The sequence below is a fragment of the Oncorhynchus tshawytscha genome, linkage group LG22 (assembly GCF_018296145.1).
Source record: "Oncorhynchus tshawytscha isolate Ot180627B linkage group LG22, Otsh_v2.0, whole genome shotgun sequence".
NCBI lineage: Eukaryota > Metazoa > Chordata > Actinopteri > Salmoniformes > Salmonidae > Oncorhynchus > Oncorhynchus tshawytscha.
Window position 1 is genome coordinate 14,146,200 of NC_056450.1, and position 144,179 is coordinate 14,290,378.

Consider the following 144,179-nt stretch of genomic DNA (forward strand, 5'->3'; position numbering starts at 1 on the left):
GGAACTGTGAACAGACCTCTGGTGGTATGTCTTGTGGGGTATGCAAGGGTGTCTAAGCTGTGTGCTTGTCTTAGACAGCTTGGTGCTTTATACATGTCAATACCTCTCACAAAAACAAGCAGTGATGCTCCTCTACTTTGAGCCAGGAGAGATATGCATGTTATTGATGTTAGCTCTCCATGTACATTTAATGGAAAGCTGTGCTGCTCTGTTCTGGGCCAACTGTAATTTGCCTATGTCCCTCTTTGTGGCACTTGACCATTTGACTGGGCAGTAATCCAAGGAGGCAGTTGTGACAAAACTAGGGGCTGTAGGACTTGTTTTAATTGATAATGATGTCAAGAAAGAAGAGCAGTGCTTTATTATGGACAGACCTCTCCCCTTCTTAGCTACTGTTGCATCAGTATGTTTGGACCATGTCAATTTTACAATCCAGGATTACACTAAGCAGTTTAGTCTCCTCAACTTGCCTAATATCCACATTATTCATTACAATATTTTGCTTAGGTTTAGGGTTTAGTGAATGATTTGTCCCACATACAATGCTTTTATAGTTTTTAAATATTTAAGACTAGCTTATTTCTTGCCACCCATTCTTAAACTGACTGCAGCTCTTTGGGTAGTGTTGCAGTGATTTCACTTGCTGTGGTAGCTGACGTGTATAGTGTTGAGTCATTAGCATACATAGACTGTAGACACACAGGCTTTATTCAGTGCTAGTGGCAGGTCATTAGTAAAGATTTAAAAAAGTAAGGGGCCTAGACAGCTACCCGGGGGAATGCCTGACTCTTCCTGGATAATGTTGGAGGCATCCATTAAAGAACACTGTGTTCTTTTAGACAGTTAACTCTCAATCCACAATATAGCAGGGGATGTAAAGCCATAACACATGTTTTTCCAGCAGCAAATTATGAGCAGTAGTGTCAAAATCTGCACTGAAGTCTAACAAAACAGCTCCCACAATCTTATCAATTTCTTTCAGCCAATCATAAGTCTGTGTCATAACTGTTGAGTTCCCTTCCTTATAAGCGTGCTAAAAGTCTATTGTTAATTTGTTAACTGTGAAATAGCATTATATCTGGTCAAATACCATTTTTCCAAAAGTTTATTAAGGATGGGTAACAGGCTGATTGGTCGGCTGTTTGAGCCAGTAAAGGGTGCTTTGCTACTCTTGAGTAGCGGAATGACTTTTGCTTCCCTCCAGGCCTGAGAGTGCACACTTTCTTGTAAACTTAAATTGAAGAGATGACAAATAGGAGTGGCTATCCTTCTCAGTAATTTTCAATCCAAGTTCAGACCCAGGTGGCTTGCCATTGTTGCTCAACAACAATTTGTTCACCTCTTCCACACTCCACAGAATTCAAAATTACAATCCTTGTCTTTCATAATTTGGTCAGTTATGCATGGATGTGTAGGTTCAGAATTTGTTGTTGGCATGTCATGCCTAAATGATCTAATCTTGCCAATCAAAAAATCTTGAAAGTAATTGGCAATATAAGTGGGTTCTGTGATGAATGAGCCTTGATTCAAGTGAAGGATTTTTCCCCAAATTTAAGGTGCTCCAAAGCTTTTTACTATATCACTTCTTTGTTTCATAGCAGTTTATTTTTGTTAAGGTTAGTTATATGGTCTCAATTTACAATATATCTCTGCCAATCAGCTGTGACTCAGACTTATTTGCCATTTCTTTTGACTCATCCCAACCATAACATTTTTCAATTCCTCATCAATCCACAGGGATATTTTTAGTAATTTTCTTAATGGGTGCATGTTTATTACATTTATACACTACAGTATATTAGGCCCAGCCTTAGTAACCATATCTAGGAAAACCAAAGTTCCAATATTATGATCACTACAGCCGATGGTTGTGGATACTGCTTTAGAGCAGATTTCTGCAACATTAATAAAAATGTAAATAACACATGTGGATGATTTCCTTCCTGATATGTTCCAAAATACCCTGCTAGGTTGACTGAACCAGGTTGCAGGCACTGGTTTGTTTAAGCTTTTTCTTGAGTAGACAGCTTGATGACATGTCTCAATACAAAGACAAAAATACAAAGACAAATTACATTGAAACAACGTTGATTCAACACATGTGCCCAGTGGGAATAGCAGAGCCATCTCGTAACACTAACACTCAGGGAAAGCAAACCAATGACAGGCGAGAGAAATCCTTCAATTTCCCAAACTTTTGTCTCCAGAAGAAAAAGCCAGTTACACTTCTACTTTGTCGGCCAAATTATTTCCTCTGTCTATGCAATACAGCAGAAATCCAATCAACAGCTAAAGGAACTCCATCTACATGCGTTTTTCCACAGTTCATGCATATATGACGAAATGGTGACTTGTTTTGCATCGTCTGACTGGTTAACAATAGGGGTGGGAACAATAGACGGGATTCTTCAATGAAGTGTTTGCTGTCATTCAACGAGAGCACAGCAGCTGCTAGGCCCTACTGTCTGCAGTGCACTATTAGTTTTCATGCAAATGTTTTCACTTGAGAAGTACTGCACCAAACAGCCTAGCTAGATGTACAATTGCACGGCTAAGACCAACAAGAACGTCAAATTAGATTAATTCGGACCATTGTGAGGAAGCGTTACGGCTATGTTGCTACGGTGGCTCAAGAGGGACAAACGGTAATACTGCCGCTTTTCTCTCATTTTTGAAGCGATGGTCTTTAGGAAGGATGTGAGCACAGACGTTCTCTTCACCTAGCAGAGTTCTGCTAGGAGCAAACCAAACCTGAAGATGCCCTAAGACACCTACAATGCTGAAGATGGTATACTAGTGCAGGGGTTCAGAAACTTTCCCCCAATCGGGCCCCCTTCCAGTATTGGAGAACATCGCAAACATCTTAAACAACCTTACTTCCTCCAGTATGGCAAATTAAATCACAATTCTTACAAACCAAATCCAAGATTCTGGAGTGTAGAGCCAAATGTACAACTTTAAGCTTCATTGTCCATATAAATTGTGGGGAGATCAGTTATTTATAAAATGAGGGGTGATAGGCGAGCTTATCACTATTTTTTGCTTACAGTTAACTTGACCTACGGATCTGTAAAATACAGTCACATTGAAATGGACTGTGCAGATTAAGACAAAGGACACTAATGTATTGCAAACAATCGTTTAATAGTAAAGGAAAAGTGTGCCTTTCTGTGTATTGGGGGGGTGGGGTGCTTCTATTGGAATGGATGGGGAGGGCCGTGTATACAAGAGGCGCTTGTATTGGAATGGATGTAGAGGGCAGATGTCTTTGGTCCATACTGGGTGGAAGTGGTAGGGAAGGGGGGGGTAGTGAATGAATTTGAGGGAGACAAGAGAAGGCACTTAAGTTTACAGTTGTCATAGGTAAACCATATGCTCAATATGTATATAACATACAAAATGCACCATGTGAGCACAACTAAATTATAGCTACATATATACAGTAAAGAAAAAATGTAAAAGAAACAATGTTGCTCAACCTAGAATAGATTATCCCATTGTAAAACAATCATTTTTTTTTATAAGCAGAGTAAGAAAAAAAGGCAGCAACTCGAACAAGACAACATGATCTCTTTGGCGATAACCTATCCAGATAGTTTGGAATGCTGTGAATGTGACTTTACATACATTTGGTAAAAGAGCGATTGAGACCGGCATCATTCATTCCCTATGCAGAATCAGTTCAGCTATTAAAATCAAACCTCAACATGCACAGCACCAAAAGGTAACAACTAGCAGTGTTGTGGAGATAGAATGCTTTGTACTGTAATGCATGCATCTCCACTACTGTGCATTATGATTACTGAGACTATATTTACAGTGCAGATCTGAGATGAGGAAAGATTTGCTGAAGACTGGAAGATCTTGGTGTTGGCTACCAAGCCTTACCTGCTCAAGCACAGTTGCTGATACATGCCAAGTGATCTGCCCTACTGTATACTCTGCACTTCCACAGAATACTTTGTAAACCACTGAACAAACCAGAACCACAATCTTTACATTGATGTGCAATATAACAAAACCCAAAATTAAGTTATTTTTCTCATGACCAAACTACACTCCTATTAGAAGACTTAAGTACCTGGGGGGGGCAGTTAGTCTAAGTTTCTCTCAATTATTCTACTCATCAATATGACCCTTTGGTACACAGAGGAAACAGCTAGTTTGTATGATCTTATACACATGCCTTGCAGCTTGACATGAGACGACTCTGCTTTCGCTAAATGGTAAGCCATACCAAGCCCCATTTCAAAAGAGCATTCAGACCTCTGTAAAGCAAAGTCCCAAAAGCAACATTATGCTACCAAGCAGTGTACAAGGGGCAACAATGAGGTATTTCTCCAAATTTTTGTTCAGTTATTGTAGACATTAAAAAGAATATTAAATCCTGGCATTACCATTTCAATTTGTCCCAACTCAGCAGCCATAAAACATGTTCAAAATAAGACCGAAACAGCATAGACAAATTTCATCCAATTTTTTTTCTTCTCTAGGATATAAGAGGAAAGTGAACGTATCAAAAAAGGACAACGTTCCTACAGCTCACTTTTCAGTAATGTAAAAGATCAGAAGAGTGTGCGCTTAACAGTGTTCGTGATGCGAGCATCTCTGCATTTCTAGAAAGGCAAAGGAAGTTGCAATGTGATACGAGCATGTCAAGTGAATGTGGTTTATGGTCCTGTGACACACACACTAAACATAAGGAAAGAATGAGAAGACCAAACAACAGCAGAATAGATGTACTAACAAAAGGAAGTCCTAATTCAGACCATATGTGAAGGGGAGTGTAGGTTCCTTTCTCATACCTGAGATTTGAGAAGTGGAGTCCCACATAATAAAGGATGTATGTTAAAAAAAAAGATTAAAAAAAAGAGCCCTCTCCTTGGATTATACAATAACAATAGGGAGGACAGAAAAACTATCCACTAAAAAAATTCTGAATTTACATGTGAGGGAGGGAATAAACTGCTATCAGGCAACACCCGACGTGATTACCGCTCTGGTTCACCTGCTAGTTCTGATTAACAACATATTCATCATACATTTCAATGAGTACATATTATTTACAGGAACAACCAGCATATATGGGAAGCTCTAAAATAATAAGATACAATTATGTAGTGTTGATTCTATGCCATTGATGACAATCTCCCATACATACTTGTGAAACCATTGTAAGGGTGTCATGTATCGTCTAAAATAAGGAACTGAAATGGTTTGATACACTGCAAAAAAACTTGCAACCTAAAGCAAAATAAAATTAATTTGATGCTCAAGAACAAAAACAGATCAAATAAAAATGCTACAAAATGCATATAAACACATCACCAGAACACTGGCCTCAAATAGCAAATATTAAATCACAGACTCACATAAGGGGACCTGGGTAGCTGCTATATCAACAGGCATGAGAAAATAGGTCTTAATAGCTAATTCTAAAGTATGGAGAAAGTGGCAGAACATGGGTAGCTAATTTTCAAGTTAGGAGGATGAATGGTTGCCTATGGGTGGCACTACAGCTCAATTGACAAAAATATGTAAACTTGTATTCTATTCTTCATTGAGAGGAGTTAGTGGGGTGGAGGGGGCAGGGTATTGAGGGTGGAATGCCAGGGTTAGTAGGGGGTTTGACAAATGGGCCAGGTAATTCCGGTGTCAGGGGCAGTGTGTCCGCGGAGGCCTTTGGGGCAGACCGTTATGAGAAGGGTGGTCTTGACGGTAAGAAGAGGATGGAGCGGAGTTGGAAGGGGCTCTTGTGGAGTTGGAGGATTGTGTGGCAGTAGGATGGCTGGGGCCATCGCCTTGGCCCTGGTAGCCCTGGGAACGGTAGCCGCCACGATTGGGGTTCCTGTCACGATAGGAGCCGCCATTATACCGCTGCCCACCAGAGTGGTACCCTGGACCCGCTGTGTAACGCCTGTTGCCTAGGAAAGTCTGAAAGTTCAAGTTTAAAATCAAAGTTAAATCAAATAAAACAATCATGTGTTGATAATTATTACTCCTAAGGAGACAACATTAATGAGAACTTAGTTGCATGTTTATGGTTGCTTTGTGAGCTAACCGTTTTGTTTGGCTGGGTAGGGCGTCCTTCGTAGCTGGAGGGAGGTGGGGTTTCTACGGACCCTGGGCCTGTGATGGAGGAGGTGGTGGAGCTACAGCGGGAGCGGCTGGAGTAACCCGTCTGAGGGTGGTACACTGAAAGGGGGGGGTGACACAAGGGCAGGCGTTACCTTAGAGATACAAACTCAGAAAAAGAAACATCCCTTTTTCAGGACCCTATCTTTCAAAGATGAGGCGGCAGGGTTGCCTAGTGGTTAGAGCGTTGGACTAGTAACAGGAAGGTTGCAAGTTCAAACCCCCGAGCTGATACGGTACAAATCTGTTGTTCTGCCCCTGAACAGGCTGCCCCTTCATTGAAAATAAGAATTTGTTCTTAACAGACTTGCCTAGTTAAATAAAAAGGTAAAACAGAATAAGATAATTTGTAAAAATCTAAATAACTTCACATATCTTCATTGTAAAGGGTTTAAACACTGTTTCCCATGCTTGTTCAATGAACCATAAACAATTAATGAACATGCACCTGTGGAACGGTCGTTAAGACACTAACAGCTTACAGACGGTAGGCAATAAAGGTCACAGTTATGAAAACATAGGACACTATAAAGGGGCCTTTCTACAGACTCTGAAAAACACCAAAAGAAAGATGCCCATGGTCCCTGCTCATCTGTGTGAACGTGCCTTAGGCATGCTGCAAGAAGGCATGAGGACTGCAGATGTGGTCAGGGCAATACATTACAATGTCCATACTGTGAGACACCTAAGACAGCGCTACAGGGAGACAGGACAAACAGCTGATCGTCCTCGCAGGGGCAGACAACGTGTAACACCTACACAGGATTGGTACATCCGAGCGTCACACCTGCGGTACAGGTACAGGATGGCAAGAACAACTGCCCGAGATACACCAGGAACGCACAATCCCTTCATCAGTGTTCCGAGTGTCCGCAATAGGCTGAGAGAGGCTGGAATGAGTGCCTGTTGTAAGGCAGGTCCTCACCAGCAATGTCACCTACGGGCACAAACCCACCATTGCTGGACCAGACAGGACTGGCAAAAAGTGCTCTTCACTGACGAGTCGCAGATTTGTCTCAGAGGTGATGGTCGGATTCACATTTATCGTCGAATGTGCATGGACCAAGGCCTGTACTCTGAAGCGGGATCGATTTGGTGGAGGGTCTGTCATGGTCTAGGGCGGTGTGTCACAGCATCATCGGACTGAGCTTGTTGTCATTGCAGGCAATCTCAAGGCTATGCGTTACAGGGAAGACATCCTCCTCCCTCATATGGTACCCTTCCTGCAGGCTCATCCCGACATGACAACGCCACCAGCCATATTGCTTATTCTGTACGTGATTTCCTGCAAGACAGGAATGTCGGTGTTCTGCCATGGCCAGAGAAGAGCCCGGATTGCAATCCCATTGAGCATGTCTGGGACCTGTTGGATCGGAGGGTGAGGGCTAGGGCCATTCCCCGCAGAAATGTCCGGGAACTTGCAGGTGCCTTGGTGGAAGAGTGGTGTAACATCTCACAACAAGATCTGGCAAATCTGGTGCAGTCCATGAGGAGATGCAATGCAGTACTTAATGCAGCTGGTGGCCACACCAGAAACTGTTACTTTTGATTTTGACCCCCCTTTGTTCAGGGACACATTATTCCATTTCTGTTAGTCACACGTCTGTGGAACTTGTTCGGTTTATGTCTCAGTTGTTGAATCTTGTTTTGTTCATACAAATTTTTACACATGTTAAGTTTGCAGAAAATAAATGCAGTGGACTGTGAGGACGTTTCTTTTTTTGCTGAGTTTATTATACAAATACTGTACATGTTCTATTTAATTCTGTGGGTGTTACTATCAAGGATATGGATATACTGCCCTCCAAATAGCAATGCAATACTGTACTACCACAATGAGTTTCTGTGAGAGAAAAAACATCAACTAGAGAAGAACAAAGGACTGTACCTGATCCAAATCCTGTGATGCTTGTCTTCAGTGGTTCTAGCTCGAAAGTGAACTTCACAGCTTTTCCCAGGTCTTCATCAAATTTACGCTCACTCACAAAGTGCTGCAAAAAAATTAGAAAACATATCATCGCTGACCAGGGGTTACGGACTTGTCTTAGGTCAGATCATGGCTCAATTCCCATACAACACAGTTCCTAAGCCGGTTGCACAATTGTCTTGACTATATAGTGTGTGTTATTATGGTAGTCAACTTACCTTTATGTCAGCACGAAGCTCACTCAGCTGGTCCTCAGACATGGATGCCGATTGGTCAGTCAGCCTGCGGAGCTCCTCTGCTCTCTTTTGACGGCCATCCAAAATGGCCACTGAAACAGATACATTATTAGTTGACCACGTCACCCCATATTCAGAGGCCTTCAGTTGTACAGAGAGAAATCCACACGCAGGCAATACCATACTGAAACTTGGGACTAGGCATGTCCTCAATATTATAAGGTAAAGGGTAGGCCTATTAGTTGACTAGTTTCTACAAAATAGATCAGATACAACCCTGCATCCATAAATAACTCCACAGGCTTTTCCTGGTGCTGACCATTATCAGGACAGAGGGGGAGGGGGGAGAATAAACACATGCAAAACATGAGAGGAAGAGCACTTTGTCATTTGAATCTCCTTGGCAACTGATACACAGAAAATACTTTTTTCATGAGGAGGGAGGGAAGAAAGCAAGTCTCATCCATTAACAGTAACACATCTAAACAAGCGGAGATTAGGGCTGAAACGGGTACATTTCAAGGAATGTTGGGTTTTTGTAATGTCAAAGAACTGCTCTAGTGTTCCCTCTTCTTCCCTCAATTCCCCACACACCTCGACACAAAGACAGCATTTAGTCTGCCATGACACCTGACACTATTCACTTTTTCCAGACTCAGAACACACAACACTGTGCATTGGGAAGAAGGAAAGAATGAGGGCAGAATGGCCCACTTGTGGAAATATGCAGTCTTGCTCCGTCATGTTTCACTACATAGAAGATTCTGGTATGTCTAGCATCTAAAATAACCCTGAGGAAATGCATTTAAGACAGTGTATTTGGAATACCTTAACTGTAGAGCTGATCCCATTTAGTATTTTGTTTGGTTGATAGGTTGCTGGTGGACAGATTTCTTTAGTCAAGCAGTCACAACTTAGTTTATGGTTCACAAGACACCTGTCTGATTAGAGCATATTTCAGTGGACTAATCCATTGCGGAGGCCACAGGGATGGCACAGTCCATCACCAAGACGTGTTACTGAAATTGTATATGTTTAAAGTACTTTCTTTTTTTTCTTTTTTTAAGTGCAACATTAACAAATAAAATTTTAGAACAAACGTGCTTTCTCCCGCTTTGGATACGGTCGCTGACCGCGGTTCTGAAACAATCTTCAGTGCGCCGTAGAATTGGTGCATTTCCCTATGTTGATATGTGCATAATAGCAAAGTTAACCAACATATTGGGATTGAGAACAATGTGCAGAGGCAGCAGCAGAGATGAGTAAACAGCCAATGCTTTAGACCTAATTGTCTAAGAAAATTGAGGAGAAACCTCAATTTAATTAGGTCTATAATCAATAGCCTAACTGTTAAAATGTACCTGGCTTTATAAATGATCCATATACATCTACAGAAATAAGACAGATCCTGCTTCTGTTGCCTGTTTGAGTGTTTAATAGCCTACTGATTCCGTGAGCGCCATGCCTCCTGTAACAGCTAAACATCAGATAAAGAAATTTCACAGATTTGACTGTAATAAAGGTTTTACACAAATGTTAGTTTTAAGTAATACCAGTCTTTTCGCATTTAATTTGTGTCGTTTACACCTTTCCAAACAGGCAGAAAAATTATATTGTAATCTAACAGCATCTGTTTGTCAGATATGCACACTCCTAAATCCTCTTAATCTCTTTGTTTTTACAATTATTATGATCATCATAATAAGTAATGTCGTTATCATTAGTAAGCTTAGTATAGTATCCTTGTATAACCACCATCGAGTTGTAGGCCCAAGAGCGCATCCTGTTAAGTCTTAATACCTTAACTTACTTAGGCCTACATTTCAATTTATAGGCTACTGTATCAATCAATCCTTCATTCGTTCATGCCATGAAAAAGCACAAGACATTTATGCTTTGAAACGCAATCAAGCATTTTAGTTTTAAAATGAAATAACACAAGGGAGCTTTTAATAATTAGCCTAAACCGCAATTCAAGGCATGCAACCGTTTAGTCTACTGTAATAAAGGCTTTACATACATCTTATGTTGTTTGTTAGCACACACTGTTACACTTATTTAGTGTTGTTTACACTGTTCCAAAGGGTCAGGAAAAATGTTTAATATTGTCATTTAAAAGCAACCGTTTGGCACACAATGCTCACCAACGCTTGGTCCTACACCCCCCTTTTTCTTTATCTCCCTCTTGATCCTCAGAAGTTTCCACAATTAAGCCAAATGTCTTCCATAGATCTGACGTCCCCTTTCCCTCCTTAGCAACCAGTAAACATTCTCCCTTTTCGAGTTTCATTTTCACTTTCTCCACTTTTATTTTGCTGTCGACATTGTCGAAGTTTGTTATAACCAATTTAGCGATGTGATTATGATAGGCTATAGGTCAGGCCCCATTGGTCATACACATGCGATGCTTACATGATGCACATAAAGAGAGCTATGGGAGAATAGGGAATGTTTTTCATAAACAACTTATGAATTTCGGTAACAGAACTTTCCAGTCAGAAAAAAATAAACTAAATGGCTGTAATGATGTGGCAGCTTCAGCACGAACAGCACAATAAACACTTGCTGTGGTGCCTTTTCGCTGCAGTAGGGAGGAGAGCGAGACCATGCCCACCACTCACACAGGCACTCGCTGCCATTACATTTTTAACAGTGACGGAGTCATTTGTGGGTCTTAATTATTTAATCTAACAGTGTGCTTAAAGCATCAGACAAGCTCAGTGCATATGTATTCAAACACATAGGGTGTGTGTGTCTATATATGGAAAAATAAGTTTAAACATTTCGACCAATTGAGAGCAGGACGACTCTGGGACAAAGGCTTTCAGGGAAAAAATGTAAACATAGTAAGAATAGAAGTAAAGTATAATATACATTGAAGTCCAAATGCTAATTAAAAAGGTGTTGTACTCACTGGCTTCTGCTTTGACTTTGTCCATCTCTGTCAACAGAGTAACCTCTCTGTCCATCAGGCTGAGAGAGCGGGGGAGGGGAAAGATATGAAATGACATTCTTTACTAAGATAAAGGGATCGTGATTCCTTAGATTTCTAAGATAGTCTCTGTACTTTGATTTTGGCTACACTCACCATTTCTATACTACAATAACACTGGTTAGACTACAGCAATAGACTACATGCGACACTGAAATAGATATTGGTGGTGGTTGTTGTAGAGCAGAGTTGAGAGCAATGCACTTGGAGCTTCAGCCTGCCTGGTGACATCAGGTGATAAATTAGTGGATAGGCCAATAAAAATAATTTCTTAATTAACAATAATCAATAATCTCTTCCATTAACAGCTAGTTTAAAGAACTCCCCTCCCTCCCAGACAGTCCTAGCAAAATTATTGCTTATGAAATTGCTCTTGGCTAAGAAGCTATTTGTTTCTCTTTTACCATTTTAATTGAAAACAAATCACAGTAAAGTACTTAGTTGTCACCCAAAAATGATTTGCTATTAGGTTAAGGCTGCATTGGACCTTAAAATCAAGGCTCCTAAATTGCTTAACATAAGGGAATTTGTGCTGTTATATCCCACCATAAGTTAATATTCCAAATATAAACTACAACTTTACAAACTAATGTAGTGGAGGAAATGTTAGATGTACCTACCAGCTCTGGAGCTCAGCAAATGTTTGCTTCATGGTCTTGATAGAGGAGTCCATCTCATCCTTGACCACCACTCTGTAGCGAGTGAGCGACACTGTGCATCTCTGCAGGTCCTTCACAGAGCGGTCAATGTTGGGCGCTGAGAGTCAAAGAACAGGGTTAGACTAGACATCACCTATTGTCTTAGAAAAACAAAATCATTACCATTTTTGTTTTAAAGAAATTTGTCACTAACCAATCTTCTTGGCTCCAGAGGATCCCTGTTGGTTCTCGTCAGTGGTGAGCGCAGGGGAAGTGGATGGCTGGGAGTTAGTTCTGGAACGGAACTTGTTGCCACGGGGAGGCTGGTGATTCCTTCCTCCTTGAGCATGGTGAGGGGTGGGGCTTGGGCCACTACAAAGAGAGTCTGCTTCCGCACCTGTTAAGAGAAAGATGTTTTCTGATCTGTAGGGGTTGGTTTCAACTACATGGAGGATTATCAAAAGTCTTATATTGTCGCAACAATTCAAAGGCCGTCTGATGGATAAAATAAAGCGACTGAAAACACTCCATTACAATACCTGTAATGTCCGACGTGGCAGGTTCAGAATCCAACTCGGCTGCGTCCAAGGAAGCAGAATCCAACTGCTCACTCAGAGAGTCTAGTGAGTCTCCGTCCAACACGGAGCCATTGGCATGGAACCCATTCACAGCTTCCTTACTCTCAGTCTCAGAGGGCTGCATGGTCTCGGCTAGAGCAGGCTCCTCTGCCAGAGGCTCTGGCTCTGGCTGGGGCTTGGGCTTCTTTTTCTTCTTGGGCTGGATGTTGAATAATCAAAGTTGGATTTTAACTACTAGAATATAAACTTAAAACAGCTTTTGAAGTTCATCCATAATTCATATATAGCAATGGTTGAGCAGGTTGTAGGTCCTCATGACAGATGCCATATTTTCAGCTAGAGCTTCTGACATCAAATAAAAATAGGTGAAAAAAATAATAAAACAAACATGTAGAGTTTAAAGTTAATTGCTTTTAAAGTTAGCATTTTTCCATCAACATCTGGATGAGCTGTCACTGGAAGAATATCTTTGGAACTTGTTTTAAAAAGTGCCGTCTCAATCACGTGAGGGATAGGCCGTACTTAAAAACGTCATGACACTAAATTTCATTCATACTCATGTTGCCCTTGCATATAGAATGCAATACCCTGCAGTATAGGACAACAAACAAGTTTACCTTCTTTTTACCAGTTACATTCCACTCCTTCAAGATTTCCACAGCACTACCTGAGAGGAAAACATCAGGTAATAAGAGGGTGACAAAGTTGTACTTAATGTACGCAGTTTGAACCAGTTTATTCTTAAATTTGAAATCAAAAAGGTATTTTCCATTCATTAGTGTGTGTTCTATATCACAACAAGAATTATCACTATGGCATTTCCATACCTTCTAGGAAAGCCTGGACGGCCTTATCGACGCAGTTCTCAAAGTGCTGCAAGACCAGAACTATCTCATTGTTGCTTTTGTTGGGAACAACGGCCCTGACAGCACTGATCTGTGAAGAGAACAAATAAGAGAACGATCTGACAAATTAAGGTTTAGCATAGTGATACATATCCTAAGGCCATGGGCATTCTCACCCAATAAAACCTACTAGCTAAAGAGGAATAGCACTTAATGTATTCAAATCAATGCAATTGGAATGTTATGCCTAGAGAGAAATAATTAGCAGTTTTTACCTTCTCCTTCATTCTCTCAAAAGTCCCTCCCTGGGACATAACCATTTTCAAGTTTGTGTCAAACACCATACCAGAGGTATCTGTGCGAAAAAGGGAGAAAGGGTTGATTTGAAATTTCTCATTGTTTTCTGCTGGACCCATGTCTATTTGCAAAACAATTGTAAGTACATAGGCACATCATTTGCTAAACAAAACTCTCCCCATACCTAGTCATTCCTGGACATTCAAAGTTAGGCCTATTTGTGTTGAAAGTAAACCATGGCAGAGAACACAGGGATTATCATAAATCATGTGGAACAGACAGAAGAGGTGATTTACATGAAAAACCTATTAGGACCCAGATATTTCCTTTATGGGCAAATGTGACAAGATGCTTGATGACCTCTCAAGTAAAATATGTACACATTTAACAACTGTTTCAAGTTGCTTGAGGCCTAAAGATTTTACAACACTTTTATTGGATTTATATATGCTAGGACCAAAAAGAACTGGCCCTGGAGCCATAAGATTAAACTCAAGAAATATTGGCATCTGGACTGGCCGTAAAGGACCCGAGATCTGCATTGAATTTGAACCGGTTATAACTGATGTAGAGTTGTAGAAACAGAATGAGTCAGCAAAGCAGGGGGTTTATGCATCAGATGGATAAGAATTACAGCCCCAAACAAAGTAAGCTCAATGAGATGAGAAACAGCTGGGTTGCTGTGACCCAAATACATGTGGCATGACCAAAGAATGCCAGAGGACAGTTTAACAATGGCAAACTCAACAGAAAATGTTGTGCTCTGCAAGTCAAAGACAGTCCTAATGGTGAGCTTCATTTCAGAAATAGCTTAATTTTATTCCGGAGAAAAGCTGGGACCCTTCTAAAGGTATCCCATCCAAAGTGGACTGCACGGACATGAGTTCATATTGCTGTCAATCTCTCTCAGCTATCCCCAGCTATTGTGTTTGAAAGGATCCATTCTAACTCAATAAGAGGTCTGGTAGACACTTGATGAAGTTGCAATGTCAAGTGCTGCTCATTCCACCAGCTATGTTTTGAGAATCAACTCTACACATTTAAAAGCATGCACACACTAGCTATTGCATTATCAATACTAGTTCATCTGCTTTTAAAAGACGAATGGTAGCACACATACCCTTCTGGCTGTTTTTCTTCGCCATGTTGAAACACCACTAGTCTAAAAGGTACAGTAAGTAAGTCCCAACTGATCCCAGTGTATAGTGTCCAAGTTTTTAGCTCAAGTCAAAAACAAATCAATAAAATAATGCACTTTTCCAGATATTCAGTTTGAACTTGTTTCCTATGTGAAGACTTCAGCTCTTCATTTGTAGAAATGTTCCTCCTTGATTTTTCCCTCTCAGACAGGAAGCCAACAAAGGCTCACAAATCTGGCAGTAGGAGGGGTTGGAGTAGGCAGGGTCAGATCAGGCCTCCACCACTTAGGCTTGGATTCAACTTTTCTTCTCCGTTCTCCACAAAGTTGATCCAACTCTGAAAAAAGGAGACAGGGAAATAAGGTTACTGTCTAGGGTGGATGTAATAAGCACACAGGATTAAAAACGGAGTTTCATGAGACGATCAAATGGAACAAACTAGTAGTTCGTAATGAATGTTGACCCATCAAATGCACAAAAAGGAAAGTCATAACATTTAGCATATTCAGGCAGAAGAACTATAACATTGGTGCCGGAATTACACTGAGTCAGAATTTATACTTAAAAATGCCCGCCCCCCAAAAAAAGTATGCCAGAAAATTAATGACACAACTCTATGCACAAGGACTACTATGTTTAATTGAAGAAGTGTGCAGATGCTAAATTTGGTTACAGAATTATGGTCAAATCTCCCTCATTTATGCAACCAAAAACATACATGACAGGACCCCTTGAGTTTAAAAAAAATATATATATATATATTACTTGTTGAACTACAGTAGGTGAGGTGAATTTACATCATGGGTTCCTGAACTGCACTATACAGAAATGTATAGGCTTATTATGGAACTGAATGTCACTCTTCAAGGTGAAGCATCCTGAACAGGTACAAAGGCAGAAATATGCAGTAGCTCTCTTTAGTATATTTGGGTATTCTACACACGGGCTATTATTGTAATGAGCTCCGCCCCCAAACAAGACCAAGAACAGAACAAATATGTACCAATCATAGATGTCTATGCTTCACAAGTTTGGACATCACAGAGTACTGTACAGTAGAGTTCAGTAGATATGTTCAGTATAGTACAATACTGGGGCTGGGAATTGCCATTGACTTCACAATACTTTGGTGCCGATACAATATGTATTGAGATTCGAGATGTATTGAGAGGGACAACAGAAGCCATGAGAAAAGTTTTGATCAGTCATGGAAATAAGTGATAAAAACAATATTGGGCTCCAACTCAAATAAGGAAAAATACTGGAGTTTTTGTGGAGCACCTGCAGGTATTGAAAATTAGTGCAAAAATAAAAGCCATATTGTCAAAATTATATATCAAAAAGAATATCCCGATATGTAACTGTATTGACCACCCCCAATCACTACATTATACTGTACTATAGTGTGCCCTACTGTACAGGATTTTCCAAAGTTGTGAAATGTCTGATTGGTTTAGATTTGGTCTGGCCAGGGCAGACTGACCAAATGTAAACTACTTTTCAACATTCATGGACATCTGGTGTTGGTCGGTGCTCAGTGGATGAGGATGCTCGTTTCAGTAAATGGAAAGAGGGTATGCGGTATGTGACAGTAGGTGTAAGTAAGAGCCGGCAGAGGTGGCATTAACTGGAGCCCGAGCGGCAGAGCGAGAGGTTCTCCAAACTGTTCACAGTATTACTTTGACCAAAAATACATACATGAACAGTATACCAGTGGAAAGGAGGGCAGAAGCAGGTGACCCAACTGTTGTTTGTGACTACTATGATTTCCCATTGAGTTTTAATTGCTTAATAATTCATAAACAAAATGTATCAGTAAAACCACTAACTAATTGGTAGGTCTACCTCCCTCACAAGGGAAGTTTAAAAATATTTTAAAGATGTGGGTTTTTGGTAACATAATTACAGACCAGGCCATCTTTGCACACTCTTGGCATTCTCTCAACCAGCTTCACCTGGAATGCTTTTCCAGCAGTGTGGAAGGAGTTCCCACATATGTTGAGCACATTTTGTCTGCTTTTTCTTCACTCCGCAGTCTGACTCATCTCAAACCATCTCAATTTGGTTGAGATAGGAGATTGTGGAGGCCAGATCATCTGATGCAGCACTCCACTTTCTTTCTTGGTCAAATTGCCCTTACACAGCCTGGAGGTGTGTTGGGTAATGGTCCAAATGATATTCCCACTAAGCCCAAACCATATGGGATGGCGTATCGCTGCAGAATGCTGTGGTAGCCATGCTGGTTAAGTGGGCCTTGAAATCTAAATAAAATCACTGACCGTGTCACCAGCGAAGCACCCCCACACCATAACACCTCCATGCTTTACGGTGGGAAATACACGGAGGTTCTTCCGTTCACCCACACGGCAGTTGGAACCAAAAATCTTACATTTGGACTTCAGACAAAAAGGACACATTTTCACTGGTCTAATGTCCATTGCTTGTGTTTCTTGGCTCAAACAAGTCTCTTATTGGTGTCCTTTAGTACTGGTTTCTTTGCAGCAATTTGACGATGAAGGCCTGATTCACGCAGTCTCCTCTGAACAATTGATGTTGAGCTGTATCTGTTACTTGAACTCTGAAGCATTTATTTGGGCTGCAATTTCTGAGGCTGGTAACTAATGAACTCATCTTCTGCAGCAGAGGTAACTCTGGGTCTTCAGCCCTGTGGCTGTCCTCGTGAGAGCCAGTTTCATCATATCGCTGGATGGTTTGAGACTTTTTTGGTTATTACATGACTCCATGTGTTATTTCATAGTTTTGATGTCATCACTATTATTCTACAATGTAGAAAACAGTACAAATAAAGAAAAACCGTGGAATGAGTAGGTGTTCTAAAACTCTTGACTGGTAGGTGCATAAGTCATTAAACATTAAAAGAAATCAATAAATTACTGTCTGGCACAACATCCTATACAATCTGCATTCAATATTGTAATTGGCAGCAGCATATTTTCGGTTTGGTTCAAATGCATGGAGAAGAAACCATTGAATCATGATTTAGTTGAGACCTAATTCTTTGGGTGAATTAAACCTGACAGACAGACATGACAAACCAGGAGTGGCTTCGGGACAAGCCTCCGAGTGTCCTTGAGCGGCCCTGCCAGAGCCCGGACTTGAACCCGATCTAACATCTCTGAAGAAACCTGAAAATAGCTGTGCAGCGACACTCCCCATCCAACCTGACAGAGCTTGAGAGGATCTGCAGAGAGGAATGGCAGAAACTCCCCAAATACAGGTGTGCCAAGCTTGTAGCGTCATATCCAAGAAGGCTTGAGGCTGTAATCACTGCCAAGGGTGCTTCAAAGTACTGAGTAAAGATCTGAATACTTACGTAAATGTGATAGCCAATTTTTTTCTAAAAAACGTTTTTTTGCTTTGTCATTATGGGGTAGTGTGTGTAGATGAAATTTAAAAAACAATTTAATCATTTTAGAATACGGCTATAACGTAACAAAATGTGGAGAAAGTGAAGGGGTTTGAATACTGATGCCAGCGTGTGCACAACAATGTTTCATGTCAGTCAAGACATTGATGCATTGTGTTTATCAAGAGGAATGGTGCTTGAATACGTTCTGCCCCTGAACAAGGCAGTGTTCCTTTAATCTACACACAGGGAGCCTAGTGGTTAGAGTGTTGGACTAGCAACCGGAAGGTTGCAAGTAGAGGTCGACTGATTATGATTTTTCAACGCCGATACCGATTATTGGAGGACCAAAAAAGCAGATACTGATTAAATTGGACGATTTTTAAAAATTGATGTAATAATGCCAATTACAATACTGAATGAACACTTATTTTAACTTAATATAATACATCAATAAAATCAATTTAGCCTCAAATAAATAATGAAACATGTTCAATTTGGTTTAAATAATGCAAAAACAAAGTGTTGGAGAAGAAAGTAAAAGTGCAATATGTGCCATGTAAAAAAAGCTAACGTTTGAGTTCCTTGCTCAGAACATATGAAAGCTGGTGGTTCCTTTTAACATGAGTCTTCAATATTCCCAGGTAAGAAGTTTTAGGTTGTAGTCATTATAGGAATTATAGGACTATTTCCCTCTATACCATTTGTATTTCATTAACCTTTGACTATTGGATGTTCTTATAGGCACTTTAGTATTGCCAGTGTAACAGTATAGCTTCCGTCCCTCTCCTCGCTCCTCCCTGGGCTCGAACCAGGAACACAACAGCCACCCTCGAAGCGGCGTTACCCATGCAGAGCAAGGGAAACAACCACTCCAAGGCTCAGAGCAAGTGAAGTTTGAAACGCTATTAGCGCACGCTAACTAGCTAGCCATTACACTTCGGTTACACCAGCCTCATCTCGGGAGTTGATAGGCTTGAATTCATAAACAGCGCAATGCTTGACGCACAATGAAGTGCTGCTGGCAAAACACACTAAAGTGCTGTTTGAATGAATGTTTACGCTCCTGCCTACCACCGCTCAGTCAGATAGATACTTTTATGCTCAGTCAGATATGCAACGCAGGACACGCTAGATAATATCATCAACCATGTGTAGTTAACTAGTGATTATGATTAATGTATTGTTTTTTATAAGATAAGTTTAATGCAAGCTAACAACTTACCTTGGCTTACTGCATTCGCGTAACAGGCAGTCTCTATGTGGAGTGCACAAGGACTAGTAAACTGTAAGGTTGCAAGATTGGGTCCCCCGAGCTGACAAGGTGAAAATCTATCGTTCTGCCTCTGAAAAAGGCAGTTAACCCACCATTCCTAGGGCACCATTGAAAATAAGAATGTGTTCTTAACTGACTAGCCTAGTTAAATAAAGAGCGCACTGCTGTTACACCTTTAAATAAAGGTGTAAAAAATAAATACAAATAAATCGGCACAATCTGTGTCCAAAAATACAGATTTCCAACTGTTATTAAAACCTGAAATCGGCCCTAATTAATCAGCCATTCCGATTAATCAGTCGACCTTTAGTTGCAAGCTCGAATCCCCGAGCTGACAAGGCAAAAATCTGTTTTTCTGCCCCTGAACAAGGCAGTGTTCCTAGGCCATCATTGAAAATAAGAATTTGTTCTTAACTGACTTGCCTAGTTAAATAATGGTTAAAAAAAAATATTTTTAAAAAATTGAACTGTTTCTCTTTTCTTCTTTTGCATTGTTGGGAAGGGCCTGTAAGTAAGTATTTCACTGTTAGTCTATACCTGTATACGAAGCATGAGACATAAAATTGTATTTGATCCTTGAGAACCTTGAACACCACCCTCAGTAAACTCATTTATAGGCCAGCTGTTTCCCACTTAGGTTTCTCTTTCTGACCCAGCAATCATGGAAAGGGAAACTTACTGTGCAAACCCACACCCTTTTCATTATCCCTTTACGTCACACTTACTGCATGGCATGCCACCACACCTTTGAACACATCAAACATATGCACTGTCAACAAGTGACGCCAGCATGTGCACAACAATGTTTCAAGTCAGTCAAGACATTAATGCATTGTGTTTATCAAGAGGGATGGTGCTTGATTCCCCAAGTAGGTTACACATAATGTGTTGACTTAGGCAAAACACTGAAGAGGATCATGCAATATAAAATATATAAATTGACCTACATTCTAAAAACTGAGGTCCGTTTGAAGCGTGAAGCGAATTGACACGGGTCATCATAACTCAAGATGTTGGTAACCCACTGTCTTGTGAGGTGAACAGCACTGATAGTTCAATCAGTCATTATCTTACAGACAATGCATCCTGCAGGGCCTAGATTCAGAAAACTCACAGATAACCTCAGATAAAAAGTGTAGCTGTGTTGATCAAAGTTGTTAGGACTTCAGAGACAGATTACACCACCTGAAAGACTCACCAGGCTGTGTGTTCCATAATGGATAAATACATTGGAAAATGATTTTGCTTAGAATCTGGACCACTTTGTAGTTTGTGTAATCAAAGGACATGACACACTGATCCAACCAAACTACTTTGCAGTGCTGCCAACTCACGCATTAGGCATGAGACACATGCATTTAACCCTCTTCACACAAGCCACACCTTTCATTTGTCACGCACTGAAAAAATTACAGCTTTTATTTTCTAATTAATCCTGTGTGTGTGTGTGTGTGTGTGTGTGTGTGTGTGTGTGTGTGTGTGTGTGTGTATATATACACATATATATATATGCAATTCTACATCACGAGCATTGCAACTGCAACATTATCAGTTTCCCACTTGTAATTCCAATATGGAGGCTCGTATGTGGAGGAACTTTCGATAACTCTTATTGCATGTGAACGCGGCATATTGACCCGTAGCACTCAAGTCTGCAGCCATGAAATGCCTCGAAAGGCTGGTCATGGCTCACATCCACACCATTATCCCAGAAACCCTAGACCCACTCCAATTTGCATACCACCCCAACAGATCCACAGATGACGCAATCTATATTGCACTCCACACTGCCCTTTCACACCTGGACAAAAGGAACACCTATGTGAGAATGCTATTCATTGATTACAGCTCAGCGTTCAACCCCATAGTGCCCTCAAAGCTCATCACTAAGCTAAGGACTCTGGGACTAAACACCTCCCTCTGCAACTGGATCCTGGACTTCCTGACAGGCGCCAACAGGTGGTAAGGGTAGGTAACAACACATCCGCCATACTGCTCCTCAACACGGGCTCCCCTCAGGGGTGCGTGCTTAGTCCCCTCCTGTACTCCCTGCACACTCATGACTGTACGGTTAGGCACAACTCAAACACCATCATTAAGTTTGCTGATGACACAATAGCCTGATCACCGACAACAATGAGACAGCCTATAGGGAGGAGGTCAGAAACCTGACCGTGTGGTCCAAGGACAACAAACTCTCCCTCAACGTGATCAAGACAAAGGAGGTGATTGTGGACTACAGGAAAAGGAGGACCTAGCACGCCCCCCATTCTCATCGACGGGGCTATAGTGGAGCAGGTTGAGAGCTTCAAGTTCCTTGGCGTCCACATCACCAACAAACTAACATGGTCCAAGCACACCAAGACAGTCGTGAAGAGGGAAAAACAAAGCTTATTCCGCCTCAGGAGACTGAAAAGATTTGTCATAGGTCCTCAGATTCTCAAAAGGTTTTACAGCTGCACCAACGAGAGCATCCTGACGTGTTGCATCACTGCCTGGTATGGCAAATGCTTGGCCTCCGACCACAAGGCACTACAGAAGGTAGTGCGTACGGCCCAGTACATCACCGGGGCCAATCTTCCTGCCATCCAGGACCTCTATACCAGGCAGTGTCAGAGGAAGGCCCTAAAAAATGTCAAAGACTCCAGCCACCCTAGTCATAGACGGGTCTCTCTGCTACCGCACAGCAAGCAGTACCGGAGAGCCAAACCTAGGTCTAAGAGGCTTCTAAACAGCTTCTACCGCAAGCTGTTATTTATTGTTGCTCTAACTATTTGTTCGTCTTATCTCTTACATTTTTTTATGTATTTTCTTAAAACTGCATTGTTGGTTAAGGGCTTGTAAGTAAGCATTTCACTGTAAAGTCTACACCTGTTGTATTCGGCGCATGTGACAATTTCATTTGATCATATATCATATTTCGTCACATGCGCCGAATACAACAATTGAATTTGCCCAGATCCATAGGCTACATTAAATTGACTCATTTGGTCATTGGCAATGTAGTTCTAGGTTCATTAGGCTTTAACAACAAAAAGGCAGCATCCAGAGTGAATTTAGGTAGAGGGACCTGATTTGTCCATTTGGCATTTCTTTACTTTGGCATTTCTTTACTTTGGCAGTTACCTGTACCTCTAAGCTGGCTTTTCTACAGTCCTATTTTAAAAAGTGATAGTTCACCTAAATGAATTACATATTGGTTTCTTATGGACAAGGAGAGACTGCAATGCATCCTATGGTTAGCCACCAACCATTAATATTATATGTTAAAGACACCTATATGGGGGACTTTGAGCGGTTCTGGACAGGTTCCGACTGACATCTGTCTGCTCTCCCCTTTCACTCTCTTATCGGAGCAGACTTTAAATGTCTAGTTTCACACCCCACAATTCATGAAAAAATTTCATAAAATGAAACAATACCTCCTTTTTCTTGGTCACAGAAGGAAAAAAATCCCCGTGCTTAAAGCTGAAGTTCTAACAAGTCTGCATATATTTGAATGGCATGGGTGCTCCGCTCATTGGACATTGAGGAGAAAATTCTCTGTCAGCAATTATATGAAACGGTGACAATACAATATTGGCACTAGTATGATCATATTTATTTCACAGTTAGAAGAAATGTTAAATTCTATACTAAGTAGTTCATCATTTGACTGACGAGCTTGGAATTTCAGGTGTTGGTGATTGGCATGCCATATGTACGAGTCATTGGGTAGGGCCGATGGGGGGTGCATTCCATGCGTCATCACATACGCAGAGTTATGTAAGATATCTGACTATTCCTAATGTGATTGGTACATTGGATAGTCATAATTTAAGCTAATAATATAACTCAATCACTGTTTGCAAAAAAAAATTAAATGCAGCATGTGGTGTGGTAGGCCTAGGCTAGATCAGATCTTCCTTTTTCTTTCCTTGCACAGGAAAAATTAGGCCTTTTTTTATTATGCAATTCTTTTACACTTGACTGGAGAGATGAACAGAATCTTATATTTTTTTTCAAGGTGGCACTGACCCCATGCTTAAAAACGGAATACGCACGCTCACCGGGGATATGGCCAATACTCCACTAGTGCTAACAATAATGTAAGCACAATTAGGTTGAGAAATATGATATGTCTTTTAGTTTAGTCTTTTCGTTGTCTTCTTTGAAGCAATAGCAATTCCCACGATTGTATTTTGAAATATTGCTATATGCCTGGCTGGGCCTCTCTTTCACTGATATTCGCAACTTAATCATCTATTTGGTAGCCTATTTGCTGCACCTGTTGCCTTCCAACAGGCTATGCGATTGGCATGGCCGATTAATTAGGACCGATTTCAAGTTTTCATAACAATCGGTAATCTGCATTTTTGGACGCCGATTACATTGCACTCCACGAGGAGACTGCGTGGCAGGCTGACCCACCTGTTACGCAAGTGCAGCAAGGAGCCAAGTTAAGTTGCTAGCTAGCATTAAACTTATCTTATTAAAAAAAACAATCAATCTTGGCATAATCACTAGTTAACTACACATGGATGATGATATTACTAGTGTAACTAGCTTGTCCTGCGTTGCAAATAATCAATGTGGTGCCTGTTAATTTATCATCGAATGACAGCCTACTTCGCCAAACAGGTGCAGATTTAACAAGCGCATTCGTGAACCATAAACATCAATGTCTTTGTTAAAATCAATACACCGGTATATTTTTTTAAACCTGCATATTTAGTTAAAAGAAATGCATGTTAGCAGGAAATATTAACTAGGGAAATTGTGTAACTTCTCTTGCGTTCTGTGCAAGCAGAGACAGGGTATATGCAGCAGTTCGGGCCACCTGGCTCGTTGCGAACTGTGTGAAGACCATTTCTTCCTAACGAAGACAGTAATTAATTTGACAGAATTTTACATAATTATAACATGGAAGGTTGTGCAATGTAACAGCAATATTTAGACATATGGATGCCTCCCATTCGATAAAATTCGGAACGGTTCCGTATTTCACTGAAAGAGTAACCTTTTTGATTTCGAAATGATAGTTTCCATATTAATGACCCAAAGCTCGTATTTCTGTGTTTATTATATTATAATTAAGTCTATCATTTGATAGAGCAGTCAGAGGTGGTAGGCAGCAGCAGGCTCGTAAGCATTCATTCAAACAGCACTTTACTGCGTTTGCGAGCAGCTCTTAGCAATGCTTGAAGCACAGCGCTGTTTATGACTTCAAGCCTATCAACTCCCAAGATTAGGCTGGCAATACTTTAGTGCCTATAAGAACATCCAATAGTCAAAGGTTAATGAAATACAAATGGTAGAGAGAGAAATAGTCCTATAATAACTACAACCTAAAACTTCTTAACTGGGAATACTGAAGACTCATGTTACAAGGAACCACCAGCTTTCATATGTTCTCATGTTCTGAGGAAGGAACTTAAACGTTAGCTTTTTTTACATGGCACATATTTCACTTTTACTTTCTTCTCCTTGTTTTTTCATTATTTAAACCAAATTGAACATGTTTCATTATTTTTTGAGACTAAATTGATTTATTTATGTATTATATTAAGTTAAAATAAGTGTTCATTCAGTATTGTTGTAATTGTCATTACACATATATATACACATATATATACACACACACCACACACACACACACACACACACATACATATATAAAAAAAAATTAAGCGGCTGATTAATTGGTATCGGCTTTTTTGGCCCTCCAATAGTCAGTATCAGTGTTGAAAAATCATCATCAGTCGACCTCTAGTTGAGACTGGTGTTTTGAGGGTACTACTTAATGAAGCTGCCAGTTGGGGATTAGTGAGGCCTCTGTTTCTCAAACTAGACACTAATGTACTTGTCCTCTTGCTCTGTTGTGCACCGGGGCCTCCCACTCCCCTTTCTATTCTGGTTAGAGAAAGTTTGCGCTGTTCGACACAGCGTTGTACGAGATCTTCAGTTTCTTGGCAATTTCTCACATGGAATAGCCTTCATTTGTCAGAAAACGAATAGACTGGCAAGTTTCAGAAGAAATGCATTTGTTTCTGGCCATTTTGAACCTGTAATCAAACCCACTAATGCTGATGCTCCAGATACTCAACTAGTCTAAAGGCCAGTTTTATTGCTTCTTTAATCAGAACAGTTTTCAGCTGTGCTAACATAATGGAAAAAGGGTTTTCTAATGATCAATTAGCATTTTAAAATGATAAACTTGGATTAGGCAACACAACATGACATTGGAACACAGGCGTGATGGTTGCTGATAATGGGCCTCTGTAAATCTATGTAGATATTCCAAAAACAAATCTGCAGTTTCCAGCTACAATAGTCATTTACAACATTAACAATGTCTAGACTGTATTTCTGATCAATTATATGTTATTTTAATAGACAGAAAATGTGCTTTTATTTCAAAAACAAGGAAACGTCTAAGTGACTAACTTTTGAACCTCGTGCACACACACGTTCGCTGTTGATTTGAATTTAACTTTTGGGATTATGTGTGTATTGTTTTGTATTGCTAGGTATTTTGTATAACTGCATTGTTGGAGCTAGAAACAAGAATTTCGCTGTACCTGCGATAACAATTGCACATTTGTGTACGAGACCAATTAATTTAGGGTGTGTTCATAAACTTAATCTGGAGTGCCGAGTGTGGTCATAGTGCGCTCTGGGCGTTCGTAAATTCAGAGCAGTGCCATGTCAGATTGTCTCAAGCGTTTCAGCCGTTGGAGCGTTCAGAGCGCACACTGCTAGCTACGTCCAGACACAAATGAGAGAACACCTCACTCAGACCATTTTACTCACCCCAGAACAGGCAGTTTTCATGTTATCCATATAGTTGGTGACTAATTGTGCTGCTGGCAACAATTTAATTACACTTTTTTTGCCGACGTTTACTGACATATAGCCAGAGCGATTTTGTGTGTAATGACAATAAGCCATTGGATTTTATTTTTAATCCATTCTCAAACAATTGCTACATTCACCTGTGTGCTCCCACAGCATGGCAACTAACTTCGCTAGTGAACAAATCTGATATATTAGTAGTCTGTCTCTTGTGGGCAATATAACGTTACCACTCAGTAAAGATAAGGCAACATTATTTGGGTAAACTAGCCCTTTAAAATACTTCGCAACCTAATACGTTCGTCTGTGCGAGCTTCTGAAAAATACCACCAGTAGCTAACGTTAGCTCGCTACCTGCTTCTAGTTATTAATTAAAAAACACATTTCTGGCCAATTAGCTAGGTAGCGAAGTCCCAAACTAGAAATTTTGTGCAATGTGTTGGTGACTGTATCTTAGCAACGCCAGTCCTGGCTAGCCAAACTTGCCCCATTTTATACTTAGCTTGTTGCTAGCTATATACATTGGCCTAAGTGTATTTATTTAACTAACTAACGTTAACTGGCCGGGTACCATCATAATAATCTATGGAATGTAGAAAACTAGTGCTAGAGACCACCCAACGCGTTAGCAAGCTAACCTAGCTAGTTAACGTTAACTCTTCTCGCTTTGTTAAAATAACGTGCCAAATCCATAATGAACTGTTCGCAAGGAAGGTAACTAGCAAGCTATTGGTGTTATTAACGTTACCTAACTAACGTTAATATTTTCACAGCCCCCTGAGACTGCAGTGTAGTTTATCACTGTATTAACCGTCAACTACGCTAGTTAAATTAATAACCTTAGCTAATTAGCCGCTAGTTCAATTGACAATGCTAGCTAACGTTAGCTAGCTAACGCTCTTGTCTCTCCAGTTTGTGGCACACAGCAAACTAGCTAACTGGGTCTGTTTACTAACTTACTAAGATTGCTAGCCATGTAGTTAGCTAGCTATATAAAACTTGTATTTTTGAGTGATTCAGCACTTACCTGGGTGTCTTTCTCCGCAACGTTACCAGTCGTCTATGGTCTCCAATATTTTTGCCCTCAGGCTTAGTCACAAATCTATCCACGTCGTCACTTCCGAACAGACTGAAATCGGTCATGCACGCCACGCATGCCAAAATAACCTTTGGACAACGCGAATGAGTTCATAGAGGCGTGAATTTATGTAAATTGGAATTATTAACACATACTCTTGATCATTTCAAGGGGTAGTCTTGACTGTATTATAACTTTTATGAGCCATTGATATTCTGAACAGGGATCATGGAGCGCTGTGCAAATTATAGGATTGTAAAAAAGATGACGGCAGAGGGAGAGCTAGTTATGTGGGCTCAATCCTGGCTGCAGTGGCATGTCATGTCTATTTGCACGGTGGGTTCCTAATTACCTTTGACCTGGACCACAAAAGTATAACACTAAAATGATACACAGTGTTACAGGATCTTGACATTGATGTGGTGCCTGATATTCTCCAGGCATTGTAAAGATCTGATAATCTGCACAGAGTCTATCTGGAACATACCCAAATACTGGGCACAGTACCATTCAAAAGTTTGGACACACCTACTCTTTAAAGGATTCTTATTTATTTTTTACTATTTTCTACATTGTAGAATAATAGTGACAACATCAAAAATATGAAATAACACATGGAATCATGTAGTAACCAAAAAAATGTTAAACGAATCAAAATATATTTTCTATTGTAGATTCTTCAAAGAAGCGACCCTTTGCCTTGACAGCTTTGCACAATCTTGGCATTCTCTCAACCAGCTTCATGAGGTAGTCACCTGGAATGCATTTCAATTAAAATGTGTGCCTTGTTAAAAGTTAATTTGTGGAATTTCTTTCCTTCCTAATGTATTTTTAAATTTGATTTAAATTTAACTAGGCAAGTCAGTTAAGAACAAATTATTATTTATAATGACGGCCTACACCGACAAACCCGGACAATGCTGGGCCAATTATGTGCCACCCTATGGTACTTCCAATCACGTCCGGTTGTGATACAGCCTGGATTCAAACCAGGGTGTCTGTAGTGACACCTCAAACACTGAGATGCGGTGCCTTAGACCGCTGCGCCACTAAGGAGCCCTTAGGTAGGGGTGGTATACAGAAGATTGCCCTATTTGGTAAAAACAAAAATCCATTTTATGGCAAGAATAGCTCAAATAAGCAAAGAGAAACAACAGTCCATCATTGCTTTAGGACATGAAGGTCAGTCAATCCACAAAATTTAAATCACAAAAACCATCAAGCGCTATGATGAAACTGGCTGTCATGAGGACCACCACAGGAAAGGAAGACTCAGAGTTACCTCTGCTGCAGAGGATAAGTTCATTAGAGATACCAGCCTCAGAAATTGTAGCCCAAATAAATGCTTCACAGAGTTCATGTTACAGACACATCTCAACATCAACTGTTCAGAGGAGACTGCTTCAATCAGGCCTTCATGGTCGAAATGCTGCAAAGAAACCACTACTAAAGGATACCAACAAGAAGAAGAGACTTGCTTGGGCCAAGAAACACAAGCAATGGACATTAGACCGGTGGAAATCTGTCCTTTGGTCTGATGAGTCCAAATTTGAGATTTTTGGTTCCAACCGCTGTCTTTATGAGAGTAGGTGAACGGATGATCCCTGCATGTGTAGTTCCCACTGTGAAGCATGGAGGAGGAGGTGTGATGGTGTGGTGGTGCTTTGCTGGTGACACTGTCAGTGATTTATTTAGAATTCAAGGCACACTTAACCAGCATGGCTACCACAGAATTCTGCAGCGACACGCTATCCCATCTGGCTTGCACTTAGTGGGACTATCATTTGTTTTTAAACAGAACAATGACCCAACACACCACCAGGCTGTGTAAAGGCAATTTGACCAAGAAGGAGAGTGATGGAGTGCTGCATCAGATGACCTGGCCTCCACAATCACCCAAACTAAACACAGATGGCGCCGAAGAACATGGCCAACGTTTTACAGTTGAAGTCGGAAGTTTACATACACTTAGGTTGGAGTCATTAAAACTAGTTTTTCAACCACTCCACACATTTCTTGTTACGAACTATAGTTTTGGCAAGTCAGTTAGGACATCTACTTTGTGCATGACACAAGTAATTTTTCCAACAATTGTTTACAGACAGATTATTTCACTTATAATTCACTTTATCAAAATTCCAGTGGGTCAGAAATTTACATACACTAAGTTGACTGTGCCTTTAAACAGCTTAGAAAATTCCAGAAAATTATGTCAGGCTTTAGAAGCTTCTGATAGGCTAATTGACATCAATTGAGTCAATTGGAGGTGTACCTGTGGATGTATTTGAAGGCCTACCTTCAAACTCTGTGCCTCTTTGCTAGACATCATGCGAAAATCTAAAATCAGCCAACTAAAAAAAAAAAAAATTATAGACCTCCACAAGTCTGGTTCATTCTTGGGAGCAATTTCCAAATGCCTGGAGGTACCACGTTCATCTGTACAAACAATAGTACGCAAGTATAAACACCATGGGACCATGCAGCCGTCATACCGCTCAGGAAGGAGATGTGCTCTGTCTCCTAGAGAGGAACATACTTTGGTGCGAAAAGTGCAAATCAATCCCAGAACAACAGCAAAGGACCTTGTGAAGATACTGGAGGAAACAGGTACAAAAGTATCTATATGCACAGTAAAACAAGTTCTATATTTACATAACCTGAAAGGCTGCTCAGCAAGGAAGAAGCCACTGCTCCAAAACCGCCATAAAAAAGCCAGACTACGGTTTGCAACTGCACATGGGGACAAAGATTGTACTTTTTGGAGAAATGTCCTCTGGTCTGATGAAACAAAAATATGACCTTTTGGCCATAATGACCTTCGTTATGTTTGGAGGAAAAAGGGGTGAGGCTTGCAAGCTGAAAAACACCATCCCAACCGCGAAGCACAGGGGTGGGAGCATCATATTGTGGGGTGGTTTGCTACAGGAGGGACTGGTGCACTTCACAAAATAGATGAAATCATGACGAAGGAAAATTATGTGGATATATACAAGCAACGTCTCAAAACATCAGTCAGGAAGTTAAAGCTTTGTCGCAAATGGACAATGACCCCAAGCATACTTCCAAAGTTGTGGCAAAATGGCTTAAGTACAACAAAGTCAAGGTATTGCAGTGGCCATCACAAAGCCCTGACCTCATCCTATAAAGAATTTGTAGGCAAAGGAGACCTACAAACCTGACTCAGTTACACCAGCTCTGTCAGGAGGAATGGGCCAAAATTCACCCAACTTATTGTGGGGAGCTTGTGGAAGATTATCCAAACAGTTTGACCCAAGTTAAACAATTTAAAGGCAATGCTACCAAATACTAATTGAGTGTATATAAACTTCTGACCCACTGGGAATGTGATGAAAGAAATAAAAGCTGAAATAAATCATTCTCTCTACTATTATTCTGACATTTCACATTTTTGAAATAAAGTGGTGATCCGAACTGACCTAAAGACGGGAATTTTTACTAGGAATTTTTACTAGGATTAAATGTCAGGAAATGTGAAAAACTGAGTTTAAATGTATTTGGCTAAGGTGTATGTAAACTGTACATTCTCCCAACCAATTATGCTATTTTGTTAGTTTTTTAGCGTTTTGTGTAACTTATTTTTTTACTTTATTTTCGCCTTTCTAATCGACCTGGCCCGGGTATCCTGGAAGGGCATTGACCTCATCCGTCAGTTGAGGATGCCTGGTCATTCTTTAAAAGTAACTTCCTCACCATTTTAGATAAGCATGCTCCGTTCAAAAAATGCAGAACTAAGAACAGATACAGTCCTTGGTTCACCCCAGACCTGACTGCCCTCGACCAGCACAAAAACATCCTGTGGCGGACTGCAATAGCATCGAATAGTCCCCGGGATATGCAACTGTTCAGAGAAGTCTGGAACCAATACACGCAGTCAGTCAGGAAAGCTAAGGCCAGCTTCTTCAGGCAGAAGTTTGCATCCTGTAGCTCCAACTCCAAAAAGTTCTGGGACACTGTGAAGTCCATGGAGAACAAGAGCACCTCCTCCCAGCTGCCCACTGCACTGAGGCTAGGTAACACGGTCACCACCGATAAATCCATGATTATCGAAAACTTCAATAAGCATTTCTCAACGGCTGGCCATGCCTTCCGCCTGGCTACTCCAACCTCGGCCAACAGCTCTGCCCCCCGGCAGCTCCTCGCCCAAGCCTCTCCAGGTTCTCCTTTACCCAAATCCAGATAGCAGATGTTCTGAAAGAGCTGCAAAACCTGGACCCGTACAAATCAGCTGGGCTTGACAATCTGGACCCCTATTTCTGAAACTTTCCGCCGCCATTGTCGCAACCCCTATTACCAGCCTGTTCAACCTGTCTTTCATATCGTCTGAGATCCCCAAGGATTGGAAAGCTGCCGCAGTCATCCCCCTCTTCAAAGGGGGAGACACCCTGGACCCAAACTGTTACAGACCTATATCCATCCTGCCCTGCCTATCTAAGGTCTTCGAAAGCCAAGTCAACAAACAGGTCACTGACCATCTCGAATCCCACCGTACCTTCTCCGCTGTGCAATCTGGTTTCCGAGCCGGTCACGGGTGCACCTCAGCAACACTCAAGGTACTAAACGATATCATAACCGCCATTGATAAAAGACAGTACTGTGCAGCCGTCTTCATTGACCTTGCCAAGGCTTTCGACTCTGTCAATCACCATATTCTTATCGGCAGACTCAGTAGCCTCGGTTTTCGGATGACTGCCTTGCCTGGTTCACCAATTACTTTGCAGACAGAGTTCAGTGTGTCAAATCGGAGGGCATGCTGTCCGGTCCTCTGGCAGTCTCTATGGGGGTGCCACAGGGTTCAATTCTCGGGCCGACTCTTTTCTCTGTATATATCAATGATGTTGCTCTTGCTGCGGGCGATTCCCTGATCCACCTCTACGCAGACGACACCATTCTATATACTTTCGGCCCGTCATTGGACACTGTGCTATCTAACCTCCAAACAAGCTTCAATGCCATACAACACTCCTTCCGTGGCCTCCAACTGCTCTTAAACGCTAGTAAAACCAAATGCATGCTTTTCAACCGATCGCTGCCTGCACCCGCATGCCCGACTAGCATCACCACCCTGGATGGTTCCGACCTTGAATATGTGGACATCTATAAGTACCTAGGTGTCTGGCTAGACTGCAAACTCTCCTTCCAGACTCATATCAAACATCTCCAATCGAAAATCAAATCAAGAGTTTGCTTTCTATTCCGCAACAAAGCCTCCTTCACTCACGCCGCCAAGCTTACCCTAGTAAAACTGACTATCCTTCCGATCCTCGACTTCGGCGATGTCATCTACAAAATGGCTTCCAACACTCTACTCAGCAAACTGGATGCAGTCTATCACAGTGCCATCCGTTTTGTCACTAAAGCACCTTATACCACCCACCACTGCGACCTGTATGCTCTAGTCGGCTGGCCCTCATTACATATTCGTCGCCAGACCCACTGGCTCCAGGTCATCTACAAGTCCATGCTAGGTAAAGCTCCGCCTTATCTCAGTTCACTGGTCACGATGGCAACACCCATCCGTAGCACGCGCTCCAGCAGGTGTATCTCACTGATCATCCCTAAAGCCAACACCTCATTTGGCCGCCTTTCGTTCCAGTACTCTGCTGCCTGTGACTGGAACGAATTGCAAAAATCGCTGAAGTTGGAGACTTTTATCTCCCTCACCAACTTCAAACATCAGCTATCTGAGCAGCTAACCGATCGCTGCTGCTGTACATAGTCTATTGGTAAATAGCCCACCCATTTTCACCTACCTCATCCCCATACTGTTTTTATTTATTTACTTGCTCTTTTGCACACCAATATCTCTACCTGTACATGACCATCTGATCATTTATCACTCCAGTGTTAATCTGCAAAATTGTAATTATTCGCCTACCTCCTCATGCCTTTTGCACACATTGTATATAGACTCCCCCCTTTGTTTTCTACTGTGTTATTGACTTGTTAATTGTTTATTCCATGTGTAACTCTGTGTTGTCTGCTCACACTGCTATGCTTTATCTTGGCCAGGTCGCAGTTGCAAATGAGAACTTGTTCTCAACTGGCCTACCTGGTTAAATAAAGGTGAAATTTAAAAAATTTAAAAAAATTTAAAAAACTTATTGTGTACATAATGTTGCTGCTACCATCTCTTATGACCAAAAATAACTTCTGGACCTCAGAAAGATTACTCACGGCGGACTGGAAGAAACTTTTTCCTTTAATGAGTCCAACTAGAAGGATATCCTGCTTTCACTGGAAAAGGCCCAGACCCCCACCTTTTGGTGTTGAAAAGACACATGAAAAGGGGCCGTAGATCGGGCAGCCTTCTGAAAATCCGTTGGGGAGCGAGTAACCTCCCACTGCCATCCGTTCTTCTTGATAACATGTAATCATTGGAAAATAAAAATTAATGACCTACAATTAAGATTATCCTACCAACGGGACATTAAAAACGGTACTATCTTATGTTTCACCGAGACGTGGCTGAATGACGATATGGACAATATAGAGCTAGCGGTATTTTCCATGCATGGGCAGAACAGAGATGCTACCTCTGGTAAGACCAGGGGAGGGGGTGTGTGTCTATTTGTCAGTAACAGCTGGTGCGCAATGTCTAATATTAAAGAAGTCTCGAGGTGTTGCTCGCCTGAGGTAGAGTACCTTATGATAAGCTGTAGACCACACTATCTACCAAGAGAGTTCTCATCTATATTATTTGTAGCCATCTATTTACCACCACAGAATGAAGCTGGCACTAAGACTGATCTCAACCAACTCTATAAGGCCATAAACAAAGAAGAAAATGCTCACCCAGAAGCGGTGCTCCTAGTGGCGGGGACTTTAATGCAGGCAAACTTAAATCAGTTTTACTACATTTTTACCAGCATGTCACACGTGCAACCAGAGAAATAAATCCTAGACCACCTTTACTCCACACACAGAGATGCATACAAAGTTCTACCCCCACCCTCCATTTGGCAAATCTGACCATAATTATGTCCTCCTGATTCCTGCTTACAAGCAAAAACTAAAGCATGAAGTACCAGTGACTAGCTCAATACGGAAGTGGTCAGATGACATGGATGCTACACTACAGGACAGTTTTGCTAGCACAGACTGGAATATGTTCAGGGATTCATCCAATGGCATTGAGGAGTACACCGCCTCAGTCATTGGCTTCATCAATAAGTGCACTGACAACGTCGTCCCCACAGTGACTCTACGTACATATCCCAACCAGAAGCCCTGGATTACAGGCAACATCGGCATTGCGCTAAAGGCTAGAGCTGCCACTTTCAAGGAGCGGGAGACTAATCCGAAAGCATATCATATCAAATCAAATCAAATTTATATATATTTATATATACAGTGCCTTGCGAAAGTATTCGGCCCCCTTGAACTTTGCGACCTTGTGCCACATTTCAGGCTTCAAACATAAAGATATAAAACTGTATTTTTTTGTGAAGAATCAACAACAAGTGGGACACAATCATGAAGTGGAACGACATTTATTGGATATTTCAAACTTTTTTAACAAATCAAAAACTGAAAAATTGCGCGTGCAAAATTATTCAGCCCCCTTAAGTTAATACTTTGTAGCGCCACCTTTTGCTGCGATTACAGCTGTAAGTCGCTTGGGGTATGTCTCTATCAGCAAAACAGCTCGAGCTCAGTGAGGTTGGATGGAGAGCATTTGTGAACAGCAGTTTTCAGTTTTTTCCACAGATTCTCGATTGGATTCAGGTCTGGACTTTGACTTGGCCATTCTAACACCTGGATATGTTTCTTTTTTAACCATTCCATTGTAGATTTTGCTTTATGTTTTGGATCATTGTCTTGTTGGAAGACAAATCTCCATCCCAGTCTCAGGTCTTTTGCAGACTCCATCAGGTTTTCTTCCAGAATGGTCCTGTATTTGGCTCCATCCATCTTCCCATCAATTTTAACCATCTTCCCTGTCCCTGCTGAAGAAAAGCAGCCCCAAACCACGATGCTGCCACCACCATGTTTGACAGTGGGGATGGTGTGTTCAGGGTGATGAGCTGTGTTGCTTTTACGCCAAACATAACGTTTTGCATTGTTGCCAAAAAGTTCAATTTTGGTTTCATCTGACCAGAGCACCTTCTTCCACATGTTTGGTGTGTCTCCCAAGTGGCTTGTGGAAAACTTTAAACGACACTTTTTATGGATATCTTTAAGAAATGGCTTTCTTCTTGCCACTCTTCCATAAAGGCCAGATTTGTGCAATATATGACTGATTGTTGTCCTATGGACAGAGTCTCCCACCTCAGCTGTAGATCTCTGCAGTTCATCCAGAGTGATCATGGGCCTCTTGGCTGCATCTCTGATCAGTCTTCTCCTTGTATGAGCTGAAAGTTTAGAGGGACGGCCAGGTCTTGGTAGATTTGCAGTGGTCTGATACTCCTTCCATTTCAATATTATCGCTTGCACAGTGCTCCTTGGGATGTTTAAAGCTTGGGAAATCTTTTTGTATCCAAATCCGGCTTTAAACTTCTTCACAACAGTATCTCGGACCTCCCTGGTGTGTTCCTTGTTCTTCATGATGCTCTCTGCGCTTTTAACTCTGAGACTATCACAGTGCAGGTGCATTTATACAGAGACTTGATTACACACAGGTGGATTGTATTTATCATCATTAGTCATTTAGGTCAACATTGGATCATTCAGAGATCCTCACTGAACTTCTGGAGAGAGTTTGCTGCACTGAAAGTAAAGGGGCTGAATAATTTTGCACGCGCAATTTTTCAGTTTTTGATTTGTTAAAAAAGTTTGAAATATCCAATAAATGTCGTTCCACTTCATGATTGTGTCCCACTTGTTGTTGATTCTTCACAAAAAAAATACAGTTTTATATCTTTATGTTTGAAGCCTGAAATGTGGCAAAAGGTCGCAAAGTTCAAGGGGGCCGAATACTTTCGCAAGGCACTGTATATAGCCCTTTGTACATCAGCTGATATCTCAAAGTGCTGTACAGAAACCCAGCCTAAAACCCCAAACAGCAAGCAATGCAGGTGTAGAAGCACGGTGGCTAGGAAAAACTCCATAGAAAGGCCAAAACCTAGGAAGAAACCTAGAGAGGAACCAGGCTACAAGGGGTGGCCAGTCCTCTTCTGGCTGTGCCGGGTGGAGATTATAACAGAACATGGCCAAGATGTTCAAATGTTCATAAATGGTCATGGTCAAATAATAATAATCACAGGCAGAACAGTTGAAACTGGAGCAGCAGCACGGCCAGGTGGACTGGGGACAGCAAGGGGTCATCATGCCAAGTAGTCCTGAGGCATGGTCCTAGGGCTCAGGTCCTCCGAGAGAGAGAAAGAAAGAGAGAAAGAGAGAATTAGAGAGAGCATACTTAAATTTACACAGGACACCGGATAAGACAGGAGAAGTACTCCAGATATAACAAACTGACCCTAGCCCCCCGACACATAAACTACTGCAGCATAAATACTGAAGGCTGAGACAGGAGGGGTCAGGAGAGACTGTGGCCCCATCCGATGATACCCCCGGACAGGGCTAAACAGGAAGGACATAACCCCACCCACTTTGCCAAAGCGCAGCCCCCACACCACTAGAGGGATATCTTCAACCACCAACTTACCATCCTGAGACAAGGCTTACCATTCTGAGACAAGGCTGAGTATAGCCCACAAAGATCTCCGCCACGGCACAACCCAAGGGGGGGCGCCAACCCAGACAGGAAGATCACAACAGTGACTCAACCCACTCAAGTGACGCCCCTCTCATAGGGACAGCATGAAAGAGCACCAGTAAGACAGTGACTCAGCCCCTGTAATAGGGTTAGAGGCAGAGAATCCCAGTGGAAAGAGGGGAACCAGCCAGGCAGAGACAGCAAGGGCGGTTCGTTGCTCCAGAGCCTTTCCGTTCACCTTCACACTCCTGGGCCAGACTACACTCAATCATATGACCCACTAAAGAGATGAGTCTTCAGTAAAGATTTAAAGGTTGAGACCGAGTTTGCGTCTCTCACATGGGTAGGCAGACCATTCCATAAAAATGGAGCTCTATATGAGAAAGCCCTGCCTCCAGCTGTTTGAAATTCTAGGGACAATTAGGAGGCCTGCGTCTTGTGACTGTAGCGTACGTGTAGGTATGTACGGTAGGACCAAATCAGAGAGATAGGTAGGAGCAAGCCCATGTAATGCTTTGTAGGTTAGCAGTAAAACCTTGAAATCAGCCCTTGCCTTGACAGGAAGCCAGTGTGGGAGGCTAGCGCTGGAGAAATATGATCACATTTTTTGGTTCTAGTCAGGATTCTAGCAGCCGTATTTAGCACTAACTGAAGTATATTTAGTGCTTTATCCGGGTAGCTGGAAAGTAGAGCATTGCAGTAGTCTAACCTAGAAGTAACAAAAGCATGGATTAATTTTCTGCATCATTTTTGGACAGAAAGTTTCTGATTTTTGCAATGCTACGTAGATGGAAAAAGCTGTCCTTGAAACAGTCTTGATATGTTCGTCAAAAGAGAGATCAGGGTCCAGAGTAACGCCGAGGTCCTTCACAGTTTTATTTGAGACGACTGTACAACCATTAAGATTAATTGTCAGATTCAACAGAAGATCTCTTTGTTTCTTGGGACCTAGAACAAGCATCTCTGTTTTGTCCGAGTTTAAAAGTAGAAAGTTTGCAGCCATCCTTATGTCTGAAACACCGTCTTCTAGCAAGGGCAATTTTGGGACTTCACCATGTTTCATTGAAATGTACAGCTGTGTGTCATCCGCATAGCAGAGAAAGTTTACATTATGTTTTCGAATGACATCTCCAAGAGGTAAAATATATAGTGAAAACAATAATGGTCCTACAACGGAACCTTGAGGAACACCGAAATTTACAGTTGATTTGTCAGAGGACAAAGCATTCACAGAGACAAACTGATATCTTTCCGACAGACAAGATCTAAACCAGGCCAGAACTTGTCCGTGTAGACCAATTTGGGTTTCCAATCTCTCCAAAAGAATGTGGTGATCGATGGTATCAAAAGCAGCACTAAGGTCTAGGAGCACGAGGACAGATGCAAAGCCTCGTCTGATGCCATTAAAAGGTCATTTACCACCTTCACAAGTGCAGTGTCAGTGCTATGATGGGGTCTAAAACCAGACTGAAGCATTTCGTATACATTGTTTGTCTTTTATGGTCATTTATGAACATTTGAACATCTTGGCCATGTTCTGTTATAATCTCCACCCGGCACAGCCAGAAGAGGACTGGCCACCCCACATAGCCTGGTTCCTCTCTAGGTTTCTTCCTAGGTTTTGGCCTTTCTAGGGAGTTTTTCCTAGACACCGTGCTTCTACACCTGCATTGCTTGCTGTTTGGGGTTTTAGGCTGGGCTTCTGTACAGCACTTTGAGATATCAGATGATGTACGAAGGGCTATATAAATAAATTTGATTTGATTTGATTCAGGAAGGCAGTGAGTTGCTGCGCTGCAGCCTTCTCTAAAATTTTTGAGAGGAATGGAAGATTCGATATAGGCCGATAGTTTTTTATATTTTCTGGGTCAAGGTTTGGCTTTTTCAAGAGAGGCTTATTTACTGCCACTTTTAGTGAGTTTGGTACACATCCGGTGGATAGAGAGCCGTTTATTATGTTCAACATAGGAGGGCCAAGCACAGGAAGCAGCTCTTTCAATGGTTTAGTTGGAATAGGGTCCAGTATGCAGCTTGAAGTTTTAGAGGCCATGATTATTTTCATCATTGTGTCAAGAGATATAGTACTAAAACACTTGAGTGTCTCTCTTGATCCTAGGTCCTGGCAGAGTTGTGCAGTCTCAGGACAACTGAGCTTTGAAGGAATACACAGATTTAAAGAGGAGTCCGTAATTTGCTTTCTAATAATCATGATCTTTTCCTCAAAGAAATTCATGAATTTATTACTGCTGAAGTGAAAGCCATCCTCTCTTGGGGAATGCTGCTTTTTAGTTAGCTTCTGCGACAGTATCAAAAAGAAATATAAGAAATCCTGTTATGCCCTCAGACGAACCATCAAACAAGCAAAGCGTCAATACAGGATTAAGATTGAATCCTACTACACCGGCTCTGATGCTTGTCGGCTGTGTCATGCCCTGACTTTAGTTGTCTTTGTTTTCTTTATTATTTTGGTTAGGTCAGGGTGTTACGAGGGTGGTATGTTTGTTTTTGTCTTGTCTAGGGATTTTTGTATATCTATGGGGTTTTGGTTTGTCTAGGTAAATGTAGGTCTATGGTGGCCTGAATTGGTTCCCAATCAGAGGCAGCTGTTTATCGTTGTCTCTGATTGGGGATCCTATTTAGGTTGCCATTTTGGTTTTGTGGGTAATTGTCTATGTGTAGTCGCATGTCAGCACTCGTGTTTATAGCTTCATGTTCGTTTTGTTAGTTTGTTTAGTGTTCTTTGTTTTAAGAAAGAAGAATGTATTCATCTCACGCTGCAACTTGGTCTCATCGTTATGACGAACGTGACAGGATGTGGCAAGGCTTGAAAACTTTTACAGACTACAAAGGGAAACACAGACGCAAGCTGCCCAGTGACACGAGCCTACAACACGAGCTAAATGCCTTTTATGCACGCTTCGAGGCAAGCAACACTAAAGCATGCACGAGAACACCAGTTGCTCTGGATTTTTTATTTTATTTTATTTCATCTTTATTTAACCAGGTAGGCTAGTTGAGAACAAGTTCTCATTTGCAACTGCGACCTGGCCAAGATAAAGCATAGCAGTGTGAACAGACAACACAGAGTTACACATGGAGTAAACAATTAACAAGTCAATAACACAGTAGAAAAAAAAGGGGAGTCTATATACATTGTGTGCAAAAGGCATGAGGAGGTAGGCGAATAATTACAATTTTGCAGATTAATAACACTGGAGTGATAAATGATCAGATGGTCATGTACAGGTAGAGATATTGGTGTGCAAAAGAGCAGAAAAGTAAATAAATAAAAACAGTATGGGGATGAGGTAGGTAAAAATGGGTGGGCTATTTACCGATAGACTATGTATAGCTGCAGCGATCGGATAACTGCTCAGACAGCAGATGTTTGAAGTTGGTGAGGGAGATAAAAGTCTCCAACTTCAGCGATTTTTGCAATTCGTTCCAGTCACAGGCAGCAGAGAACTGGAACGAAAGGCGGCCAAATGAGGTGTTGGCTTTAGGGATGATCAGTGAGATACACCTGCTGGAGCGCGTGCTACGGATGGGTGTTGCCATCGTGACCAGTGAACTGAGATAAGGCGGAGCTTTACCTAGCATGGACTTGTAGATGACCTGGAGCCAGTGGGTCTGGCGACGAATATGTAGCGAGGGCCAGCCGACTAGAGCATACAAGTCGCAGTGGTGGGTGGTATAAGGTGCTTTAGTGACAAAACGGATGGCACTGTGATAAACTGCATCCAGTTTGCTGAGTAGAGTGTTGGAAGCAATTTTGTAGATGACATCGCCGAAGTCGAGGATCGGTAGGATAGTCAGTTTTACTAGGGTAAGTTTGGCGGCGTGAGTGAAGGAGGCTTTGTTGCGGAATAGAAAGCCGATTCTTGATTTGATTTTCGATTGGAGATGTTTGATATGAGTCTGGAAGGAGAGTTTACAGTCTAGCCAGACACCTAGATACTTATAGATGTCCACATATTCAAGGTCGGAACCATCCAGGGTGGTGATGCTGGTCAGGCGTGCGGATGCAGGCAGCGAACGGTTGAAAAGCATGCATTTGGTTTTACTAGCGTTTAAGAGCAGTTGGAGGCCACGGAAGGAGTGTTGTATGGCATTGAAGCTCGTTTGGAGGTTAGATAGCACAGTGTCCAAGGACGGGCCGGAAGTATATAGAATGGTGTCGTCTGCGTAGAGGTGGATCAGGGAATCGCCCGCAGCAAGAGCAACATCATTGATATATACAGAGAAAAGAGTCGGCCCGAGGATTGAACCCTGTGGCACCCCCATAGAGACTGCCAGAGGACCGGACAACATGCCCTCCGATTTGACACACTGAACTCTGTCTGCAAAGTAATTGGTGAACCAGGCAAGGCAGTCATCCGAAAAACCGAGGCTACTGAGTCTGCCGATAAGATATGGTGATTGGCAGAGTCGAACGCCTTGGCAAGGTCGATGAAGACGGCTGCACAGTACTGTCTTTTATCGATGGCGGTTATGATATCGTTTAGTACCTTGAGCGTGGCTGAGGTGCACCCACCCGTGACCGGCTCGGAAACCCGATTGCACAGCGGAGAAGGTACGGTGGGATTCGAGATGGTCAGTGACCTGTTTGTTGACTTGGCTTTCGAAGACCTTAGATAGGCAGGGCAGGATGGATATAGGTCTGTAACAGTTTGGGTCCAGGGTGTCTCCCCCTTTGAAGAGGGGGATGACTGCGGCAGCTTTCCAATCCTTGGGGATCTCAGACGATATGAAAGAGAGGTTGAACAGGCTGGTAATAGGGGTTGCGACAATGGCGGCGGATAGTTTCAGAAATAGAGGGTCCAGATTGTCAAGCCCAGCTGATTTGTACGGGTCCAGGTTTTGCAGCTCTTTCAGAACATCTGCTATCTGGATTTGGGTAAAGGAGAACCTGGAGAGGCTTGGGCGAGTAGCTGCGGGGGGGCGGAGCTGTTGGCTGAGGTTGGAGTAGCCAGGCGGAAGGCATGGCCAGCTGTTGAGAAATGCTTGTTGAAGTTTTCGATAATCATGGATTTATCGGTGGTGACCGTGTTACCTAGCCTCAGTGCAGTGGGCAGCTGGGAGGAGGTGCTCTTGTTCTCCATGGACTTCACAGTGTCCCAGAACTTTTTGGAGTTGGAGCTACAGGATGCAAACTTCTGCCTGAAGAAGCTGGCCTTAGCTTTCCTGACTGACTGCGTGTATTGGTTCCTGACTTCCCTGAACAGTTGCATATCGCGGGGACTATTCGATGCTATTGCAGTCCGCCACAGGATATTTTTGTGCTGGTCGAGGGCAGTCAGGTCTGGAGTGAACCAAGGGCTGTATCTGTTCTTAGTTCTGCATTTTTTGAACGGAGCATGCTTATCTAAAATGGTGAGGAAGTTACTTTTAAAGAATGACCAGGCATCCTCAACTGACGGGATGAGGTCAATGTCCTTCCAGGATACCCGGGCCAGGTCGATTAGAAAGGCCTGCTCACAGAAGTGTTTTTGGGAGCGTTTGACAGTGATGAGAGGTGGTCGTTTGACAGCGGCTCCGTAGCGGATACAGGCAATGAGGCAGTGATCGCTGAGATCCTGGTTGAAGACAGCAGAGGTGTATTTGGAGGGCCAGTTGGTCAGGATGACGTCTATGAGGGTGCCCTTGTTTATAGATTTAAGGTTGTACCTGGTGGGTTCCTTGATGATTTGTGTGAGATTGAGGGCATCTAGCTTAGATTGTAGGACTGCCGAGGTGTTAAGCATATCCCAGTTTAGGTCACCTAACAGAAGAAACTCTGAAGCTAGATGGGGGGCGATCAATTCACAAATGGTGTCCAGGTCACAGCTGGGAGCTGAGGGGGGTCGGTAGCAGGCGGCAACAGTGAGAGACTTATTTCTGGAGAGAGTAATTTTCAAAATTAGTAGTTCGAACTGTTTGGGTATGGACCTGGAAAGTATGACATTACTTTGCAGGCTCTCTCTGCAGTAAACTGCAACTCCTCCCCCTTTGGCAGTTCTATCTTGACGGAAAATGTAATAGTTGGGTATGGAAATCTCAGAATTTTTGGTGGCCTTCCTGAGCCAGGATTCAGACACGGCAAGGACATCAGGGTTAGCAGAGTGTGCTAAAGCAGTGAGTAAAACAAACTTAGGGAGGAGGCTTCTTATGTTGACATGCATGAAACCAAGGCTTTTTCGATCACAGAAGTCAACAAATGAGGGTGCCTGGGGACATGCAGGGCCTGGGTTTACCTCCACATCACCCGCGGAACAGAGGAGGAGTAGAATGAGGGTGCGGCTAAAGGCTATCAAAACTGGTCGCCTAGAGCGTTGGGGACAGAGAATAAAAGGAGCAGATTTCTGGGCATGGTAGAATATATTCAGGGCATAATGCGCAGACAGGGGTATGGTGGGGTGCGGGTACAGCGGAGGTAAGCCCAGGCACTGGGTGATGATGAGAGAGGTTGTATTTCTGGACATGCTGGTTGTAATGGGTGAGGTCACCGCATGTGTGGGAGGTGGGACAAAGGAGGTATCAGGGGTATGAAGAGTGGAACTAGGGGCTCCATTGTAAACTAAAACAATGATAACTAACCTGAACAACAGTATACAAGGCATATTGACATTTGAGAGAGACATACAGCGAGGCATACAGTAATCACAGGTGTTGAATTGGGAGAGCTAGCTAAAACAGTAGCTAAAACAGTAGGTGAGACAACAACAGCTAATCAGCTAGCACAACAACAGCAGGTAAAATGGCGATGACTAGGCAGGGAGGGGTCGGATTAACTACACACAGAACCTGAGTGCAGCTGGGGCCGACAGATAAAACATAAACAAGCAGAATGGAGTACCTTGATTAATGGACAGTCCAGCATGCATCAGCTATGTAGACAAGTGATCAGTGTCCAGGGGGCAGCGGTGGATGGGGCAGGGAAGCTGGACTGGCGAGTATTATCCAGGTAAGGTAAAAGCCGCTAGCAGTGGCTAACAATGACTAAATAGCTTGTAGCTAGTTAGCTGGTTAGCTTCTGGAGGTTCTTGAGTGTGTTCTAAAAATTAAAAATAATAGCGATTCCGTATCACATTGGGTGAGGCAGGTTACCGGAAGGTATAAACAAATTAAAAATCGAAAAGAGATTGAAAGTAAATATGGGTCCAGTGAGTGTATGGGACGCGGCGATTCAGACGGTTAGCAGGCCTGTGCTAACAAGCTAACAGTTAGTAGGCCGGGGCTAAACAAGGTAGCAGTTAGCGGACCGGGGCTAAACAAGCTAGCAGTTAGCAGGCCGAATTAGCAAGCAAGGAGATAGCAAGGGCTAGAAAGTTAGCCTTTGGGGGGCGTCGCGATGGGGTGAGTCTGTTTATGCCTCTTCATGCGGTGACATCGATAGACCGGTCGTGGGTCCGGATATTGTAGCCCAGGAGTATGCTTCGGTGGTAGCACAGGAGCTCTGGCCGGGCTAGCTTCAAGCTAAGTGGGTGGAAACGCTAGCCAGGAGTAATCATCCGGGGTTGCGGTTAGCCAGTTGTGAAGATCCAGCTGAAAATGTTCCGTTTACGGTGGGAATCCGGGGATTAAAAAAAAAATATATATATATATATATAGGTCCGTTATGCTCTGGTTAGAGTCGCGTTGTTCGAACTGGCGAGAGCTTTCCGAGCTAAAGGTTAGCTGATGACCGGTTAGCTGAAGACCGCTAGCAATGGTTTGTTGACTGATATCTGGTAGTTAGCTGGCTAGCTTCAGTTGAGGGGATCCGAAGTAAATATAAGTACTTTAGAGAAAAATAGCTACATTGGGTGAGGCGGGTTGCAGGAGAGTATTTAGAAGTTGAGGTTTAGCAAAATGTTTTAAAAGATATGCGAAGAAAAATATGTTTAAAAAAACGATATATACGATATATACAAGGGACACGACACGACAAGACGTCCGACTGCTACGCCATCTTGTGATCACGCTCTCGGTAGCCGATGTGAACAAAACCTTTAAACAGATCAACATTCACAAAGCCGCAGGGACAGACAGATTACCAGGACATGTACTCAAACCATTGGCGGACCAACTTTTCAACCTCTCCCTGACCGAGTCTGTGATACCTACATGTTTCAAGCAGACCACCATAGTCCCTGTGCCCAAGGAAGCAAAGGTAACCTGCCTAAATGATTACTGCCCCGTGGCACTCACGTCGGTAGCCATGAAGTGCTTTGAAAGGCTGGTCATGGCTCACATCAACAGCATCCTCCCGGACACCCTAGACCTACCAGAGCCACAGATGACGCAATTTCAATCGCACTCCACACTGCCCTTTCTTACCTGGACAAAAGGGACACCTTTTGTGAGAATGCTGTTCATAGACTACAGCTCAGCGTTCAACACCATAGTGCCCACAAAGCTCATTACTAAGCTAAGGACTCTGGGACTAAACACCTCCCCCTGCAACTGGATCCTGGACTTCCTGACGGGCCACCCCCAGGTGGTAAGAGTAGGCAACAACACGTCTGCCATGCTGATCCTTAACACTGTGGCCCCTCAGGGGTGTATACTTAGTCCCCTCCTATATTCCCTGTTCACCCACAACTGAGTGGCCAAACATGACTCCAACACCATCATTAAGTTTGCTGACGACACAACAGTGGTAGGCCTGATCACCGACAACGATGAGACGGCCTATAGGGAGAAGGTCAGAGAACTGGCAGTGTGGTGCCAGGACAACAACCTCTCCCTCAATGTGAGCAAGACAAAGGAGCTGATCGTGGACTGCAGAAAAAAGCGGGCCGAACAAGCCCCCATTAACATCGACGGGGCTGTAGTGGAGCAGGTCGAGAGTTTCAAGTTCCTTGGTGTCCACATCACCAACGTACTATCATGGTCCAAACATACCAAGACAGTCGTAAAGAGGGCATGACAAAACCTTCCCCCCCCCAGGAGACTGAAAAGATTTGGCATGGGACCCCAGATCCTCAAAAGGTTCTACAGCTGCACCATTGAGAGCATCCTGACCGGTTGCATCACCGCCTGGTATGGCAACTGCTCGGCATCTGACTGTAAGGCACTACAGAGGGTAGTGCAAACGGCCCAGTACATCACTGGGGCCAAGCTTCCTGCCATTCAGGACCTTTATAATAGGGGGTGTCATAGGAAAGCCCATAAAATTGTCAGAGACTCCAGTCACCCAAGTTATAGACTGTTTTCTCTGCTACCGCACGGCAAGCGGTACTGGAGCTCCAAATCTAGTACCAAAAGGCTCCTCAACAGCGTCTACCCCCAAGCCATAAGACTGCTGAACAATTAATAAAATTTCCACTGGACAATTTACATTGAACCCCCCCCCCCCTTTTGTACACTGCTGCTACTCACTGTTTATTATCTATGCATAGTCACTTCACCCCCACCTACATGTACAAATTACCTCAACTAACCCGGTGGGATTCACACACTAATCCCCAAAATTTTAAGAAAGGAATTAAGAAATATCAGAATGAGCAATGTCAGAGTTCAGAATATTAATATACGTATATGTATATGATGGTGTGTATAGACATTATGGACAGTATATGAATAGAAATGGTGTGTACAGCAGTAGTTAAACAGGATGAGCCTTTATTAGAATATAGTATATACATATGAAGAGGGTAAAACAATATGTAAACACTATTAAAGTGACCAGTGTTCAATGAATATGTACATAGGTCAGCAGTCTCTAAGGTGCAGGGTAGAGTACCGGGTGGTAGCCGGTTAGTAACAGTGACTAAGTTCATGACAGGGTACTGGGCAGAGGCGGGATAGTGGTGACTATTTAACAGTCTGATGGTCTGGAGATAGAAGCTGTTTTTCAGTCTCTCTGTCCCAGCTTTGGTGCGCCTTCTAGATGGTAGCAGGTTGAACAGACCATGACTCTGAGGTCCTTGATACTCTTCTTGGCCTTCCTGTGACACTGTGTGCTGTAGATTACCTGGAAGGCAGGCAGTATGCTCCTGGTAAAGCGTTGGGCTGACCGTACCACCCTCTGGAGAGCCCTGCAGTTGTGGATGGTGCAATTGCCATAGCATGCGGTGATACATCCAGACAGGATGCTCTCAATGGTGCATCTGTAGAAGTTTGTGAGGGTCTTAGGGGCCAAGACAAATTTCTTCAGCCTCCTGAGGTTGAAAAGTTACTGTTGCGCCTTCTTCACCACATTGTCTGTGTGGATGGACCATTTCAGATGGTCAGTGATGTGCATGCCAACGAGCTTGAAGCTTTTCATCCTTTCTGCTGCGGCCCTTTGATGTGGATTGGGATGTGTTCTCTCTGCTGCCTCCTGAAGTCCACGATCAGCTCTTTCGTTTTCTTGACGTTGAGGGAGAGGTTATTTACCTGGCACCACTCCGCCAGGGCCCTCACCTCCTCCCTGTAGGCTGTCTTGTCATTGTTGGTAATCAGGCACTGTTGTGTTGTCTGCAAACTTGATGATTGAGTTGGAGACGTGCATGGCCACGCAGTCATGGGTGAACAGGGAGTACAGGAGGGGGCTGAGCATGCACCATTGTGGGGCCCCGTGTTGAGTATCAGGTGTTGAGTGTTAGGTATCAGGGGTTGTTGCCCACTTTCACCACTTGGGCCCATCAGGAAGTCCAGGACCCAGTTGCACAGGGTGGGGTTCAGACCCAGGGCCCAGAGCTTAGTGATGAGCTTGGAGGGCACTATGGTGTTGAAGGCTGTGCTGTAGTTCATTAATTCTTACATATGTATTCCTCTTGTCCATATGGGATAGGGCAGTGTGCAATGCTCTGACAACACAGTTTGGGATGTCGTCTGGGCCGGCAGCCTTGTGAATTCTCCGTATTGCCATCAATATGTAGAAGACTTATGTTAACTAGCTGGCTGGCGTTGCCCATGACAGAAAGTTTGGCTAGACAGCAAGCATTTTGCCAGGTAGCATAGGACAACAACAAATAAAAGCGTGTATCGTATAACAGAGTGATAGACCGTTTCATCAACATAAAAGAGAGGAGGATGGCATTGGCGTAGGGTGAATTCACATGCTTTTTCTACTTGCGCGCGCACACACACACACACACACACACACGCCATGTTGACTTTACGTCGATTGGACAAAATTCGGGTATATTTTTTGGGGCAGCTAGGAAGACATCACTTCCTGTCATTTCTACCAGCCAACGGAAATAGATAATTGAGCAAAATGGCTCAAATGGCAACCCCCTATGTTGAAGATGAATCTGGTAAGGCTGATTTAAGTCAGAACTCTAATTAAATTATTGTTGGAGTGTGAGAATAAATACAGTTTAGAATTACTAACCCGTTTGTCTTTACGTCGCTTCCCCAGAACAGTAACCCTGCAACGCTCGCGTTATGGCGCGAACAAATTGTCCAAGCGTGCTGCTTCTGGCTAACCAGTTAGCGTAGATAGCTAGCTAACAAACACACTAGTTAACGTAGTTAGCTAGTTACCAGATAGCTAGCGTAGCCAACGTTACTACTAGATAATGTCTAGTTAATAGCTATCTTACGTCAGCTATATGGGACACTATATTCTGTTGGCTAGCCTAGCCAAACTAGGGCGCAAAAGTACCTAACTAGTAGTATTAGTAGTAGTAGCCCTAGTCTGATTAATCAGGCTTAAATACACAATTGGCATATACAGCCTGAAACATTTGTGCAAAATCGTGTAAATGTTCCTTACAAGTCAGAATGTTGAATACAATTCTGAATCGGGGAGGATAGCGAACAATCCACATATTTTGTGTGTGTAACGTTACATTTAATTTTTCGGATTTCAGTCTTTAAAAAAAATCGAACGAAGTGTGGATTGTTTTCCATCTTCCCCTTATTCAAAATATGCCATTTTCATTGTCATCATGGCATGCTCGGTGCAATAGCTATCAACGAAGACCCGAATGAATATTCAATATAAAACTAACTTTACCTTGGTGCCGAACCGAACCATATAACGTTACCCACTGGCTCTCTAAAAAGTCTGGTAAATAATACTTTCCTATGGATATTTTCTCAAATTCCGAGCAGCTGAAAGGCAAACCGCACAAACAACCAGTAGAGTAAGTTCAAATGTAATTTTCAACGTTCTCTTGTAAGTAACATTTACACGATTCTGCACGTTTCAGACGTTCCGCAACGTACCAAATTAATTGTGTACTACAGCCTGATTAATCAGCACAACAATTTACTGTTAAGGAGTGTAGTCCAGCGGTTTTCAAACTTCTCCTCGAGGACCTCTAGACGTTTCACAATTCATAGCCGAGGGATTTAAAAAATATATTAATTTTTTTGTATAAAAAAAAAATCTTTAATATTAAACATACAAATACTTGCAGTGAAGCCGCTCAACAACTACATCACATTAGTCATCTAATAGCCTCCCATCCAGAGCAACACACAGAAGCAACCAGGGTCAACACCCTGCTTAAGGGCACGTTGACAGATCTCCCACCAGCCATCCAAGACCCCCCCAGACAGTTCCCCAAGAGCCGCCCCCCCCCCATGCACCAACAACCAACAAAATGAACAAAAGGGAAAGACAAAAGAAAACAGAAAACAACAATGCAAAAAACAAAAGACATCAAGGACAACAAAAATCATAACAGCAAGGTCAACTGAATATGTTTGACTGCATGTATGGCACTATTTACATGTATGTGTGTGCATTTGAATAAGAGTGTGTGTATATTGCTTGTGTACAAACACCTGCACTGCATCAGCCTCAGACAAACCTTCATTAACTGTAAAAACACTGCCCCTCTGTCATTCAAACTTACTTTTTGTTATGTTTTGTTTTGACTTTATTTATTTTTACTTGTATCTTTTTTGTCAAGGGATTGATTATTAGTTGAGAAGTTTAATTAGGTATGCTAGCTGTGGAATAGTTCAAATACATGGAATGGCTAGGGTTCCTAGAGAAGAAGTTTGAAAACCCCTGGCCTAGTCAAACTGCATGCTGTGCATAACTTTGTGCGCTGACCAACGAGAAGTAGGACTATTCCTGATCTGGCACATCTGTGTGTCACGTTTTTTGATATGCAGGGTGAAGTTGATAATTTCGTAATGAAGACAGCGATCACTTTTACTACTAACACTGCATGGTTGAAGCAGGAGAAGAGTGTCAACTTCCAAATGGTCTAAACCACGTGTACTCAACTCTTACCCTACGAGGTCCGGAGCCTGCTGCTTTTCCGTTCGACCTGATAATTCTTCTTCGTTGATGAGGTTTAACGGCGGTTGGCATCCAATATGTTGCGTTATCGCAACCTACTAGACTGGAGTACAACTCCCTTAAACTTTGCTTGAAAAAATACATAAATAAGCATACCCTACCATCTATTACTACACTCACAACAAAATAAATACAAATAACACCACACTACTCCACTATTTCAATCCATTTACTCTTACCTCATGCCAACAACCTGAAAGGATGGGACATCACCACTTAACACACCCTGTAACTCTTCTGATGTCAAGTCTCACACACCCAAATACCTCTCTGCAGCTGCCACCACAACCTACATTTTCTGCGACTTACATTCCATCACTGCAGTACAGTTGATAACCATTGCTATAAATGCTAAAAATCCAATCTTACTGAAACAACATAGATCACTTGTTGGCCTATTCTTCTGTACTGGTACAGATCTGCTACTCACACCACTCCTCTCAGGATACCTCCCCCTTGACCCATCTTCCTCTACTTTCTTCAATGCCTCAGCATATGACAACTTCTGCGCTACTCTACCCCTGGAAACCTCAAACACATGGGACATTTCTGATCCCCAGCCCCATGAGCACCCCTACAATTAACACATACCTCTACTTTCCTCAATGGTACACATTCCTTTGTCTCATGCCCTTCTGCACACTTCTCACACTTAGGAACCTCCCTCTTACACATTGCTGCCACATGCCCATAAGCTTGACACCTGTAACAATGTAATGTATTTGGCAATAAAGCTCGTACAGGATGACTTACAGTATATATTTCCGCCATTTTTAACCGACTCAAGCTCACCGTCTTCGTCCCTCTCTCTCTTAGACCTCCTCTGCCTCTCTTTTCCCCCCCACTGCACTTCTCCTGACATGCATCTTGTTCTTGCTTTCTCAAGAGACGCCATTTAACCGGCTGTCACAATCTAAGGTACAATCAGCACAAACCCCTCGGGATGTAGCGCACATCCCACTTATAATGCAGCTGCTTTGTCTTGATGTTATTCTTTATCAAAAGCTACCGCTATGCTCTTCCAACCACCATCCCTGTGTTGATAGCTTACCTGATTATTACCTGATAATTAATTGTACACATCTGGTGTCCCAGGTCTAAATCAGTCCCTGATTAGAGGGGAACAATTACAAAGGCAGTGGAACTAGCTTTGAAGTCCAGAGTTGAGTTTAAGAGGTCTAAACCATTATATTATGAGACGGGTGAAATCCAAAGTTGTGCTATATATATTTTTTTACTTGTAAAATTGACACCATAGACATATACACACAGAGAGAGAGTCAGCTCAGACAGATCCAGCTCAGAGGCCCAGCTCATGAGCTCCATCGGCAGCAGATTTGAATTTGGAATGGAAAATAATTGTTTAAATCAAATCAAATTTTATTTGTCACAGGTGCCGAATACAACAGGTGTAGTAGACCTTACCGTGAAATGCTTTCCTACGAGCCTTTAACCAACAATGCAGTTCAAGAAATAGAGTTAAAGAAATATTTACTAAATAAAGTTTTAAGTTTTAAAAAATGTCCACAATAAAATTACATAACAATAAGAGGCTACATACAGGGGGGTACCGGTACTGAGTTAATGTGCAGGGATACAGGTTAGTCAAGGTAATTTGTAAAGTGACTATGCATGGATAATAAACAGCAGTGTAAAACCAAGGGAGGGGGGGGTCAGTCAGTCAGTCAATGTACTTAGTCCAGGTGGCCATTTCATACATTTTTCAGCAGTCTTATGGCTTGGGGGTAGAAGCTGTTAAGGTGCCTTTTGGACCTAGACTTGGTGCTCCGGTACCGCTTGCCGTGTGGTAGCAAAGACAACAGTATGAACAGTCTTTTTTGGGGCCTTCCTCTGACACTGCCTAGTAAACTCAGCAAAAAAAAGAAGTGTTCTCTCACTATCAACAACATAACAAGATTCAACAACTGAGACGTAAACTGAACAAGTTCCGCAGACTAACAGAAATGGAATAATGTGTCCCTGAACAAGGGGGGGGTGGGTCAAAATCAAAAGTAACAGTCAGTATCTGGCGTGGCCACCAGCTGCATTAAGTACTCCAGTGCATCTCCTCCTCATGGACTGCACCAGATTTGACAGTTCTTTCTGTGAGATGTTGCCCCACTCTTCCACCAAGGCACCTGCAAGTCCCCGGACACCAATCTGGGGGGAAGGGCCCTAGCCCTCACCCTCTGATCCAACAGGTCCCAGACGTGAGATCCGGGCTCTTCGCTGGCCATGGCAGAACACTGACATTCCTGTCTTGCAGGAAATCACGCACAGAACGAGCAGTATGGCTGGTGGCATTGTCATGCTGGAGGGACATGTCAGGATGAGCCTGCAGGAAGGGTACCACATGAGGGAGGAGGATGTCTTCCCTGTAACGTTGAGATTGCCTGCAATGACAACAAGCTCAGTCCGATGATGCCGTGTGACACCGCCCCAGACCATGATGGACCCTCCACCTCCAAATCGATCCCACTCCAGAGTACAGGCCTCGGTGTAATGCTCATTCCTTCGACGATAAATGCGAATCCAACAATCAACCCTGGTGAGACAAAACCGCGACTTGGTGTTTTGTTACACGTGGTCTGCCACTGCAAGGACGATCAGCTGTCCGTCCTGTCTCCCTGTAGCACTGTCTTAGGCGTCTCACAGTACGGACATTGCAATTTATTGCCCTGGCCACATCTGCAGTCCTCATGCCTCCTTGCAGCATGCCTAAGGCACATTCACGCAGATGAGCAGGCACCCTGGACATCTTTCTTTTGGTGTTTTTCAGAGTCCGTAGAAAGGCCTCTTTAGTGTCCTAAGTTTTCATAACTGTGACCTTAATTGCCTACCGTCTGTAAGCTGTTAGTGTCTTAACGACCGTTCATATATGTCCTGGATGGCAGGAAGTTTGTCCCCAGTGGTGTTCTGGGCTTATGCACTACCCTCTGTAGCGCCTTACGGTCAGATGCCTTAGCAGTTGCCATACTGGGTGGTAAATGCAAATGGTCAGGATGCTCTCTGGTGCAGCTGTAGAACCTTTTGAGGATCTGGGGACCCATTCCAGATCTTTTAAGTCTCCTGAGGCGGAAAAGGTTTTGTCATGCCCTCTTCACAACTTTCTTGGTGTGTTTGGACCATGACAGTTTGTTGTTGATGTGGACACCAAGGAACTTGAAACTCTCGACTTGGTCCACTAAAGCCCCGTCGATGTTAATGGGGGCCTGTTCGACGTTTCCTTTTCTTATAGTCCACGACCAGCTCCTTTGTCTTGCTCACGTTGAAGGAGAGGTTGTTGTCCTCGCACCACACTGCCAGGTCTCTGACCTTCTCCCTATAGGCTGTCTCGTCGGTGATCAATCCAACCACTGTTGTGTCGTCAGCAAACTTAGTGATGGGGTTGGAGTCATGCTTGGCCACGCAGTCGTGGGTGAACAAGGAGTACAGGAGGGGACTAAGCACGCACCCTGAGAGGCCCCAGTGTTGAGGATCAGCGTGGCAGATTTGTTGTTGCCTATCCTTACCACTTGGGGGCGGCCCATCAGGAAGTGCAGGATCCAGTTGTAGAGGGAGGTGTTTAGTCCCAGGGTCCTTAGCTTTGTGATGAGCTTTGTGGGCATTATGTTGTTGAACGCTTAGCTGTAGTCAATGAACAGCATTCTCACATAGGTGTCCCTCTTGTCCAGGTGGGAAAGGGCAGTGCGATTGAGATTGCGTCATCTGTGGATCTGTTGGGGCGGTATGCGAATTGGAGTGGGTATCGGGTTTCCGGAATGTTTGTGTTGTGAGCCATGACCAGACTTTCAAAGCACTTCATGGCTACTGACATGAGTGCTACGGGGCAGTAATCGTTTAGGCAAGTTACTTTCGTTTTCTTGGGCACAGGGACTATGGTGGTCTGTTTGAAACCATGTAGGTATTACAGACTCTCAGGGAGAGGTTGAAAATGTCAGTGAAGACACTTGCCAGTTGGTCTGCGCATGCTTTGAGTACACGTCCTGGTACTCCGTCTGGCCCTGCGGCTTTGTGAATGTTGACCTGTTTAAAGGTCTTGCTCACATTTGCTACAGAGAGCGTGATCACACAGTCGTCTGGAAGAGCTGGTGCGTGCTTGCTTCAGTGTTGCTTGCCTCGAAGCGAGCATAAAAGGCGTTTAGCTCGTCTGGTGTATTGATAATTGATGAAGCCAGTGACTGATGGGCTATTCTCCTCTATGCCATTGGATTAATCCCAGAACATATTCCAGTCTGTGCTAGCAAAACTGTCCTGTAGCGTAGCATCCGTGTCATCTGACCACTTCCGTATTGAGCGAGTCACTGGTACTTCCTGCGTTAGTTTTTGCTTGTAAGCAGGAATCAGGAGGATAGAATTATGGTCAGATTTGCCAAATGGAGGGCATAGGGGAGCTTTGTATGCATCTCTGTGTGTGGAGTAAAGGTGGTGTAGAGCTATAAAAAATATAAAAAATTTTTAAAGAAAGTGTTTTAATTATTTATCAAAAATTCACCTCTGGTTGCACATGTAAGATGCTGGTAGAAATTGGGTAAAATGGATTTGTATGTCAGCATTCAAGTCCCCGGCCACTAGGAGTGCCGCTTCTGGATGAGCATTTTCTTGTTTGCTTATGGCTTTATACAGCTCGTTGAGTACGGTCTTAGTGCCAGCATCAGTTTGTGGTGGTGAATAGACTGCTACGAATAATATAGATGAGAACTGTCATGGTAGATAGTGTGGTCTACAGCTTATCATGAGGTTTTCTACGTCAGGCGAGCAATACCTCGAGACTTCTTTAATATTAGACATCACGCTCCAGCAGTTATTGACAAATAGACACACACCCCCACGCCTCGTCTTTCCAGACGTAGATGCTCTGTCCTGCCAATGCGTGGGTAACCCACCCAGCCACTTCTCGGTGAAACATAAGATATTACAATTTTTAATGTCCAGTTGGTAGGATAGCCTTAATCGTAGATTGTCCAGTTTGGTTTCCAATTATTGCACTTTAGCCAATAATAAGGAGGGTAGTGGTGGTTTACCTACTTGCCAGCGAATTCTTACAAGGCACCCCGCCCTCCTCTCTTGTTTTTTATTCACGTGGATGACAGGGATTTGGGCTGGGTCTCGACTAAGCAGTATATCCTTTGCGTCAGACTCATTAAGCAACAACTTTATGCAACAACGCTTAGTGCATCATATCAATTCGTTCTTCTAATCAAACTGAAATGTATCGGAGAGCAGGTATCTTGGTCATGTATTGAATCGTCTTGAAAGGGAAACTTGTACATCCCTAGACAGTATATCTTTAGCATTACCGTCTATGAATGGGCTATAGTAGTAGCAGCAGCAAGTGGCACATTTGAAATGCATTAGCCAGCTAGCTAAATCTTTGTAAGTTACCTATAGTCTCTACCGTAATGTTAGCTAGCTAGCCAGTAATCCAGTGTCAATTTGGCTAGCTAGCGACTAGAAAACATTAAATTATGTTAGATTGTTCTCGGTCCTGTTCTTGCTAGTGCCGATGCAAATGTGGCTAGCTAATGCACTGTAGTTGAGTGGTGCTGGAGCACCAAGTCTTGGACCAAACGGCTTCTCAATAGCTTCTACCCCCAAGCCATTAGACTGCTGATCAATTCATAAAAATCGGCATTGGATAATTTACATTGATCCCCCCATCTTGTACACTGCTGCTACTCGCTGTTTATTTGTTATCTATGCATAGTTACTTCGCCCCCTCCTACATGTATAGATTACCTCAACTAGCCTGTACCCCTGCACACTGACTCGGTACTGGTGCACCCTGTATATAGCCTCATATTCTTATTGTGTTACTTTTTATTTTAGTCTACTTGGTAAATATTTTCTTCTTGAACTGCACTGTTGTTTAAGGGCTTATAAGTAAGCATTTCACGGTAAAGTTTACACTTGTTGTATTTGGCGCATGTGGCAAATAAAGTTAGAATTTATTTAATTTTTATTTGTATATTGTTGTAACACACACACACACATCCATGTTTTATCAAGCCTGAGTCGACCAGCTGAGCAAAACACATTCATTGGTTCAAATGTAAATGCTTGGTTTTCCGTGTATTTGTAATATTTGCTCATGTCTGCGCCTCCTGTTATAGGGAAATACATTGCTGCTACACAGCGACCTGATGGAACCTGGAGAAAGCCTCGGAAAGTGAAGGATGGTTATACCCCTCAGGAAGAAGTCCCTGTGTAAGTAATTCTATAGGACAGTGACCTCTGTCAAGTCAACCTTTATACTAATTTTGTATTTATTTTGATAGAAGCCTCTGCTGTAAAATGGTTGTTTCCTGTCTCCTATTTTCCTTTCTGCGAATCTGTCTTTGTTTTCAGCTACGAGAATAAATTTGTGAAGTTCTTCAAGGGCAAGCCCGACCTGCCACCAGGTATGAGCCCCGGAGATGAGGCCCAGGCAAGGCAGCAGCAGCAGGGGATTCCCGGCATTGCAGAGAGTGAGACAGCTGGGCTTTCCAAGACAGCCAAGCGAAACATGAAACGCAAGGAAAAGCGCAAGCTGCAAGGCCCGGATAGCAATGTGGAAGCACTTATCAATGCTGTTGAGAATGTGGCGATTGCAGAGGGCGGTGACAGTGAGATGCCTACATCTAACCCAGCTGAAGCTACTAATGACCATTCAGGAGCAGCAGCAGAAAAGGCCAAGAAGATCAAGAACCTGAAAAAGAAGTTGAGGCAGGTTGAGGAACTGCAGCAGAAACTGGACTCTGGGGAGATCAAGCAAGCTACAAAAGAGCAGCTGGATAAGCTTGGGAGGGCCAAGGCCATACAGGATGGGTTGCTGCAGCTTGAAGAGGATTCAGGAGATTAAAAAGGTTGTCAAAAGGGCAGCAGACGAGTTGTGTAAGTTAGACTGTTGGAAAATACAAACACCAAGTTCTACAAGAAATGGATATTTACAGCTGCATTGATGAGCTTCCCTTAAACATTTTTCTGAGATTTGGTGTTATCAGACAGTCAATCAACATTAACTTTGGCTTTGGAATACCAAGTGTACATAAACACCTCAAGTTATGTTGTTGACAAGAACTGATCATGCTTTTCCCACACTTTCTCCAAAACCAATGAACAAACGACAATGAGACAGCCATGTTTTTCCTCTTCATTTCAAATGTACTTTTAAAACAATTGAACTGATCCCGTATGCTTGTATTGGCTATTAACTTATTGTCCATTCATAGTTGTAATAGCATTTATTTTTGTGCTCAGTATTTTTACTGTGCATTTTTTTTTACCTTTATCTGTCAAGAGAATTGCATAGAATATTATTTATTGCATTAAAGATACAGAAAGCCCCTATTCAAGAGAATGCCATTTTGTTGACCCGTCTGTGCACTGAAATGATACACATTTTCCCAATGATTGGATGATTTGAAGTACAGTTTGAATTTGTGTACATAATGAAGCGATTCATGGTTTACAACATTAACATCACTCATATGAAAGGATATCTTTAAGTAGATAGCTCCCTCTACAGGTGAAATCAGGCAAAACCGGGTTCAGTGGAAACGACAAATGCTATCTCCCCCTGATTACAGGGCATAGGGAGGATTGTTGTGGTGACATGGAGAAGCCGAAATGTAACATTGATGTGTTAATGGTTCTTTATATATAAACATACTAATTAATGGTTGTCTCGGAATGGAAATGTGGTTAGTTGTTTTTCTCTCATAGGACAGTTAAAAAATAAAATAAAAATATCATGATTTACATTCCAGGAGGAAGAGGTTTTTGTCTCATAGACTACATGGTATTTATGGAGAGAAACATAGTCATTCAGAAACAAGAATCTTGATCGAGCAACTTAAGATACATTTTGTAACTCTATCACACATGGTCTTTCCCTGGTAGTGAATCACTACAATGTTACATTGTTTATTAACTTTGCAATATTAAATGTATTGAAGACACCATCTGTATTGTAACCTTGTCTCGGTTGTCCTTAAAATGGACCAAAAATACACCTTTAAAAGTTGTTGTTAGTTATATTGACTTAATGATTTTGTGTTGCTCTTTAGCAAGAGTGTGTATTTAGAGACAATTTAAACAGTTGAAAGTGGATCGTTTTTGGGATAGTTGGGAGTGTAAGTGGGCTGTGTACTTCAAGAGTTGCTGTCAGTGGAGTATTTATTCGCTATAAAGTAATCCCAGACTGCATTCCTCGAATCAAATGGTTTATTGTGTGGTTGGAAACGGGTCCCAGTGGGCAGACGATGGTATAAAAACAGTATATGAATCTATAAAGTACAGAGTTCCAGGGAACATTATAAAACTGGGACCAACAGAATGGAAATGATGGACTAGGTTTAGAATAATCATCTAAATGGATTAACTTTACCTCAAAGTTTCATTTTATTTTCTTGGATAGAGACCTGAAGTAGTAAAGAAGTTCTTTACCATTTTCATCCCACGAGCTTACTGAAGAAATAAGGGAAACCGAGATATAGTACTTGAAAACAATATCTTAGAACGGATTTTCAAATGGAGTACATGCTGTTTCTTGTCTTGCTGACAACTGTGTCCTCCATTGCCTTAAACAGGGAGGAAATCATGGAAGCCATGGTAAGAATATACTGTATAGTAAATGACCAATAAGAACTGCTGCAATTAGTTATTTACTAAACAGCCTGGTTTGTGCTTTCGCCAACTCCTTTCTGTATTTGTTTTCATACCAAACATGTACGTACTAATACTGTTAATGATTTGTCTGCCACATCTTAGGTCTATTTAAGGAACTATGGCTACCTACACATTCCACTGGACCGTAGTAAGAGCCAAATGTATCTGACTGAAGAAATCACAGAGGCACTGAGGTAACCACCAAACATCACACTTTTGTTTTCTGCTTTAGGCTGCCCCTCAGCTAGCTTCCTCCTACCCTATACTTATTGTATGACTACATATGTCTCATTAACATTTATCTTACCCATTATAACTTTAGAACCTTCCAGAAGGCAACTAACTTGGCCATCTCAGGAACGTTCAATGAGGCCACATTAGAAATGATGAAACGACCTCGGTGTGGTGTTGAGGACTCCTTCAATGACAAAACCCTCAAATATCGAGTCATGGGTGGGTAATTTTATTTATTCTCCGACTTCATTGTTATATTATCTTGACTTGATGAGGCAAACATGGCCACACAATCAACTACGAGTAAAAACAAAGCCTTAATTTAAATGTTAAGGCTATACAACTATTTTCAACTAGTATATTTTACAAATGACTATTTCCATAGGTTCTACTTGGCGAAAGAAAATTCTGACCTACCGCATCTATAACTACACCCCAGACTTGGGCCTGGCAAAAACACGTGCTGCCCTCAAGGCTGCGTTTAGGTACTGGAGAGAGGTGTCAACCCTGAGTTTCCAGGAGGTGCTGTTTCCAGGAAGAGCAGACATCAAGATCTCGTTTCATAAGAAGGATAGATCTTGTCCGGTGCCCTTCGATGGACCAGGTGAGAGTCAGAGTACAGCATAGTCACACTGCAGTTTGAATGTGTGAAAGAAGGCTTTTCAGATCTCAATCTGATGTCGATTATCTACAGTACTAGTCAAAGGTTTGGACACACCTACTCATTCAAGAGTTTTTCTTTATTTTTACTATTTTCTACATAGAATAATAGTGAAGACATCAAAACTATGAAATAACACATAGAATCATGTACTAACCAAATTGTAAAAAAAATATATATATATATTATATTTGAGATTCTTCAGATTAGCCACCCTTTTCCTTGATGACAGCTTTGCACGCTCTTGGCATTCTCTCAACCAGCTTCATGAGGTAGTCACCTGGAATGCATTTAAATTAACAGGTGTGCCTTGTTAAAAGTTCATTTGTGGAATTTCTTTCCTCAATGCGTGTGAGCCAATCAGTTGTGTTGTGACAAGGTAGGGGGGTATACAGAAGATGGCCATATTTGGGAAAATGCATTATTATGGAAAGAACAGCTCAAATAAGCAAAGGGAAACAACAGTCCATCATTACTTTAAGACATGAAGTTCAGTCAATCAGGAAAATGTCAAGAACTTTGAAAGTTTCTTCAAGTGCAGTTGCAAAAACCATTAAGCGCTATGATGAAACTGTCTCTCATGAGGACCGTCACAGGAAAGGAAGACCCAGAGTTACCTCTGCTGCAGAGGATAGGTTCATTAGAGTTACCAGCCTCAGAAATTGCAGCCCAAATAAATGCTTAACAGAGTTCAAGTAACAGACATCTCAACATCGACTGTTCAGAGGAGACTGCGTCAATCAGGCTTTCATGGTTGAATTGCTGCAAAGAAACCAGTACTAAAGGACACCAATAATAAGAAGAGACTTGCTTGGCCCAAGAAACACGAGCAATTGACAATAGACCAGTGGAAATCTGTCCTTTGGTCTGATGAGTCCAAATTTGAGATTTTTGGTTCCAACTGCTGTGTCTTTGTGAGACACAGAGTAGGTGAACGTATGATCTCCATATGCGTGGTTCTGACCGTGAAGCATGGAGGAAAAGGTGTGATGGTGTGGGGGTGCATTGCTGGTGAACACTGTCCGTGATTTATTTAGAATTCAAGGCACACTTAACCAGCATGGCTTCCACAGCATTCTGCAGCGATATGCCATCCCATATGGTTTGCGCCTAGTGGGAATATCATTTGTTTTTCAACAGGACAATGACCCAACACACCTCCAGGCTGTGTAAGGGCTATTTGACCAAGAAGGAGAGTTTAATTTTTTAAAATTTATTTCACCTTTATTTAACCAGGTAGGCTAGTTGAGAACAAGTTCTCATTTGCAACTGCGACCTGGCCAAGATAAAGCATAGCAGTGTGAGCAGACAACACAGTTACACATGGAATAAACAATTAACAAGTCAATAACACAGTAGAAAACAAAGGGGGGAGTCTATATACAATGTGTAAAAGGCATGAGGAGGTAGGCGAATAATTACAATTTTGCAGATTAACACTGGAGTGATAAATGATCAGATGGTCATGTACAGGTAGAGATATTGGTGTGCAAAAGAGCAGAAAAGTAAATAAATAAAAACAGTATGGGGATGAGGTAGGTGAAAATGGGTGGGCTATTTACCTATAGACTATGTACAGCAGCAGCGATCGGTTAGCTGCTCAGATAGCTGATGTTTGAAGTTGGTGAGGGAGATAAAAGTCTCCAACTTCAGCGATTTTGCAATTCGTTCCAGTCACAGGCAGCAGAGTACTGGAACGAAAGGCGGCCAAATGAGGTGTTGGCTTTAGGGATGATCAGTGAGATACACCTGCTGGAGCGCGTGCTACGGATGGGTGTTGCCATCGTGACCAGTGAACTGAGATAAGGCGGAGCTTTACCTAGCATGGACTTGTAGATGACCTGGAGCCAGTGGGTCTGGCGACGAATATGTAACGAGGGCCAGCCGACTAGAGCATACAAGTCGCAGTGGTGGGTGGTATAAGGTGCTTTAGTGACAAAACGGATGGCACTGTGATAGACTGCATCCAGTTTGCTGAGTAGAGTGTTGGAAGCCATTTTGTAGATGACATCGCCGAAGTCGAGGATCGGTAGGATAGTCAGTTTTACTAGGGTAAGCTTGGCGGCGTGAGTGAAGGAGGCTTTGTTGCGGAATAGAAAGCCGACTCTTGATTTGATTTTCGATTGGAGATGTTTGATATGAGTCTGGAAGGAGAGTTTGCAGTCTAGCCAGACACCTAGGTACTTATAGATGTCCACATATTCAAGGTCGGAACCATCCAGGGTGGTGATGCTAGTCGGGCATGCGGGTGCAGGCAGCGATCGGTTGAAAAGCATGCATTTGGTTTTACTAGCGTTTAAGAGCAGTTGGAGGCCACGGAAGGAATGTTGTATGGCATTGAAGCTTGTTTGGAGGTTAGATAGCACAGTGTCCAATGACGGGCCGAAAGTATATAGAATGGTGTCGTCTGCGTAGAGGTGGATCAGGGAATCGCCCGCAGCAAGAGCAACATCATTGATATATACAGAGAAAAGAGTCGGCCCGAGAATTGAACCCTGTGGCACCCCCATAGAGACTGCCAGAGGACCGGACAGCATGCCCTCCGATTTGACACACTGAACTCTGTCTGCAAAGTAATTGGTGAACCAGGCAAGGCAGTCATCCGAAAAACCGAGGCTACTGAGTCTGCCGATAAGAATATGGTGATTGACAGAGTCGAAAGCCTTGGCAAGGTCAATGAAGACGGCTGCACAGTACTGTCTTTTATCGATGGCGGTTATGATATCGTTTAGTACCTTGAGTGTGGCTGAGGTGCACCCGTGACCGGCTCGGAAACCAGATTGCACAGCGGAGAAGGTACGGTGGGATTCGAGATGGTCAGTGACCTGTTTGTTGACTTGGCTTTCGAAGACCTTAGATAGGCAGGGCAGGATGGATATAGGTCTGTAACAGTTTGGGTCCAGGGTGTCTCCCCCTTTGAAGAGGGGGATGACTGCGGCAGCTTTCAATCCTTGGGGATCTCAGACGATATGAAAGAGAGGTTGAACAGGCTGGTAATAGGGGTTGCGACAATGGCGGCGGATAGTTTCAGAAATAGGGGTCCAGATTGTCAAGCCCAGCTGATTTGTACGGGTCCAGGTTTTGCAGCTCTTTCAGAACATCTGCTATCTGGATTTGGGTAAAGGAGAACCTGGAGAGGCTTGGGCGAGGAGCTGCGGGGGCGGAGCTGTTGGCCGAGGTTGGAGTAGCCAGGCGGAAGGCATGGCCAGCCGTTGAGAAATGCTTATTGAAGTTTTCGATAATCATGGATTTATCGGTGGTGACCGTGTTACCTAGCCTCAGTGCAGTGGGCAGCTGGGAGGAGGTGCTCTTGTTCTCCATGGACTTCACAGTGTCCCAGAACTTTTTGGAGTTGGAGCTACAGGATGCAAACTTCTGCCTGAAGAAGCTGGCCTTAGCTTTCCTGACTGACTGCGTGTATTGGTTCCAGACTTCCCTGAACAGTTGCATATCACGGGGACTATTCGATGCTATTGCAGTCCGCCACAGGATGTTTTTGTGCTGGTCGAGGGCAGTCAGGTCTGGGGTGAACCAAGGACTGTATCTGTTCTTAGTTCTGCATTTTTTGAACGGAGCATGCTTATCTAAAATGGTGAGGAAGTTACTTTTAAAGAATGACCAGGCATCCTCAACTGACGGGATGAGGTCAATGTCCTTCCAGGATACCCGGGCCAGGTCGATTAGAAAGGCCTGCTCACAGAAGTGTTTTAGGGAGCGTTTGACAGTGATGAGGGGTGGTCGTTTGACTGCGGCTCCGTAGCGGATACAGGCAATGAGGCAGGATCGCTGAGATCCTGGTTGAAGACAGCGGAGGTGTATTTGGAGGGCCAGTTGGTCAGGATGACGTCTATGAGGGTGCCCTTGTTTACAGAGTTAGGGTTGTACCTGGTGGGTTCCTTGATGATTTGTGTGAGATTGAGGGCATCTAGCTTAGATTGTAGGACTGGCGGGGTGTTAAGCATATCCCAGTTTAGGTCACCTAACAGAACAAACTCTGAGGCTAGATGGGGGGGCGATCAATTCACAAATGGTGTCCAGGGCACAGCTGGGAGCTGAGGGGGGTCAGTAGCAGGCGGCAACAGTGAGAGACTTATTTCTGGAGAGAGTAATTTTCAAAATTAGTAGTTCGAACTGTTTGGGTATGGACCTGGAAAGTATGACATTACTTTACAGGCTATCTCTGCAGTAGACTGCAACTCCTCCCCCTTTGGCAGTTCTATCTTGACGGAAGATGTTATAGTTGGGTATGGAAATCTCTGAATTTTTGGTGGCCTTCCTGAGCCAGGATTCAGACACAGCAAGGACATCAGGGTTAGCAGAGTGTGCTAAAGCAGTGAGTAAAACAAACTTAGGGAGGAGGCTTCTGATGTTGACATGCATGAAACCAAGGCTTTTTCGATCACAGAAGTCAACAAATGAGGGTGCCTGGGGACATGCAGGGCCTGGGTTTACCTCCACATCACCCGCGGAACAGAGAAGGAGTAGTATGAGGGTGCGGCTAAAGGCTATCAAAACTGGTCGCCTAGAGCGTTGGGGACAGAGAATAAGAGGAGCAGGTTTCTGGGCATGGTAGAATATATTCAGGGCATAATGCGCAGACAGGGGTATGGTGGGGTGCGGGTACAGCGGAGGTAAGCCCAGGCACTGGGTGATGATGAGAGAGGTTGTATCTCTGGACATGCTGGTTGTAATGGGTGAGGTCACCGCATGTGTGGGAGGTGGGACAAAGGAGTTATCAGGGGTATGAAGAGTAGAACTAGGGGCTCCATTGTGAACTAGAACAATGATAACTAACCTGAGCAACAGTATACAAGGCATATTGACATTTGAGAGAGACATACAGCGAGGCATACAGTAATCACAGGTGTTGAATTGGGAAAGCTAGCTAAAACAGTAGGTGAGACAACAGCTAATCAGCTAGCACAACAACAGCAGGTAAAATGGCGTTGACTAGGCAACGGGGCCGACAGATAAAACATAAACAAGCAGAATGGAGTACCGTGATTAATGGACAGTCCAGAGTGCATCAGCTATGTAGCCAAGAGATCAGTGTCCAGGGGGCAGCGGTGGATGGGGCAGGGAAGCTGGACTGGCGAGTGTTATCCAGGTTGAAAAAAGTTAACAATGACTAAATAGCTTGTAGCTAGTTAGCTGGTTAGCTTCTGGAGGTTCTTGACTGTGTTCTAAAAATTAAAAATAATAGCGATTCCGTATCACATTGGGTGAGGCAGGTTTCCGGAAAGGTATAAACAGATTAAAAATCAAGAAGAGATAGAAAGTAAATATGGGTCCGGTGAGTGTTTGGGACGCGGCGATTCAGACAGTTAGCAGGCCTGTGCTAACAAGCTAACAGTTCGTAGGCCCGGGCTAAACAAGGTAGCAGTTAGCGGACCGGGGCTAGACAAGCTAGCAGTTAGCAGGCTGAATTTAGCAAGCAGGGAGATAGCGAGGGCTAGAGAGTTAGCCTTTGGGGGACGTCGCGATGGGGTGAGTCTGTTTATTCCTCTTCATGCGGTGACATCGATAGACCGGTTGTGGGTCCGGATATTGTAGCCGGTGGTAGCACAGGTGCGCTGGCCGGGCTAGCTTCACGCTAGTGGGTGGAAACGCTAGCCAGGAGTAATCATCCGGGGTTGCGGTTTAGCTAGATAGCTAGTTGTGAAGATCCAGCGGAAAAATGTTCCGCGGTGGGAATCCGGGGATGAAAAATAAATAGGTCCGTTATGCTCTGGTTAGAGTCGCGTTGTTCGAACTGGCGAGAGCTTTCCAAGCTAAAGGTTAGCTTAGCTGATGACCGGTTAGCTGAAGACCGCTAGCAATGTTTTGCTGACTGATAGCTGGTAGTTAGCTTCAGTTGAGGGGTTCCGGTTCCGAAGTAAATTTAAATACTTTAGGAAAAATAGCTACATTGGGTGAGGCGGGTTGCAGGAGAGTATTTGGAAGCTTAGGTTTAGCAAAAATGTTTTAAAAGATATGCGAAGAAAAATATGTAAAAAACGAAAAAGAAACGATATATACAAGGGACACGACGCGACAGGACGACTTACTGCTACGCCATCTTGGTGGTTTAAGAGTGATGGAGTGCTGCATCAGATAACCTGGCCTCCAAAATCACCCGACCTCAACCCAATTGAGATGGTTTGGGATGAGTTGGACTGCAGAGTGAAGGAAAAGCAGCCAAGAAGAGCTCAGCATATGTGGGAACTCCTCCAAGACTGTTAGAAAAGCACTCCAGGTGAAACTGGTTGAGAGAATGCCAAGAGTGTTCAAAGCTGTCATCAAGGCAAAGGGTGGCTATTTTGAAGAATCTCCTAAAATGTATTTAGATGTAACACTTTTTTGTTTACTACACGATTCCATATGTGTTATTTAATAGTTTTGATGTCTTCACTATTATTCTACAATGTAGAAAATAAAAAATAAATTTAAAAATAAAGAAAAACCCATGAATGAGTAGGTGTGTCCAAACCTTTTACTGGTTCTGTATATGCCTCTGAATGTGATAATCTCAGCAAAAAAAAGAAACGTCTTCACACTGTCAACTGCGTTTATTTTCCGCAAACTTAACATGTGTAAATATTTGTATGAACATAACAACATTCAACAACTAAGACGTAAACTGAACAGATTCCATAGACATGTGACTAACAGAAATGGAATAATGTGTCCCTGAACAAAGGGGGGGTCAAAAGTAACAGTCAGTATCTGGTGTGGCCACCAGCTGCATAAAGTACTGCAGTGCATCTCCTCCTCACAGACTGCACCAGATTTGCCAGTTCTTGCTGTGAGATGTTACCCCACTCTTCCACCAAGGCACCTGCAAGTTCCCGAACATTTCTTTGGGGGAATGGCCCCAGCCCTCACCCTCCGATCCAACAGGTCCCAGACATGCTCAATGGGATTGAGATCCGGGCTCTTCGCTGGCCATGGCAGAACACTGATATTCCTGTCTTGCAGGAAATCACGCACAGAACGAGCAGTATGGCTGGTTGCATTGTCATGCTGGAGGGTCATGTCAGGATGAGTCTGCAGGAAGGGTACCACATGAGGGAGGAGGATGTCTTCCTCCGGTGACACATCGCCCCAGACCATGACGGACCCTCCACCTCCAAATCGATCCCGCTCCAGAGTACAGGCCTCGGTGTAACGATCATTCCTTCGACGATAAATGCAAATCCGACCATCACCCCTGGTGAGACAAAACCGCGACTTGTCAGTGAAGAGCACTTTTTGCCAGTCCAGCGACGGTGGATTAGTGCCCATAGGTGACGTTGTTGCCGGTGATGTCTGGTGAGGACCTGCCTTACAACAGGTCTACAAGCCCTGAGTCCAGCCTCTCTCAGCCTATTGTGGACTGTCTGAACACTGATGGAGGGATTGTGCGTTCCTGGTGTAACTCGGGGTGTTGTTGTTGCCATCCTGTACCTGTCTCGCAGGTGTTTATGTTCGGATGTACCGATCCTGTGCAGGTGTGTTGTTACACGTGGTCTGCCACTGCGAGGACGATCAGCTGTCCGTCCTGTCTCCCTGTAGCGCTGTCTTAGGCGTCTCACAGTACGGACATTGCAATTTATTGCCCTGGCCACATCTGCAGTCCTCATGCCTCCTTGCAGCATACCTAAGGCACGTTCATGCAGATGAGCAGGGACCCTGGGCATCTTTCTATTGGTGTTTTTCAGAGTCTGTAGACAGGCCTCTTTAGTGTCCTAAGTTTTCATAACTGTGACCTTAATTTCCTACCGTCTGTAAGCTGTTAGTGTCTTAACGACTGTTCCACAGGTGCATTTTCATTAATTGTTTATGGTTAATTGAACAAGCATGGGAAAAGTGTTTAAACCCTTTACAATGAAGATTTGTGAAGTTATTTAGATTTTTATGAATTATCTTTGAAAGACAGGGTCCTGAAAAAGGGATGTTTTTTGTTTGTTGTTGCTGAGTTTATACACTGCTCAAAAAAATAAAGGGAACACTTAAACAACACAATGTAACTCCAAGTCAATCACACTTCTGTGAAATCAAACTGTCCACTTAGGAAGCAACACTGATTGACAATACATTTCACATGCTGTTGTGCAAATGGAATAGACAACAGGTAGAAATTATAGGCACTTAGCAAGACACCCCCAATAAAGGAGTGGTTCTGCAGGTGGCGACCACAGACCACTTCTCAGTTCCTATGCTTCCTGGCTGATGTTTTGGTCACTTTTGAATGCTGGCGGTGCTTTCAGTCTAGTGGTAGCATGTAGGCAGGTCATACAGGCACGTGGAGGCCCCACACACTACTGAGCCTCATTTTGACTTGTTTTAAGGACATTACATCAAAGTTGGATCAGCCTGTAGTGTGGTTTTCCACTTTAATTTTGAGTGTGACTCCAAATCCAGACCTCCATGGGTTGATAAATTTGATTTCCATTGATAATTTTGGTGTTATTTTGTTGTCAGCACATTCAACTATGTAAAGAAAAAACTATTTAATAAGAATATTTCATTCATTCAGATCTAGGATGTGTTATTTTAGTGTTCCCTTTATTTTTTTGAGCAGTGTATGTTTACCTTTCTGAAAACATCCTCTGTCATTAGGGGGAGTGCTTGCCCACGCAGATAACCCTGAATCGGGCATTGTGCATTTTGACGAAGATGAGCAGTGGACAGAGGGGACGACCTCTGGCCATAACCTGAGGATTGTAGCAGCCCATGAGATTGGTCACGCCCTTGGCCTGGGTCACTCTCAGAACTACAAGGCTCTGATGGGACCTGTCTACTCTGGTTACCGTGCCAACTTCAAACTACATCCTGATGACATTCATGGAATCCAAGCTCTGTATGGTGGGGGATGGATCATCATTTATTTTATTGAGTTAAGACAGACAGAGTATGTGTCATAGAATTACTTCATAGTCAGACTTTGATTTCCTGTGGATGTTGTATGTAGAGGATAAAGACAGATTCAAAAAGGTATGTCCCGTAGAGAGTAGTGCTTGTAATGCCAGGGTTGGGGGTTTGATTCCCATTGGGGACCAGTACAAAAATGTTTGCACTCACTAATGTAAGTTGCTCTAGATAAGAGTGTCTGCTAAACGACAAAAATGTTATGTGTTTGAAATATTTGTCTTTTCTGTTCTCCTTTAGGGAAGCCAGGCAATCGTCCAACACTATCCAGAAAGCCAAATGATTCGTCCCAAGAGGCAGGTTCACCACATCTTTGCAAGAGTGTCATAGATGCAATTATGTTAGGTAGGTATTGTAAAGATTTAGTCCCAATTTTTGCCGTACAAAAAACGATGTAAACTCTATATGAAACTGCAAATTATCAAAGCGCTATCATTCAGATATACAGTATCTACAAGTGTTTGTCTAATATTTATCGACCACCCAGGTCCTTTTCGCAAGACATATGTCTTCAGCGGTCAGTATGTTTGGACAGTGTCTGACACTACTGGCTACAACACACCCATCCTGATCTCTGTGCTGTGGAAGGATCTGCCAGGGAGCCTCAACGCAGCTGTGTACTCTCAGAGGACCAACAAGTCCTACTTCCTGAAAGGTAAACCTTTCACCCTGCATCACTCCCATATCAGTTTGTGCTGTCTTGCCAACTTCGTTGTCATTATTTACCAAACCTACCATAGGAGTCGGCAAGACATCACACACAGATCATGGACCAGTTTTCATGTGTCACTGTCATATTATTGATTCAGGAGACAAAGTGTGGAGGTATACCAGATTCAAACTTGACGTTGGCTTTCCGAAACACTTGGCCAGCATTCCATCTAATGTCGATTCAGCCTTGTACTTCAACCGGAACAACAAAGTGATCTTCTTCAAGGTAAGGAACAAACAAACAATGGTTTTGGCTAATGTGTGAACATGTAACATACGCTCGAGTCTAGACCGTTTCAGAATGAGTGGGACGACCAAATAATAGTTACACTTCATTCTATCCCAAAGGGTTCTCAGTATTGGCAGTGGGATGAAGCTGGGGCAACGGACTCCAGGACGTATCCCAAACCGATATCACATCTCTTCTCTGGGGTACCCTACAACCTGGATGCAGCCTTCACATGGACAAACGGCCATATATACATTTTCAAAGGGAACCAGTACTGGCGCATCAACAACAACCAAGTTGTGGATAAGGGCTACCCTCTCAGAACGAGTGAAAAATGGATGCAATGTGATTAATAGGCCTTTAGAGGTCAGTGGTGTTTTATTTCAAACTCACCTTTATTCACCAAGTACATTTACACACACCTATAATCATTTGCCTTAGTGAGAAGGTGCTGCCAGTGATAGACAATATACAAACAGAATACAGACACTAGTCCACATAGACATCATACAGAATATACAATATCAGAACAGTAAACAGAAAACTCTGGTGCATAGGCTGATTACAGTGGAGATGTATCATTTACAGAGGGGATATATCTATATAAGCAGAGTGAGGGATGCTGCCGTGGCAAATGTATACAGTGTTGTACATAGTGCAGATTAGTATTTGAGGTCATTGGCGACAAGGTGTAGTAATCGTTCCAATGCAAAGTCACTTAACCCCTATGAGCCCGATGGCCGGTTGATGAGGGCCACAGCATGGAGGAAGAAGCTGTTGAGACCGGACAATGCGCTGCAGTTTGACCTGGCCCTTTCCTCTCCATTTCTAATGTAAGACGTCAGCCTCCAGAACCAAATTTTCACTCCAACACTATACGGTATGAAAGTCCCGCCTACTTCCTGGATCATGTCCCACCGCATTTGAATGGCCTTCAAGATTACATCGTCAAATTCATGAAAATGCCATTGTTGAAGATACAGTTGAAGTCGGAAGTTTACATACACCTTAGCCAAATAGATTTAAACTCAGTTTTTCACAATTCCTGACCTTGAATCCTAGTAAAAATCCCCTGTCTTAGGTCAGTTAGGATCACCACTTTTATTTTAAGAATGTGAAATGTCAGAATAATAGTAGAGAGAATGATTTATTTCAGCTTTTATTTCTTTCATCACATTCCCAGTGGGTCAGAAGTTTGAATTTTGGCCCATTCCTCCTGACAGAGCTGGTGTAATCAAGTCAGGTTTGTAGACCTTGCTCGCACACCCTTTGTAAGTTCTGCCCACACATTTTCTATAGGATGAGGTCAGGGCTTTGTGATGGCCACTCCAATACCTTGACTTTGTTGTTCTTTGTTGTTCCACAACTTTGGAAGTATGCTTGGGGTTATTGTCCTTTTGGAAGACCCATTTGTAACCAAGCTTTAACTTCCTGACTGATGTCTTGAGATGTTGCTTCTATATATCCACATCATTTTCCCACCTCATGATGCCATCTATTTTGTGAAGTGCACCAATCCCACCTGCAGCAAAGCACCCCTACAATATGATGCTGCCACCCCCGTGCTTCACAGTTGGGATGATGTTCTTCAGCTTGCAAGGCTCCCCCTTCTTCCTCCAAACATAACGATGGCCATTATAGCCAAACAGTTCTATTTCTGTTCCATCAGACCAGAGGACATTTCTCCAAAAAGTATCATCTTTGTACCCATGTGCAGTTGCAAACCGTAGTCTGGCTTTTTTATGGCGGTTTTGGAGCAGTGGCTTCTTCCTTGCTGAGCGGCCTTTCAGGTTATGTCGATATAGGACTAGTTTTACTGTGGATATAGATACCTGTCTTCTCCAGCATCTTTCACAAGGTCCTTTGCTGTTGTTCTGGGATTGATTTGCACTTTTCTCACCAAAGTACGTTCATCTCTAGGAGACAGAACGCATCTCCTTCCTGAGCGGTATGACTGCTGTGTGGTCCCATGGTGTTTATACTTGTGTACTATTGTTTGTACAGATGAACGTGGTACCTTCAGGCGTTCTGAAATTGCTCCCAAGAATGACACAGACTTGTGGAGGTCTAGAAAAACAATTCTGAGGTCTCATGATGTCAAGCAAAGAGGCACTGAGTTTGAAGGTTGGCTTTGAAATACATCCACAAGTAAACCTCCAATTGACTCAAATGATGTTAATTAGCCTATCAGAAGCTTCTAAGACCATGACATAATTTTCTGGAATTTTCCAAGCTGTTTAAAGGCACAGTCAACTTATTGTATGTAAACTTCTGACCCACTGGAATTGTGATCATTTAATTATAAGTTAAATAATCTTGTCTGTAAACAACTGTTGGAAAAATTACTTAAAACTATAGTTTGTTAACAATTCATTTGTGGGGTGGTTGAAAAACTTGTTTTAATGACTCCAACCTAAGTGTATGTAAACTTCCGACTTCAACTGTATGTACAATTATATTCATGGCTTAATTTACCTCTAGAAGTAAATTCATCCACGAATACGAGTATAATTTGACATTTATTTGAATTTACCGTCTTCATAAATTTTATGATATAATCTTTAAGGCCATTCAAAAACAGTGTGACACGATCCAGGAAGTAGGCAGAAGTTTCATACCGTATAGCCTAGCCAATGTATCACCTAACCCGCTAAGGTGAAATATAGTAACATTTAAGGATTTTATTTATTTTGATAACACAAGTTACAAAAATGTTTTATGTGTGTGTAAAGTATGTAAATCCCTAAATGTATAATTCCCCCCTTGTAAACTGCATAAAACTAACAATGGATGTCTTCACAAAAATGTATATTAGCAAACTGACTAAAATAAAGCAATTTGATTTATTGGAAGAAGGATCAATGTGTTAAATTACGATTGACTGTCTGATACCTTAAGACTGTCAATAATAAACAAAACAACAGATTGATTTAGTATTTTGAATTTTGTCTCAAGAATAATTCTGTCGTCTCAAAAAACAGTCTATGAATGGTCTGCTGGAGAGAGGTATAGGGCACCTAAGTGGAACTGGGAGGGGATGCCTAGTATTTGGTGGTCATCCCTCAGACCCTATAAACTAGGGAGGAGGCAGTCAGGGGCACCATGGAGCCTGTCTCAAAGTCAATCATGGAGTGGTTGACTGTGCTGTTGCTGTTGGTAGAGGAGCCTGTACCCATCTGGCGGTCACGAATGCTTTGGATGTAACTCTGGAAGGCAAAGTGGTAAGGAAAGAATGACATTGATTCTCTAGGTCTAGGATGATAGAAAATAATTGACACTGGTGACACACAATGATGTATATTAGCTAAGTGCATAAACATTTTGAAATAAGTGTTTTAATCAAGCTCATTCATGCCCATTAGTAGTGAAGAAACTCACTGGGGCCAGGACGTCCCCAGCATAGCGCTTTAGGATTGGAGGCTTGCGATGGCGGTAAGTGCCCTGCTGGGGTCGTCTCTGGCCATCTCTTCGTCTGATTCGCATCAGTTGGACCTGTCTTTGTCGGCCACTGACAGGTACTTGGGGATGTTCAATGTAAATTAGCATAGGACAGAAAAAGAGTGAATTATGTTGTAGTCAGTTTTCATGTTAAGTGTAACCTAAGTATCAAATGAAGTAGTGATGACCGAGGAAGAAAGCATTCCATATTTTTTATGAAACTGCCACTCACCTTCTGTGTGGGACACTCCTTTGGCAGTGAGCATCCATTGCACCAGCACCCCCATCAGACTGAATAGAGGACATACACCTGTTATAACCCAGCTGTACCAGCAGAGGGAACGAGGAGGAACCTGTGACAGGATGTCGTACGCATGGCCAGCCAGCAGCGACGTCTCTACGAAGAAGTCCACACACGCCATCACCACAGCGGCACCGACTGCAGCCGTGGAGAGCACAGTGAATAGTTTCTGCCACTGCAGTGTGAGAATGGCACAAAAGGTGCTTGTGGCCAGGAGGGCACCGAGAGGCGCCCATAGGGGGGTAAGGCTGTAAAACTGTCCGACAACCAGCAGGTTGGCAAGGGTGAGCAGACTCCCCAGATGTAGGCCAGTAATGATGAACCCCACAGTCTGTACCAGCATAGTCACCAGGCCACAGAGCACAGCCACTCCCAGGAGGATGCCTGCTTTGGTCTCTGTAGTCAATTGGGTGTCCAGCACAGGCTCCTTATGGTACAACATGCAGACTAGTGCAGACCCAAACATGAAGCCGGACAGAAACATGACCATCTTAAAGCAGCGGTATCCTAAAGAAAGAGAGACAAGTGGAGGGATGGTAAGTAAGAAAAGATGGAGAAGGAAGCAAAGTGTACTTAAAGGGCGACTCCACCACTTTTTAACCTAATTGTCATTATCTCCAGCACAATACCATTGTCTACATGTGTGAAAACAACGGATTTCAAAAAAGAAAAATGTAAAAAAGTGCTACACTATGACATCATCAAAAGCTAAAACATTTAGAAAACAGTGATTTTCAAACTCTGAGATTTGTGGTGATGTGGAGCAAGAAAATACCCTCCCTCTGGCTAGAAACTTGTTGCAGGTTTTGAAAATCACAGTTTTTTAAAACGTTTAATGTCACAAAGAAGCATTTTTTTTAGGACCTTTTTGTCTTTTTAACCACAGATCATAGAAACGAGGCATTTCACATATGTACACACGGGTATGGTGCTGGAGATGAAGAATATGAGGTTAAAAAGTGGCGGAATTGTCCTTTAAGTGTACTAGGTTTGACTGAGTTAGGATTTATTCCTAAAAAGTCATTTGAAGACGAGATTTTGTCTTTGGTAAACTGTACAGTTTGCAGACTATTTGAGAGATATAGTTAACTTCACATGAGGCATAGTCTGCTTAAGACAATCTAAACGTGTCTATTATCAGACAACATTCACAGCAAGTGCATCTGTTGGGTTTAATGGATTTGGACCAGGCTAGGAGGCTACCTGAATTATCCCAGGTGGCTGTTCTCCAACTCTCTCGCAGCGGAATGCAGCAGAACCAGGTGGCCCATCTGCCTATTTCTCCTAGCCTTCCCTGGAAGTTATCCACTTTATACCCCGGGCTGGCCCAGCCCAGACACCTGGCCCTGCTGTGTTTACTGTAAGGTTACAGTATAGGTAGGGTATATCATCAATAGACTCAAAGTGAGCTGATGAAATAGTTTCACTTAGTATGATGGGGTTAAATGTCAACTGAAAGGTTCTGGCCTTTCTAGGGAGTTTTTCCTAGCCACCATGCTCCTACACCTGCATTGCTTGCTGTTTGGGGTTTTAGGCTGGGTTTCTGTACAGCACTTTGAGATATCAGCTGATGTAAGAAGGGCTTTATAAATAAATTGGATTTGATTTGGACTGGGAATTAAATAATGATGCATCTACAGTGGAGCATTGGATTGTTTTGTGTTAATGCTGTAGTTAAATTGCAGATATGCCTATCATATCTTTAATGTGTATGTCTTGAGAGTACACATGTGCAAGTTCCAACTGTCCTCTATTACAGGCCAGGGACTTACCAAAAAAGCAGTAGATGAGGCCGAACAGAAAGCATACTGAGCAGACGATGGATGGGATGAGGTCATACTTCCTAGTGAACCCCAACTCACACGCATCCTCTTCAGCCACGCCATAGAGGATATATTGATCCTCTTCAACCTGCCTCTGCACTGCCCCATCAGTGACCAAGAGTGAGCTGGGGTTTGCCATCTTGGAGCAGTCGTTTAACAGGTTAGGATAAAGACTGTGCTTTTGTTTAGCAATTTAGGCCATCTGTGTAACTGTGTTGTTTTCCTGTCTTAATCTCACATGAGAGCATATTTCAACAGTCAACACCAAGCCAGGATATTGTCAGTATTCCATTGGGACAGGACTTTGCTTCATTCATTAAATTAAAGAATTTGATGAATGCTTCATTTTGGTAGAATGTAAGAGCTGAGGAAACAGGGAGTTCCTATGAGAAGTGTGTGAATCAGACCCTTTCCTGTACTGCACCTGCAACAAGAGGAGAGGAGAGTCAAATACATCCAGAGAAAATGATTTAATAGGCAGATTCTAAATGATCAAACTGGACATTACTCTATGTAACTAGTCTCCACATATACATCTAAGGTGTTGTCTAAATAATCTGCATAGAGACGGTAATCTCTGTACTACACAAACCTCTCCCCAGGAACCAGAAAAGGAAACTGAGATCCTCTCTGGGTCATGCATCTTTTTCTTGACCCTTTGTTAAAATGCAGGATGCAGCTGAGGAAACGAGGGGTGGATTGATGCCGACTGAGTCATTGAGCCTCTTTGTTTCGAACATATGTTATAAGCGCTCCAATCACAAAACAATGCTAAGCAAACAAACAACCCAACAGTAGGACATATCGTTCCAACACCTTAAAAAGGAATTGTGGGGGAAACTATGTAACACAATTTAGAATAATCTGGAAAAAGTTGAAAAAAAGCTATATCCTCAGCATTCAAACCACATCCACCTTGGTGACCACATTCTTAACTCTTCACCCAAGGAGAAATTGTGTTGCCTTAGTCTGACTAGCAACAGAGTATGCTCTACGTTGAATGACCTTATAAGCTTTCCAGGCAGATCCCCAGATAATTGAATTAGAGGCCGATTAGCAGAGTCTAGCTAGACTCATGTCCTGCTACCTGCTACCTGTCTGTAAGTCACAAAGAAAACACTATCACTTTCTATGGCACCAATCAAGGGACCTTTGCTATTATAATATAACTTCATGTCAGGATGATAAACGCTTCATTTTTGATAATGAATTAAAACTGAGCCATCTGCCAAAAAGAGACTTCCTGTGAAAATATATATTTATACAGTCAGACACATAAGCACCTCATTATCAGTTATCAACAAAGTAGTCATATTCAACAGGCATTACATGAGTGGTAAACCAAATTCCACTTATTTGATCATTAATAGATAGGATCACATATTTGGATCTGACATTAGCAGACATATGCAGACCAGAGAGTATTTGAGGTCATGAGTTTACAAATACTGTTCTCATGAATCGTTTTAAAATAAGTCATTTTACCTGACATGCGGCATATCCAGAATTACAAACTGCGATGAGAAGAAATAGGACTGCTACTCATTTGACCCTTGGAGGAGTTACATTAGTTTGTTCTGTCTATGCTGCGTTGAGGACAACCTACTCGTGCGTGCGTCCCTCTCAAATGTGGCCACTGGTCCTCTGACAGCGTCAGACATCAGTGCAAGAGAGAGACCATCTGTGCCAAGCTTGTTCTATAGATCAGAGGTGAGGCAATATTGTTGTTGTCCACATGATGTCTCTCCAGTCATACAAATTTTCAATTTACAACAGAGGAAAGATTGGTTAAATCCATTGCCAGACAGGTTCCATCATGAGTCAGGCATGATGGAACATGTCAGGGATGGAATATGGAAGTTTAAGTTCTGGAAAAAGTGAGTGTTCCGGGAAAGAGGTGATATTCTGGATGCTATGAGTAAACAGCTCACCCATACTACAGAATAATGAAATGCACTCATGTAGTCTTGTATCTCAGTGTATATGCAAATGTTAAATAAATGGTTTGTCAGAACAGAAAAATTCCCTCACAATAAATGAAATGGTGCTTCATGATGACGTTATCAACCACTGATGTTTATTTTTTAAGATTGTGCAGATACACATTTTATTTATACGACTGACAGATTAGTTATGAAACTCACAGAATGTACAGAGGTATATTTACAGACACACAGTTTGCAGTAGCCACTGGATTGAGATTGGAGAAGGATGAGAAAGCATGCCTCAGTCTATACCCAATTTGCCATTTACACATATACCCAGCAAAAGATCACAGTCAAAATGTCACAGTAACACTGCATGGGCACGAACACTATTAAGCCAAATTTCATGTGAAAAAGAGCAGATTGAAAATGACAATGGGTTTACTCATACTGCCAGAGCACTGAGCTGCAATGATGTTGAAATCAGCAGTAAAATAGAGCTGTCATGCAGCATTGAGCGGCAAATAAAGATGCTGTACTAAATGTCCATCAGTCATGTACTGAGTATGTGTGTTGCTGTGTTTGAAATAAATCAATGGAGACAATTGTCCCACATCTCAAACAAGATAGGATAGAAGTAAAAAAAATATATATAAATGTATTTTTATAAAATGTCCCCAAAATGTTGCATGATGAATCATGTTGCCGTTTTTATTTCAGAGAGTAATTTATGCAATATTTTTGATGCACTGTTCACTGAACCATTATTCTTGGTGACCGGATTGAATAAACAGAGCTGGCGAGATTGAATAAATAACATACTACATAAAACACCTGACAAAGGGAGATGTACGTTCTAGGTTTGTAACAGAATAAGCATATACTAGAGCCAACCTTTCCCAATTGATAGTTAGAAAAGTTATGATTCTAGACACATCTTTAAAAGACGGCCTCTTGATGCTCCTTAAAGAGAACTGTGAAGGCTATCATGAAATGTATAAGACTCATCTATTTCCCCCAAAAGGAATGCACAGCATAAGGATATTGGGTTTAAAAGACAACCAAGGGAAGTCTCCTCAGAGGGTTGATACCATCACTGTGGAGATTAATCTGACTGAATAACTCTAACCTGCTGGCAAAGTGGGAATCACTGACTGTCCTTGTTGCACCACCTATATTTCACTACTCATCATAAATCACATGTAGTGAAACCCAATCATGGAGTTATATGAGGCTTATGCGGTATATAGAAAGCTGTCGTGACGTGACTATCATTAATCTTGATGACTGTTATTTATTTGATCAACTAACTATGTTTAATTGTTACTTATGATTAAATGAATCATATGACAATTAACTCATTAGTATTTTGGGGCACCACGGAATAAGTTGTTTAACAAGTTACCATCTCCCAAATGAAACTCGAAGATACATCAATAAATGATACATCAATAACAGTCACTTATTAATAATCATTACCTCATCAGTCTCATTCTGAACCCCAGCCTTTCTGAATATTCAGTACAACACAAATTGATTTAATCATTTATTTACCAACTAACTAAATAATAACACCAAATATATATGCAAACACAGAATAATAATAACACAGAATACACATACACACCAGAACAGAGAGGCACGTTTTGCTCTTGATTGTAATCAGAGGTCTGATATAAATACTATGCATGTGTCACGCCCGGGCCAGGGTGTGACATGGGGATTTATGTGGTTTGTTTTGTCTGGGGTTGTTTGTAGTTATGGGATTGTGGTTAGAGTAGTACTCTAGGTAAGTCTATGGTTGCCTAGAGTGGTTCTCAATCAGAGGCAGGTGTTTAACGTTGTCTCTGATTGGGAACCATATTTAGGCAGCCATATTCTTTAGGTCTCTTGTGGGTGATTGTTCCGGTCTCTGTGTTTGTTGCACAAGATAGGGCTGTTTTTTTTTCTTCTTTTTTCACATTTCTTGTTTTGTAGATTGTTCATTGTTCATCTTTATTAAAGATGTTTACAAGTAACCACGCTGCGTTTTGGTCCGCCCCTCTTTCCCCAGAAGAATACCGTTACAGAATCACCCACCAACCAAGGACCAAGCGGCGTGGTAAACAGAGGCAGCAGCAACAGGTGCAGCAGGAGCAACAGCAGCAGCAGCAAAAGCAGCAGCAGGAGGAGCTAGCACGGCAGAGCGGCTGGAAGCCCGAGAGGCAGCCCCAAAAATTTCTTGGGGGGGGCACAGGGAGAGTGTGGCAGAGTCAGGAGTCAGACCTGAGCCAACTCCCCCTGTTTACCGTAAGGAGCCATGGATGGAATTGGAGCTGTCGGCGAAGCTGAGTGCTGAGTCTGAGAGTGTTGAGGATGTATTGGACAGAATAGAGAGAAGGCTGTTGGTTTGGCATAGTATGCACCTCAGGGCGAATGCCTTGTGTGTCCCCAGCCCGGTACCACCAGTGCTGGCACCCCGCACCAGGCTGTCTCTCCGTCCCATCAACACAGGTGCTCCCTCCTGTCCGGCGCTACCGGAGTTTCCGCCCCTCAGTCCAGAGGCGCCAGAGCCCCTCAGTCCAGAGGCGCCAGAGCCCCTCAGTCCAGAGGCGCCAGAGCCCCTCAGTCCAGAGGCGCCAGAGCCCCTCAGTCCAGAGGCGCCAGAGCCCCTCAGTCCAGAGGCGCCAGAGCCCCTCAGTCCAGAGGCGCCAGAGCTCCTCAGTCCAGCGCTGCCGGAGCCTTCCTCTCCAGCGTTGCCGGAGCTTCCCGTCTGCCCAGCGCCGTCTGAGCTATCAGCGCCGCCTGAGCCACCCGTCTGCCCAGCGCCGCCTGAGCCACCTGTCTGCCCAGTGCCGCAAGTCTGCCAGGAGCCGCCAGTCTGCCAGGAGCCGCCAGTGCCACCAGTCAGCCAGGAATCGCCAGTCAGCCAGGAGCCGCCAGTCAGCCAGGAGCCGCCAGTGCCGCCAGTCAGCCAGGAGCCGCCAGTGCCGCCGGGAACCGCCAGTGCCGCCAGTCAGCCAGGAGCCGCCAGTCAGCCAGGAGCCGCCAGTCAGCCAGGAGCCGCCAGGATCAGTCAGCCAGATCCGCCAGTCTCCCAGGATCCGTCAGATCCGCCAGTCTGCCAGGATCCGTCAGATCCGCCAGTCTGCCAGGATCCGCCATTCAGCCAGGATCTGCCAGGACTGCCAGTCAGCCAGGATCTGCCAGTCAGCCAGGATCTGCCAGAGCCGTAAGTCAGCCAGGATCCGCCAGTCTGCCAGAAACTGTCGGAACCGCCAGTCAGGCAGGATCTGTCGGAACCACCAGTCAGCCAGGATCTGCCAGAGCCACCAGCCAGCCAGGATCTGCCAGATCCATCAACCTGCCTGAGCTTCCCCTCAGTCCTGAGCTTCCTCTCAGTCCTGAGCTTCCCCTCAGTCCTGAGCTTCCCCTCAGTCCTGAGCTTCCCCTCAGTCCTGAGCTTCCCCTCAGTCCTGAGCTTCCCCTCAGTCCTGAGCTTCCTCAGTTGTGAGGCACCCCTCAGTCCAGGTGGGCCCTTTGTTGGGGTTAGTAGGCCTGGGTCGGCGGCGAGGGTCGCCAATCAAGGGACGCGAAGGAGGTGGACAGAGACTATGTTGGAATGGGGTCCACGTCCAGCGCCAGAGCCGCCACCGTGGACAGACACCCACCCAGACCCTCCCCTATGGATTTAGGTGGCGGCCGGGAGTCCGCTCCTTTGGGGGGGCGTACTGTCACGCCCTGGCCTTAGTATTCAGTGTTTTCGTTAGTATTTTGGTGAGGCCAGGGTGTGACATGGGGATTTATGTGGTTTGTTTTGTCTGGGGTTGTTTGTAGTTATGGGATTGTGGTTAGAGTAGTACTCTAGGTAAGTCTATGGTTGCCTAGAGTGGTTCTCAATCAGAGGCAGGTGTTTATCATTGTCTCTGATTGGGAACCATATTTAGGCAGCCATATTCTTTAGGTCTGTTGTGGGTGATTGTTCCTGTCTCTGTGTTTGTTGCACCAGATAGGGCTGTTTCGTTTTTTTTTAACATTTCTTGTTCATTGTTCATCTTTATTAAAGATGTTTACAAGTAACCATGCTGCGTTTTGGTCCGCCTCTCTTTCCCCAGAAGAAAACCGTTACAGCATGCCAGACTCTCTTGGCTAAGAGTTGAGAGACAGACTGCATCACTTCTTATTTTTATAAGATACATTAATATGTTGGAAGTCCCAAATTGTTTACATAGTCAACTTACACACAGCTCTGGCACACACACTTATCCCACCAGACATGCCACCAGGGGTCTTTTCAACGTCCCCAAATCCAGAACAAATTCAAGAAATCGTACAGTATTATATAGAGCCCTTATTGCGTGGAACTTCCTTCCGTCTCATATTGCTCAAATAAACAGCAAACCTGGTTTAACAAAAACAGATAAAGCAACACCTCACGGCACAACACCTATCCCCTATTTGACCTAGATAGTTTGTGTGTATGTATTGATATGTAGGCTATGTGTGCCTTTACATTTTGTTTATGTAGTTCTGTCCTTGAGCCCTTGTCTTGATGTTCTGTATTATGTCATTTTGTGTTAAATTTCATGTTTGGTGTGGACCCCAGCAAGAGTAGCTGCTGATTTTGCAACAGCTAATGGGAATCCTAATAAAATACCAAATGCCAAATACATGAGATAAAAGAACCCCAGTGGATTGACAATATATGATGGCTGGTTATACATATGGAGAGGGAGGGGTAGGTAAAGAGAGGGAGAGACAAAGAGGGAACACTTGGATACATTCAGAACCTACGCTCAAAGGAATAGTAATACTTTGCACATGAACCTCCACTCATTCGGATAAGAAATGGAATGTATATATTTATGCGTAGATGTCTTTCTCTGTCATTTCTCTGTTGAAACCAATCGATCCGTCTATGGGGAGTGGCTCGATGTAAGGCTCTGGTTGTCCACCAGAGGTCACAATGTACTTCTTATTTGTAGAGCTTCTCTGGTAGTGAAGTGTTTGTTTGAACAAGTACTTCAGATGCACCAACGGTTGTCTGAGATGGGAAGTCTTGCTTCCCCCCTCGTGTCTTTAGTCAAATTCTAGGACCACTTTTACATGCACAGCTCCAGACTGTGAATGTTCTGGTCTAGTCTTTATCTTTTTCACTCGTGTTGAGTGTTTCAGAGTTTCTAACCATTTAAATTTGTAGCCACCGCTCCACACTTCCTGATCTTTAACCATTCGTAAAGTCCGGCTCACACCATCTGTCTGCATGGTCTCAATGGTTGATTATTCAGGGTTCAGCTCCCGACCACTTTACACGCCAGTAGTAACACGGCAATGTACTGGTCTCACCATTTCAGCCATGTAGCCACCGCTCCATGCTATCTGGTCTGGTAGTTTCAACCATTCATAATGTCACCGGCTGTCTACTTGGTTTAATGTAAATTTAGTTAGCGAGTCCTTTTATCCTCGGGTAAAAAGGGTGTGTTCCATCACGTTGTCTGTGCTCACTTGGGCGTGGTTACTGACTGGGCACAAGTTTATATGAAAAACAATTATCTAACTTAGAAAGCTAAAATTACATTGCTATCTTCACAAAAGTATTCTCATATTTAATCATATATTTTATACCACATTTAGATGTAAACTTGATACATAGAATGCGTACACTTTCAGAGTTACAGTTACTTTGTTATACCATCCTTAATGACATCACAAAATAATAAACGATATGACATGATTATTCTTGATGATCCCCACGGATCCCCACGGACCATTCTTAACATTCCTATCTCACGAATATTGTTCCAAAGTTCATTCTCTTGGAGAAAAGGGTTTTGGCGGCAATAGTCTCTCTGTAACAAAAGGAGATTTATTTCCCAATACTGCAGTGAAAGAAAGAGTCATCTGTTGCAAACTATTTATGACCGGGTGTTAAGAGTCATAAAACTGTCCCAACTCTTCCCCCTTTCCTCTTCTGTGAGGGGGGGTCTAGCTATCTGTCAGCCATTTGCAAAGCTGATCTGGCACCTTTGATCCTCACCAAAGAGAGAGAGTCATGACAAAACTATGGTTTTGAGATTATGCTGATGCCACAATCTATCTGCTGACGAGGTAGTTGTTGTATTGTATTAGGATCCCCATTAGCTGTTGCAAAAGCAGCAGCTACTCTTCCTGGAGTCCACACAAAACATGAAACATGACATAATACAGAACATCAATAGACAAGAACAGCTCAAAGACAGAACTACACTTAAGTATCAAAAGTAAAAGTAAAGTATAAACCATTTCAAATTCCTTATATTAAGCAAACCAGACTGCACAATTTAGATTTTATTTTTTAATGGGCGGATAGCTAGGGGCACACTCCAACACTCAGACATAATTTGCAAAGGAAGCATTTGTGTTTAGTGAGTCCGCCAGATCAGAGGCAGTAGGGATGACCAGGGATGTTGATGTGTGAATTGGACCATTTTCCTGTCAAAATGTAATGAGTACTTTTGTGTGTCAGGGAATATGTATTTTCTTTAGGAATGTAGTGAAGTAAAAGTTGGCAAAATTAGAAATAGTAAAGTAAAGTACAGACACCCCCAAAAACTACTTAAGTAAAACTTTAAAGTATTTTTTACTTAACACCACTGATTTTGATATTTGTCCCTACTTGCTATTTCTGCCCTCTATCCATGTCAAATATGATCACATCACATGCAGCAAAATGTTTCTGAACACTTCTAAATTAATGTGGATGTTACCATGATTACCGATAATCATGAAGGAATTGCCCAATAATGATGAGTGAGAAAGTTACAGATGCACAAAGATCATGCTGGCAGGGTAGCTTAGTGGTAAGAGTGTTGGACTAGTAATTGGAAGGTTGCAAGTTCAAACCCCTGAGCTGACAAGGTACAAATCTGTCATTCTGACCCTGAACAGGCAGTTAACCCACTGTTCATAGGCTGTCATTGAAAATAAGAATTTGTTCTTAACTGACTTGCCTAGTAAAATAAATAAAAATGCTCCCAAAACATGCAATGCTTGGGAGGTATGTTATTTATGCCTCTAACTTTCTTACTCATCATTATTCACAATTCATTCATGATTATCTGTATTCATGGTAGCATCCACATTCATCAAGAATTGTTCAGAAACATATTATATTCTTATTTACTATAAAAGTTACTCCAAAATGACACTACATTATTTACCATTCATTTCTATTGTGCAAAACACAACCAAAACAAAGTGCAAATGCATCCAAGCATGTAGAGTCCCAAGCTCGATGTAGTCATTGTGTGCTAGGAATATGGGACCAAATACTATATTTTGGACTTCTTTAAAACACATATAAGTGAATTTGTCCAAATACTTATGACACCTTCAAATGGGGCACTAGATACATAAAGTGTTTTCATTTCTAAATGGTAAAAAAGATATGTATGAAAATACCTTCAAACTAAAGGTGACATTCTGAACTGTCGCTTCATATGAAACATTTGATCTCAAATCCAAAATGCTGGAGTATAGAGCCAAATGAAAAGTTGGGGGGGGGTGTGTATATTTTATACCTACAGGCACTGTTGCTCACAGACATATCAAACCAAAAGGTTAATCATTTCTCAAGAGCTTTCTACGCGGGGTTCTTTATGGCACTGCTGATTGGAATTCTGAAAGTGTATTGATTATGACTGACCATTTACCCTCCATAAATGAAAGGTGTTTTTCACTTCAGTGGTCCAGCCAGGAACTGTGGTATTTGACTCCATTCATTTAAAATGGTTGTGGCATGGGCATAGTCAACAGAGAATACATTCAGTCGGATGTTTCAGATGTCTGGTCTAGCCAATGTTTGTGAGCTAGATATAGCATATTAGTTGTACACACTGTAGGCGCAGAATCTGCACCTTTTGTTGTTGTTGACAGAACCTGCATCTTTTGTTGTTGTTGACAGAATCTGCACCTTTTGTTGTTGTTGACAGAATCTGCACCTTTTGTTGTTGACAGAATCAGGACCTTTTGTTGTTGTTGACAGAACCTGCACCTTTTGTTGTTGTTAACAGAATCTGCACCTTTTGTTGTTGTTGACAGAACCTGCACCTTTTGTTGTTGTTAACAGAATCTGCACCTTTTGTTGTTGTTGACAGAACCTGTGGAGAGTGGAATCCCTAGAGGTACGAGGATTTTTAATTTTTATGGAGTGAAGAGTGTCCGTATGATACAGTATGTTATTAAGATTTTTTTTGCGTGTGTTTTCTTGTGAATATATTGTATGTCAAAGAGAATATTGTAACTTGTTGGGTATTTATTTCATTTGTAATTTCATTCCCATTAATTCCAATATTGAGCACTGGAGAAACCACATGTGTTCATTCTACCCTTGGGAAATCCACGAGAAAATACATTGAGTTCCACTTGTTGCATCACTTGGAGAATATACAAGACGCACATGTTTAACTGCAGTTTCAATAATGCCAAAATAAACAATAGGTGCTCTTCAATCATAGCATTGTGTTTTTCATGAGAATGAATTGTAGAGGGTGGTAGAAAGTTACATTCATAGGCCCAATTCATGGGCCCATGTATATCAAATAGTTTTCCATAACGTACCCTATACTAGGCCTACACCATACTACTACCATAAGATTCCTGCATGTCAACCAAAAAATGTAGGATATCGCTGAACAGTTTAGAGAAGTTTGAGGTGTCTATTGTTTGTCATGCAGCAGCAACCCAACCTAACAATACTCTTGGGTTCTCTGTAAACTCCATTTGTTTTATCGGCCTTTGACTTGGTATGAAAAAGAACAATACGGTATATTATTGAGCTGTTGTTAAGACATGTGGGCCTTTCTGCCTCTAGGCAAGGCTTAGTTATAGAGAATAGATGTTTTTCTTTTCCTTCTCTGGGGAAGATCTAACAAAGGTTTGTGTCGAGAAAATGGCCACATAAATTACTAGTAAAATGGACGTGTTTTGGTGTATTTCTTATCTGTACAGCCTCTGCGGGCTCAGATTTATCGTGTCCATTTCAGGACATCCTCTCTCTTCCTTTGAAAGTCTCTTTCAAAGTCTAAAATGAATTTGATGGATTGCAATTTCACAAAGTCTACAAAGTCTGCACTTGCAATTATACTTTTGGCGTAGATGTTCTATCTATTTCTATGATTCATTTCCTAAAATAATCTAGCATTTTATGCCTCTTTCACAAACTCAATTTGTCCATCAGTTCTGTGGATTTGAAGCAATTTCCAGACTGAACGTTCTATCTCTGAGAATCGAACACTACTCTGACGTTCTGAAGCCTTGTCACCCAAGGCTTACAAAATAGCTTAGAAGTTGTACTGTATGCCTGAAATCTGCACTTCTTTTTGACAAAACCCGGGAGAACTTGAAATCCCCGGGGGAAACAAGAAAATGCAGTCTGTGAATATCATTCTAAGACATCTGAGGTGACTGAATCTCTGGTTTGAACATTGTCCCATTGTCTTGTCTCAGCCAAAACTCCCAGTAAACAATGAAAATGATTTGTTAGTGATCAACCACAGTGATATAAGAGTAATTATAAATCTGTTATGACAAATGTTCCTAAATACAAGGCTGCAATATGTGGTCAAATCTATTGTTGTGGCTTCCTGAGAGGGCCATACTGACTACTGTCTGCATGTGCACAGAAAGGGATACATTTTACTTAGATTTATTACCGGCACAGAAGAGATTCCAGGCAAAGGAATGTGTTAGTGGATATATCAAAGTCATTTTTAAATACAGCTAAATCAGTCATGCACTCTTTTGCCCTTCCTGATTAGAAACCTGACCAGCCATAGCTGCTACACGATTACAGACATCTTTACCTGGGGGAAAGATCATCTGCCTGGTGATTTACATGTTGTGATTCTATCCACATTCCAGTCTTAGGAAATTAATGCTCTGCGTGTATGGGTAAACACTTTGAGATCTCATGAATACAAATATATTCATCTTTCCTGGATACTTAACAGAGAGTTTGAATGGCTTATGACTACAAAATATTAAATCAAATTTTATTTTATTCACTAATTGAAAAAGATCTGATGTGCAAACACCAATTAGTGGGAAAAAAAATTGAGCTGCCTGTGTAAACTCAGCCATTGTCCAAAAGACAAATGGAATAGAAATGTCATTCACCACAAGGATCAACAAGGTATCCCGCCAAAAGATCCCTTGCGATGTTCCGTGGTAAAAGAGCAATGCCCATCCATTATGGATTCAACTTCAAGTGTCCTAAAGACCAGCAGCCCCTCAGGAATATTGCATTGCTGTGAAGGGCTGCTGAACTATATATCACACCGCATCTGTGAGCAGCAATATCATCCTGGGAGTGGAGCCTGAAAGAAAGTCTCCTGTAAAAACCCTATTTCCCGCGGACTTCTATTGCTCTATGACTGCCTTCTATGCAGGACACATGCTAGTCTTTGTGAAATTGCCTTTTGCTGCACAGTAATTGTTTTAAGCAGATGTCTTAGCCATATTGGAACATATAAAGTGTCATATGTCCTCTCTGCTCAGTCTAGAATATGCTTTACTTCCTTTCTTTGTGACTGAGGGGAGGGTGTGGTCAGCTGCTTTTTGCCCCAGAGAGCATGAGACATCAAGATAAAAAAATGACAAGACATCTGTCAGATGCAGCGAAAACAATATAAAAACGTATCATCTGGGGATGACACAAGTATTGCTTTGTTAATCAATCAGCTGATCTTTCTGAATGTTAGGTGGATAACTATGTTTTTCCCGGGTTAGCATTCATACTACGTAAACCTAAGTTAGGACAATTATAGACACTGTCAGTCACCATGAGGAGATGGTGAACATGAATCTTTTCATATGTCCATCCATTTGCAGAAGAGCAAATGTCATAATAGCTGTCTGATGCTTTCAAGTCTAAGTCATAAACCTATAGCAAACATTTCAGATTAAATGTGTGGCCATCACACTGTACCCTGACCTTTTCATGTAGGGTTATATGTTTGGTTTTGTTGTTAGTGAACATCAGGGCTTTTTCAAATAGATGTAGATGTGTGGGAGAGAAATTGATACAGATTTAAATACTGTAAGGACATCATAGCCGTGTTCACAGGGAAATGTTCTTCCTACTGGCATTGAATGAAAGTATGTTTCCTGCTGTTCACTGTAGCTTGCTACTTGAATTGTGTTACGCTTTTGAAATCCTTTCATCTCCCAAGTGGCTGAACACAGCCTGCAACATGTGGTCCAGATTAATATGGTCAAACTACCATCCTGCCACTGACAGAATGTGACTGGTGCTCAGTAAATCTGGGTGACAATGCCAACACATGGCCGAAATATTAATAAGATGGATGACATGTAGTTTCCTCCAGGACTGGTGTGTGATTTGCTCTATGATTGATAGAAAGAGGCAACCTGTGAGCCACATGCTTAGGGAGAAAGTGTAGACAGATCACCCAAGCCACACGCACTGTTACTTTACTGAACAGGTCATCTGTACCAGTCTGTTGGCCAGCCTTGTCTGAAAACCCATTCTGTTATTCAATATAGAACGGAAGGAATTATTTGGCCAACTTAGTCAATATCTATCGACTTAGGCAAGTCCCTGTTTGTTTCTGCAGGAAACACATATACGCTTCAGTTCTCTCTAAGCCAATGACGTTTGTGCCACGGAAGGCTGCTTTTAAACTGCTGCTTGACTGGTTATAGTTCTGGAACTGGCAGTAATCAATCCTAAATATGCCTTCTGAACTTTCATCCAATGAACTCAAACATTATGTTATAAAACGGTTCAGTAGACTGCTGGTGTTAAAATGTTTTTATCTTGTTCTACCCTGAAAACCATTTTAATTGGACTTAGAAGCATAGATTAAAGCTAACAAAATGATCTGCCACCTCCCCCACCTTACCTCTGTTTATTAAAGCCTCAGAGCATACTGAAAAGAGATCTAAAACTAATTCAATGTGCTTAGACTCTTTAATTTCTTTGATATTTTCTTTGCTGAAGAAATTCATTCTGATTGCCATCAAAATGGCCATTGCAGTAGCCTTGATAAAAATGATGGAGACTACAATGGGTGCTCTATTATTGAGACTACATGGGTGCTCTATTATTGAGACTACAATAGGTGGTCTATTATTGAGACTACAATGGGTACTCTCACAGACTTTATTATGTCTGGTGTGTCTGATTGCCCAAATATGAAGTACACGCCTTTGGGTTTCTTTCCTCTTTGTTGTTAATGTCCAATAAATGTCTGAAATATAAACCTCTATATTCAAATAAATAAATCAACTAATACTTTGCAATTATCCTATACTGTCTGCTTCTCCTCATCCTCCTCACCTTTCTTCCTCTCAGCCTTCTTCTAGCTCTTTTTCATCCTTGTATGCTTCTCAGGAAAATGCAACCTATAGTATACTGTACATACGGTCCATACAGGGATTCATTCAAAGAAACTGTAGACAACACTGAAAACTATGCCCTGTTAGAAACAGGGTGATAAAATACATAAGGTTTAACTGTCGGACATGAGCAGGGACAGACATAGACGCCTGAATGATGGCTTGTTTCTCAGTGTTACCTCAGTACATGATATTCCAGGCAATGCATAATTCATATTCAGACAGGGAAGAGGATTAATAACCATGAAATGAAAAAATAAAAAGAGACCATTTGAGTGGACTCTTCAGTGCTGCATAATAGACATCCTGAAAACCAAAACAGATATGATTCACCTCTCCATACAGAATGGCTATTGTCTGTCTCTGCTGAGCCTTTGATTGTGCTGGTTTGAATCCTAATAGTGAGGAGGCAGACACCCTTGAGGGGCAAGAGGTGGATGAATTACTTCCATCCCTATCATAATGAGGCTTAGTAGGCTACATGTGAAAAGCATGGCGCAGAAGAGTGCCTTGTTGTCAGAGCGGCTTTGTATAACTGCATTAGTAGTCTTACAACACACATTCCGTCTTAATGGTGTGGTGCACAGGTTATGCATGGCCATGGCTGGGTATGAGTGTCTACCCCGCCATCAATATTAAAATAATATGATTCCTCGGGAATAGACACCATCCATCAAAATAACATGTTCATATCAGTTTGGATAAAGGATGCACTACCCACATTATATCGCGGTATGTGAAAAAACAGTCTACAGTAAAGTCTAAAAGTTTGAGACTCAAACCTCTTGCAGTCAGAATGCCTCCCTTTTCATTCCATTCTTTCTATTTTAGTCGCTGCAGGCAATTTAGAGTAAAATTCATAAATGTGAACTGTGTAGCTAATCTTATCTGATGCAAATGTTTCGAAAAAAAACTATGTCCCTAGAAACCTCTTAAAATTCAGCTGAACCCCCCCCCACCACCACCACCCAGTGTGAAGCATACTAAATTTGATTGTGCAGAAAGGCTGCTAAAATCTTGAAGCAGTTATCTTGGTTTCAGAGAAAGAAGCTCATAGCACAGGGGGGGTTAAAAGAGATAATGAACAGTAAGAATTATCCCTCTCTGGCTTTAAATGTAGAGCTTGATGAGCAAGGAATGGCTCTTATAATGTCTGAAAGATTGGAAGAAATCTCTTCACCCCATAACCAGAATCCTGAGAAAAAAATATCTTAAGGCAGATTTGTATTTTATTTTTATGAACAGGATGGGGTGGACATAACCATAAACACTAATTAGGTTCAGCGGAACGCAATGTAAATGGATGTTTGTTGTAGTATGGATACTCCTCCATTGTTTATGACTGTCTATGATCATCACTGAGGCTGTGTGAGAAGACAATGTTGCTGTAACCTGGCAAGCATCTGAAGCAGAGCAGAGCTGCGTGGCAGGTCCCCAGTATAGAACCACCATTTACCAAGCACAACATTACTGTCAAACCAACTGACACTGTTGAAGGGGGGTCATCACCATGCAAACTGAAAGGGAATGTTTAGCTGATAAATGTATGCTTTCAAGGAAAATGTTACAGGGAAATTAATGAACTGGAATTTGAAAAAAAGTATTGAATAGAGTGTTTGTCTAAGCCTCTAAATATATTTTTCTTCCAAATGGGTCAATGCAAATCTATAAAAGACGTTTTAACATCTTGGTGGGAAATCAAACAAGCACAAATTATAGAGGGAAATAACTAAAAGACAGTAGAGAAAAACAAGAGCAATCTAATACATTTTTATAGGCCTGAAATAGCCTAAATTTCAGTGATTGCAGCCAAAGATTTGAGCAGTGTGTTGTTGGCGCTGTTCACTGGGGTGGTGCTGAAATTGATGGATGTCAAACTTGACTTGTGTTCTTTTCCTACAGGATCTCAAACTGACCAGCAGTGTATGGAACTAGTAATCAACTGGGATGCTTTGAAAACAATTTGATGTACATGCCAATGTAAAGCTGGATATTTCCACTGCAGTCCATACAGTTTTTGAATGTTTGAGTTTCAGATTGTATAAACAATCAGGCCAGTTGCCTCCCAGTTTCCATTACTTAACTTTATAGCAAATAACTTGCCTGCTCGCTCTTCTACAAATATTGGACAAAAGCATGATGGTTGGTCACCTTTAATTCAATGAATTGCTCAAATTAATCACAAAAATCAAGTCCCCAAAAAGCCATGACTGTTATAGACATTGTTATAACCGGTATGAGAAAGTGCTGCATTTGAAAATGTAAAAAAGCTATATGCAATATATTAATTTAATAAAACATTCCATCTTCCACACTGTCACATTTTACTACAGGATTTACATGCTTCAACGTACATAGACCAGAACAGATACTGTACAGTGTGATGAGCACAATAGTTTCAGAGGTTTCAAGAGGCCAACAAGAAAATGTCAAACAAATCAACAAACCCACAACCTGCATGAAGGTGTTTTGATGATATTAGTCATGTGACTTTCAAGCCTTTACTTCTTGTAAATGACAGGAGTCCACAACTCAGAGGCTGCAGTCCTGTTGTTTATGTTTCTACCTGGATCTTCAATGATGAATTATTGTTATTGATTGACTAACTAGTCCATCCACCTGCTGCTCTAAGTTTGAATGAGTTTCTGATTAAAATGCAAAGATTAATACCAGGATAGTCTCCAACCCTCATGAGTTCTACAGCCAATATTTTAGATTGTTTGGTTGACTGAATGTCTTTTAACAAGCAGACAATGGGATTTTAACTAGAAACTCTCTACCTAAATATTAGGTGATATACTGTAGGTTTGAGCTGTGGTATAAGAATGTAAACTATAGCAGATGGTCAATACATTTCAACAGTAAATTACAAAGTGTATGTACAAGAAAAAAGTACATTAGTACTGACCTTTGACACATATGGTAAAAATACTGTACATCACATTAATGGTGACCCTACGCACATGGCCTTTATAAAACCTAATTTTACACAAAGAACTGCTCTCAATTTTGTCCTTCTGTCAGGCAATGCTGAACATAGTGCCGGTGTCCCCACAGTCATCTGTGAAGTTGACACTCTTAACACTAGTGTTACCAAAGCTGCTGACATCCTCCTGCTCTGTCTGCTCATGGCTCTCACGGGAAGAGTCTTTCATGACACTGTAATACACTGGCACACTGTACTTGATAACTTTCTCTGGGTCTTGGCCCTTGCACTTGCAAAGCTTTTTGAAGGCGGCCCGGAACTTCTGAGACATGAGGTTGTAGATGATAGGGTTGATGGCGCTGTTGACGTAGATGCACATGCGGCAGAAGAGCAAGAACCACGAGTTGAGGTAGGGTGGGTCCATGAAAGAGTTGACCACCACCAGTGTCCGGTATGGCATCCAGAGCAAGGCGAAAAGAATCACCACCACTGCTAGCATCTTTGTAACCTAAATTATGGGGGGTTAGAAAAAATGGTGTTAAAATATTCAGGTTCTTCATAATACTGTAAATGTTACTACAGTGTCATAATAATTGACTCAAATGTTTCTGGTTGTTTGTTTGACTGATGAAAGGACTTTAGGACTACATTTCAAATTGCAAAGACAAAACTTTTTTTTTCTGGCGTAGAGTTGAACAGTCTAATGATGGTAAACAAAGCTATAATTAACGTAAGGTGATAATAACAGGATGTTATGAACTTTGAAACCATTACTATGGGCCTGCTGCTGTATCTTCCACACTACATTGATGAACTATGCACTAGCCTGCATTGTGTAGATAAACTACACACTACATTGATGAACTATGCACTAGCCTGCATTGTGTAGATAAACTACACACTACATTGATGAACTATGCACTAGCCTGCATTGTGTAGATAAACTACACACTACATTGATGAACTATGCACTAGCCTGCATTGTGTACATAAACTACACACTACATTGATAAACTTTCAAAGTGGAATTATTTTGTATATTGTAGCCTAAATTATTATTTGAACACATTTTGTATTTTGTCAATTTAAAAGTCTTTGATTACTATTTTCCACAATAATTCACAAAATGTAGCTTACCTGTTTTCTTGACGTCACTGCACCCTTGTTCGATTTGCACGACACCTTCACGTTGCTGGTGGATCGCCCCTGGTGTATAGAACCTTCACTTCTGTCGTTGAGATTGGTTGGCAAGGGGCTCATAAATAAAATCTTTGCGATAAGACCGTACAGTACAGTAGCCACAATGAGAGGGATGACGTAAAACAAAGTAAAGTCTAGAAAGTAAATTGGCATGTAGAGGTTTCTTGAGACACGGTAGCCACAGCTGACCACCACCCCATCGGCGTAAACGGTTTCGTTCGTGTCCACTAAAAAGAACCACATTATGCAGTACAGCGAGGTGAAAATCCACACACAGGCAATGATCCTCTTCGCCCGAGACACGGTGCAAATAAATTGCGCCTTGATGGAGTGGCAGATAGCAATGTAACGCTCAATGGTGAAGGCTGTAATGGAGCAGGATGATACATTAATACCCAGATATTGCAGGTATGTGATGCAAAGGCACCCAGCGTAACCGTATATCCAAGAGTCGACTACTTCAGAAATATTAGGTAAACCTGCCGCTAGAAGGACGACAAGGTCCGCAATAGCCAGACTGACAAGATAACAGTTAGTAGGGGTCATCATGTGCTTGGTGCGCAGCACAACCAACACCACCATTATATTCCCCGCTATCCCAACACCGCATATTAGAAGTGCGAGAACAATTGTTATAACTTGCACTTCAATGGAGTTCTGTGGCATATTGATCAGAACTTCACTCTGTGTGAAATTTAAGACATCTTGAGAGGTGTCAGTAGTATTCTCCATGGTGTTTTACTGTTGGCACCTTTCTTCTGCTTTAATTTGCCTTGAGGTGGAACAGTTGACAAAAATCCTGAAAAAATATAGATACAAATTATTCTAAAATTGCCCAGAATATATACATGTTATTTTTTTCCCTTCAAAATGAGATACAAATATAAGTCAATGACTATGTCATTTATCATCTGAGATGACAAAGATATTTGAAATGAAATAGCTATTATCAAACAATTGCAATGATTGCAAAAAAAGGAGCTTACCATGGTTTGGAAAGGTCTGAGCTTCATAACTCAAGTCCATCTGATATCCACAGAGATAGTAAAATGACTAGTTGCCCTCTCAGTGGTGCTGTACCCCTCTCTGAGAGAGAAAGATAATATATATATATATATATATATATATATATATATATATATATATATATATATATATCTTTCTCTCTCTCTCTCTCTCTCTATCACTGTAAGGTTGTATTCAGCGCATGTGACTAATAAAATGTGATTTGATTTGATTTGACAACATAGTGCAAATTGCAGCAAAAATAGACTACAACTCAGCCTTGTCTAGTACCAGCAATGGCCATAGATTTAATGACTCACTATGTTGACACAATGGGTCCAAAAATGCTGGAATTGCATGTCACTTGTTTTTACCATGTAAGGCAAAGTAAAAAGTGATTTTTATGTTAGCTACTTTGGTGGACACAAATCACAGAACCCTACTGCGTTGGGCTGGCTAATTAGATTTGGTCCTATGGGAAGACTGCTTTAATTAACCACTGCTTTAATTCTGTTGGATGCATTGGATTCTGAGGATCGTGTTAATGAAGCCCCTCAGCTCTCAGCCAACCTAATCTGGCGTTCTCTCAAACCATTTGGATAAGCCACTTGGACCGTATCAGAATAGGCTACGCCAGCCCTACTATGACAGAGCTGTCCATGCTATAGCTAATTCTGATTTGCTTTCCTTCAGTCAAATATCTCTTCTCTCTATACACCAAGTCACTCGGCTCCGTCATATCCTCTCAATGGTCTCTCCCATCATGGCTATGCGGATGACACTCAACTACTTTTCTACTTCCCCCTTCTGACACCCACGTGGTGACACGCAGATATCTCCGTTTGGATGTCGGCCCAACACCTTAAGCTCAACCCCGACAAGACAGCTGCTCTTCCTCCAGGAGAGCCTGCTGTAGGCCCTTTCTACCTCTGATTTTGCTGATAGCTACTTCATTGAGGAAAAATGTACTTACAATGGCTGTGATATGTGGTTGTCCCACCTAGCTATCTTAAGGTGAATGCACTAACTGTAAGTCTGCTAAATTTCTAAAATGTAAATATCATTGCGTCCCTGTATTGATAAATTATATAATGTACAAATACAGTGCTCAGGCAGATCACTTTTTACCTTTTAGTCCAGCGGAAAATAAACAAATATACCTGAGATCGTTTCACTTTATGATAGAAGTACCAAACATGGTACAGTAATACTAGATACCTTAAGGACATTTCTAAAGATTGGAGGCAGTCTGGGAAGCAAAAAAAGGCAACCATGTGATAGTGGTAAATGTGATAGTGATAAAGCCACCAAATTTCACACAGCTGGGGCGTGTCTAAAGAGGTATGTTTGGCTATAGTGCCATCACAGATTTTGTCCATTTTTAACATTTATTTTACTATGCAAGTCAGTTAATAACAAATTCTTATTTTCAATGATGGCCTAGGAACAGTGGGTTAACTGCCTGTTCAGGGGCAGAATGACAGATTTGTACCTTGTCAGCACGGGGTTTGAACTTGCAACCTTCCGGTTACTAGTCCAACTCTCTAACCACTAGGCTACTCCCCTCCATAAATAATTGGTACATACAGCCCAATGATGGCTTAACATTTTTGAGGGGGTCTGGAAAACACAATAAAATGGCCTAAAAATGTAATGTATCCTTTAAACTTTTAGTATAAATGTGGTGAAAACGCATGCCAAATTACTTTTGTGTGTGTATGTTTTCATGGCTAGTTCCAGTAGTTTACATTTAAATACTAAAACGTCATATGGGTGTTCTCTGAAGTTTACTGATTTCAATTATATGCTATTCTCTTTTGAGTCAATTTTAAGAAGAATTACAGGAAATCTTCCCTGTACACATTACTTCAGGTAAAATCCCACAGGAATATATTACAGTATGTCCAGCAGAGAAACAGGTAACCCATTTTAACAAAATACTTGTATGATGAGACCTTTCAGACTTTACACAAAGTAAGTAAAAGTCTTAACAACGATGTCTAGCTATAGTGTCATTGCAGGATTAACCTGTTATATTCAGTGGTGTAGTGCTTTTTTCTTAGGTGCTGGAGCATAAATAAAATGAACGTTCTAAATCAACGTTTGCACCGTAGCCTGTTGAATAATAACATTTTATATGCATAAAACACTTAATCCAAATGCATCATCTCCCTATGCCTATACACATTGACTTTAATCAATGTTTGTATTTTTAATACCCTTAAACAAGAAATGATTCCTATCTTATTTCAAAAGAGGCCATCATCACTGTTAATCATGAATGATAAATTCATCTTGTTTTACAGGTGAAACGTCCAAGCTGCATCTGCATGTCAACCATAACCATGTGATCTCACTCAGTTTCATGAGAATATGCATTTAGATCTTCTTGAGTGATGTGAGTAAATACTATTTGAGCGGATTTCAGAGCAGGGGATATTAATGAGCTACAGACTATCCTACCTGTATTGTTTCCATCAGAGCACATTTATCCTATGGCTCGTGCTGTTTTGGCTTTAGTGAAAAGTGTGTGTGTAACAATATTTGTAGGTGGAAGAAGGTGAAGAGGACCAAGGTGCAGCGTGGTACGTGTTCATGGTAAATTTAATAAAGAAACTGAACACTAGAACAAAAAAACAACAAAGCGGAACAAACTAAACCGTTCTGTCTGGTGCAGACACACAAAGACAGAAAACAACTACCCACAGGCTGCCTAAGTATGGTTCTCAATCAGAGACAACGATAACCAGCTGCCTCTGATTGGGAACCATACCAGGCCTAAACATAGAAGCACAACACCTAGACATACAACATAGAATACCCACCCACATCACACCCTGACCAAACTAAAAATAGAAACATACAAAGCAATCTACGGTCAGGGCGTGACAGTACCCCCCCAAGGTGCGGACTCCTGCCGCAAAACCTAAACCCCTAGGGGAGGGTCTGGGTGGGCATCTGTCCACGGTGGCGGCTCTGGCGCGGGACGTGGGCCCCACTCCACTATAGTCTTGGCCCACTTAAGTCAAATCAAATCAAATCAAATTTTATTTGTCACATACACATGGTTAGCAGATGTTAATGAGAGTGTAGTGAAATGCTTGTGCTTCTAATTCAGACAATGCAGTAATAACCAACAAGTAATCTAACTAACAATTCCAAAACTACTGTCTTATACACAGTGTAAGGGGATAAAGAATATGTACATAAGGATATATTAATGAGTGATGGTACAGAGCAGCATAGGCAAGATACAGTAGCTGATATCGAGAACAGTATATACATATGAGATGAGTATGTAAACAAAGTGGCATAGTTAAAGTGGCTAGTGATACATGTATTACATAAGGATGCAGTCAATGATATAGAGTACAGTATATACGTATGCATATGAGATGAATAATGTAGGGTAAGTAACATTATATAAGGTAGCATTGTTTATATATTTACATCATTTCCCATCAATTCCCATTATTAAAGTGGCTGGAGTTGAGTCAGTGTCATTGTCAGTGTGTTGGCAGCAGCCACTCAATGTTAGTGGTGGCTGTTTAACAGTCTGATGGCCTTGAGATAGAAGCTGTTTTTCAGTCTCTCGGTCCCAGCTTTGATGCACCTGTACTGACCTCGCCTTCTGGATGATAGCGGGGTAAACAGGCAGTGGCTCGGGTGGTTGATGTCCTTGATGATCTTTATGGCCTTCCTGTAACATCGGGTGGTGTAGGTGTCCTGGAGGGCAGGTAGTTTGCCCCGGTGATGCGTTGTGCAGACCTCACTACCCTCTGGAGAGCCTTACAGTTGAGGGCGGAGCAGTTGCCGTACCAGGCGGTGATACAGCCCGCCAGGATGCTCTCGATTGTGCATCTGTAGAAGTTTGTGAGTGCTTTTGGTGACAAGCCGAATTTCTTCAGCCTCCTGAGGTTGAAGAGGCGCTGCTGCGCCTTCTTCACGATGCTGTCTGTGTGAGTGGACCAATTCAGTTTGTCTGTGATGTGTATGCCGAGGAACTTAAAACTTGCTACCCTCTCCACTACTGTTCCATCGATGTGGATAGGGGTGTGTTCCCTCTGCTGTTTCCTGAAGTCCACAATCATCTCCTTAGTTTTGTTGACGTTGAGTGTGAGGTTATTTTCCTGACACCACACTCCGAGGGCCCTCACCTCCTCCCTGTAGGCCGTCTCGTCGTTGTTGGTAATCAAGCCTACCACTGTTGTGTCGTCCGCAAACTTGATGATTGAGTTGGAGGCGTGCGTGGCCACGCAGTCGTGGGTGAACAGGGAGTACAGGAGAGGGCTCAGAACGCACCCTTGTGGGGCCCCAGTGTTGAGGATCAGCGGGGTGATAGGTAGGGTGGAGGTGATATGGTCCTTGACTAGTCTCTCAAAGCACTTCATGACGGATGTGAGTGCTACGGGGCGGTAGTCGTTTAGCTCAGTTACCTTAGCTTTCTTGGGAACAGGAACAATGGTTGCCCTCTTGAAGCATGTGGGAACAGCAGACTGGTATAGGGATTGATTGAATATGTCCGTAAACACACCGGCCAGCTGGTCTGCGCATGCTCTGAGGGCGCGGCTGGGGATGCCGTCTGGGCCTGCAGCCTTGCGAGGGTTAACACGTTTAAATGTCTTACTCACCTCGGCTGCAGTGAAGGAGAGACCGCATGTTTTCATTGCAGGCCGTGTCAGTGGCACTGTATTGTCCTCAAAGCGGGCAAAAAAGTTATTTAGTCTGCCTGGGAGCAAGACATCCTGGTCCGTGACTGGGCTGGATTTCTTCCTGTAGTCCGTGATTGACTGTAGACCCTGCCACATGCCTCTTGTGTCTGAGCTGTTGAATTGAGATTCTACTTTGTCTCTGTACTGACGCTTAGCTTGTTTGATAGCCTTGCGGAGGGAATAGCTGCACTGTTTGTATTCAGTCATGTTACCAGACACCTTGCCCTGATTAAAAGCAGTGGTTCGCGCTTTCAGTTTCACACGAATGCTGCCATCAATCCACGGTTTCTGGTTAGGGAATGTTTTAATCGTTGCTATGGGAACGACATCTTCAACGCACGTTCTAATGAACTCGCACACCGAATCAGCGTATTCGTCAATGTTGTTATCTGACGCAATACGAAACATCTCCCAGTCCACGTGATGGAAGCAGTCTTGGAGTGTGGAGTCAGCTTGGTCGGACCAGCGTTGGACAGACCTCAGCGTGTGAGCCTCTTGTTTTAGTTTCTGTCTGTAGGCAGGGATCAACAAAATGGAGTCGTGGTCAGCTTTTCCGAAAGGGGGGCGGGGCAGGGCCTTATATGCGTCGCGGAAGTTAGAGTAACAATGATCCAAGGTCTTTCCACCCTTGGTTGCGCAATCGATATGCTGATACAATTTCGGGAGTCTTGTTTTCAAATTAGCCTTGTTAAAATCCCCAGCTACAATGAATACAGCCTCCGGATAAATCGTTTCCAGTTTGCAGAGAGTTAAATAAAGTTCGTTCAGAGCCATCGATGTGTCTGCTTGGGGGGGATATATACGGCTGTGATTATAATCGAAGAGAATTCTCTTGGTAGATAATGAGGTCTACATTTGATTGTGAGGAATTCTAAATCAGGTGAACAGAATGATTTGAGTTCCTGTATGTTTCTTTCATCACACCATGTCACGTTAGTCATAAGGCATACGCCCCCGCCCCTCTTCTTACCAGAAAGATGGAGATGGATGGAGAAACCCGTTGGCTGCACCACCTCGGATAGCGTCTCTCCAGTGAGCCATGTTTCCGTGAAGCAGAGAACGTTACAGTCTCTGATGTCCCTCTGGAATGCTACCCTTGCTCGGATTTCATCAACCTTGTTGTCAAGAGACTGGACATTGGCAAGAAGAATGCTAGGGAGTGGTGCACGGTGTGCCCGTCTCCGGAGTCTGACCAGAAGACCGCCTCGTTTCCCTCTTTTTCGGAGTCGTTTTTTTGGGTCGCTGCATGGAATCCACTCCGTTGTCCTGTTTGTAAGGCAGAACACAGGATCCGCGTCGCGAAAAACATAATCTTGGTCGTACTGATGGTGAGTTGACGCTGATCTTATATTCAGTAGTTCTTCTCGACTGTATGTAATGAAACCTAAGATGACCTGGGGTACTAATGTAAGAAATAACACGTAAAAAAACTAAAAACTGCATAGTTTCCTAGGAACGCGAAGCGAGGCGGCCATCTCTGTCGGCGCCGGAAGTTGAAGTGGCGCCTTTGGAGCGGCGACCAAGAAGGAGCGTGATGGAGTGCTGCATCAGAGGACTTGGTCTCCACAATCACCCGACCTCAACCCAATTGAGATGGTTTGGGATGAGTTGGACTGCAGAGTGAAGAAAAAGCAGCCAACAAGTGCTCAGCATATGTGGGAACTCCTTCAAGACTGTTTGAAAAGCATTCCAGGTGAAGCTCGTTGAGAGAATGCCAAGATTGTGCCAAGCTGTCATCAAGGCAAAGGGTGGCTACTTTGAAGAATCTAACATTAAAATATATTTAGATTTGTTTAACACTTTTTTGCTTACTACATGATTTCATATGTATTATTTCATAGTTTTGATTACTTCAATATTATTCTACAATGTAGGAAATAGTAGAAATAAAGATAAAACGTTGAATGAGTAGGTGTGTCCAAAAGTTTGACTGGTACTGCATGTATTCTTTAAATATTTTGTAGAAAAGTGGTGAAAAAGTGGCCACAAATTTACCAACATTACTGGTTCTTGAACATACTTTCATCCGCATTTTCAGTATTTTACATTTAAACACTTAAAACTGTCAAATGGGTGTCCCCTAAAGTCTACTAATTACAATGATATGAAATAAGATATTCTGTATTTTGGAACCATGGACGTGAAGCCATTCCAATTATAGAACTCCACATTTTTTAATTGGATGTATGGGACACGATACTAATTCTACCATTCCTTACTCTTTTGGTACATGTTATATATCATTCTAATCCACATATATAACACAATATTTTGAAATCATTAGGAGCATGCTGAAATTTGATCGTCTCAATTCAGGGATGAAAATATCAACAACAATCTGTAATTTTGACAGCATTTTAGGAACATTTTTAGTTGTATTTTCAACAACAACAAAAAAGACATGATCCATTTGATTGTATTTTCCATGCTACCTAGAACATTTTAAGGCATCATTATTATACCACTTACAAATGAATTTATGCCCAATTCAAATTACAGAACATTAATTTTAGGGTACATTTCTGCATAACATTTAAAGGAGACATACATAAGGCATACTTGGGTCATTTTATTGTGTTCTTCACACCGCCTCAAACATTTTAAACCATCATATAAGTGATAATGCCCGAGAAGCCGGTGTTTGGAGGATATATTGGCACGGGTGTTTTCGGCCTGAGATGAAGTCGAGGGCCGGCAAACCGTGCCAATAGGGCCGGCAAACCGTGCCAATATTGTGGGCATTATCACTTTTATACAACGGGTTACGAACATATTCAAATAATGATTGATATATTTTCATTAAAAATGTTATTTTGATGAATTTATTCATACTCTTTCATCCTTCCACAAGATATAGTCCTGACACAAATCTAGGGTTGCTACCCAAGCTGGCTAATCATTTGTTCTATCAGTTCGGTTGCCAGAGACGCGACCCAGTCATTCAGTCTTTTTGTTCGGTATCCATGGACGCGACCCAGTCGTTCGTTCTAAATTTTCCATTGCCATACTGGCCTGGCAACGTTCTTATCCCTTGCTTGCTAACTAGCCAGCTACAGCTAACTTACAGTCAAGTCAAACAGTGCAGACAGAAAACAGCAAAGTAGTTGCATTTGTTTACTCTGTTTTCTACTGACATTTATTTGAATACATCCATAACAATGAGCTAATGATGAAGGCGCGATTTCACCTGGCATAGAAAATGTGCTCTCTCGTCAGGACACTGTTGTTCAGAGGAGCTAGCCAACAACACAGCTAAACACAATCACTTCAAACTGAAGCTGGAAAGACTGCAAACTAGCTGCACTTCATTTCGTTTTACTTGCTTTTTATTGACATTTCTTTGTATATATCCATAAAAATTATGCCAGCTGATTCATGATTTCGACTGCCTGCCTGTCTGTCTCGTCCCGACTCCCGACACGTTCATTACTATGGGATAGCTAGAGATCGAATTTGAATATTGAAACAATGTTGCGAATGTCGGAGAGATTAAGTAAGGTTTATACAAATATTCGTTCAAATATGCAGTCATAACGCTCAGGAAGGAGACTCGTTCTGTCTCCTAGAGATGAATGTACTTTGGTGCGAAAAGTACAAATCAATCCCAGAACAACAGGAAAGGACCTTGTGAAGATGCTGGAGGAAACAGGTACAAACGTATCTATATCCACAGTAAAAACGAGTCCTATATTGACATAACCTGAAAGGCCGCTCAGCAAAGAAAAAGCCACTGCTCCAAAACCACCATAAAAAAAGCCAGACCACGATTTGTAACTGCACATGGGGACAAATATCGTACTTTTTGGAGAAATGTCCTCTGGTCTGATGAAACAAAAATAGAACTGTTTGGCCATAATGACCATTGTTATGTTTGGAGGGAAAAGGTGGAGCTGAAGAACACCATCCCAACTGTGAAGCACGGGGGTAGCAGGATCATGCTGTGGGGGTGCATTGCTGCAGGAGGGACTGGTGCACTTCACAAAATAGACGGCATCATGAGGAGGTAAAATTAGGTGGATATATTGAAGCAACATCTCAAGACATCAGTCAGGAAGTTAAACTTTGGTCGCAAATGGGTCTTCCATATGGACAATTACCCCAAGCATACTTCCAAAGTTATGGCAAAATGGCTTAAGGACAACAAAGTCAAGGTATTGGAGTGGCCATCATAAAGCCCTGACCTCAATTCTATAGAAAATATGTGGGCAGAACTGAAAAAGCGTGTGAGAGCAAGGAGGCCTACACACCAGATTCAGTTACACCAGCTTTGTCAGGAGGAATGGGCCAAAGTCACCCAACTTATTGTGGGAAGCTTGTGGTAGGCTACCCGAAACATTTGACCCACCCAAGTTAAACTATTAAAAGGCAATGCCAAATACTAATTTTGCATATGTAAACTTCTGACCCACTGGGAATGTGATGAAAGAAATAAAAGCTGAAATAAATAATTCTCTCTACTGTTATTCTGACATTTCACATTCTTAAAATAAAGTGGTGATCCTAACTGACCTAAGACAGGTAATTTTTACTGGGATTAAATTACAGGAATTATGAAAAACTGAGTTTAAATGTATTTGGCTAAGTGTATGTAAACTTCCGACTTCCACTGTATATGGCATCTTTGGGACATTTTATTGTTTTACAGACCTCCTCAAACATTTTAAGCCATCATTGGGCTGTATGTACCAATTATTTATGGTAATATGGCCATGTGAATCGTGTCCAGTACAGCCCCATACAGCTGGTTGGCGGCTGTACAAAAACCCTCAGACTTGATAGAGCTTCATACTACTGCGATGAACTTGATCAACCAAGTTGATTTCACCTGTTGACTCTCTCTCAATCTTAACATTAAGCCTTAACATTAAGATGTCATGTAATTTCCTTATTTTTGTTATTAGTGATATATTGGTTTAATAAATGCATCCTTATCACCTTTACCTTTTATGTTATGCAACCTGCTTATGATCTCTCTGCTTTGTTGCAGAACCATACACAAATTCAACTTTACCATGTCAAACCACAAGTCCTTAATAAATATGTGAACTTTGGCACTATCTCTGTCATCCGTTTTCTCTCTGACCGGAGCAGAGCAACCCTGGTGATATCTATCCAACCAGTTACCTATCTTTGGTTCTTAGCCTACGTTTCAGTGGCCATTTTGGAAATGATTGCCAGGGGTAATGGACAAAATCTGATATAGCACTATAACCAGAAATACTTCTTTAGACATGACCTAGCTGTGCGTGAAATTTGGTGGCTCTATCACAAAGTCCACAATTTGTTTATTTAGCCACTGGACTATATTCAAAATGACCTCAATTTGACCCCTATTAAGGTCTTAAGAGTACTTTTTTGTCTTTATTATCTGTGGGGTTTATTTAGTGGGTAAATACATTTTTATATTGTTTGGGATGATTTTACCCTATTTTCTTCTAACAGGAAATCTGGAGTGGCAGCCAATTATATTAAGGCCAGGCCAGGCTTCCCAGACTGCCTCCAATCTTCCAAATGTTCTTTAAGGTATCTATTAGTGTACCAAGTTTGATATTTGTATCATAAAATTGAACAATTATTTAACCTATCCGCAGGACTATTTGACCTTCTGTCTCTCATAATCACCCCATTTGACAAAGCTGGTCTTACTTTTTACATGATGCTTCATTAATGACATTCAATTTCTATGCTAGCTTGGATTTGAATCAAGAGATCAAGTTACATCCAAGATATACAATTTATTAACCTTTTATTTGGTACAGACCAAAGATTTATGTGAAGAGAAATTATATGAATTATACATTTTATTCCAGGCCTCACAGCAACAAAGCATAAAATATTAAACACATAGTCTTGAATTATGAGGTAAAGATGAAGAAAAAAGAAGACGGACAAAATGGCTGGATAAAAAATAGATGAACAGGCGTTCTAATAATACTCTAGCTAAAAGTGCCTTCTGATGCCTTCTGGGAGTTGAAAGCAGTGTGCTGCTAAAAACACTGAAGCATTTTTGTGGTATGACAAAAAAAGTACAAATATTAATCACAGAAATACAGAAACGGTTTTTGCTCTCAGATAAAGTTTAAGTTTTAGGTGTCATATGAAAATGAGTTTCACACAATCGAATCCATCATTGAACAGAAATAATAAATGGTATAATACCAAAACACAAAAATAATAATTGTGATTGTTATGCACATTTTAAAGCATGATTATATTCATTCATTTGTAATAACATTTGGAAGGCCCACACATGACACGACTATGTGTCACAATATTTGCCCTCTGAACATTCATCTGAGTCTAATTAATTGAATTGGACAAATAGTTTGTTGACACAGATTTTCAATGAGTTTTGTTTTACGCTCCTTGTTCTGAGAATTTTCATAGCCTATTTGTCCCTTAAAAACTTCTCAAATGCACTTAGTGTTAGTGACACCTAGTGGGGCTAGGTGTCACCTAGTCGTCTGTTGATTGTGGAGTTCTCCCTTGCAGTAAGAAACAAAGTAATAAACGGTCTTGTTCCTTACATGGAGTTAAAAGTAGTTTTAATTTAAAAGGGAACTCAAAGCCATTTTTATCAAATTCTTTAAAAGCATCAACCTTTCACAATATAAAACATTGAGTGAAAACGCTTGTGATTGTCTGTTATATGGTCTTTATTTCTTGATTAATCCTGCAAACATGGTTTCATGAGTGTTGTTGAGACGAGGCAATGTGGGCGTAAAAGGGGTGCTCCACGACCAGGAGAAAGGTCATATGACTGTGACTCAGTAACAGGATGCCCTGTCCTGTTCTCAACAGGCCCTTTGGCTCATGGAGAGCAGGATGTTGGCACTGAATTCATCAATTGTATTTTAACACAGGGATAAGCATGCTTGTATCACTTTGAAGTTAAATTTTTTAGTCCATGTTTTTCATTTGTATACTGCAGAATCAGTTCAATCTGTAAATATGGACAAATCGAATCAACAAATTTTCTCAAATTCTAAAATAAATCTATTATAACGGCAATAGCTCAAGAGGAGCAGGGAACGTATTAAAAGCAGAGGTCTCCCTAAACTACATATAATGACAGCAAGTCAAGCTTCAAATTACGTTTTGGTTTGTGTGAACACGGGTCTCATTCACAGCTTCAATGAAAAATATATTGTTTTCTCTTGTGTCCTGTTTCGCCTGTATCTTCTTCAATAAGAAATTCATTCTTTTTTCCTCCTGCATTTTGAAGAAGGATGCAGACACTTTCCTGCGGATGCGCCTGGCGTAGACCTCCAGTAACACCATGATGTAGCTCACCAGACAGAGTAGTCCCAGGAAGACCCTCACTCTCAGGTCTGGTGCAGAGGGCTCAATATAACAGCGTAAAGCCTCTGGGCTAAATGTCCAGTCATACTGCTTGTGGAGGTTTGCCAGTTCTATATCCCTACAGATAGCTGGGATAATACATAGACCTGGAAAGCGCAGGTGAATCTGTCAGAGAAAAGAGAATACAGTCCCCATTTGTCCACTGTGTTATTCAATTTCTATATCATCATTGATCTCAAGGCTACACATTATATAATGTCACATTATGTCCTGTGATGTGCCCGACCTCATATAGAAAAGTACTGTATCAATATTGACCTACCTTATATTTCACAGCTATGCTGACAGATGTAGCTGGAACATCCAGCAGCCAAGGCCCACTCACTGTAACTAGATGGTACACAATGTGATCCAAAACCATTATGAAGATAATAACAATAAAATACAAAGTCACCACTACTATGGGAGCAAGACATTTGGTAAATTCCTGTTTTGTTATTTTACAACTTGTGGAATTAACCATATTTTTCAAGTTAGTTGGCTCTATCTGGATTCCATCCTCAGATGCTTTTTGCAGCAACTGTCTGGTGATGTAAACATTGTCAAACTTAACTGAAATGACATATGACTTCAGGTAGTAGGCTGATTCAACTATCAGGTAGATTAGAAAGATGGCCGCCAGAATCCTGTTTGACAGCAGTTTATAATCCTCCAGCAGTTTATTGGCACGTGAAAAGTCACTCTCAATCTGTTTGCTTACAGTAACAAACATATTTTTGACCTTTGACACATCAATGTGTGTAAAATGATCAAATTTCCTCAACCTGTTAACAATATTCAGTTCTTCCTGTTTCACTTTGATAGCCTCTCTAACAAGATCTCTCTTTGCTTCTTGAAACAGCTCAGATGAGTTTAAAAGAGAGTGGACAAAACCTTCAGAGGTGCACTTTAAAACGTGCATCACCACTCCCATGTTAACGGTTATGTTAAGGATGATGCTCAACACTAACACAATCACAGAGGTGGAAATGATCAGCTTGCGCCCCTGTTTGGTGCCCAGAGTGGGCAGGATCATAGTTAGCACACAACGGAGAGGATGACAGAGGAACGAGAGGAAAAGGATGGCCACGCTATAGATGCAGGCAGCAGTGCTGGAAGTACCACTGTCATATCTCAGGATCTCTGTCATCCAATGGTAGAGGAGACCACCAGTCACCATGGCGATAATGAAACACATAGAAAGTAATGTCAGGACCTCCTTGGCAGCCTGGGTCGGTTTTGAGTAAACATCCCACAGATACTGTAGAGTGGTCTTCATGGCACCCCAAGGTTCTTGCCTGAAAACCAATGATTGTGTGAATTCAAGTTTTATTAGTTGTATGTACAGTATACACATGGTATACACCATCAAACGAAGTGCTTACTTGCAGGCTCCTCGACAATGCAACAACAATAAGAAATAATAAAAGGTAAGAATACGAACAATAAAGTAAATGGCTTATTAGAATAAACTAAACATGAAACACATTTTAGAATTGCACTGTATTATAACTAGGCTGTGAATTTGATCAAACTGCAATATCCACCATTCTGACTATCATCATGTATTGTTTTAATATCAACATTATACAAGAGAAGAATAGCTTATTATTGTGTAATTAACACTTTAATAAGCCAGCTTTCTTAATTTCACAAGAAGGGCATAGCACAATTCACTGTGAAAATAATATACATTTCACCATAACATTAATTTCTTTAATCATCTTATAAATAGCTGTCCAGTAACCTAATGTGTCTTTCACTCAAAAGACTGAAAAATGAACACCTACCTCAATGAAAAGCCAAAGCCCATGCACTCAGTAATGCTCTTCATTCTCCTTGGCAACAGTGCATGTGAAGTTACACAGTTGTCTGATGGGGGTAACTGTGAAGTTTGATACAAGAACTTATCATGCATAGTCATTGCCACATAGATGTGTAAGACGGTTCCCAAAGGGAACAGAAGGGCTCTTGCTCATGCTCACATGCTGACACACACTCACTGACATTGACAGGCATAACAAATCAACACATGATGGAACATGCAATACTTGGTGACTAATCATTTAGGGAAGTACTGGTGAGTTAAAAGGTTCTATATGAGCATTGTGGTATCCTATTTAAAGGTCGAAAACGTAACCCCGTGGGAGGTCATACTACTACTGACTGATAGGAGGGGGGATTGCTATGATCTGGGAAACTATGAGCGTGTGAGCAATTGTGTCGAGTTTTCCAAAATAAAATGTTTAGCTGGGGCTTTTTTAATTTCCTTTTATATTACAGTCAATTAATACGTATATTTGAATGGTTGAGCATCAAGGTTGAGCGGTTTCATGTTGTGGTACGACTTGTCAAACTTCCTTTTCCAAAATGTTGTGTATTCCTTTTCCAACAAGTTCTTCTATTTAACAAAGTGTCATTGTGTTCTGTTGTAGTTTGTCTCATTTAATGGCGGCTCCAGCAATGACCCTTCCTCTCTTACACTGAGTAACTACTTCAGAGTTCTGCTGAGTTAACCATGTGCCAGACCTTGAGACTTTACATAGCCAAATAGACACTATAAGGAATGTACAGCCCTTCACCATTCTTTAGAGAAACAGGGGCCAAAATATCACCGCTTGGTTCCAGACACATGTAGAAATTGTGTTCCAAACCAATTTCAATGCAACTTTCTTTCAAATGTGTTGTTCGCTTGTTTGTTCGCCTCATTTGGCTTATTGGGTATCTTGTTTGGTGCTATCAGGCATAAGGCTGTTGAATGAGCCTTGATTCCAGTACATTTTATGCTGTGTCACCTGGGTCAATGATTAAAACTAAAAAGGACTATAGTGGCATGGCCCCCGTCTGAATATCATCTCATGGTTTGAGTTGCTCTGTAGTATATATTACTGTGTGGCATGTCTGTCGGTGCCTGCTCACTGACATCAGCTAAATATACCAATTCCATGGATTGACGAAAAAAGAAAAGAACCCATTTGCTGTTGAGTTTTATTTGGTAACAACAGTAGTATTAAGAAAATAACAAAGCTCCAAAATGTGCATTGATAAACCTAAACGTACTACACAAAATACAAACTACGGTAGAAAATGGTTAATTAGATTTCCACGTACCACATTTCAAATGATTACTTCAAATGAAATAAGATCAGAAAATCACAATTTGTGTATTTTCAAAGACATGATGAAAAGTAAAAATGACCTTCTGTGTGTAACTTAGAATTTATTAAAACATGTGCAGTCAGTGACCCCATGGGCTAGGTAAGTATCTTTCCATTAATAATTCACAAACGCCTGTTGTGCATCAAGACAGTCACAGATTATCCTAACTAAAGATCAATGGAGGATCAAAAGTTCAAGTGTGATTTACTAGTAGGTGGCATACTTGGAGGTTGAGCGTTCAGTGTGATGAAATGGATTGGGTCTATTATCATCAAGCAGACTGCTAACACCCTAATCAATAAGGATTATCCTCACAAACACTATCTAGGGAATGTTACAGTGACAATTGAGACAGACACTCGCAAAGTGGCACACTTGAACACCAGAGGTCACTAAGATGCAAGGCATTTCAGCAAGCATAGCGACAGAATGATGACACAGACATCACCGGTGTCCGGACAAAAACGGTGTCCGACATGACTTGTTGTATAACTGTGGAAGAGAATGTAACAACAGACAGACCAACCACTGTCTATTCTGTCACCCCCTGCCCTGCCCAAACAAATTAACTTCAAATGGAAACTTGGCATGGGGACCTAAAACAAACCAGGACAAAACATTGGACACATCTGGGAGACCAGGGGTTCGTGGCATGTGACAAGCAAGAAAATTAGCTGATAGAACTTAGTATAATCTACACGACAGAGGAAGTAGAGCACAAGGAGAGCCTGAACAACAAAAAAATCTAAACTCATATAGTATACAGTAGGCAAATGGAAGAATCTAGAAGTGTACAGTACATTCGCAACATGGTATAGCCATCACACCATAGGCTAAATAACTTAAAGTAATGGCTAATGCTCCCCAAATCTATAGTTGACTTTTGTACATATTCAGAAATGCTGCTCTAGTATTTACTATATAATACCGTGTAATACTTTGCATTGGATAAGCTTCAGATCTACGGTGTGCAGTGTATCACAAACTAGTAAGGTTGAAAGGTGGGACGGAGGGGAATTGTATATCTGTGACAGTACTGGACATGTTGACTGGACGGGCCCAGTCTGGATAAGTCTCCAAACTGAACATGGCACGACCCCAAGTGTTCATGGCCAGAGAAACTGATAAAATGCCCAAAATGTTCATCACAAAGCCCGTTTTCACCTGGGAACAGAGAAACCAAACAGATGTAAATCATCTATCTACTAGGATAGAGTATGTTTAAGTTTAAGAACAGTCTGAAATATGGTCACACAGTATATTGGCGTGAGGATCTTACCATGTCCTTCACCAGAAGATGGCCAGACGCAAAGGCAATGGAGTTGGGAGGGGTGGAGACTGGCAACATGAAGGCAAATGAACATCCTGTTGTCGCAGGTATCATGAAGTAAAGAGGATTCACCTTGACAAACATGGCCTGTAGAGAGGAGACAAACACAGTCATTGATATTATTTTGCAGAAATATTGTGTTAATGGAGAATAATAATACTTTGAAACAGTTTTCTGCAGATTAACACAAGTAACACAAATGAACAAAGAGTGTGTGAATCCACATCGCATTCAATAAGTGGCAACGATATTCCAAATTCTTAGTAAAGTACTTGGCTTAGAAATGTCGCTGGAGATAAGTAACTAGGGTGCCCTTGTCAGGGTGATACTGGATGATACTGGTTGGGTGATATTATTGCTTAGATTTAACAATACTGTAAGACATTGGCACAGACAGACGAAGACAACTGGTTACTGATAACTGTGGTTAATGTCCAACAGACCAAACAGCCACGGTACTAAACTGACAGATCTGTTGACCCCATGACAAACACTAAAAAAGTAAATTGCTGTGGGAGATTAGAGTAGAGAGCATCAACTTCCCCATTATCTTTTCCCATGGGGGGGATTAGTAATACAGTGGAGTTCAAGGCTTTATGGTACTGTAGTTCACAAGGGTATTCAAAAATACTACACACAAAATACGCCTTTCTTCAAAATGAGTGCCGACTGACCTCTTCATACCCACAGGGTACTTCATTCTTAATAATGGAAACATCTAACTAAATGTTGAGTGTTGTGGGCATGTCATACAGTAGCTGACAGCTCACCAGTTCAGCGATGACGGGCAGGAATATGATAATGGTGGCGGTGTTGCTGGCGAACTCTGTGAAGCAGGCCAGGAAAGCAGTGATAAACATGACTGCCACAGCAGGAGGGACCTGAGCGATAGGCTGGAGGTAGGCTCCTATCCACGCCGCCAGTCCTGACTCCTACACCACAGGGACAGAGCATCAAGACAGCCCTTGACTCAGTAGTAGCAGAAATAGGTCAGAAAGTATAGAAATCACCACACAACAGCTATTCGAATGTACACAAATGAGAATGTGAGTTAAAGGGATTTCATATCTATGGTGTGCACCCTTAAACATGAAAGGGGTTTACCCCTAGAGATCTTAAGGATTAATGATTCTATATGTAAATGATATGGTTTTACCTCACATCCCTTGGCCATGGCAAAGCCTCCACCCAGCAACAGAATGATATTCCATGGGACACATTCCTGTGCTTTCTTCCATGATAGTAGAGGAACATATGGAGTATTTGGTGCTGTGGAAAACATGACAGGGTATGAAATCGACATCTGCCCAACAGACAAATCCAGGTCAACCACCCAAATATCAGAATATCTAACCTGCAAGGAGCTTTGAAAAGAGGCAATAAAAGAAGAGCTGCAGCTAGGGGTTAGTGGTCAAAGTAACGGTTATCGAATCAAATTTGATTTGTCACATGACCCGAATACAACAGGTGTAGACTTATAAGCTGTTAACCAACAATGCAGATTAAATAAAAAATAAAAGTAAAAAATAATTAAAGAGCAGCAGTAAAATAACAGTAGCGAGGCTATATACAGGGGGTACAGGGGGTACCGGTACAGAGTCAATGTGCGGGTGCACAGGTTAGCTGAGGTAATTGAGGTAATATGTACATGTAGGTAGAGTTATTAAAATGACTATGCATAGATAAAAATAGAGAGTATCAGCAGCGTAAAAGAGGGGGGTGGAGGGGGCAATGCAAATAGTCTGGCTAGACATTTGATTAGATGTTCAGGATTCTTATGGCTTGGGGGTAGAAGCTGTTTAGAAGCCTCTTGGACCTAGACTTGGCGCTCCGGTACCGCTAGCCGTGCGGTAGCAGAGAGAACAGTCTATGACTAGGGTGGCTGGAGTCTTTGACAATTTTTAGGGCCTTCCTCTGACACAGCCTGGTATAGAGGGCTGAGACGCAAAGAAAGTTCAAGGAGAGGGGCTACAAGAATGATCAGATTAATATTGCCATTGAGAAAATTCAAAACAAAACGAGACATGACCTTTTTCAAGGTCAGTCTCGCAAAAAGACGCATTCTTGCGTTCTAACTACCCGCTAAACAAAGTGCTCTGAACAAATTAAGGGAATTGTTCACAAACATTGGCACATCCTAAAATCCGATGATAGTCTCGGTAATGTGTTTTCGGACCTTCCCTTGGTCGTATTTTCGCGGGGCAGAAATCTCATAGACCAATTGGTAAACTTTGATTTACCACCCCAAGATATTTCTGAACAACGTCTATCTACTAGATGGAAAATACAAATGTAATGGCTGTGCTCAATGCAATGGCACTTATAAATGTAGATCCTTCAAACACCCACAAACAGGGAAATCGATCCCAATAAAAGGTGTTATTACGTGCTCCACTAAGGCAGTTATTTATCTTATAACTTGTCCTTGTGGTAAAAAGTATGTAGGTAAAACAAAGCGTGAATTAAAAGTACGTATCTCAGAGCATCGTAGCACCATTAGGTGTAAAAACTTTACTTATCCAGTTGCGGCCCACTTCTTGGAGGCAGGCCGCTAGATTTCGTCTCTGCGTTATATTTGCATCGAACGTGTCACCATCGCTAGGAGACGGGGTGACCTTGATAATTTATTGTTAAAACGAGAGGCTGCCTGGATCTTTAATTTAAAGACCCTTGCTCCCTTCGGTCTCAACGTAGACTTTGATCTGAAGCCATTCTTGTGATTATTGTGACTTTGCCATTGTAATTGTTTGTAAGCTTGTGTAGTCAAATTAATATATGATCGTATGCTATCCATTTGTTGTTTGTATGCTGTTCTTGGCATGACATTTGATGATGATATTAGACCATTCTTGGCCATGATTACAGACACCTGTGTCTTTTGACACTATATAAACGAGTCATCCCGCAGTGTTTGTGATTATACCCTGATGAAGACAGCTTGGCTGTCGAAACGTTGGTAATTACATTTTTGCATCTGAGCTCCTAGAGTGTGCGGCTCTCTCTTATTTTCAAGTTTTCTACTCCGCTAGCCAGCACCTCATCTTAATAGGTGTGCGTTTCTTTTTCTTCTAGATAGAGGTCGTGGATGACAGGAAGCTTGGCACCAGTGATATGCTGGGCCGTACGCACTACCATCTGCAGTGCCGTGCGGTCGGAGGCGGAGCAGTTGCCATACCAGGCAGTGATGCAACCCATCAGGATGCTCTTGATGGTGCAGCTGTAGAACCTTTTGAAGATCTGAGGACCCACTTAGTGGACAAAATAAGACTGGTTGGGGTTTTGTTTCTGTCTCGGGTACCGCTCTGCCGGACATTTTTCATTTGTCAATAAGTTAAATGTTTTGCCCGGCAAAACATAAAGTTGTGAATATAACTAATGTTCCCTGAAATGAGGGAACGAGGTACAACATCACTATGGGGAGTTGTGCTTTTGTTGTACAGAGTGAACTGACTGAAAGGGAACTATTACTTCACAGGCTAATTCTTAACACACCTACTCAAAATAGTTTATAATAAAGAACATTAAAGAGCTCAATGCCAAACGTGTACATGTTCTAATCTCGCTGGAAAAACATGAGGGTAGAAAATGAAAACACTGGTATTTCTGTTGCATAAGAAGTTGTGTGCTATGTTAAACCAGTGGGTGAACACAGAGCAAAGTACACAGAGCAAACCAAAGTGTGGCAACACATTTTTGAGGGATTAATAATAAGGGGCGACAGTCTTACCTCACGACGGGACTCTGCTCAGACTCACTAATCTACGTCATTAACATTCCTCAGGTTATTTACAGTACTTTACAACAGAGCCAATACAAGTTCTGCTTCAGAAATGGATTAATGAAATTACAAAAAAATTATTCTGCCTTAATAGGAGTCAATGTTACTGTAATTTCTGTCTGATGAGGCATGACTGAATAATAATGTGACTTTAAAAACCCAGATCTACAGTGCATTCGGAAAGTATTCAGACCCCTTCCCTTTTTCCACATGTTGTTACGTTACAGCCTTATTCTAAAATTGATAAAATAAAATACTCCTCAATCTACACACAATACCCCATAATGACAAAGAGAAAACAGGTTTTTATAAAAAAATTAAAACAGAAATACCTTATTTACATAAGTATTCAGAACCCTTTGCTATAAGACTTGAAATTGAGCTCTGGTGCATCATGTTTCCATTGATCATCCTTGAGATGTTTCTACAACTTGATTGGAGTCCACCTGTGGTAAATTAAATTGATTGGACATGATTTGGAAAGGCACACACCTGTTTATATATGGTCCCACAGTTGACAGTGCATGTCAGAGCAAAAAACACACCATGAGGTCTAAGAAATTGTCCAAAGAGCTCTGAGACAGGATTGTGTCGAGGCACAGATCTGGGGAAGGGTACCTGTCACGCCCTGACTACCTTTTGGTAGTTGTGGGTAGGTGTCTTCGTTTGTGCATGTATAGCCTTACGGTGCTTCACATTAGTTTTTGTTGTACTATTGTTTTGTTGCGACATTTGCAAATAAAGGAAAATGTACGCTAACAACGCTGCACCTTGGTCCATTCCATACGACGATCGTGACAGTACCAAAACATTTCTGCAGCATTGAAGGTCCCCAAGAACCCAGTGGACTCCATCATTCTTAAATGGTAGAAGTTTGGGACCACCAAAAACCAGATGGTCACTCTGACAGAGCTCCAGAGTTCCTCTGAGGAGATGGGCAAACCTTCCAGAAGGACAGCTATCTCTGCAGCACTCCACCAATCAGGCCTTTTAGTAGAGTGGCCGGACGGAACCAACTCCTCAGTAAAAGGCACATGACAGCTGGGTTGGAGTTTGCCAAAAGGTACCTAAAGGAACCTCAGACCATGAGAAACAAGATTCTCTGGTATAATGAAACCAAGATTGAACTCTTTGGCATGAATGCCAAGCGTCACGTCTGGAGGAAACCTGGCACCATCCCTACGGTGAAGCATGGTGGTGGCAGCATCATGCTGTGAGGATGTTTTTCAGGGGCAGGGACTGGGAGACTAGACAAGATCAAGGGAAAGATGAACAGAGAAAAGTACAGAGAGATCCTTGATGAAAACATGCTCCAGAGTACTCAGGATCTCAGGTTCACCATCCAACTGGACAACGACCCTAAGTACACAGACAAGACAACGTAGGAGTGGCTTCGCTGCCAAAGGTACTTCAACAAAGTACTGACTAAAGGGTCTGAATACTTATGTAAATGTGATATTTCATTTTTTAAATATATATACATTTGCAAAAATGGCTAAAAACCTGTTTCTGTTTTGTTATGATGGCATATTGTGTGTACATTGATGAGGGGAAAAAATGATTTAATCAATTTTGGAATAAGGCTGTAACCTAATAAAATGTGGAAAAAAGTCAAGGGGTCTGAGTACTTTCTGAATACAATGTATACAGCTGCTTCACTCCATCTAATCTTTTGATTTGAAAATATACAGTTTTCTCTATATCAGTACAGAAAGGCTGTATGATTTGAGACAGTGGTATTTCAAATTTACATATTCTAAAAATGTATTTCTCATTATTTGGGACATATCCTTTCTGGTACTGACCTCTAGAATCAAACCACCAGCTAAGAGAGGGCTTTTGGGAAGGGAAGAAGAATAGGATTGACACAATGATCACTCCAGTGGTCGCATCTGACACGTACCTGCAGGAGGAAGAGAATGAAAGAAGAGGAAGTCATGAAGCGGCTGGTTTCCTCAAGCCTCTAGTGAATTATACAGACATATCCTAGTTAGCGGGCAGTGGATTGTCAGCTTGTCTCTCTTACCCTTTGTTGAAAAACGTGGACCATCCAGTTACAAATTTAGGATCTCTTGTAAACAGGAGAACGGCAAACAAAATGAAAAAGAATGCGATGGCTCCTTCTGCAAAACTAAAATGGAAGATAGGAAATTATTGTCTCAGGAATTCTACATGACCACCGACATATACCAGAGGGTCTAGAACAGGGGTAGGGTCTAGAACAAGGGTAGTCATCTTTAGTCCTGGAGGGCTGCAGCAGGCGTTTTGTTCCATCCCAGCATTAACACACTGATTCAAATAAACAATCTAAAATGTGAACAATGTGGCCCTCCTGAACTAGAATTAGCCACCCCTGGTGTAGGGCATGATTTAAGACTGGAGCATGTTGCCTGTGATTTAGTCTAAAGATATGTCCTTACTTTATGGGGCCTAGTTTTCTGTAGTCTTCATCAATCACGGCCTCAGCCTTCGCCTCTGCTTGTGCTCTTTCGTCCTGTTTCTTCACACACAACCTGAACACAAAAAAATAGTATGAAAATAATGTGGCAATATCTGACAGGTAGAAGAATGTATTACTCCATACTACTTCAAAAAGTGTACAGCAACAAATCCTAGAACTCTACTAGACTGCCACATGTCAACATCTATGGTTACATTTTTATTTAACACTGATGAGGTGATGTACTTAGATCTGATTTCACCATCATACCGTGTATTCAAGCCCCCATAGAGGAAAGAAATCCATAGCCATCCCAAGATGAGGAAGAACACCATGAGAGGAAATGCGAATGCAAACCAAGAGCCAAAATTGATCAAGTCGCACTCTGGGAAGTAACTAGAACACAAAGAAGCAACTGTCAGAAATGGTACAGCAAATGTGAATAAAGTCGTTTTTTATGGTCTAAATGTAACATGTTATTCGTACACAGCTATTTGCCAGTTAAATCCTAACAGGCCTTTAAGAGGGACGTCTGAAGTTCTACAATGTCTGAAACATCCCAGTACCTGTGTCACTTGTCTCGTCTTTTTTCATAATGGTTAAAAGTTTGTAAGTTGTACAAAACCCTCTACTAGACCTCCTCAGAGAGACATTGTCACCTTATTGCTCTATCCGATGGGCCTGAGAGGGTATGTTCAGATGCAGTAGGAGAAAGTGAGATCAGCCAAGTCTTCAACTTGGGTACCTCTTAAGTTGTCCAATGAGGATGAGGTTTGGTGCAGTGCCTGTTAGGGTGGCAGTCCCTCCGATACTGGCAGCGTATGGGATACATATCAGGAAGCCTTTCCACACCTTCATCTGGTACTCGGACTCTGTCCTGATCTCCTCTGCAGTACTCCCATCTGAACGCTCCATCCGATCAGGTCTGAAGATATAATTATACCAACATTAGTAAATAGCTACACGATAACCATGAATCCTATTCTAACAACATGAGAGCTTCAATGGTTCAGTTTGTTTGTGTTTGCTTTCTTACCCGTCTATAGACAAGATCTGTTTTTCAGAGGGCAGTGCATGCAGCTTTACTCGTGCTTGACCTGATGGATGTTGAAGTGAACAGGTTGTGTTAGAGTTATTCTCTCCATTGTTTACTCTGCGGTGACAAATGACAAAATATATATTTTTTTAAGGACAGGTTTAGACGTCATAACAATTCCATATTGAAGACCAATTTGAACGTGATTTAGGAGGTCATCTAAGTGTAAATAAAGGCTACATTTTTAAAAATTAAAACAACCTCTACTGAGAATCAACACGTTTCCCATGAACCAATTACTGTGATGCTACAGTATCCATAGCTATAGAATGAATGAGACAAGCTATAACAGAGATATTTAAACATTTCTTTCTCATCAAAGCCTGTGAGTTCCAGTTTTCTAAGTAGGTTGTCTTTAGGCCTTCGTCATATTTAATATATGACTTGAAAGGCGGCTAATATGTTTAATCAATTATCATTTGAATATTGACATGTCGTGCACCGAAGTTCCATGTGATGGAACAGGTAGTTGTAAAAAAGTTCACACCTTCAGTTACCTATTACAGTTTTAGTGTGGAAATATCACTCTTGGCTTTAGAAAGTTGAAGTACAGTATGTTTGTTTTTGTAAGCACTTCAAGCAATTTGCATTGCAGTGTCGAAAAGACCAAATTTGTCCTGGCTTGGCTACTTAATATTTTTTTATCTTTTCACTCGATGTACACTACTGGTCAAAAGTTTTTGTACACCTACTCATTCAAGGGTTTTTCTTTATTTGACTATTTTCTACATTGTAGAATAATAGTGAAGACATCAAAACTATGAAGTAACACATATGGAATTATGTAGTAACCAAAAAGGTGTTAAACAAATCAAAATATGTTTTATATCTGAGATTCTTCAAAGTAGCCACCCTTTGCCTTTATGACAGCTTTGCAAACTCTTGGCATTCTCTCAACCAGCTTCACCTGGAATGCTATTCCAACAGTCTTGAAGGAGTTCCCACATATGCTGAGCACTTGTTGGCTGCTTTTCCTTCACTCTGCGGTCCGACTCAACCCAAACCATCTCAATATGTTTGAGGTCGGGGGATTGTGGAGGCCAGGACATCTGAGGCAGCACTCCATCACTCTCCTTCTTGGTCAAATAGCCCTTACACAGCCTGGAGGTGTGTTTGGTCATTGTCCTGTTGAAAAACAAATGATAGCCCCACTAAGCCCAAACCAGATGGGATGGTGTATCGCTGCAGAATGCTGTGGCAGTCATACTGGTTAAGTGTGCCTTGAATTCTAAATAAATCACAGACAGTGTCACCAGCAAAGAACCCCCACACCATAACACCTCCTCCTCCATGCTTTACGGTGGGAAATACACACACAGAGATAATCCGTTCACCCACACTGTGTCTCACAAAGACACGGCGGTTGGAACCAAAAATCTTCAATTTGGACTTCAGAACAAAGGACAAATTTCTACTGGTCTAATGTCCATTGCTCGTGTTTCTTGGCCCAAGGGAGTCTCTTCTTCTTAATGGTGACCTTTAGTACTGGTTTCTTTGTATCAATTTGACCATGAAGGCCTGACTCACCCAGTCTCCTCTGAACAGTTGATGTTGAGATGTGTCTGTTACTTGAACTCTGTGAAGCATTTATTTGGGATGCAATTTCTGAGGCTGGTAACTCCAATGAACTTATTATCTGCAGCAGATGTAACTTTAGGACTTCCATTCCTGTGGCAATCCTAATGAGAGCCCGTTTCATCATAGCGCTTGATGGGTTTTGCGACTGCACTTGAAGAACCTTTCTTGAAATTTTCCGTATTGACTGACCTTCATGTCTTAAAGTAATGATGTACTGTCATTTCTCTTTGCTTATTTCAGCTGTTCTTGCCATAATATGGACTTGGTCTTTTACCAAATTGGGCTAACTTCTGTATACCCCCTACCTTGTCACAACACAACTGATTGGCTCAAATGCATTAAGAAGGAAAGAAATTCCACAAATGAACTTTTAACAATGCACACCTGTTAATTGAAATGCATTCCAGGTGACTACCTCATGAAGCTGGTTGAGAAACCACCAAGAGTGTTTAAAGTTGTCATCAAGGCAGTGTCTATTTGAAGAATCTCAAATATAAAATATATTTTGATTTGTTTAACACTTTATTGGTTACTACATAATTCCATATGTGTTATTTCATAGTTTTGATGTCTTCACTATTATTTGACAGTGTAGAACATAGTAAACATAAAGAAAAAACATTAAATGAGTAGGTGTTCTAAAAACCTTTGACTGGTACTGTATATGGGACAGTTGGAGAAACCCTACACAGCAACTCACCCTCTGTCTCGTCTTTCACCTTACAGTTTTCCTTCAGAGTGTCCAGGTCTCCAAAGAGACTCTCCAGGATGGCGTTAGCAATGGGAAGCATCATGGCCGTTGTTGCGGTGTTACTGAGCCACATGGACAGGAAGGCAGAGGTGATCATCATTCCCAAAATCAACCTGCATAGAGAGATGTACACATGGGTCCGGAGTAAGTGGAGTGGCACATCAATACATTTAATCTTTCTGATAATATGATTATGTAGGCTATATTTTGCCATATGCAGGGCATTCACATTAGATGATGGAAAATAATCCCAAAATATAAATTATGATGAATTTATTACTGTTGTATATGGCGATATAGTCTTCTCACCAGGCTGGTTTGACTCCAACAATCTTAAGAACTTTCAGAGCTATTCTGCGATGCAGACCCCATTCCTCAATAGCTGATGCCATAACAAGACCACTGAGAAAGAGAAAATTGGTATCGAGGAAGTACTGGGGGCAGACTTTTTTGGATGGAAGAATTCCCATGGTTGGAAAGAGGCAAACGGGTAGCATGGCAGTGACAGCTAAGGGAAGAGCCTCTGTGCACCAGAACACAGCCATCAGCAGCACCACGTACAGGCATTTCCCCTCCTGCAAAACACAACAGAAACATGCTGGTGAACACCCAAGAGGAAAAGCCAACTGTACCATTTACAAAGGTGATCTATTTAATTCATGTTTGTTTCGTGCTGTGGAAAGTTAAATGTACAAGGAATGTACATTTTTAATGTGACTGGATTTGCAAAATTAGGGGGAGAATTGTAAATGAAAAAGTCTTTGAAGTTATTAGTAAGGGCTCAGATTGGGCTGTGGTTATGATTAAGAAGGGGGGATGGAGTTAAGCCAATTTATGGATGTAAGGATTGTGTTTTTAGACATATGATGGAGCAGGGCCATGTCCTATACACTGGAATAACATGATCACCCTAAAACAGATCAAAAGTATAGAATTGTAGGTTTTAATCTAATGGGGCTCTTCTTAGGATCCTGATTCTAATTTCAGTGAAGACCAACAGATATCAGGTTAAAGGGTGTTCTTGTTCAAGTTTAAAGGCAGGTGTGGATATTAATGATAATATCAGTTTTAGGCTTGATATGGTTTAGCAATTTGGTTAAGGTATAACTTAAAAGTTGAATCTACTTCTTATTGGTAAATTAGAGGAATAAATGGTTACAGTAAGAATATCTGTGCATCTTTCAATAACCACGTACCTTTTCTGGTAGCCCGAAAAGTAGCGGGAGAAGAATAAGTGGAGTGAGGAAAAGAATAAGTTGTTTCTTGACACACCAGAGTTTCTTAGCGAATGTTGATATGGTTTCCATTTCCATGTCGAATATGAGCGTCAAAGCTCGTTATGTTACGCTTTAGTGCTGAACTTGACGCCTCTATCTCTTTTATTACCTTGACTTTGTTGTTTTTGCACTCTTGGAGAAGCTTAACTATTGGCTTACAGTTTAACTCCTAACGCGTTGTTCAAGTTATTATGGATGTGCGCAAATTGTACTTGAACCAATGACCTTGCTTGAAGTTATTAAAGGATAAGAGCAACATGCCTCTGTGCCATTAAATGTCAGGACCTTTAAGCAGAATTCATACGTTTGGAGAAAAAAATGAAGACCAACTACATGGAGACTACTATTGTAATCAGTAACATTTGATCAAACACAGTTTACGTAGTCTAGTTGTTTTTTGTAGATAATTGAAAGATAGGCCTATGTCCTATTGCATATGCTGGATAAAGAGGTGACTTCAGTTCATTTGTAATTTCGTTGGCGTCTCCCACAATTGCGCGCACAACAACGCAATATATAAGATGTTCTTTTATTAGTCCATAGAGATGGAAATTTGTCTTCTACTTTTTTCTACCCAAACCTTCCGACACACACACACACATTGGCCTACACACTAGTGATGCGCGTTTTCCTCATAACCCGCAGTCCTCGGGGTTTTACCCGCACCTTGGGTGGTTTATGGTCATGCAACATTGTGTGGATGAAGGGTGGGTGGCGTATAGGTTGGTGGGTGGCGTGTAGGTTAAATAAAGGTAAGAGGATACTTTTTTTTGTTTAAATCTATGAATGTATAATTATTGTGCAATTGATATATTTAGGCTACAAAGCGTTTTTTATGTTAGGCTATATGGCATTAGTGCGTAAACCTAGACTTTAGGGCCTAACTGTTGGCGCGCCAAATAGCCCACGTGCCAATAGCCGAATGCTTTTGGGAACGGGCTGAAAAAGTTAACGTAGATCCACTGAGGCAAAAAGGACAATGTCGGCGTTTAATTCAATAAGAGTAAAGCTGCGAAATGGAGAGTTGAAAGAGAAGGGAGTGGCAGAATAAATATTTATGGGAAAGGTAAAAGAGGATGATAGTACCTTGACCAGCTAGGTTATGTGTGATGATTGTGAGGCACTATACAAATTCGACAGTCACAAGACGGGGACTTCAAATAGGTATGGTATGTCAAGGGAACTTTTAAGACTACTGTTCAGATGGGTTCAATGGAAACTGAAATCTGGACACTGACTGTAGATCTATAACCTCTCACATAGCCTTAATATCAACTCCTGCAGAATTAAGCATTTCTTGCAATAGAATCATATAGGTCTACTATACGTAGGCAACATTTCGTCTTTGCAACAGGAGTGGAGAAAATGACGGAATTCGTTCAGCATCTTGAGAGAATGCGAATGACATTTAAATACTGTCTGTAGAGGTGCTGTCTTTATCAGCATCATAAAAGCGGATCGTTTTTCAACCACATAAAATATGCATCCAAGCCGAACTGAAATCTTATCAGAAACATGTTGGGTCATTTTCACATCTTTATATTTCATTATAACCGGGCAAACTGATGGCATTTGGACATTTTGCACAGAAATTCGTTCTCGTTTTTTTGTTTATGTTGTTAGTCCTATTGCATGTTCTCAACGGTCCCTAAACGTTTGTTCTGCAAATGAAGCAGAGATGACAAAGAAAACTTTTTACCGATGTCAACTAGATTGACGCATTCATTCTATCGATTTATGACATTATTCTGCTGTGCAAGGGTTTATTTAGTTTTCTAGAGAAACTGCTATGTATCTAATTACAGACAATTTGACTAAGAAATAGCCTACCAAAAATGTCCGAAATTATGAGCAGAAACATATCTAAATCATGCAAAATAAAATATTGCACCCCTGTCAAAAAAAATCGTTCCTCCTTCTCTGACAGCAGCCTACTGTGCATTTTCTTATATTAGCGGTAAGGGTCTGATACAGGCCTCAGATTTTCACTTTATCATATTGTAGGCGGATGCCGATGGGTTGTTAGCAACTGCCGGTGGATGCAGATGGGTTATTAGCAATTGTGGGTACTGAGCCACTACTACACACAAGGTTTAAGAGGCTGCAGCAGAGGACTCCAAATGTTCCTATAGGCCTAACCATCAATGATATTTCTGCAGGGACAATGTGGAGTGATGTGGAGTGGGCCTACTTTTGTTACATCTGCTCCTGTCACGACCTTTACTGCTTATCCTGTGTCTCCTTGATCTGCCGCCACTCCCCCAGTGCTCTCTCCCTCTCCCTCTCTCTCTCTGTGTGTGATTGTGTGGGTGGAGACAGGTGTGCTGGAGTCAGAGAAGATCCCCACCAGCTGCAATCTGTTCCATAATCAAGACCTCTACAAATACTCAGTCCTGTCACTTCCACACTGCCAGATCGTAATCTCTGCCCAGTCAGTCTACGGTTCTAGCCGTTTGTTACGATTTAGATCCTGTTGTGCCCGTTTTCCTTGCCTCACTCCTGCTATTCTGGCCTGGATTCCCCTCCGGACCTGCTTACCCTGTCCCAACCCCTCTCGCTCCAGCCACAGCCTCCTTCAATAAATACCTGGGTTACTTCATTCCAGTCTACTTGTCTGAGCCTGCTCTTGGGTTTCCCTGTTCCACTCCGCATAACAAATTTAAGCTACTAGCTCTCACAGTCGCATGTCAGAATTAGACATTCCTCCATGTTTCACAAACATAGAAACAACTTTGAAATTTTAACTTCAAATTTCGAAGTGTTTAAGTTTACATTTAGGCATTCACTTTTAAGGTTAGGGTTAAATTCAGTCATTAACTCCAAAATCTTAAGGTTGGGCATTAACTCCTAATTCCTAAACTTCAAAAATGTTTTTCTATTGGAGGATTCGAACCTGCAACCTTTGGAATCAGATGCTTACTGGTGCCCCTAGTAGCCAGTTTCCATGTCATCTCCCGACATCTTCACACATGGATGGACCTTGAATACTGACTTGTATCATGGGTGAGCTGGCTTGTTTTAAAAACAAAGTCATAATTATGACTAAACCCTGCCTACTTCTAAAATGTATATTCTTAAAATCTGATTTTAAACCTAACACTAACCTTAACCACACTGCTAACCTTATGCCTAACCCTTGCTCAAGCACATTTTTACGATATAGTCCATTTTTACATTGTGGCTGTGGTAACTAGTGACAACTGACTGCTTTGGCACTTCTCAAAAGAAGGTAATGGCAGGCTCGCTTCTCTCCCACGGGAAAAGCTCCCTCTATCTTTGACTTTCTAAAGCCATTCATAACTACCCTGGCCTGGCAAGAAACGGTCTCTGCTGGCACCAGTCTGATGGCCTCATAGAGGTCAGAGCCAACCCTCTATTTCTCTTGATCACAGGAATAAGTAGCGCTTTCCACTGTTGAACTATTCTCTGCGATGCAGAGGTGCCATCTAGTGTCAACATGTGTCATACATAAAAACTGAAGGGAAAAAAACGGTTTGTGGGGTACACTCCCTTCCATATGTATTTGGACAGTGACGCTACACTGTTTTGTTTGGCTGAATAATCCAGCATTTTGGATTTGAGATCAAATGTTTCATATGAGACTACAGTAGCCTACAGAATGTCACATTTGACTTAAAGCAGTAATCAGCAGTAGAAACAACACCAAACCTGCCTCCTCACCGCTGGTTCCGTAAAAAGCTGAGGGATGGGGGCCGGAGAAATTGAATCACTCTCAAATTCATAGACAGAGTTATGATGCAAGGGTTGAAAATCCATGATATCAAAATATTGTAGTTTTAACCATGTTTTGTTTACATTTTATTTGTTTACAGACATTGGAGTAAAATACAGTTATATTTTGGGTTCTGATGGGGTATGACAGTTGAACTCAGCTCATGAGTTATATTCATCAAGAATCAAGAATCATGAATTTATAGGTCAAAAAATTGATGTACTGAAGTAACAGCTGATTGTACCTTTAAGGGTATTTTCATACCCGATTTACCGTTTATAAATTAAAGGACTTTATCTATTTAATACCCCCAAGAAGTCATAAGTATTTTTGAAAATGTACTTATGGTGTAGGAAAGCAGTCAAAAGTTTAGTATTTGGTCCCATATTCCTTCCACACAATGACTACATCAAGCTTGTGATCTCTAAAACTAGTTGGATGCATTTGTGGTCTGTTTTGGTTGTGTTTTGGGTTATGTTTTGCCCAATAGTAATAGCTATAGAACAGATTCTTCCAACTATAGAACATAATCAGAATGACAAGGTAGATGCAGGTCACTGTAAGTGAGAAGATAGTTAGAGACTCAGTCAGCCATAGGCGCTGGCAGTGGACTAACCATAGCCTCGTCCCCATGCTGATTGTGTCTGATGAATCAGATTAGACCATGACATAGTCATAGTGGTTTACCCTTAGCAGACAGTGCAACTAAGCAACTCTACTCTAAGATTGAAAACAGGTACAGTGTCATTACGTATTTTATCACAGATCAATTTGTTCCATTCAGTTATTCCAAATGAAATAGTGAGTATGAAGTACTCATATCGAAAACCTGGGTAGACTTCGGCAATTCCCAAAGGACAGGTTTCCCCCCTATTTTTTGCTTCATATCAAATCAAATCAAACCTTACAGTGAAATGCTTACTTACGAGCCCCTAACCAACAATGCAGTAAAAAAAAATACAAATAAGAAAAACAAATAAAAGTAACAAGTAATTGAAGAGCAGCAGTAAAATAACAATAGCGAGACTATATACAGGGGGGTACCGGTACAGAATCAATGTGCGGGGGCACCCGTTAGTCGAGGTAATTGAGGTAATGTATACATGTACGTAGAGTTACTAAAGTGACTATGCATAGATGATTGTCACGTTGTGAAAGATCGGGAGACAGGTGCAGGAATGTGTAATATTGACCTAAATTACAGTGTGCAATGTAAAGGCACAAGGACGAAGACCAAACAAACACGTATACAAAATACAGAGTTGAACCCAAACAAATGAGTGAGGAGTACCTCAAATAAATACACGGGGTGAGACCCATACTACCTACGCGGGACGAGTCCTGGAAAACACAAGCGTGCAATGATACACCATGGGATAAGACCCGTAATCATAGTGCCTAGAGGCCGATGACGTAGACCTCCGAAACTGGTGCACGGAATGATCAACAGTACCAGAGGGATCTGTGACAGATGATAGCAACAGAGAGTAGCAGCAGTGTAAAAGAGGGGGGTGGGGGCAATGCAAATAGTCTGTGTAGACATTTGATTAGATGTTCTCCGAGCCTTATGGCTTGGGGGTAGAAGCTGTTTAGAAGTCTCTTGGACCTAGAATTGGTGCTCCGGTACTGCTTGCCGTGCGGTAGCAGAGAGAACAGTCTATGACTAGGGTGGCTGGAATCTTTGACCATTTTTAGGGCCTTCCTCTGACACCGCCTGGTATAGAGGTTCTGGATGGCAGGAAGCTTTGCCCCAGTGATGTACTTCGCCGTACGCACCTCCCTCTGTAGTGCCTTGAGGTTCAGAGACTGAGCATTTGCCATACCAGGCAGTGATGCAACCAGTCTGTATGTCCTCGATGGTGCAGCTGTAGAACCTTTTGAGGATCTGAGGACCCATGCCAAATCTTTTCAGTCTCCTGAGAGGGAATAGGTTTTGTCGTGCCCTCTTCACGACTGTCTTGGTGTGCTTGGACCATGTTAGTTTGTTGGTCACCAAGGAACTTGAAGCTCTCAACCAGCTCCACTACAGCCCCATCGATGAGAATGGGGGCGTGCTCGGTCCTCTTTTTGCTGTAGTCCACAATCATCTCCTTTGTCTTGATCAAGTTGAGGGAGAGGTTGTTGTCCTGGCACCACACGGCTGTCTCATCTTTGTCGGTGATCAGGCCTACCACTGTTGTGATCAGCAAACTTTATGATAGTGTTGGAGTAGTGCCTGGCCGTGCAGTCGAGTGAACAGGGAGTACAGGAGGGGACTGAGCACGCACCCCTGAGGGGCCCCTGTGTTGAGGATCAGCATGGCGGATGTGTTACAGTTGAAGTCAGAAGTTTACATACACCTTAGCCGAATACATTGAAACTCAGTTTTTCCACAATTCCTGACATTTAATCCCAGTAAAAATGACCTGTTTTAGGTCAGTTAGGATCACCACTTTATTTTAAGAATGTGAAATGTCAGAATAATAGTAGAGAGAATTATTTAATTCAGCTTTTATTTCTTTCATCACATTCCCAGTGGGTCAGAAGTTTACATACACTAGCATTGCCTTTAAATTGTTTAACTTGGGTCAAACGTTTCTGGTAGCCTTCCACAAGCTTCCCACAATAAGTTGGGTGAATTTTGGCCCATTCCTCCTGACAGAGCTGGTGTAACTGAGTCAGGTTTGTAGGCCTCCTTGCTCGCACACGCTTTTTCAGTTCCACACACAAATTTTCAATAGGATTGAGGTCAGGGCTTTGTGATGGCCACTCCAATTCCTTGACTTTGTTGTCCTTTAGCCATTTTGCCACAACTTTGTAAGTATGCTTGGGGTCATTGTCCATTTGGAAGACCCATTTGCGACCAAGCTTTAACTTGCTGACTGATGTTGCTTCAATATATCTACATAATTTTCCTCCCTCACTATGCCATCTATTTTGTGAAGTGCACCAGTCCCTCTGCAGCAATGCACCCCCACAACATGATGCTGACATGATGCTGCCACCCCCGTGCTTCACTGTCGGGATGGTGTTCTTCGGCTTGCAAGCCTCCTCCTTTTTCCTCCAAACATAACGATGGTCATTATGGCCAAACATTTCTATTTTTGTTTCATCAGACCAGAGGACATTTTTCCAAAAAGTACAATCTTTGTCCCCATGTGCAGTTGCAAACCGTAGTCTGGCTTTTTTATGTTGGTTTTGGAGCAGTGGCTTCTTCTTTGCTGAGCAGCCTTTCAGGTTATGTCGATATAGGACTAGCTTTACTATGGATATAGATAATTTTGTACCTGTTTCCTCCAGCATCTTCACAAGGTCCTTTGCTGTTGTTCTGGGATTGATTTGCACTTTTCGCACCAAAGTACGTTCATCTCTAGGAGACAGAACGCGTCTCCTTCCTGCGCGGTGTGACGGCTGTGTGGTTCCATGGTGTTTATACCTGCATACTATTGTTTGTACAGATGAACGTGGTACCTTCAGGCGTTTGGAAATTGCTCACACGGATGAACCAGACTTGTGGAGGTCTACAATTTTTTTCTGAGGTCTTGGCTGATTTCTTTTGATTTTCCCATGATGTCAAGCAAAGAGGCCCTGAGTTTGAAGGTAAGCTGTTTAAAGGCACAGTCAACTTAGTGTATATAAACTTCTGACCCACTGGATTGTGATACAGTGAATTATAAGTGAAATAATCTGTAAACAATTGTTGGAAAAATGACTTGTGTCATGCACAAAGTAGATGTCTTAACTGGCCTGCCAAAACTATAGTTTGTTAACAAGAAATGTGTGGAGTGCTTGAAAAACAAGTTTTAATGACTCCAACCTAAGTGTATGTAAACTTCCGACTTCAACTGTACCCTTACCACCTTGGGTCGGCCCGTTAGGAAGTCCAGGATCCAGTTGCAGAGGCAGGTGTTTAGTCCCGGGGTCCTTAGCTTATTGATGAGCTTTGAGGCCACTATGGTGTTGACCGCTGACTTGTAGTCAATGAATAGCATTTTCACATAGCTGTTCCTTTTGTCCAGTTGGGAAAGGGCAGTGTGGAGTGCAATAGAGATGGCATCATCTGTGGATCTGTTAGGGTAGTATTCAAATTGGAGTGGGTCTAGGGTTTCTGGAATAATGGGGTTGATGTGAGCCATGTCCATCCTTTCAATGCACTTCATGGCTACAGACATGAATGCTACGGGTCGGTATTCATGACCCTGAATATTGGCATCTTCAGCTTGGCTACACATGACCCTGAATATTGGCATCTTCAGCTTGGTTACACATCAACTGTCTGCCCAACTCATTATTTAAAGATCATAAAAAAGGAAAATCCAGTTGTGTAATGCTATGTTGGATGAAATGCAAACAGACGGTTCCTGAGCCAAGAAAAGGTTGTTGTAATGCCTATATGTTCTGACAAGTTTCATAGAGATTAAGGACATACAGTAGGTCTCAGGTTCTATCCACTGTTAGACCTAAATACAAAAAATGTCTTGAAACACCCTTTTTGCTTTTGTGTGTGTGTGTGTGTGTGTGTGTGTGTGTGTGTGTGTGTATAACCACATCGCCTTTGGCTTTACATGATTTGGTGCAAAATACTGTAGCTACTTTTGAAACAATGATACTTCTCTATTTTGATTTTACATGCACCATCGGTTTTGCCAGTTTAATTTACTGTAAGTTTCTCAATTGGCTGGGATATTTCTACCTTCAAGAAGGCAGTCAAATAGAATGAATGTCATCGATGAAGTATTATCAGGTGAAGGGAAAGTTGTATAATGTGAAACAATTTAGTCTATGTCAAACTATTGAATGTGTGTGTGTGCCTGTGTGCCTGTGTGTGCACTTGAGTGAATGTGTGTGTCTGTGTATGTCTGCACATGCACCCAGGTCCAGGCTGTGTTCATTGGACCGGGGCGGCTGAAAGGGCTCTCAGGGCTCAGGAGAAACCACAGTTCTCTCTAGCTGTGATCTAAAAGGAGGAGCATCCAGCAGCAGGGCTCCAGAAGAGGTTCTTATGGGGCAGGTGGCTCTCTCATTACCTTGTATTCCTGCATCACGGCATCTCCCTCTGTAAACTGTTGTCTAAATTACCACCAGATGAACAACACTTACAGACATCTGCTGCCGTCGGACCTTCGGCTCAATGAGACTAATAGGGAGTCTCTGGCCAGGGAAGACCAGCATGGGAACTGGACCGGCACCGGCATTGAGCCTGGTCTGGGTGAGCTGGTCCACATCCAGGCTGAGGTGTTCCTGACACTAGGGATCGTCAGCCTTCTAGAGAACATCTTGGTGATATCGGTGATGGTGAAGAACAAGAACCTCCATTCACCCATGTACGTCGTCTTTTGTAGTCTTGCTGCTGCTGACATGCTGGTGAGTGTCTCCAACTCACTAGAGACGGTGGTAATCGCTGCACTGAACAGTCGGTTGATAGTGGCGGACGACCACTTTATTCAACTCATGGACAACTTCTTTGACTCCACAATCTGTATCTCTCTGGTGGCCTCAATTTGTAACCTTCTAATTATCGCCATTGACTGTTACGTGACCATCTTCTATGCCCTGCGCTACCACAGCATCGTGTCCAAGCGACGGGCTCTCCTGGTCATGGGGGGAGGCGGGGGGTCTGGCTGACATGTGTGTCTGTGGGATAGTCTTCATCGTCTACTCAGAGAGCAAGGCAGTCATTGTGTGTCTGATCATCATGTTCTTCACCATGCTGGTGCTCATGGTCGCTCTGTACGTTCACATGTTTCTGCTGGCGAGGCTGCACATCAAGCGCATCGCTGCTCTGCCTGTAGAGGGCGTGGTGCCCCAGAGGACCTGCATGAAGGGAGCGGTCACCATCACCATTCTTCTGGGGGTGTTCGTCTGCTGCTGGGCACCTTTCTTCCTCCACCTCATCCTCCTTATCACCTGTCCCAAGAACCCACTCTGTGTCTGCTACATGTCCCACTTCACTACCTACCTGGTGCTCATCATGTGTAACTATGTCATCATCTATGCCTTCCTCAGCCTTGAGATGCGCACAAACTTCAAGGAGGTCCTGTGTTGTTTCAGTGCAACTTGCAGGATTTTCCACTGTAAATACTGAGTGTTGTAGTTTTTCCACATTTTAGAAATGGCACAGAATAGGCTTTGAACGTGGAAGTTTTATGTGCTGTGTATTTGGACCTGCACGTCTGTGTATTTGGACCTGCACGTCTGTGTATTTGGACCTGCACGTCTGTGTATTTGGACCTGCACGTCCAAATATTTGTATTTGTGCAGGTTTGGCTTAGTGGCTTTGTGTTTGTGAAAATGTGAGAAGCAAACAGTAAAAAGTGAATGATTTAACTCCAGTGTGATTTATTTAGTTAAATATTGTAGTGACATTGTGTTTATTAGCGCCAAGATCGACTCTGCCACACAAACTTTATTTTGTGGCACAGTTGATGCCAACTTTAATATTCACATGGAATAGTCCACAGACCCACTCCAAAAGCCATCATCGACTCAGTGGGTTTTGTCCAACATGTCTCTGGACCTACTCACTGTCACAGTCATACTCTGGACCAAGTTTTGTCCCATGGAATAAATGTTGTGGATCTTAATGTTTTTCCTGTGACGACCCTCCCACTCTGTCTGCCATATTCTCTCTTTGTTCTTGTTTCCTTATTAGGATGCCGGTGGGCGGAGTTGGGAGGGTCGTCAGCTACATGGGAAACACCTGGGCCAGGTGTGTCCCAGGATAAATAGACCTCTTCCACATTCATGGAAGAGACTCCCTCCATGCAGACACCTTTATAGATTTTGTTGTGTTTCTTGGTGTTTTTTGGTTGTTTGCTTTAGCATCTTTCAACACCCTGCATTATCCCATGCATGCAAAACACTCACTTACACTACTGATTACTGATTACACACCATTGTATATTATACTTAGTTACTTATTTAATAAATATATATTTTGTTACTCCTTATCTCCACGTTATCTCCCTTTTTTACGGGCTTTGAGCCGGTTCGTGACAAGTGGGGGCTCATCCGGGATTTTTGAACATATTGGTTTGGGAGACCGTGGAGGTACATGTTTGGTTTGCATATTTTGTTTGAGTTAGATAGGTCCAGTATTGGTTGCCTTTGTTGTTTGGTTTGTGTGCTGCGTTGGACAGTATAATGGTTAGTTTCCAGGCCCTGCCTAGCCTGGAAACTCTTGTTCTACTTTCTGTTGGGACATCAGTCTGAGGTGAGTAATCGGCTGTGTACCTTGGTGGGAGATTTGGGTAGGGTAGTGGAACTTGCTACCCGGAGCTATAGCCTTTTACCCCTGATAGGCTTAGCGATGTGTTTCATCTTTGGACATGTTGGGCATGGTTAAATGTTTGTTATTTTTCTGTGGTGTCTGTGGATTGAGCAGTTGTCTCGGGGGCACATCCGTGGCTTGGTGGAATTTGCCAGCATGCTGGGGAGTTCTATTTCCTTGCCAGCGGGCTACAGTGCGTAAATACCCACCGCAAATCTGCACGAAGACTAGGGTTGAGTTATTGTAGGTTTTGGGGAAGCTCCGTATCTCATCTCTCTTCTGTGGTGCTCAGGGTGATTGTCATTTCTCTGGTTGTGGTCTGATGTTCTCAGCAGAGGGGTTGAGCAAGATTATTTACTTATGACTATGGTGTCTCATGTAGACAAGATCATTCGCTTTCCATCAGAGGAACTGTTAGAATTATGTACTAAAGAACAGCTGTTGAAGATCGCTGAACACTACAAGGTTGAATGATTGAAATTGGTGAAATTCTGTTACGTTGGGAAGTGACAATGAATCGTTGGGAAGTGACAATGAATCGTTGGGAAGTGACAATGAATCGTTGGGAAGTGACAATGAATCGTTGGGAAGTGACAATGAATCGTTGGGAAGTGACAATGAATCGTTGGGAAGTGACAATGAATCGTTGGGAAGTGACAATGAATCGTTGAAGTGACTATGAATCGTTGGAAGTGACTATGAATCGTTGGAAGTGACTATGAATCGTTGGGAGTTGTAAAAATTAAGAAGGACCCTGATGTTTTTTTCGTTGGAGTTTGTAGCTGTTGTGGTCGTTTGTGCCATGTTCCTGAATGTTTACGTGACCGACCATTGTTTGGGGTTGTCATGTTCTATCTTTCCTGTCTGTTCCCTCCTGGTCTTGTGTTCTTCTTTCCTCTTAAACATTGCTTCCTATGCGCAAAGGTTGCTGAGGTCTGGGGAGGAGGTTGGCTGGGGCAGGTGGAGGTGTGAACACCTCGTCAATTTGGGACGCAGAGGCTGTGTCAATTTGGGACGCAGAGGCTGTGTCAATTTGGGACGCGGAGGCTGTGTCAATTTGGGACGCAGAGGCTGTGTCAATTTGGGACGCAGAGGCTGTGTCAATTTGGGACGCAGAGGCTGTGTCAATTTGGGACGCAGAGGCTGTGTCAATTTGGGACGCAGAGGCTGTGTCAATTTGGGACGCAGAGGCTGTGTCGATTTGGGACGCAGAGGCTGCGGTTGTTCCGGGGCCCTTGTTGGTCCCCGGTTTTATGGGGGGGAATGTGACGACCCTCCCACTCTGTCTGCCGTATTCTCTCTTTGTTCTTGTTTCCTTATTAGGATGCCGGTGGGCGGAGTTGGGAGGGTCGTCAGCTACATGGGAAACACCTGGGCCAGGTGTGTCCCAGGATAAATAGACCTCTTCCACATTCATGGAGGAGACTCTCTCCATGCAGACACCTTTATAGATTTTGTTGTGTTTCTTGGTGGTTTTTTGGTTGTTTGCTTTAGCATCTTTCAACACCCTGCATTATCCCATGCATGCAAAACACTCACACTACTGATTACACACACCATTGTATATTTTACTTATTTACTTAGTTACGTTGTCTCCCTTTTGTTACGGGCTTTGAGTCGGTTCGTGACATTCCTCATAATCCTGGACTATCGGATCACCATTTTATTACGTTTGCAATTGCAACAAATAATCTGCTCAGACCCCAACCAAGGAGCATCAAAAGTCATGCTATAAATTCAGACAACACAAAGATTCCTTGATGCCCTTCCAGACTCCCTCTGCATACCCAAGGATGTCAGATGACAAAAATCAGTTAACCACCTAACTGAGGAACTCAATTTAACCTTGCGCAATACCCTAGATGCAGTTGCACCCCTAAAAACATTTCTCATAAGAAACCAGCTCCCTGGTATACAGAAAATACCCGAGCTCTGAAGCAAGCTTCTAGAAAATTGGAACGGAAATGGCGCCACACCAAACTGGAAGTCTTCAGACTAGCTTGGAAAGACAGTACCGTGCAGTGTCGAAGAGCCCTCACTGCTGCTCGATCATCCTATTTTTCCAACTTAATTGAGGAAAATAAGAACAATCCGAAATATATTTTTGATACTGTCGTAAAGCTAACTAAAAAGCAGCATTCCCCAAGTGAGGATGGCTTTCACTTCAGCAGTAATAAATTCATGAACTTTGAGGAAAAGATCATGATTATTAGAAAGCAAATTACTCTTTAAATCTGCGTATTCCTTCAAAGCTCAGTTGTCCTGAGTCTGCACAACTCTGCCAGGACCTAGGATCAAGAGACACTCATGTGTTTTAGTACTATATCTCTTGACACAATGATGAAAATAATCATGGCCTCTAAACCTTCAAGCTGCGTACTGGACCCTATTCCAACTAAACTACTGAAAGAGCTGCTTCCTGTGCTTAGCCCTCCTATGTTGAACATAACAAACAGCTCTCTATCCACCGGATGTGTACCAAACTCACTAAGTGGCAGTAATAAAGCCTCTCTTGAAAAAGCCAAACCATGACCCATAAAATATAAACTATCGGCCTATATCGAATCTTCCATTCCTCTCAACTTTTAGAAAAGGCTGTTGCGCAGCAACTCACTGCCTTCCTGAAGACAAACAATGTATACGAAATGCTTCAGTCTGGTTTTAGACCCCATCATAGCACTGAGACTGCACTTGTGAAGGTGGTAAATGACCTTTTAATGGCATCAGACCGAGGCTCTGCATCTGTCCTCGTGCTCCTAGACTTTAGTGCTGCTTTTGATACCATCGATCACCACATTCTTTTGGAGAGATTGGAAACCCAAATTGGTCTACACGGACAAGTTCTGGCCTGGTTTAGATCTTATCTGTCGGAAAGATATCAGTTTGTCTCTGTGAATGGTTTGTCCTCTGACAAATCAACTGTAAATTTCAGTGTTCCTCAAGGTTCCCTTTTAGGACCACTATTCATCCGAAAACATGTTAACTTTCACTGCTATGCGGATGACACACAGCTGTACATTTCAATGAAACATGGTGAAGCCCCAAAATTGCCCTCGCTAGAAGCCTGTGTTTCAGACATAAGGAAGTGGATGGCTGCAAACGTTCTACTTTTAAACTCGGACAAAACAGAGATGCTTGTTCTAGGTCCCAAGAAACAAAGATCTTCTGTTGAATCTGACAATTAATCTTGATGGTTGTACAGTCGTCTCAAATAAAACTGTGAAGGACCTTGGTGTTACTCTGGACCCTGATCTCTCTTTTGACGAACATATCAAGACTGTTTCAAGGACAGCTTTTTTTCCATCTGTAACATTGTAAAAATCAGAAACTTTCTGTCCAAAAATGATGCAGAAAAATGTATCCATGCTTTTGTTACTTCCAGGTTAGACTACTGCAATGCTCTACTTTCCGGCTACCCGGATAAAGCACTAAATATACTTCCGTTAGTGCTAAATACGGCTGCTAGAATCCTGACTAGAACCAAAAAATGTGATCATATTACTCCAATGCTAGCCTCCCGACACTGGCTTCCTGTTAAAGGCAAGGGCTGATTTCAAGGTTTTACTGCTAACCTACAAAGCATTACATGGGCTTGCTCCTACCTATCTCTCTTATTTGGTCCTGCCGTACATACCTACACATACGCCACGGTCACAAGACGCAGGCCTCCTAATTGTCCCTAGAATTTCTAAGCAAACAGCTGGAGGTAAGGCTTTCTCCTATAGAGCTCCATTTTTATGGAATGGTCTGCCTACCCATGTGAGAGACGCAGACTCGGTCTTAACCTTTTAAGTCTTTTCTGAAGACTCATCTCTTCAGTGGGTCATATGATTGAGTGTGTCTGGCCCAGGAGTGTGAAAGTGAACGGAAAGGCTCTGGAGCAACGTACCGCCCTTGCTGTCTCTGCCTGGCCAGTTCCTATTTCCACTGGGATTCTCTGCCTCTAACCCTGTTACAGGGGCTGAGTCACTGGCTTACTGGGGCTCTTTCATGCCGTCCCTTGACTTGAGTGGGTTGAGTCACTAATGTGATCTTCCTGTCTGGGTTGGTGCCCCCCCTTGGGTTGTGCCGTGGCGATCTTTGTGGGCTATACTCGGCCTTGTCTCAGGATGGTAAGTTGGTGGTTGAAGATATCCCTCTAGTGGTGTGGGGGCTGTGCTTTGGCAAAGTGGGTGGGGTTTTATCCTTCCAGTTTGGCCCTGTCCGGGGGTATCCTCGGATGGGGCCACAATGTCTCCTGACCCCTCCTGTCTCAGCCTCCAGTATTTATGCTGCAGTAGTTTATGTGTCGGGGGGCTAGGGTCAGTTTGATATATCTGGAGTACTTCTCCTGTCGTGTCCGGTGTGAATTTAAGTATGCTCTCTCTAATGATCTCTTTCTCTCTTTCTCTCTCTCGGAGGACCTGAGCCCTAGGACCATGCCTCAGGACTACCTGGCATGAGGACTCCTTGCTGTCCCCAGTCCACCTGACCGTGCAGCTTCTCCAGTTTCAACTGTTTTGCCTGCGGCTATGGAATCCTGACCTGTTCACCGGACCTGCTACCTGTCCCAGACATGCTGTTTTCAACTCTCCAGAGACAGCAGGAGTGGTAGAGATACTCTTAATGATCGGCTATGAAAAGCCAACTGACATTTACTCCTGAGGTGCTGACTTGCTGCACCCTTGACAACTACTGTGATTATTATTATTTGACCATGCTGGTCATTTATGAACATTTGAACATCTTGGCCATGTTCTGTTATAATCTCCACCCGGCACAGCCAGAAGAGGACTGGCCACCCCTCATAGCCTGGTTCCTCTCTAGGTTTCTTTCTAGGTTTTGGCCTTTCTATGGAGCTTTTCCTAGCCACCGTGCTTCTACACCTGCATTGCTTGCTGTTTGGGGTTTTAGGCTGGGTTTCTGTACAGCACTTTGAGATATCAGCTAATGTATGAAGGGCTATATAAATACATTTGATTTGATTTGATTTGAACTGGGCTACGACCCAGAACGTTGGGGTTTGAATACCACCGCGGACAAGTTCACTCTCCCTACCTGTTTTTTTTAATGATATATACTCCCGGTCAAAAGATTTAGATCACCTACTCATTCAAGAGTTTTTCTTTTTGTACTATTTTCTACATTGTAGAATAACTATGACAACTATGAAATAACACATGGAATCATGTCGTAACCAAAAAAGTGTTTTAGATGTTAGGAAAAATATATATAGATGTTAGATTCTTCAATGTAGCCACCCTTTGCCTTGATGACAGCTTTGCACACTCTAGGCATTCTCTCAACCAGCTTCATCTGAAATGCTTTTCCAACAGTCTTGAAGAAGTTGTTGTTGGCTGCTTTTCCTTCACTCTGCGGTCTTCATCCCAAACCCTCTCAATTGGGCTGAGGGCAATTCCAAGATGGCGTAGCAGTCAGACGTATTTGTCCTTCGTCTTGTCGTGTCCCATGTATATATATTTTTGCATATTTTTCTTCGTATATCTTTTTATATTTTTCTAAACCCTTACTTCAAAATACTCTCCTGCAACCCGCCTCACCCAATGTGGTGTGGACCTGCTTTTTCTCTAAATGACATTGACCTCGTTCCCATAGCAACAATTAAAACATTCCCAAACCAGAAACCGTGGATTGATGGCAGCATTCGCGTGAAACTGAAAGCCCGAACCACTGCTTTTAATCAGGGCAAGGTGACCGGAAACATGACCGAATACAAACAGTGTAACTATTCCCTCCGCAAGGCAATCAAACAAGCTAAGCGTCAGTATAGAGACAAAGTAGAATCTCAATTCAACGGCTCAGACACAAGAGGTATGTGGCAGGGTCTACAGTCAATCACGGATTACAAAAAGAAAACCAGCCCAGTCACGGACCAGGATGTCTTGCTCACAGGCAGACTAAATAACTTTTTTGCCCGCTTTGAGGACAATACAGTGCCACTGACACGGCCCGCAACTAAAACATGCGGACTCTCCTTCACTGCAGCCGACGTGAGGAAAACATTTAAACGTGCCAACCCTCGCAAGGCTGCAGGCCCAGACGGCATCCCCAGCCGCGCCCTCAGAGCATGCGCAGACCAGCTGGCTGGTGTGTTTACGGACATATTCAATCAATCCCTATACCAGTCTGTTGTTCCCACATGCTTCAAGAGGGCCACCATTGTTCCTGTTCCCAAGAAAGCTAAGGTAACTGAGCTAAACGACTACCGCCCTGTAGCACTCACTTCCGTCATCATGAAGTGCTTTGAGAGACTAGTCAAGGACCATCACCTCCACCCTACCTGACACCCTAGACCCACTCCAATTTGCTTACCGCCCAAATAGGTCCACAGACGATGCAATCTCAACCACACTGCACACTGCCCTAACCCATCTGGACAAGAGGAATACCTATGTGAGAATGCTGTTCATTGACTACAGCTCGGCATTTAACACCATCGTGCCCTCCAAGCTCGTCATCAAGCTCGAGACCCTGGGTCTCGACCCCGCCCTGTACAACTGGGTACTGGACTTCCTGACGGGCCGCCCCCAGGTGGTGAGGGTAGGCAACAACATTACCACCCCGCTGATCCTCAACACTGGGGCCCCACAAGGGTGCGTTCTGAGCCCTCTCCTGTACTCCCTGTTCACCCACGACTGCGTGGCCACGCACGCCTCCAACTCAATCATCAAGTTTGCGGACGACACAACAGTGGTAGGCTTGATTACCAACAACGACGAGACGGCCTACAGGGAGGAGGTGAGGGCCCTCGGATTGTGGTGTCAGGAAAATAACCTCACACTCAACGTCAACAAAACTAAGGAGATGATTGTGGACTTCAGGAAACAGCAGAGGGAACACCCCCCTATCCACATCGATGGAACAGTAGTGGAGAGGGTAGTAAGTTTTAAGTTCCTCGGCGTACACATCACAGACAAACTGAATTGGTCCACCCACACAGACAGCATTGTGAAGAAGGCGCAGCAGCGCCTCTTCAACCTCAGGAGGCTGAAGAAATTCGGCTTGTCACCAAAAGCACTCACAAACTTCTACAGATGCACAATCGAGAGCATCCTGTCGGGCTGTATCACCGCCTGGTACGGCAACTGCTCTGCCCACAACCGTAAGGCTCTCCAGAGGGTAGTGAGGTTTGCACAACGCATCACCGGGGGCAAACTACCTGCCCTCCAGGACACCTACACCACCCGATGTCACAGGAAGGCCATAAAGATCATCAAGGACAACAACCACCCGAGCCACTGCCTGTTCACCCCGCTATCATCCAGAAGGCGAGGTCAGTACAGGTGCATCAAAGCTGGGACCGAGAGACTGAAAAACAGCTTCTATCTCAAGGCCATCAGACTGTTAAACAGCCACCACTAACATTGAGTGGCTGCTGCCAACACACTGACTCAACTCCAGCCACTTTAATAATGGGAATTGATGGGAAATTATGTAAAATATATCACTAGCCACTTTAAACAATGCTACCTAATATAATGGTTACATGCCCTACATTATTCATCTCATATGTATATGTATATACTGTACTCTATATCATCGACTGCATCCTTATGTAATACATGTATCACTAGCCACTTTAACTATGCCACTTTGTTTACATACTCATCTCATATGTATATACTGCACTCAATACCATCTACTGTATCTTGCCTATGCCGCTCTGTACCATCACTCACTCATCTTTATGTACATATTCTTTATCCCCTTACACTTGTGTCTATAAGGTAATAGTTTTGGAATTGTTAGCTAGATTACTTGTTGGTTATTACTGCATTGTCGGAACTAGAAGCACAAGCATTTCGCTACACTCGCATTAACATCTGCTAACCATGTGTATGTGACAAATAAAATTTGATTTGATCCCGACAGTAGAGGATGCCTGGTTATTCTTTAAGTCTTGGTTTCTCAAATGATTGCCTCGCCTGGTTCACCAACTACTTCTGATAGAGCTCAGTGTGTCAAATCGGAGGGCCTGTTGTCCGGACCTCTGGCAGTCTCTATGGGGGTACCACAGGGTTCAATTCTCGGGCCGACTCTCTTCTCTGTATACATCAATGATGTCGCTCTTGCTGCTGGTGATTCTCTGATCCACCTCTACGCAGACAACATCATTCTGTATACTTCTGGCCCTTCTTTGGACACTGTGTTAACTAACCTCCAGACGAGCTTCAATTCCATACAACTCTCCTTCCGTGGCCTCCAACTGCCCTTAAACACAAATAAAACTAAATGCATGCTATTCAACCGATCATTGCCCGCACCTGCCCGCCCATCCAGCATCACTACTCTGGACGGTTCTGACTTAGAATACGTGGATAACTACAAATAGCTAGGTGTCTGGCTAGACTGTAAACTCTCCTTCCAGACTCACATTAAACATCTCCAATCAAAAATTAAATCTAGAATCGGCTTCCTATTTCTCAACAAAGCTTCCTTCACTCATGCTGCCAAACATACCCTCGTAAAACTGACCATCCTACTGATCCTTTACTTCGGCGATGTCATCTATAAAATAGCCTCCAACACTCTACTCAGCAAACTGGATGTAGTGTATCACAGTGCCATCCGTTTTGCCACCAAAGCCCCATACACTACTCACCACTGCGACCTGTACGCTCTCGTTGGCTGGCCCTCGCTTCATACTCGTCGCCAAACCCACTGGCTACAGGTTATCTACAAGTCTCTGCTAGGTAAAGTCCCGCCCTATCTCAGCTCGCTGATCACCATAGCAGCACCCACTCGTAGCACGTGCTCCAGCAGGTATATCTCACTGGTCACCCCCAAAGCCAATTCCTCCTTTGGTCGCCTTTCCTTCCAGTTCTCTGCTGCCACTGACTGGAACGAACTGCAAAAATCACTGAAGCTGGAGATTCCCATCTCCCTCACTAGCTTTAAGAACCAGCTGTCAGAGCAGCTCACAGATCACTGCACCTGTTCATGGCCCATCTGTATACAGCCCATCTATCTACCCATCCCCATACTGTATTTATTTATTTTGTTCCCTTTGCATCACAGTATCTCTACTTGCACATCCATCTTTTGCACATCTACCATTCCAGTGTTTAATTGCCATATTGTAATTACTTCGCCACCATGGCCTATTTATTGCCTTAACTCCCTTATTTGACCTAATTTGCACTTACTGTATATAGACTTTGTTTTCTTTTTTTCTACTCTCATTCCATGTGTAACTCTGTGTTGTTGTATGTGTTGAACTGCTATGCTTTATCTTGGCCAGGTCACAGTTGCAAATGAGAACTTGTTCTCAACTAGCCTACCTGGTTAAATAAAGGTGAAAAAAGGTTCAGTGAATGTGGAGGCCAGGTCATCTGAGGCAGCACTCCATTACTCTCCTTCTTTGTCAAGAAAGGGAGGTTGGAACCAAAAATCAAACATTTGGACTCATCAGACCAAAGGACAGATTTTCACCTGTCTAATGTCCATTGCTTGTGTTTCTTGGCCCAAGCAAGTCTCTTATTCCTATGGGTGTCCTTTACTAGTGGTTTCTTTGCAGCAATTCGACCATGAAGGCCTGATTCATGCAGACTCCTCTGAACAGTTGATGTTGAGATGTGTCTGTTACTTGAACTCTGTGAAGCATTTATTTGGGCTGCAATTTCTGAGGCTGGTAACTCTAATGAACGTATCCTCTACAGCAGAGGTAACTCTGGGTCTTCCTTTCCTGTGGCGGTCCTCATGAGTGCCAGTTTCATCATAGCGCTTAATGGTTTTTGCGACTGCATTTGAAGAAACTTTCAAAGTTCTTGACATTCTGGTAGCAGCGGCTGCTGGGGCATCACCCGGGTGGGTGCTACACATTGGTAGTGTAGAGGAGTAGCTAGCCAGCTACCTATGGATTCCATAAGGAGAGGCTGAGGACGTCGGGGACAGTGAGGTGTGCTGATGGCTGTGAACCTGTCTCTGACTCTGATATGACTACCAAGCTCCCTGGCTGTGACTGTGACCAAGATGCGCCCTCCACTGCTCAGTTCCTTCTACCTCCAAAATCATTTTGATTTTGTTCAATTTGTTGCATCTCGTCTTATTTAAAAAATTAAATTGTATGTGTTACTGTAATTCAGCTTTTAGCTGCCATTATACACATGAAATCAAATGAAATAAACCTAGTTAAGCTGCAGCTGGCCCAGAACAGAGCGGGACGTCTTGCTCTTCATTGTTATCAGAGATCTAATATAAATACTATGCATACCAGGTTCTCTTGGCTAAGAGTTGAGGAGAGACTGACTGCATCACTTCTTTTTATAAGAAACAATGTGTTGAAAATACCAAATTGTTTGCATAGTCAACTACACACAGCTCTGACACACACACTTATCCCACCAGACATGCCACCAGGGGTCTTTTCACAGTCCGCAAATCCAGAACAAATTCTAAAAAGCGTACAGTATTATATAGAGACATTATTGCATGGAACTCGCTTCCATCTCATATTGCTCAAGTGAACAGCAAACCTGGTTTTTAAAAAACAGATAAAGCAACACCTCACCCCACAACGCCACTCCCCTATTTGACCTAGATAGTTTGTGTGTATGTATTGATATGTAGGCTACATGAGCCATTTTTTAAAATGTAGTTCTGTCCTTGAGCTGTTCTTGTTTATTAATGTTCTGTTTTATGTCATGTTTCATGTTTAATGTGGATCCCAGGAAGAATAGCTGCTGCTTTTGGCCTCCTGTCAGGCTGTATCAAACAGGAGTAATGAATATGATTGCAAGTATTTAAGAAGAAAAAAAAGAACCATAAAAGCTCAACGTGTGTGCATGGTACGATTTGCCATGTACGCATGAGTAGCACTATGAACCTGTATTAATGTCCACATGATAAACTACAGTACAATATTTCAAATATATTTTTGTATTTGTATTTTTATTTAAGAAAAACAACTTTCACACTTTTTTATCCATGTGATATTATCTAAGTTGTTGTGTCACAATTCTGGTTGTATTTTATTTTCAAGAATCACCAACAGGTGGAGTTCTGTACTCATGTTTTCAAATGGTCTATTTCAATCGACCCTCAATGAGAAGACACATCTCTGTAAATGTCAAATCGATGCGTACGGGATCCATAAAACATGTTCCTTTGTTCTGATGCTACCAGGGTAATCTGCA

The 144,179-nt window shown here is 42.3% G+C and overlaps 7 protein-coding genes and 1 pseudogene across 7 annotated transcripts; 3 read left to right on the plus strand and 5 right to left on the minus strand.

The window, feature by feature from the left end:
• Positions 1 to 3,125: 3,125 nt before the first annotated feature.
• On the minus strand, positions 3,126 to 27,447 carry LOC112221855 (spermatogenesis-associated serine-rich protein 2). The gene is made up of 13 exons (XM_024384247.2): positions 27,292 to 27,447; positions 14,769 to 15,124; positions 13,627 to 13,706; positions 13,334 to 13,442; positions 13,124 to 13,173; positions 12,468 to 12,705; positions 12,143 to 12,325; positions 11,911 to 12,046; positions 11,213 to 11,271; positions 8,281 to 8,390; positions 8,024 to 8,126; positions 6,062 to 6,195; positions 3,126 to 5,934 (listed from the first exon to the last, which is right to left on the minus strand). The coding sequence occupies exons 2-13, from the start codon at positions 14,791 to 14,793 to the stop codon at positions 5,656 to 5,658; spliced, it is 1,506 nt and encodes a 501-aa protein (XP_024240015.1). The 5' UTR covers positions 14,794 to 15,124; positions 27,292 to 27,447; the 3' UTR covers positions 3,126 to 5,655.
• A 20,630-nt stretch (positions 27,448 to 48,077) lies between these two features.
• On the plus strand, positions 48,078 to 57,973 carry LOC112221857 (partner of Y14 and mago B). Its single transcript, XM_024384249.2, has 3 exons — positions 48,078 to 48,225; positions 56,345 to 56,438; positions 56,580 to 57,973. Exons 1-3 carry the CDS (start codon positions 48,186 to 48,188, stop codon positions 57,070 to 57,072), a joined length of 627 nt encoding a protein of 208 aa, XP_024240017.1. The 5' UTR covers positions 48,078 to 48,185; the 3' UTR covers positions 57,073 to 57,973.
• Positions 57,974 to 58,115: 142 nt separating this feature from the next.
• Positions 58,116 to 70,695, plus strand: LOC112221856 (matrix metalloproteinase-19). Its single transcript, XM_024384248.2, has 9 exons — positions 58,116 to 58,823; positions 58,983 to 59,074; positions 59,203 to 59,333; positions 59,500 to 59,718; positions 68,356 to 68,601; positions 68,905 to 69,009; positions 69,152 to 69,319; positions 69,474 to 69,601; positions 69,724 to 70,695. Exons 1-9 carry the CDS (start codon positions 58,743 to 58,745, stop codon positions 69,955 to 69,957), a joined length of 1,404 nt encoding a protein of 467 aa, XP_024240016.1. The 5' UTR covers positions 58,116 to 58,742; the 3' UTR covers positions 69,958 to 70,695.
• A 1,575-nt stretch (positions 70,696 to 72,270) lies between these two features.
• Positions 72,271 to 76,791, minus strand: LOC112221859 (transmembrane protein 198). Its single transcript, XM_024384250.1, has 5 exons — positions 76,652 to 76,791; positions 75,116 to 75,590; positions 73,275 to 73,850; positions 72,983 to 73,122; positions 72,271 to 72,810 (listed from the first exon to the last, which is right to left on the minus strand). The coding sequence occupies exons 2-5, from the start codon at positions 75,303 to 75,305 to the stop codon at positions 72,667 to 72,669; spliced, it is 1,050 nt and encodes a 349-aa protein (XP_024240018.1). The 5' UTR covers positions 75,306 to 75,590; positions 76,652 to 76,791; the 3' UTR covers positions 72,271 to 72,666.
• A 14,911-nt stretch (positions 76,792 to 91,702) lies between these two features.
• LOC112221416 (thyrotropin-releasing hormone receptor-like) lies at positions 91,703 to 94,371 on the minus strand. Its single transcript, XM_042304376.1, has 2 exons — positions 93,533 to 94,371; positions 91,703 to 92,903 (listed from the first exon to the last, which is right to left on the minus strand). Exons 1-2 carry the CDS (start codon positions 94,325 to 94,327, stop codon positions 92,490 to 92,492), a joined length of 1,209 nt encoding a protein of 402 aa, XP_042160310.1. The 5' UTR covers positions 94,328 to 94,371; the 3' UTR covers positions 91,703 to 92,489.
• A 10,758-nt stretch (positions 94,372 to 105,129) lies between these two features.
• LOC112221524 (osteoclast stimulatory transmembrane protein) lies at positions 105,130 to 108,521 on the minus strand. The gene is made up of 3 exons (XM_024383653.1): positions 108,444 to 108,521; positions 106,937 to 107,951; positions 105,130 to 106,779 (listed from the first exon to the last, which is right to left on the minus strand). The coding sequence occupies exons 1-3, from the start codon at positions 108,485 to 108,487 to the stop codon at positions 106,399 to 106,401; spliced, it is 1,440 nt and encodes a 479-aa protein (XP_024239421.1). The 5' UTR covers positions 108,488 to 108,521; the 3' UTR covers positions 105,130 to 106,398.
• A 1,103-nt stretch (positions 108,522 to 109,624) lies between these two features.
• Positions 109,625 to 122,157, minus strand: LOC112221860 (solute carrier family 13 member 3). The gene is made up of 13 exons (XM_024384251.2): positions 121,982 to 122,157; positions 121,095 to 121,360; positions 120,735 to 120,898; positions 118,397 to 118,457; positions 118,106 to 118,285; positions 117,631 to 117,756; positions 117,341 to 117,433; positions 116,947 to 117,051; positions 116,726 to 116,823; positions 112,299 to 112,411; positions 111,913 to 112,074; positions 111,092 to 111,229; positions 109,625 to 110,976 (listed from the first exon to the last, which is right to left on the minus strand). Exons 1-13 carry the CDS (start codon positions 122,096 to 122,098, stop codon positions 110,791 to 110,793), a joined length of 1,809 nt encoding a protein of 602 aa, XP_024240019.1. The 5' UTR covers positions 122,099 to 122,157; the 3' UTR covers positions 109,625 to 110,790.
• A 7,492-nt stretch (positions 122,158 to 129,649) lies between these two features.
• Positions 129,650 to 132,252, plus strand: LOC112221417 (annotated as a pseudogene).
• Positions 132,253 to 144,179: the final 11,927 nt, after the last annotated feature.

Bases quoted from the DNA above. Each gene is read 5' to 3' on its own strand.
- LOC112221855 (XM_024384247.2), bottom strand. From the start codon at position 14,793: ATGGCGAAGAAAAACAGCCAGAAGG. The intron at 11,272-11,910 runs GTAGGTACATCT...CCGCTCTCTCAG, and splicing joins TTTGCTGAGCTCCAGAGCTG to CCTGATGGACAGAGAGGTTA. The intron at 6,196-8,023 runs GTACAGTCCTTT...CCCCCCTTTCAG, and splicing joins CATCACAGGATTTGGATCAG to TGTACCACCCTCAGACGGGT.
- LOC112221857 (XM_024384249.2), top strand. From the start codon at position 48,186: ATGGCTCAAATGGCAACCCCCTATGTTGAAGATGAATCTG. The intron at 48,226-56,344 runs GTAAGGCTGATT...CTCCTGTTATAG, and splicing joins CTATGTTGAAGATGAATCTG to GGAAATACATTGCTGCTACA. The intron at 56,439-56,579 runs GTAAGTAATTCT...CTTTGTTTTCAG, and splicing joins CCTCAGGAAGAAGTCCCTGT to CTACGAGAATAAATTTGTGA.
- LOC112221856 (XM_024384248.2), top strand. From the start codon at position 58,743: ATGGAGTACATGCTGTTTCTTGTCTTGCTGACAACTGTGTCCTCCATT. The intron at 58,824-58,982 runs GTAAGAATATAC...GCCACATCTTAG, and splicing joins AGGAAATCATGGAAGCCATG to GTCTATTTAAGGAACTATGG. The intron at 69,320-69,473 runs GTAAACCTTTCA...TTATTGATTCAG, and splicing joins CAAGTCCTACTTCCTGAAAG to GAGACAAAGTGTGGAGGTAT.
- LOC112221859 (XM_024384250.1), bottom strand. From the start codon at position 75,305: ATGGCAAACCCCAGCTCACTCTTGGTCACTGATGGGGCAGTGCAGAGG. The intron at 73,123-73,274 runs GTGAGTGGCAGT...AACATCCCCAAG, and splicing joins AGGAGTGTCCCACACAGAAG to TACCTGTCAGTGGCCGACAA. The intron at 72,811-72,982 runs GTGAGTTTCTTC...TTTGCCTTCCAG, and splicing joins CTGGGGACGTCCTGGCCCCA to AGTTACATCCAAAGCATTCG.
- LOC112221416 (XM_042304376.1), bottom strand. From the start codon at position 94,327: ATGGAGAATACTACTGACACCTCTCAAGATGTCTTAAATTTCACACAG. The intron at 92,904-93,532 runs GTAAGCTACATT...CCCATAATTTAG, and splicing joins CAGTGACGTCAAGAAAACAG to GTTACAAAGATGCTAGCAGT.
- LOC112221524 (XM_024383653.1), bottom strand. From the start codon at position 108,487: ATGAAGAGCATTACTGAGTGCATGGGCTTTGGCTTTTCATTGAG. The intron at 107,952-108,443 runs GTAGGTGTTCAT...ATTGGTTTTCAG, and splicing joins GGCTTTGGCTTTTCATTGAG to GCAAGAACCTTGGGGTGCCA. The intron at 106,780-106,936 runs GTAGGTCAATAT...TTTCTCTGACAG, and splicing joins GCATAGCTGTGAAATATAAG to ATTCACCTGCGCTTTCCAGG.
- LOC112221860 (XM_024384251.2), bottom strand. From the start codon at position 122,098: ATGGAAATGGAAACCATATCAACATTCGCTAAGAAACTCTGGTGTGTC. The intron at 116,824-116,946 runs GTAAGAGAGACA...TTCCTCCTGCAG, and splicing joins TCCACGTTTTTCAACAAAGG to GTACGTGTCAGATGCGACCA. The intron at 112,412-116,725 runs GTCAGTACCAGA...TGTTTTCCACAG, and splicing joins CTGGTGGTTTGATTCTAGAG to CACCAAATACTCCATATGTT.